The sequence below is a fragment of the Anopheles marshallii genome, chromosome 2 (assembly GCF_943734725.1).
Source record: "Anopheles marshallii chromosome 2, idAnoMarsDA_429_01, whole genome shotgun sequence".
Classification (NCBI taxonomy): Eukaryota; Metazoa; Arthropoda; class Insecta; order Diptera; family Culicidae; genus Anopheles; species Anopheles marshallii.
In genome coordinates, this window is record NC_071326.1 from 52,812,852 (window position 1) to 52,955,245 (window position 142,394).

Sequence of the window (142,394 nt, forward strand, 5' to 3'; positions counted from 1 at the left end):
AATGAGGGCAAAGAAGAAATGCTTCCGCCACCGGACATGACATTCGAAGTATATATGGAAATTGATGCTAAACAAGTATACCAGCGGGTAACGCGTGCCTTAACTGCATATCGGGACGAAAAACGTGGCCCAACCCTGTTATGCCTCCAGACAGCTGTTGGACTGCATAAGTTAAACCAACACTTGCCCATCTGCTTAGAGTTTCCAGAGGTTTCCATTCACATTGCAGACGATGCGGCTCTTCTTTCGGGACTCGATTGGCAACGCCACGGCGCTCGTTCCATGATAAGACACTTTCTCAATCTAAACCGCGTGCTCCAAATGATGCTTGAGCAGTGTCTCTATTTCCAGCTTCCGTTGGGTAACATGCCTCCGGACACGGTTCTATTCGGGGCAGATTTGTTTTACGCGAGGCTTCTACAACGTCACAATTTTGTTCTTTGGTGTTCTTCCGGGGCACGTCCAGATCTTGGGGGACGGGAAGCGGATGACAGCCGATTACTGGCTGAGTTTGAAGATAACATTTCGATCGTACAGAATCGCATGGGTCTTTATCGTTCCGTTTGCGTTGAACTAACCGTTGAAAGTTTGGCCGTGTCCGCTCTGCTACAAGCCAGCAAAGTGCAGGAACTAGAGGGTACTTCATCCGCAATCACATTCGATGTAATGCCTCAAGCATCGCTAGAAGACATGATCACTACTGGACCAAACGGTCAGCAGCTTTCGAACTACGATGAAACGGCCCTTTGCAGTCAAGCATTTCGAGTAATGCGAATAATGGTCAATGCATGGTTGCGTGAAGTTTCCATCAACCGTAATGTGTTTTCCGACTTCCAAATCATTCATTTCTATCGTTGGGTACGGTCGAGCCGTGCCCTGCTGTACGATCCCGCTTTACGACGAGCGCTCAACACTCTTATGCGGAAGCTGTTTCTACAAATAGTGGCCGAATTTCGGCGCATGAAAGCGGAGATCATATACGCAGACTTCAATCGCATCGTAATTGATACAGGCAAGCGCACGGTTGCCGATGCCATCAGCTACACGGATTTTGTGGTGCAAAACATCCGTAATCGCGAGCTGTTTCACAGTGTTTCGTTATCCTTTCATCAAGCATGGGAATTTTTACTGTGGATTGATACTACGAATTACGGTGGAGTGAGAGGAAATCTACCGAAAGATGTGATCGTTTCGGAAGAAATGGGTACATTAACATCGCAAGCGGAATCAGAAGAAGAGGAGCTATCACTCGAAATGAATTGGAGCATCTCCGAGCAGCTTCCTGAGGAGAGAAAATGCCGTCACAATTTTGAGAGCTTTATTGTGTCCTTCCTACAAACGATAGCCGAAGGAGTCTCACCTGAAATGGCGTTAAAAAAGTTAGCCTGCGTTGCTTACGGGATGGTGCAGAAAATGCATGACGGATATGCACGTGGTGCGAACGGTCCGGCATTGGAGTTTATCAAGGCTGTCACTAAAGCATTATCTGCCTGCAAGGACGCCGAGGAGCAGCTGACGACCATGCGCCGGAACATGTTACTGCTTGTGGGCGTCGGTGACTTTAGTGATAAGGCTGCTTGGAAGGAGTCGATAAAATCATTCGTTCTCACCGAGGTGATCTGCCAAGCATGCAATCATTGCCGGGATGTGGATCTCTGCAAAGATACTCATCGAGCATTGAAGGATGGCGACTTACCAGTGTGGCTGTGTGCACAGTGTAACGTTGACTACGATAACGTTGAAATTGAAATGCGTCTCCTCGACGTGGTTCAACGCAAGCTTATGTCCTACACATTGCAGGATCTACGGTGCATCAAGTGTAAGCAAATCAAGCGCGAAAACCTCTCGCAGTACTGCACTTGTACTGGAAACTTCGAAAACCTCATTTCTACGGCAGAGATACGACGCTTGCTTCAGACGTTCCACATACTTGCCAAGGACTATCACATGCGTATACTTGAGGAAACCGTTCAGCACATACTACAAACGTAAGCCACTACCAGTTTGTCATGTGCTCACATCCTTTTTCATTTTGCGATACATTTTTCGCTTTTGATGTTAGATGCTAGATTGAATAACGTTTCTTTTCTTAGCCAAATAAACTGCTACACAATTTCGATACTTTTTACATCTGTTTCAGCAGTAGTTTTAGTTCCTATACTCTTAGATGACCCGGCATAATTTAAGCACTAGCGTTAATTGGATCGATCTTAGGTTCCTCGAACTTGAACGTAGGGAAGGCAGTCATATCTTCGCCTTGCGCTCCACCGTACTGCTTGGCCAGCTTCTCCATCTCCTGTTTCAATTCACGTTGGATTTCCGGTGTAGCATCAACAAGCTTGCCACCGCTGAAAGTATTGAAAGATTTGATAACGTAAATTTGTGCCCTAATTTCGAATATATGTTCATTGAAACAACAAACTGTTCGTATAATAGCTATAGATTAGCAAATGTTCAACTTACGCGCTCTGGCTCTTCTGTGCGTATTCACGGAGCTTGGTTACGAAGAGCTGCTGAATTGGATCGCTTGCTTTCGCTAGCAGTACAGCAGATGCACCATAATTACGGCGGGTCTGCAGTCCCATCACCCGGACAGCGGACAACATCTGGTTGGTCAGCATCTATCGGTATAAAAAACGTATTTAGAGCAACAGGAACCTCTAACCTCACGTTATGTAACTTGGAATCAACCGGAACAGTTCATCCAGTGAATATCAGTACGTATCTTACTGATTGCACCACACTACATCACTTATTATACCGGAGCGAGCACCGGCAGTGCGTTGCAATACTTACCTTCGAGTTGATTTATTCACGAAAACGTCGAAATCGTTTCAGCTACAGATGCAAGAAGATTTTGCGATGTCCAGAAATCCTATAGCAAAACGCTGTTGACAGTCGGCTGAAACTTGACAACTTTTGTCATATTGAATCATCTTGTTTATACCATACACTTGGATGCGTTGCAAAATTACACAGGGTGTCGGGCAAATATTTGTATTTAACCGATGTTTGTTGTTTTTTGTTTGTACATTAATATTTTGTTCCTTGGTGTCGATTCGATACGATTTTATTAATTTCCAGTATATTGCTGCAATAAATGGTTTGATGAATCAGAGGTTCAAATTCAGTTTATCACTGGAATAAATGGTTTGATGAATCAGAGATATGATATGGAATATTATAAGTTTCCTCTACGATGCAGTTATTGGGATCAAATAGTTGATTGATTTTATTAAAATTATATCTACACGAGATTTAAATAGATTTGGCCAAAGATTTTGAAATTATAAACGATTGTTTACACGATCAATGTATGGCATGGTCTGTTGTTCAGACTAAAGATGCACATTCATATAGTTATTCTTCAGGTTCTACCAACTGTTAAAACGGTCCGGTTCGGTTTCTTGAGCCGCGGCACCAGTCTTTTCACGACATAAAAGTTACCACATCCCATCCGAATTTATTCAGGACTCATCCCGAAATCCAAGACCAGCAGTCCGAGACCTCTTTAGGTAGCACCAAACAGAAGAATGTAGCAGTTCCAATTGTTTGTAGTTTGTTGTTCGGTCTAATACACTAATACACTGGTGTTGTATCTCATCTTAGCAGACAGAATAGCACGGACTAGGCTTTCCGACTATGGCATGACCTACTCCTGCTAGCGCGCTTCATTTGTCCTAAGTTTTGGGTTATCCTGATGAAGGTTCGCGTTTCCAAATTCCGATTCCGGTGGACTATCTTTGGCGGTGTAAACAAATACAAGGAAAAATAAAACACGAGCTGAAGGAGGCATAAGACTGCAGTCATTGTTCTGGAGAATGATCAATAGTCAGACAACGTAAGGTGCTGGATGCTCTTTCGGTGTGACAGTACGACGTAATGACTTCTAGCACTTGTTCAAATCTCCGTTGAGCCTGTTGCATGATACATTAATTTGGTAGGTTGATTATCGCGTGATTACCCTACCTGACCAAGCCTATTAGGTATATTTAGAAAAAGTTAGGACACATGCAAAATGTTTCGAATTGATGAATTCAAAAATGTTCACAAATTAGTGTTAAAAAATTGTAAGTTTGCTTTCGGTTCATCCCAATTTACTTCAAACAGAATATATCGTGGACGCACTATAGTTTTGCTCTCATAAACGAGCGATGTATAATTTAGTATTGCTATTGCATGAATGTAAAGTTCCAAAGTGAACGAAAGTAGATGGCTTTTGGCTGCACTTGTCCCACTCAATCCCCGTGTCTATTTTTATTATGCTTCTGTTCGTGCTTCAGCAGCAACATCATAAAATAAGAATATGCAAAGAAACACTGTGCCTGTTACCCACACTAGCGAAGGAGAGTGTGTAAAAGGCTTCAACGATACGATGAAAAGAAAAGGAAAGAAAAGACGCGATGAAGAAAATAAATACAGACCCACCATTCTACAAGGAGACAGATGGACGATGATGGGAGAAAACAGATAGGCAAAAGCCAGCAGCGAAGAACGGGAAACCGAAGTGAAGGGAAGACAAAGTAAACGTAAACCCCAAAGAACAGATGACAACAAACATCGGCATCAAAATCCATGCAAGTGAAAATAACCGATGGGAACCAGGACAGCCAGCATCCAAGCCAAAATTCGATCATTCAAGACGTATATGTGTGTAGGTGTATAGCATGATCGTATACTGTTCTGTACTGTGTACCATTCCATCCGTAGAGCAGAAGAGCGAAGCTGATAGGAGGTTTAAAATGCGTACATTGCTCGCGAAGGGCTCTGGGCGTTGTGTTATCGAAGGATTTCGAAATCAACGTTACCAAAAGATATTTTTCCCAGGCGTTCGTCCAAATGTGTGTAGTAATTGTTACTTCGGTAGGTGTAATTACGCTGATTACACTGTCAGCCGACCTCGAATGTAAGACTGAATAGGTGGTCGACGGCAAGTTTCGGTCTAATAGAACGAATAAATTAATACAGGCATATAATTTTCTTTTCAATACTATAATAGTTAGTTACTTAGGTGCAATGTAAGATAAACATTGCCGTTGTGCACTGTAAAAGAATAAAAATTTATATGTATTTAGTCATGGTGCTATGACAATAACCATAAATATATTCATTAAAATTAAACAAGCACTACATAGGTCTACAAAACAAGCTACGACTAGCCTACAGCACAAATGAGCAAAGCTTCTGCTGTGAGTACACAGTATACAATATTAGTGCATCACTTAGCAGCTAAATACCTTCACTATACCCCTTACTGCTTGACAATTGGCCAACCCTCCGGTTCAATCCTACCTGTCTGATCATTGTTTACACTAATTTCGATGCAACCACTGCAATATCGTATTGACTAAGCTTAACGCGTTTTTATGTCATCTAGAGTGGGACGATACTCCCCACTCTAAACCTTCTTGCTGACGCGCGATCAGACCGTTTACGCACCAACCCTTGCCTCTGAGACACACCCTTGCTTTCCGCTTCTTGATCCAGCACAATCGCAACAGAATGAATATCGCTTATGCGGCTCGGTGAGGTGTGTGGGTTTTCATTCATAACTTTCCAACAACCGGTCCAGTGTGTCGCTCTTCTATCCTTACCTGTTTATGCCCAGACAGGTTCCACACCTACAAAGGCACGATCGTTCGGCAGTGCGTTGGTATGTGTGTAGTTATGAGTATGGAACGACAGCATGTTGTTCCTTTTTTTTGCTCATTCATCTGTTCCTGCCTTGCTAGCCTTTACGGACAAGGCCCGTAGCGCGAGGATCACACAACAGTGTATGTGAGAAGCGTTGGGTCCGTCATGCAATTACGGTCTTTGGATCACCTCTCTACCAGAGGGACTGTTGCGCGTATGCAGTCTGTCCTCTTCACATACCTACACGCAGGACCATACACGAGCAAAACGGCGAACACGATGTATATATGTCGCAAATCACACGTTCCACATTAATCTGTTTATCGATCAAACAGTACAAATAAGCTATATAATTTATTTTTAAATCCTTAAATGAAATTGCATGTTTAAGTACTATAAATATGGACTTTCGTTTAAGGATTTAGAAATAAATTATATGGCTTATTTGTATAGTTTGTTCGATACACAGCTTGATGTGGAACGTGTAATTTGCAATATACATACATCGTACATTTTTTCTACTTATCAAACTACCGAACAGCAAGGCAATGTCACCCAAAGCCCACCGCATACTGTTATTTGAAACCCACAAATGCATAACGCTTCCCATTGAAATTTGGTTCGCTCGTGTGTGTGACGCCAGTGCGCTAGAAATAAGATCATCGTCAGATGAAGGTGTGCGTGTAGCCCGACAGTGCCGATGTTTATTGCGGCTGATCACAAGCTGGGCAACAAATTTTCCTTTCGAGTCTGTCATGCGAACGTTCTCGCGTGGTGCTGAAGTGTATAGTTTGAAAATGCTCGGATGCGGAACATCGATCGCAAACCGGACGACCGTTTGATAAACCGTTTAACGTTATTTGAACGTTACGCATTAGGAGGTACAGAAAATAGAATAATTCTTTTCTGAATATGTAAAGCCGCTCTGCTCCGATCCTACCCCAAAACGGTACACTGGGGGAGCCATTTGGATGAGCCCGGTTCGTACCAAATAATTACGGTATCCCTGGTGGTTCTATGTACAACAGTGGCAACAAAGGAACGAATGTAAGAAATACATCCATCGCTCTTATCGCTTGCATGGACTCGATTTAGGTCCAGCCCCGGGTGGCAGCGATAACAGCTCGCGGTCCGCCCCAACGCTGGTCGGTGTCGAAGTATGTGCAGAGTCGAAAACACATTGCCTATCCCCGTTCCGCTGGTCGTCGATGTTGTGTTGATAAACTAGTGATAGTGCAGTGTTGTTGAAAGCAGCGTGGCTTCAACCAAGCAGTGCTGAATGGCCAACCAGAGAGTGTTGCTAGGATAGAGTCCGGCTGGGGTAGTAAAAAGACTGCAAAGTGGGTGTGTGTACGTCTGTTTTTTTATTGCTTAAGTAATATTTTGTCTGAGTTTTTCAATGAAAATCGTAAATACTTGGTGATGCCGCCAATGTGAGATTGTGGGATGTGCATGAGTGTGTTTGTGGCTACGTACAAATTCTCAGAGACAATCAAATTCATTCAAGCCAAACGCTTGTGAGTAGTGCAGTCGCAAGTTAACGATAATCTCTGATCGCGCTGACGACTGGACGCTGCTCAGAGCCACCCTGCTCAATGGTACCCGCGAATGGCAACGAAATGACCAGACGATCAGGGAAGAACGTAGAAAAAAAGCAATCGAAGATCCATGAATTAATATGCTAGTCAGTCGCTGCAATGCTAAACCATTGCCGGCATTACAGAAGCAGAGTGGTTGCCCGGAATGAACGTGGTAGACGGGACGGTGAGCAAACCGTTGAGCCACCACGAGTTGCTAGGTGGTGTTTAAGCGTGCGGGTGAGTGTGCGAGGTTTTTCATCGTCCCTGCGTAGTGCTACTGTGTAGAGAAGAGATGTGAAACGAATTGAAACAAAGTAGAGAAAAGAGTAATGAAAAAATAAAGAATAAAAAAAAAACGATAGTGAACGGCATTGCGCATGCTGAAACCGAGCTGAAGAACGAAAGAAACGCGGAACGCGATGACGGAAAAAGTGATGAAGAGTAACAACAAAACCTACCAGCTCGTAGGCAAACAAACATGTACGATCGCGAAAGAAGTGTCGAAAGGGCAATGGGACGGGCCCGGAGCAGGTTGGATCGAATTGAACCGGATAGGGGGATCTCGGGCGACGTGCGACGATTCGTTTGATAGAAAGAACGCGTCGGTTGACGGTGAGGGCGCCCTACCCGGCCGCGACCGATCTGTTTCATTCATAAAATCTTCACTCTCGATTCCCTTTTCGAAGAAGGCCGGGCGCTGAGCGACGAGAGCAACTACTCTCATGCGGTCTTCTTCTTCTGCGCGTGTGTTTAGTCACCTCCACGCCCCCCCCCCCCCCACCCTTCTCCACTACTCAACAAATCGTAGGTGATTTTGCATCGTTATGTGCGACGTTGTTTTGGTGCGAGCTGTAAAACGAAGCAAAAACACGAGACCAGCTAACCGTCAGCCACGTTCTGGCCACAGCACTCCTGACCACTTCCGTAGGTGGAGTGCGTGTGTGTCATAGAGAGAGAGAGAGATAGAGAGAGAGAGAGAGAGAGAGAGAGAGAGAGAAAGAGGGAGAGGGAATTGGCCAAAAAAGATCAAGTGAAGTGTGTTGCTAGGAGGGCAATTGCTTGTTCTTACATCTTTTAAGATAGCAACTTTTGGAAGTTGATGTTGGTGTTTTTTTTTTGTTTGGTCGTGAAACTGCTCCAAGCAGGCGGTGACAACTGTCGGGCACATGTTGTGTAACTGTGTGTCAAAGAATATTTAGCATGCTTCTTTAGTACCTTCGCACTAGTGTCGTTTTTATTTGTGTGGCATGAAAAATGTTTTTTATTTATTACTCTTTTCTAGCGAATTTGTGATGTGTTTCTTTAGTGTTTGTGTATCCTAAATTGTCCGGTGTATAGCGTGCAGTGTGCGGTGCTACAAATGCATTCGATCTAGTAAAATGCGATTTTGCTCATTCTAAAGTGTTTTGAACCTTTAAACAATTACGTTACGAGTGAATGCGCAGTGAAATGAACATTTTTTGTACAGTGAATATTTCGCTCGCATGTGAAAAGTGCAACCACGACTGTGCCATTGTGCAATTGCAGGCAATAACTGATTTGTAGGTACACCAGTGTGTGTAAGTGTGTCGATGTGTTTGTATGCTTCCAGAAGAATAAAGTGTGTGACAAGTTGAAATGTACTTTTATATCAGTGGGTGTGTGTATGCAGCGTTTTACTGATAACTGATTTTATGCAGCTGCAGCACTTATCAACGGTTGCTTCTGTGTGACAAAATAACAAGCCTGTCCAGTTGATACTTCCGTACGAGAACGACCCTTCGAAAAGGAGCTACAGCTAGCAAGGCGAGGGAGAAAGCGAAAGCATTGCGATATTCGAGCACTTCAACCAGCGAAGAAACAATCTTCTACTGGCTGGGGTAAGCTTTTGTTAACAGGTTTCATGCTTCATGCAATGTTGATGATACAGTAGTAACATGTAATTTTCATTACTAACAATCGAACATTAAGAGATAGGCCAAAATTGATCAGCAAAATCATGTTTCCAATTGCAAGATTTCAACTTCAACCATTATAGTTCCAATACAGAACCTTTGGGAGGGCTGGGATGAAGAAATAATGTTTCCTGTTTGATTTTTTCCGCTCACTAGCCGGACCATCCAACGTTTCCTTGCTTGACGTTGTGATAAGTGTGGAGCATAATTTTGTGAATGAATTCTTAGACCAAGACCAGTAAGAAGCGAAAGCGCTGTGTACAGCGCAGTAGTAGCACTGTCAGCTCCCTATCTGTATACCCCAAGCAAACTAAAGGTTCTTCCGATGTTTCCACCTTTTTTACATGCTTCTACAGACGGGTAATTATTTTTGCTTCAGCAGCACGATGGCATTACTCAGTTTGCGTTTTTATGCGTGGTTTTTAGTAGAGTTTCAAGGAGACGTAAGGTTTTTTTTCGTGTGTGCATGTATGTACTGTTTTCACTCTGATAATCTGGCATGGCATGGCTATGACGACGTACTGTGTAGATCGTGCAGTTGGTCGAGACGCGGCTACTTTGCTGTTCTTTTTTGTTCCAATCTTGCAATGGTAGAGCAGCGTACGAACTTTCTGCAAAAATCGTTGCAATCTGTTGCGCAACCCGGCAGAATTCCGGCGCCCAGTTGCGCTAAACAATGGTTTCGCGTGCATGCGTCATAAGGACACAGCGGCATGTTTCAGGTTATAACTTTCTGGGCTTTGTACAACTTTTTCGCCATTTAATACATATTCGATGTACCGGCCAATTGCAAACAAATACAGAGCTACGTTAAGGGTTTGGACAACAAGAATTACACAGAAAACGTTATGAAAATTCCCCTTGTTTGCTGTGATAAGATAAAACAATAATCGTAAACTTCTTCACGAGTTGGAGGGTTGTGTTGTATTCCTCCCTTCGCCTACGTCTCTAAAACACAGTTCTTCGCAGTGATCAGGCATACGCCTACATGCAAGCACCACGACGCCGTTGAGCTTATCATTTCTGCCGATAAATGTTGGAAATTTGACCATGGCGAAATATTCATACATTCAAAAACAACCAAAAGTCTAATCAAAAATGGCTACGCTGATAGTGTGGTAAAATTTGCGCCCTTTCGAGCTGTTAAAGCAAAATGAAACAAGCAACCCTAGACGCAAATACGAAAAAAAAAACACTCACACAAAAAACCAAAAAAATTATCATCAATTGTATGTTTTATCTTGGTGACATGCGCGTGATCGTCAAGGTACGGTGACATACACGGTTGCGTTGATAACATAATTTTGCTTGTATTAGTAAGAGCATCCAATCTTATGACTCACGTTACACAGCACTGGAATGTAACAGATAGACAAACCAGCAGTACACAAATAAACAGATACATAATGGTACAAAAATTCGTAAAACTAAATATTATAACAATCCACACAAAATAGTAGTAGTAACTCAGTACTGCTTGTCATTCTGCATATTAGACTATGTAAGGAGTTCGAGTTTGGAGCCACGATTCAACTATTAGTAATACTAAAACGATCTCAAGCATGAAAGTATGTACTTCCCCGTACTGTATAATCGTCGTGATAGCAAATATTTGCTTTCGTAATTGTTGACTCCTACGAGGTGTGCGCCTTTGACGGCTTTTGGAAGGGGTTTCTCGTCGGGTGAAACGGACGGTTAAGATGAGTGAGTTAATTTTAGGAATCGGCTTAAAATTATCATGTCAATACAGAAATGACGAAGACGTTCGGTAAATCTTGTCACACCACGCGCCGTCAAGCCGTGGCGGCTTCGTTCATTCTCTCCTGCATTTGGAGGTAAATAAACAAACAAACAGCATCCTTCAACGCTTCGGCGACGTTGTGCCTCGTGTCTGAAATGGAACGTGAGCTTGCGTTGCTTGCGGTACAGCGACAAAGTACTGTCGTCACCAACAAGGCCTCACGTAACAAGTTTCGAGAATGAAATCCTAATAAAGATAAATTCTTTGGGTCAATGGTACTACATAGTTCAATAAACATATCGTCCACTGTTTGATATTGATGGGGACTATTTTATTCAGCGTTCGGATCATGTTGTTTCGTCCACTCAAGTACTTCTACCTCGATCATCGCGATCATGCATGGTTTTATGTAAAACGCAACGATGTTAAACCCATTCGGCCAGATTGGATTGTAGATTGGCTTTTAAATTCTTGACATAGTTAAAATAATACCGGCATAATGTCCATCGCCCAGTAGCTCAACTTTAGCACAATTAGAATCACAATAAGATGCAAACCAACGAAAACAGCGCAACGCACTTTGCCACAAACTGCGCGTGCTGAATGGTGTAAATGGTGCTGTTGACATTCCCCGCTTTTAAATTGTGGATTTATTTCTGGAACGGAGGTTCATTATATGCACATGCATAAACTGGACGATTTAGATGTACCACCTCTGTGATGTCGCACTGCAATGAGCGAGCAGGAGATTATTGTAGGAACGTACGAAATCGGACGTGAGCGATGAAATGTTCGGTTGAGTGGTTGGTGCTTCGATTTGCTCTCCTTTGCCGTGTTTTATATCGAGGAAGAAATGTGGTTATCACTTATAAGGCGTCTTTCCTGTTGCTCGATTTTGAATGAGCTCGTACATGATCATGGGAAAAAAGGAATTTTGTGAACATGGTATTTCGTTATTTGTGATTTATCGACGATCGAATTGTGTTTTTTCTTCTCTTCTTTCCTTCTTTTTTTATCGATCCATTGAAAGAATGGGGTTTGATGTATCCTTCCGTCATGGAATGAAAAAGGAAGAGATAAATCTGTATATACCTTATGAAATATGAAACTGCAGGTTACAGGAATAATAAGAGCATTACGAAGAAACGTAGATCGATCGTTGATGAGATGGTGGTAATGAGTTTCAGCATGGCGGTAAGGATATTGCGGGAAATCCTGCAGCACACAAACCCGTATAACTACCGCACGAAAGGAAGAAGGATTGGCTGGCTCGAACGATGGAGGTGTCTCACCAAGCATTGTGCTAAGCTTTTGAACGAAAGATCCCTTTAACAGTACACACAGGTTGTTTGATGCCATAAAAGGATTGAGTTACAGTTTCGGCAAGGATGCAGCATCACATACCCAAGCCGGTCAGACAGCTGCTATCTTGTTACCAGTTGTTTTTTTTCTGGAACGTGCAAGGTTGATCGTCTGCGGACATTGAACCACCGCATTTTATATCGGTTTGATCGGTTGGGTTGCGTTAACTCATTCTAGAGTTGGTAGAAGCGAAACAGTGTTGGAAGTGTAAAGCCAGATGATTTGTAGGTGGATGTAGCTTCAGGACTGTAGGCAAACAGCGCCTTGAAGCTCTAAGGTTTCACTAATTCCTTCCACATGTATTCGACAGATCGCAACCCTCGCAGGGTGCATTTAGAAAATAATTTGGCCAATTTGAGCAGGATTGTTTTTTCACTGCATCAGAGCAACGTGAAGGCGTCGCGAACATTTGAAAGTTTCCGTGTCCAAGGCACAGTGGGTGCGAAATGCTACTGAAATGTGTTTTGTTTCTCTCTGCAGTTCCTTTTGTTAGTCTGCCATATGGTTGATTTCGTTCTTGCTTAGCTACATTTCTATCTTTCCGACATGTTTGTCGGACTGCTCAACGTGATGGGATGTGTATAGGTTGATCTTTTAAGTGTGCATCTCATTCGTTTCCCAAGGAATAAAGAACAATCACAATTAGGTTATAATGCTTGAGTAAACGCTAGAAAATCGCTTGTTTGGGGAAATAAATCGATTGTAGATCGTCACATATGCAGCGTTATTATTAGCCACGGGCCGAAATGAATCCCGGTGACAAATATACTTTTTTTAAATAAAGCATAGATCTAACCAAAATAAACTATTTGGAATGGTATGGTAAATTTTCCAAATGCATCAAACCCAAGATTTTGAACCCAAGCCCAAGATGATGAAGATGAACTTTATTAGAAAAGCATGTTGCAACGAGAACACTTCAGCGAAACAAAACTAGACTTATGTTTCACCCAAAGTAGTTATCCAAACGGTGGGAAACGAATGACGATGGAATGGGAAAGTGTCGAATAGCATCCTAAATCCCTGAGTTGATTTTGGTTCGGGCTACCTGCTTTCGGTCGAAAGTCGAGGAACACATGCTTGTAACTCTTGAAGGTCCGCGGCCTCTACATCACACCACACAGTCAAACTTAGGGCAGCATCGTATTGGATTGTATTGACAGGATCGAAATGAGGGTAGGTTTGGGGAACAATTAGAATCAGATAAAACAGACAAAATCAATGTTGTTAGTATTTAGTTTTTAAATGTAAAAAAGTGCGAATGTAGAAGATTTGAAAGTTAATGGAATTCATGTGAATATTTATATGAGTATGATTACATTGAAGATTCATACTACTAGCTGAATGACAGCTAGATTTTAGGGAACTTTGCTAATAGCGTGCTAAAAAGAAAGAATGTACAGATCCATGATATTGTGCTTCTATGTTTGGTCCAAGCCATCGAAAATCTTACACCCTCGGCACAAGAACTCAACATCTTGGAGTTCTTTTTCGTTTGAATTACCATAAATTCACATCATAATACACACACATGCACAATGTTGGACAAATCGTTTGGTTGAGGGTTGTTAAGATATGGTTCCAAATTGTTAGAAATATAACTTTTTTGATGATCAGATAATTTTTGTTTTAATCATCAGTTATCAAAAATAGGAAAAGTAAATTATTGTCCACAAAGCGTCTAATAAATTAAGTAATAAAACTGAAAAAATTGGAAAAAGGTGGTTTAAATTGGAAATTTGCAACGTAACGCTTTCTATGCGTCAATGATTTCCCTATTATACAGCAACGTAATACGTATTGTTGGTTCTTTTTTGTCTTGCCTTCCGAAACTGGAAGGCATTTGTTGGCTCAAGATTCTTTACTTAATGACGGCGCCAAGAACTCGGAAGTGCCGTGAAAATGTCTATTGGTACAAGAAGGTCGAGGTCCCGTAACCAACTATTGATGATGGCGACAATGATGGCGACACCATTATTGTCTTCTATACATTTGCAAATGAAATGTACGGAGATAATAGCAAACACAATCCGTCTGGTGTATGCATGGCCAAACTGACTATCAATGTACAAACAAATATTTTCATCGTATTAACGTTTGGTTAGTTGCTCAATTCATGAAAGTTTGATTTCGTACATTTGTAAATGCTTTAATAAACGATCATGAACTCTTTACTTCTCACGATCGTAAAAAAAAACTTAAGGTTATATGATACGTAGTTTTTTTTTTTGATAAAGCGTTAAAGCGAAACAAGGAATTCTGAATATCCAGACTTAACATATGCTTCAGTTTGATTGTAATACGAAAATAAGTTGTCCAAACTCACGAATAGAAAACGTATAACACAAATTCAACCGAAATATTTCACTTTACCACTCCAACAGCATGAAGATACTAGCGTTCCAGCCAAACAGCCAGTTTAATACATAAATTATTAGAGAAGTTGAATAAGGAAATTTGGTTGGCAGGGAAATGATTTTGCAAAAGTTTTATATATGTGTAATAAATGTTATCATAAAAATCTACTGAAACTAACCTACGACCTCCATTTGACAGGCTCATTCAAGCAATGGAAACGGACCTGGCGTATGAGGTATTGGCGGACTATTCGCTGCAAGAGACTCCTTTCTACGAGGCCCCGACACCGACGGCAGCTGTTAGTGTCAACCTCTATCCTCCACCCAACAATACCCATTTGGAAAGTAGCCAACAACAACCACGTAATACCGGCAATATTAATCGTCGTTACGATTCGGCGTATGATCGGTCACTGGCAACTTCCATGTTAACCGGCAAAATGCAACTCATGAACACCAGTAGTTCAGCTGGAGCGGGCACAAACATCGGCGCAACAGTGCTGCACGGCGGGATGCATCACTCGGCCAGTCATCAAACAATCCAGCAAAATCAACATCAGGCAGGAATAGCGCTGGTTCCGATCGGTGTGCCTAACCTCAACTCAGGATCATCGCTAACGTCGTCCATTAGCAGTGGCAGTAGCGGCGGCAGCCTGATCAGACCGAAGAAAATGAAAAAATCCGTCAGTTTTCTGCCGACATTCGTACAGGTAAGTAACCGGAATTCGTAGGTAAAAGAAGGATCGGGAGAAGATATCACCCAACGCGAAGTGAGGTGTTCGAATATTTATATTATGCTGCTTGAATATTCCCGGCACAAAAACGATTCTCTAATAACGTGGAGTGCATAGTAATTCGTTGGTTAGAAGCATGGAGGTGTGAGCGATTCCAATCGCAGTAGCATTCTAACTTTACAACGGACGCTTTCGGATGAATGCAACGACAACGATCGACAACGGAAACAAAACGCACATTGGCTTTCGATGGACACTTTATGAAATATTCATCATCCTTGAAGGGTGCTACCATAAGGCAGCTTCTTGATTCAAAATAGAACAGAGATGTTTCCATCGATGTTTGGTGTTTTGGGTTCCACACCGAACGCTCCTATCATGTTATCGACACACATATCGTCCCATCAACTGAGATAGCAGTTGTATCGTCATAGACGAAGCGATAACTACGCTAGATAGTGTCGATGGCGTGGAGAATTCGACGAATATGCGTCCCGGCCGGGTTGTAAACACATAAACTCTGTTTGCCTTACAATGCACTACTTACCCATTTCATTCGATTGATTCTCGTCGATTGCCAACACCTTTCGAGTGGTAGATATAACGATGACCAAATGGAATGAAATAAATACATTGCCAACGATGATGATGATGATAATGATGATGTCAACGCGCTCCTTCTTGACGTCTTCGTAACGTTCGTTGCCGCCGAAACGAAGATTCCAATCGCGATGTTCGGTGTTTACGCAAACTGTCTTGATTTTCCGTGGCCGCTGCAAAATGAAGGGGTTGTACATTTGGAATTATAATCGCATATTTAAAATTTCATTATGACATGTAGCATCATATTTTTGCTGTGTATGCGTTGCAGCAGCGGCACGTTCGGTTGCGAATTTCAGTGGAGTTTGCTGTCTATCGTCAGCTTGCCGATGACTTCCAGCGACACTTGTGATGCACGGGGCAAGAAAGAGTTAATCTGTTGTGCTATTTGAGCTAATTATTTACAACGGACCGTGAACAACTTGAGCGTCATCGGTCGCGTTTACCATTCGAGACTTGATCAATGGATGTGTCGGCAATGTTTGTAAGTTTTTGTGAACTCGCTGCCATCGCTACGCTACCCGGCTGCGTGTTACGAGTACCAGGTGACTGTGGGTCGGAGACGGCTCCGAAGTAAACGCGAGATGATGCCTATGGATCTGGAAACAAATGAGCTGCCGCGATTAAGCACCCTGCCAGTTTTGTCTTTATCTAGCCGAATGCTGTCAAAATATTGTACTTAATTTATGGCCACAGTCGATGCGGCCGGATGTAACGCTTTCACAGCATTGCTTTCGCTTTAGCAGATTTTTTGTTAGCTTCATCTGGTTTCCTCCATGTTACGATGGCAACTGCATTGGATTGGAAAAAGATTGTCTTTCAGAATCGAAATAAATAGAAGGGTTTGTCAGCTGCGTGCGACAGCTTGCTCCGATGGCAGCATCCTTCACCTCGATCGGGATGAACAATTCCTTCAGTTTACTAGCTGATCGCGTGCTAGTAGGGAGTATTTTCTAAAATAATATCTCCAAGTGTTCGATGCATTTTACCTGCATCACCTATTGTTGATCGCTGTTTTTGTGCATTTACCAACAAGGTCGTCGTTACCGCAGAACAGTAAATTGCGAGATGGAATAGTGCTGCAGTACGATGTTGGATCATCTAAGCAACAACTGGCTGATGGCCTCCGATGCCGAAGTGAAGCAGAAGTGTTTTCTCCACGTGAAGGTGGTGGGTGCTTTTTGGTATTATCCAGCTGTCGATCCTTCTGATGCTTTCGTACAATTCATGGAGGCGAACGGCTTTTGGTAGAGCGTGTAGGATGGTTACTTGTCGGCCGTCTTGGCGCGTGTGTGTTTACATATTTTGTTTATGGTTTGTCAGACCAGACCCTCGCGGCCAACAGTTAGTTGCGAGGTATTGGGAGTGAACGAGCGGATACCTAAACGTGACTCCAACTGCCTAGTCGACCACGTATCCCCCCTACCTTACGCTTGCTGGGCGTGCAGTTAGTTTTATGAATGAAATCGGCTGTTATTCCATCTAAATAAGAGTGTTCTAAGGCGTTTTCTTCGATGTGTTGTGGTTTTGAAGTAAATTATACGGAAACGCGTATGCGTGTACGTTGAACGAAGTTATAGGTATTGGGGATGCAGCGAGGTAGCAAGGTTTAATGCTATTTAAAGTCACAAGAGGTATCGATTTCCCATGTTTTCTGTTGTTCCGACCTGCTAAAGGAATCGAAAGTGTCGAATAGCGTCTAGGTTTTTTAAACAGCTTAAAGGTATATTCCTCCTATGTTCAATCAGTTTATTTAAGTGTGTATCTCTCATTTGGTAAAAGCACCCAACCTTCTAAAAGATTATATTAATCACATAGCAGGTCAGTGTCCCATTTAAAATGCAATGAATATGAATGAAAATGAATAAATTCATCCCGAATATTACAACCGAATATTCAGTGTCCACCAGTCTATTTTAATGATCATTAAGTGATCTTTTGCACTCATCAAACGTAAAAGAGTGCTCGCTCTGTTCGAATGTGTTTAGCGTCTAAAGTTCCAACACTAATCTTTCGCCACGTCTTGATTTGTGCTTCCTGTATGAAAATGCGACACATGAGTAATTGAGTGCATGCGATCCCGTTGACAAGTTAATTCAGTTGACCCATCGTTTGACTGAATGGTGTTTCCACGAGCTCGTGATTCCCCTCTCTCGTTTGAGGTTTGAAATTTACCAGCATTTTCATATAATCTTGCTTACAGCATAAAAATGACAGCCATAAAGATAATGTTTCTATCCCCCGTGTATCTTCGGTTGGACCATTTGTACTCGTTTCCAAACTGCACCCAATATTTCGATTTGCTTCCGCCGTAGGGAGTTGAAAACAAGCGCCGTAGGACGTGGGACCTTTCAATCATTATCGTGTTAACATATTTATGGTGGTACGTATCACAATACGCCTGCTCCCTTTCTATACTGCAGTGAAATTTCACGGCACCCGATTTGATGCCCTACACTCCCTTCGGAACGATCGTTTCCGGTTGCTTGAGTGTAGATTGCGGGTGGCATGGCACGATCGTCAATGATGTATGGAGACATATAATATGGCTCTATTTAGTGCGTGCTAACAAGTGTGAAAAACGAGTGCCCAAAATCGTTTTCATTAAGCTGTGAACATATTTAAAAACGGGCGATGTATTATGTGCGTCACAAGTACGGTCATCTTGGGGTAGGTGTTGGCTGCGCCAAGCTATCTTGAACCGTAGCTACGTGGGTAAGAATACTTTTGGATGCAGATAGAACAGAACTGATGATCGGTGCAATTCGAACGAAATGTAATTTAAGCTTGTGATTAAAATAGAAGCATTCTTTCACCGAAAGCTGATGAAACCGTAGAATTTGTTATGGAAATATTAAGCCAATTACAGTAGGAAGGTGTTTTGTGTAAAAACAAAAACCACAACCGCAACCCAGTGCGGGCAATCAAGCAGGTTGAATAAGGATTGTATTTTATTTTCTTCATGTTTAAAAACTCTCATTCACAGGGCTGCGATGGGGATTCTGGTCCAATACAACTCAAGCAGGAACCATTGGATGATGGACCTATACGCAACATACAGAAGGTGCCGAGCCTGTCCGATCTGTCCGACCCCGAGGCATCACTTGGTAAGTGTAGCTAAGCAGTTCGAATTTCATTTCCCTATCCTATCCTGGCTACTGTTATAACGCAAATTATTGGCTTCAATTGAGTAGGTGTCTGTGTGCAAGCGATACACTGAAGTATACCAACTGTGGTTAATATTGCTTTGCTGCTGTTACGGGTATTACTGCGACTATGATTGTTGAGCATAGTAGCCAATTGAGCTTAAACTGTGGTAATTTTCGAATCCACCGTATGCAAGCGACATGACTACGAAACGCGTGTATCAAAGCGAGCCGCAGATCGCGGTTATGGCTGGTTTTATTATTCACAGTTAGTGTCCAAGTAGCTTAGAATGTACTCCTGGTCCGATATTTGCAGATCCAATGCGGAGGAGCTACACTCAACTAGATCAAGGTACACACGATCTGCTACATCGGCATGAGCAAGGATCTCATCGAATAGAAAATCTCCAAACGAAACAGCCAGTGTCTGGTAGTATTCCCATTCGCCGTCCAATTCTAACACGAGCGCATCCAGATCGGCCACTGCGTTGTTGCGTGCAAATGATTCGACCACTTGCGAAATGGAGCGAGTGTTCTCAGACAGGAAAGTGATGGCGTATGGTAGGAACCGGTTGATGCTGTCTTCGGCAAGTTCCTCATGTGCGTAGTATGCACAATCCTGAATATCCCAGTTTTGGAAAAGCAGGAACAGCTCACGCAGCTCATCCACGTATTCGCGGCACTCAGCGTCTACTCCATCAGTAGCCTCGATCTGCTCTAGGAAGGACGAATCTGCCTCACGCATTGCCGGTACTAAGCGGGCCAGTTCTAGCAGCAGCTCCCTGTTGAACTCACGCACAATCTCGCCGTTGAATTGGTACAGTTCGGTGATTTCATTCTGCGTATCGATTGAAAGCGTGCTAAAGTTGGTTCCAAACTCTACCAGCACATCAAACTGTTGTTGGGCACTGGTAAACTGTACCAGCGCAATCAGCAGGAAAAACTTGGCAAACATTTTCACTTCAGCTCTCAGCGTGAAACTGACTGTGCACAATGCTCAAACGTAGGCTTGTAAACTTTTTGCTGCCCAATGTTAAGAATGGTCCGTTAGTGGAAATGTGTTGATTAGATTGACGATATCCTCAATGTCACAGACGCTACACAGCTACAGGTTGAGCCAATCCATTGAACCTTAACACAAGGTACCATTAAGCTGTAAAATGTGTGACTGTTACACGCTACAATAACCAACATCATGTACAGCTGCTTAATGCGGTTGGGTAAAAGGGATTAACTAGCGGAAATCATTCTTCAGCACAGCTACCTTGTAGATATGGCTGGTTGTGATATGGACACCAACGATCAGAGATTGGGAAGTATATGGGAGATTTACTGGTTCAAATTAGGAAGACAAATTTGATTGAGCTGCTATAAAGATTTCGTTTACGCAGATGATGACTTGTAGGAACGGTTTTACCATGATTATGAGCTACATAGCCCTTGATGCTTTATTTCACCCGATGATGCAACCTGATGATTTTGTTGATAAAAACGAATCATTATTGGGTTAAATAGTTCATAGTTTTCATTACAAATATTCTCAACAAGATGATTCCTTCGTTTCCTCGTGTAATGAAGGTTAACGAATATGTAATTTGTTAATATGAATGTTAATGTTGGCAGAAGGCATCATAATTTATTTTCTATTCTGTGTAGCATAACACTGCCATGATTACCGTTGATAGAATTTGAGAATTATAGTATGTATAATAAAAGTAAACTGCACTACGTCGCTGCGTAGTGTGGGGGGCCCGATGGTATAATTGGTAAAGGTGCCGGTCTTCACACGACTGGACCGAGAAATGTGTTTTACTTTTTGAAGGTTTTACATACAGAAACAGACAGGTCTAAAGTATGTAGAGAAATATAAAAAAAAACAGTTGTATCTCAAATTAAATGATAGAAAAACGTTCGTAGCGATCAAGGCCTGAAAACTGGAAACTTTAGAGAAATGTTCTAACTGTATTGCAGTTGTTAGGAAATGATCAGTTGCTCTGATTCAAATCTTGAAATCTTTCAATTTCAAGATGGCTGAATAACGGCCGGTTCTGGAACCCACCACAGATACACAACTTGTGGGTTCAACTTGTGCCCTCGTCGTATACGAGCGCCATCTAGGAGACTTTGTCATAAGCACAATCTCCGTTTATGTGCAGCAGTAGCACAAAAAAAATGAAAAGGGCGTTCAAAGGGTGGGGCAAACACATTAAAATTCAAATTTTCGCTAAAATTTTCGCGTCATTTTGCCTATATTTGTTGTGTTGTGTGATACAAAATAATTGTATCGAGTACATCAAGTGGAGTTACAGTAAGTTATTGTTGTCAAGGTCAAATTAAATTTAATGGTACATTTTAAATGATTCGAGCGTAATGCAATGTGTTCGAAATCGGTGTAAAACAAGAATTTAATGTTTTTCGCTGCAATTATTTCTGTGTTCATCTTCAATGTTAGACATAAATGGTTTTCGTTTGATTTACTTAAAACATATCATGAACAAACCCTGCCATCATCGTTAAATTACATTGTCTCGTATTAATGGCCATATCGTAGTACATTCTGCAGCTGTTTAATCATTCTTGTCTTTTACTTATTTGATTAAAATAATTTCAACTCGAACAACTCCAAGTTGAAACAATCAAAATGACCAGCAAATGCCATAGAATCACCGGTCTACTTTAAAAGAAAACGAGCAGTAAAATAAACATCATTTAACGAACATTGACCTCCTTGAATTGTGATCAGTAGTGCAACACTCGTAATGCCAAATTAAACGTTGTTGTTAATGTTAAGTAATAGAAATATTCACTTCATTGCTCAGCAGTAAAAAAGATTACTATTCCGAATAGTATCACACAACAAAGCATTATTAGCAAAGCTCCATTACTGATTGATGGAGTCGACTGGCAAATCAATTTTTTGATCAATCGGATAATGATATTAATTATTGTGACTGTACATAGCAGAATAAATATTCATTTAACGTATGAAATGAATTGGTTAAGTCTAGCTGGCTATTACCTTTTTTTAACAATTAGACAATTGCATGTAGCATTACACTTGCACTAGATTAACATAAACCTAACAGGAGGAACGTTACATTGAAACGTCATTTCCTCTCTTCACGCTTAATCCAATCCTGATTCGTTATCTCCACCGTCAACCGTGCGTCTCGCTGTTATTCTTATCTCGTAGCTCCATGCCATTACCATGCAGTGTATCCTCCAAATGAATGTTCCCCAAACAAGCCAGTAGCAGCCACGGTTGATTGATGTTTATGAATGGAAACATCAGCCACAGCATCAACGCCGCTGCAACACCGCATACAACCGCAGTACGAGCTTCATTCATGCGTTTCTATTCTGCGATCCGATCCAAGTGTTGGGTACTCGAGCGGCTAAGTGAGTGGAAAAGCTTCACGCCGATGCACAGGGAAGAATCGCTAGATCCATCAGCATCTTCCACATCTTTCCGCCAGTGTAAGATAACTTACTCGAGGTTTATTATCGTTGGCCTCCACGAGCCGGTCATTCAGTTTCTTCCCTTACTCAATGGGCCTTAACCTTCGTTGAATCATTTCAGGCCGCGATTCGCTAACGTATCTGATGATGTCGTATCTTGCGTATTTTTTGTTGCCCCTTTTTCGGTTTCGTTTCATTTTTTATCTTGCCCTATCGTCCGACGCCCGACGTCCGTTCCTTCCCATACACTTTTCCGACGTTCAGCTGGTTGGATCATTCATTCAAGCTTTGTCGTCGTTCACATCACTGAAGCAGTTGGAGGTCCGGTACTAGCAATGCTGCAGGCATGTTATACGCTCGATGCTTTGTGACGTTGTGTATAGCATAATGCTATTTTTGTGTTTTATTCATTTCATGCTTTGTGTGATATTTTGTTGTTGTTGTTGCAGTATCAATCCTTATCAATCCTTATCGATCCATACAGCTCTTTTCGTATCATCAGGATTAAATTTAGGTAAATTGAACATAGAAAGTATGGCATGATGATTCAGTTGCTAGTGCAGAACTTTATAAGTTACTCTCATTGATAATATCATTTGTCGGTAGATTAACTTATTATACAGCTTAATTATTTCAATTCCTAATAGAATAATTATAAATAATTTTAGAACAGGTACCCGACGTTCAAGAAACAAACAATCAACTATAAGAATATAGACAACATTATCGAAATATGCCATTTCTCTATACTCGATAGTTGATCCCAGAATTAGATATGAAACTGTCAGCAACAACAATCATTAGAGACCATCAAAATGAATTGGAACTAAGAAGTTATCATAAATACAGCAAGTTTGCCATCTCTCTTGTATGGTATCGGTTTAAGATCGAATTCGATCATTCGCAAGAGGCAAAGGAAATATCAATTATAGTTGGGATTCGCAACACTGAAAGCACATGAGCGTTCGTAGACAGTTCGATGAACGATCGACATCATTTGCGTTATCTAACCTGCTTGATCTTGGCTTTCCCGGTCGGATGGTAGTAGTACGACCATGATCGCCGCTAATTGTTCATTCACTTCATTTCACTGTTCACGAAATCACGGTTTCGCTGCTGAATGCACATTCGGGTTTCCTCCGGATTGCACGAGGTTGTAAATGTTGCTGATGAGTAGAAAAAGTGTACTTTTATTAAAATCAATCAATATTCACCACGATTGCTGTGTGTACTATAAACCTGCTTGGATATTTGGTGATGATGAACGAGGTGCGCTGGTAATTCGTGTTTCAGTTATGTTGCCGTGAAAAGAACCCCCTTGTCGGGTGGTCCAGTGAAGGCCGATTTCAGCGGTACCTGTCGATCGTTGGTTATGTCCCGCCGTTTACAACGGCAGAGTTGATCCAGAGCTGAAACTCGTGACAAAACCTAGGCCTGTGGCGCCTGCAAGCCTGGTGGCCTTTGCTTCGTTGTAGCTAATTAGTTCGGAACCAACAGATTGGAAATCAGGCTTTGTTGGTTTTGGGGAATCTTATCGCAAACGAACTAACATGCTAATGAGCTAGTTCATAGAGAGTGACTAATATTCGGTAGCTCCTTTCATAATGGGTGGTTATTGTTTGTCATGCTGTTGTTTTCGTTGAATGTCGGCTGCTGGACGTCGATAGCTGCAAATGTCCAATTTTTTATTTATGTTTACATTTCCCGATTAATAAATTGTCAGCACCAAGGATGTGTAGTCGTATAGATGCTTAGCATCACGCAACTTATCGAGCATCGCAATCTAGTATGCCGTTGGTTTCAGTTATTTCAACATTTCTTAAAGCATGAAAAACTTGGGACTTGGAACTTGGGTCAGACAAATCAGACACGAGAGGACCATTTCCAAATCCCGTACGAACCGTTCCCACGAGCGCATTGCTATTCAGCTATGAGTGGGTCAGAATACCCAAACCCGAGTAGAAGTACCACGAGGCATAATATACATGGTTGGTAAAAGAAACTCTTTTGCAGAATTGTTTTTTTATTCGAATAAATCGTCGCCGTGAAACGTAAAATGTTCGAGAAATCTACAAGCAAAATATATTAACTTGTAGGAAATAAACATGTAGGGTTCCTCAAAATATCGTACTATTTTTTTGTTCAGAAAGAACTGAAGAATCATTGTTTGTTTTTAATTCCACATTCTTGCATTAATGTTCGTGTCAGAAATGAAGAGACTATTCAAGAGGTCTTCGACGCCAGCACGCCTTGACAGTACTGCAATTGTTATGCCCACCACACATTACACTCAAAACCATTGACGAATCATGTCCGGTACCATCTGATAGATCCGTTTTACGGGTATGTCCCTCTTTTATGACTCCTGGCGACAGGTAGCACTGAGTTATTACGCACTTTCATTGTTTCCGGAAGCTAGGATTCGATCGCTAATGATTTTGTTGTTGTTAAGAACAAAGAGAACCCGATTTGCACGTGTCTCAAGCCACCACTGGTAATAAAAGTTGATGTTAGAAGAAAAACATTATGTGAAAACGTCGCGACAACTTTTATAATGTAGTAAAATTGGCGTCTACCTTATTCTTGCTGATCTACCTTTAGCTATGCGAGACGATACGAAAAACACATGTGTTTCATATGACTGAGCTTTGATTAACTGAACAGAACAAAATTTTGAAGAAAAGATAGACTATTTATTCATTATTATGTACTAATATTTTATTTAATCGTTTCACAGTTAATGTAGATATAATAATATAGACCTCTCTCGTTTTCTCTTTGACTTCAGTCAAAAGAATCTTTCAAAGCAAAAGAAGCGTAATTAAATATTCATGATGCTTGAATGAGTCTCAATTAGATTTTCCAACGTTTTCTCCCGTTTGCCGCCTAGGACAGGCTTTCCTCAATATGCTAATTTGAAATTTAAGAAAATAGACATAAAAACTACACATTGAAAGAAACCAAACCGGTTAGTCGCTAGATAAAGGAATTAAAATTGGGTTGCACAATCAGCAATAAACTTTGAATACCACATCTATAAAATTTCGAGCCAAGTCGTCTTGCAGCAGTGCCCGCCTGCCCAATGTATTGCCTGTTGTTGGTCTTATTTGATTATTTGATTTGATGGTTGATATAATTTTTTCAACTATGATGGGTAATACGAGGAACAATAAGTCAAAATTCGTGTTATATTGCTTATGTTGGAATGCGTATAAATTTGTGTTCCTTCTTTTGTTTACGTGTGATCTATTCGTTACAAACTTGTTACAATTTGTTCGTTTCGTTTCATTTTATTTAAATTTTTAAAATGCCTAACAGTTGAATTGTGAAATCCAGATTTAGTCTGATGACAGTGAACTTTTCCAGATATGGTATAAACGTCATTCGTGGCATAAGAAGAATCTGAAACGGAAGCCACTATATTTCTTTGCAAAACTTTTCAACTAGTTGTAAAGTGTTGGGCGAAGCAAACGTGATGAGGAAACAGATGAATGAATGAGTGTTAGCGTATGAATGAATGGAGCCTGCTTTTTTCAATGAGCCACCTTTACGCCAAATGTGCTTTTAGCTCCACGCCTTGTAATCTCCCTCCTCCGGTTTTCGATGAAGGCTTTAGTAGCTTTATGGTCACAAACGTCGATACAGGCGATCGTACCAAATGTATGCATACACATGGATAGAGCTTTCATGCCGTTTTGTAGTGTTGGCTGCTGTTTTAGCTACCGAACGTATGCTAGTACCAAGAGAAGTAGCAGTAGCGGGCCCGGGAGGGTTAAACCGACGACCCAGAATGATATGCTCTGGAGACTGGCAGGCTGAAGTAATGAGGGGTGTTGTCGTCCGGTCGTAAACCCTTCACAAGCCGTAGGACCCACGAATACAGCTTGGCGGCCGTCAGCATGGCGATGGTCGGAAGAGATATGTAAATAGAGTCACAAAATTTATGATACATCTTCCAGCTTTTCCTTTCTTTCTCTTCTTCATTATTTCATTGATATTACCATATTATGTTTAGCGCACCGGTGGAGCTTATTTCATTCGTATTAGTTATAAAAAATACAAATACTGCAAAAAACATTAAAATGAGTGCACAATTCCTTGTATTTTTGGTTAGAAACAAAACATGAGCCAGGAATTATAAAAATTATATCTTGGTCAGGAAATTATATCTTGGTTGCTTTATTCTAATTCGGTTGTTCGCTGCCTCTTGGGTGGAACAAAACACTGTTGTTTGTATTGGTTTTCATGAGTAAAGTGAATTTTTAATTACGTGCATCTTATATGCCATAGTTGTGCTAACTCGTTTTCAGACTATAATAGTTTCAATTATGTGTGTTTCTATTTCCCTACCTTTTCCTGCGCCCACGCTCCCCCGCAATTTACTTTCGTTGTTTTACCGGTCCCCCATTGATTGGAATAAATTATAAGCTTATTATTGACGCGACGTACAATCGTACAAGAGCCATCATGAATGAAGGGTGGCTCTAACCCATGTTGCATACGCCTTGTTTACCCGCAATCCAGTTTTTCAATCGTCGAGTAAAGGAGAAATCCCGCCATACGTATAGCCTCCTGCTTCCATCACAACGGTTCAACTTTATGAATGAAATCCACAATACGTAACGATGAGAAAGAGTTGAACCTTTTTCGATCTATCGAGGTCTTTGGAGCCACAATATTTAGGCCTTCGGTGGCGTCACCACCTGTGGCGAAAACCTGTCGTTTCAGTTTAAATAGTTCATTTGTGAAGATCTCGTTCTCTTCAAACGGCCTCCCGGTCAGTTGGGAACGGTTTCTGTTACGTTTTTTTTTTTTGTTAACTTTAGGGCTGCGTGAAAGCTAAGAACAGGACCGTAAAGCACGCTACGTAAATAAATAAAAAAAGCTTTGGAGTACCCTCACGTTGGGATCGTGTGGCAACAGCCTGCAGAGAGGTAACCTTCAATATTAGCATAAAATTTAATGAGTCGCTGACCGTGTTTTTCGTGATAGTTGGGTTCCTCGATTCCGCTTTTCTTCCTTTGTCTGCTGATTGCAGTGTAAGTTGACAGCGAAGCTTTGATTACGGATTGTACCAGAAAGCAGAAGGGAGGACGTAACGAAACAGGCACGAACTCTCGGGCGCGTGGAAAAGGCGCGTTTTGCGTTCTTCAAAACCTTCAATCGATCCTTACTATTCGCACCAACCTAAAGAAACGCGATCGTCGTGAAAGGCAACAGCGATCGACTCGATGTATCAGGTTCAAAACAGGTTAGTCTGGGTGAGGGTTCCTCCCTTGGTGTGGCGTTGTTATTCTTTACCCGCAGCTCCACACGCACGATCTGAAGTTCGAATCGATGGCAGATCTTTTAATGAATGGGACCGATGAAGACTTTATCTTCATTAGAAGGGGTTGGGTAAAAGGAAGAAATTTGTTTGTATCGACTAAAATCACCGGAATAAAAAAAAACCAACGCATGAAGCGAAGACGTGTGTTGCGACGCGCAAAGTCAATAAACTTTCTGCATCATAATATCCTTTTTTGAAGCTATAGCTATCAACGGAATATACCTGATGTGCTGTAATGTACACCAAACAGACAAACGGGGCTAATGCTTAATCATTTTTGTGAATACATTTGCTCGCAAATGCAATAATACGCTAGAAAATATGCATTTACCTTAATCAATAATGGTTCCTATTCGACCTTACGTCTAAGATACGTCTAGTAATCCAGTACGACCAGAAAGTGCTTGCAATGCAGTTTGCAGATTTAAATTTCAGATTGACACAACACTTCTTTTCAATTTTTTCACAACACTTTTGCGTATAATAAACGCCTTTTCCATTATCCAACATACGTGATAAGAGTTTAACGATACCGTTTGCACGATCGGAAAGATCAAGCACTGCGGGATATTAACGAGGAGAAACCAGTTTCTGTTTTATCATTTTCTGAACCTGACACTCGTTCTTAAAGCTCTGTGCGATCCCTCCGAGGACATTATCATACGACCAGCTGTGTCCTGTAATTTAACTCTCAGGCTCGCTCAAGGGTCGTTGCTCGATATAAATCAAGCAAACCGGAGATCTGGAGGACACCGAACGGAATAGATGAATCACCTTGACCATCAATCAGTCCGACTGTCGGTGAGCGCACGAATGTATCCCGGGTCAGCTTCACACCTTTCAATCATTGTACGAATGCATGACACGAGAGATCTATGACAGGTCTGGAGAGTTTGTGACGATGACAACACTCCTGACTACTAACGATCGTGGCCTACAGTCCTAGTGCCTGGTGGAAACATTAATGCTCGGTCTACAGCACTTTTCTTGGCCGTGTTGTTTCGCTTCTAGTATTTGTACCAACCGCTCATTCGAATGGGTTCAATGATGCCCTGTAGATTTGTTGATTTTGAAAACACGGGCAAGACGTACGCAATGGCAGGGGAAGGGAAGCAGATTGCGGTGAGATTTACGATGCCTTGAAGATGGCAATAAATTTTAAAATTTTAGATAACATTCGTCGTGGTGCCTGTGGACGTTTTGGTGTTGTAATTTATGACTTTCGGACGGTCAGCATAGAATTGTAAGAAATCCATCGAGCACGCATCCCGCGTGACGGAAGGAGCGGTGACATGGGCCAGAAAGTGAGCCATCCTCTGGGTAAGGGGGCTCATTTGCAAACGATGATTGCTCAACATAACTAATCCGATTAGTCCAGGAAGTAGCATCAAAGCAGAAAAGTAGCCTGTGTGAACTGCTCTTGAATGACTAGGACTGTCGGATGGCAATCGAGCGAACGCGAGGAGCAGCGGGAATGAACGAAAGATCGATACCAACCTGTCTTCGATTGCTAAACCGGTTTGGGTTTAAGCTCCAGCGAATATTGTTCTCTTGCTTTTGCGTTATAATTTCGCTGTGTTCTCTCTCCTGCTCGTGCTTATCCTGTTGAATTCGCCTTCCTTTCATGCAATTACTGGATGCTGTTGTTAGCCATCGGAAGTCTATCTTTCTTTCTTTGGCGATGAAACAGGATGCGTATGCTGAAGCTGCTGGCCCCTCGCTGCCGATCGATGATAAATGGTACGGCTGGAAAAAAGACCAGAGGTCCACATCGAGTAGCTCTACTCTATCGTTAACTGGACAAACTGGATCTCTAAAGTAAAAAAGCAACACGTATAAGCGAAGATCGTTCTCCCAAGGCACAAGAGAGCCACGCGACCGTTTTCTCATGCTGATAAAAATAAAACGTAAAAAGTCAAGCTCCAGCATATGGGCATAATCGCCATGCAGCATGCAAACGGCCGGACATCAGGTGTGCAGGAGCGAGCTTATCCAACACAGATACACTGGTACTCAGGTAGGGTGTGTATTTGTCGTTTTTGTTGTTAGTCCTCTGCTAAGGGTGGGCAGCATGCCAGCACACGTACGTGCGTACGCTCGTGTAACTTGATCAACCGTGAGACAGATCACCGCAGAAACGGTTTAGTTGAAAATAATAAAACAAGCCGGAGAAGCCATGGCACGGAGAAGAGGCTCGTTTTAACTTGATCCCAGAACAAGTGCAACAAATCGCCGAACGGAATGCAACGGGAGGGGTGGGATGGGTGGTTGCTACACTTGCACTTACTCTTACGTGAAGTCTCCCGAAACCCTTTCCATTCCATTCCGTCTGCATCCATATGCCTCGATGGAACTCGATCGCTTGAACGTTCGCGTGGCTCCTCATCCGGTGCATTGAATGTGGAGCTGGCAGAAAAGCCAGAAGCGACAAAGAAACATCGTCAGCCTCGCGGTCCTTTTGCTCTCTGACACCATCCAAGCACGCTTGATTGCAATAGCCCTAGGGGAGGTGGAGTTCATATTCCGGTTGGTGCTTAATTTATTGTTATTGTTATGACTTTTACTTCCATCTCTGACCGACGTCAGTGGCATGCATTCGCATTAACGATGGGAATTTATTTTGTTCTTTTTACTCCTGCACGCTTTGAGCGAGGATAATCCTTTGAAGGATGTAGCTATTTCTTACCGTTGATCTTGCCCCACACAAGACTTGCTCATGAATGAATTGAAACACAGCGTGTACAGCGTAAAGGCAATGAAGAGTCCAAAACCAAATCTGCTGATCTTGATACATCGTATTATTGCCGACGGACAGATTCTGCAGAAGGAAAGTGTTCTTTGGCGTACCGATGGGCCGGATTGTGGTCCAGACCAATCTATTCGTGGTACACATCTCTCGGTCGTGTGATCAGCGAGACCGTCATTGATGTCATTGCAGATGATGATATCAAGTACAGAAAATTCTATTTTAATTAACTTGTCTAGCGATTGACAGAAAAACTTGTCTAGATTTTATGCAACCGGTATTTTGTATTGGTTACACTTTGATAGTGCAAGCAGTATGCACGTTGTTTTTTTTAACTGATTCATCATTCATATCGATATATTCCAAGAAATTAAAGATTGAAATATACATAGTTCATATGCAGTCTATCAACGATGTTTTTTTTCGTAGTTCTATTATTCATCTTGTTTTATTTTAGTTTAAATTCCATAATTACCCTAGTTTAGGCACACTTATGGAACCGCCATATGCGGCCATTGATTATATTGTATAAGAGGTAAAAATAAAATTATTTTATTTTTAAAAATATATTTCACGCGCTCGTGGAGAAATGACTTTTACAGATTTATTTATTTTGAAGGTCTGTTGTTTGAAAATGCATTACTTGATGGCCCAAATTAATTGAATATTACGATCAATAACATGATCTCGAATCAAATTTACACTGTTGAAAATGAGTAACATTTCCAAATGGATGCTTACATTATTTACAGCCACACGCAGCTACAAGTGGCACACTTGTATGGGCTTTACGTGTGGTGGCTTACGCATTGGAGGACGCCTTTTTTGGTGATGATTTTCGGACCCTAACGATTGGTGTCATATTCCGACTTGCTATGAAGAAACGTCCGTTACTACGTGCCTACATGACATCGTATAGAGACACATAAACATGGGTGGCACAAGCATCCAAGTGTCTGTGCGTTGTGCTGATGCGTCTGCGGGTGGTGCGGTGCTGTGGTTGCGATATGCGGCGAAGCACACTTCCGGTCATTTGAAATTTTCAACGCCACCAAACGTACCGAGTCCGTTAGGCTATTTCATGTATACACAATTTGTCATGCAAAACGAAATGAAATTGTGGAATTGGCTGGTCTTGCGAGAGGGTGACCCTTACATTTAAGCATCAGATTTTTCGTGGTTCTTTTCGATTAGCACCATCAACCGCTATTAAACAATGGTGATAGTTTTCTCCGACGTATAGATTGGTCTGATACTGCATTGGTGGATGAGAAGTGTGCGCCATTAATCAATACACACCATCTTCTTTGGCCAGCTCAGTGCTTGGCAAACAATCGTACAGGTTCGCGTTGAATTTATGAAATACGCTAAGAGCGCGCTACGAGAGCGATTACAACATCAAAGAAAAAGATTTACACCGGCGTTTTGTTGATATCTTTCTTGAAGAATACTCCCCTACCTTTCCAACGGCTCGGGGTGCGGTTTGGAAGAGAATTGTAATGAGCCAGCCAATTAAATATTGACATTTTACTCTTGGTGGTTGTGTCACAGTGCCGACGGTCGTCGTCATTTTACTGGGATGGATTCTCTATCGCCTACACCAGCCATGTCGTGATGTGGTATGGAATGCGACATTACGATGGTGTCGATTAGGATACGGTCGCAAATCTTTTAATTACACTTTCCCCGAAGCAATCGTAATTCAATTTTGAATTTTATTATTTTCTCCAACTTAACAGCTTGAACGCCATTACAAAGGCAAACAAAATGATTTGAACTGTGGAGTAATTCGTGCCAGGTTTACTTTCGTTCCATAATTATGTGGTGTTTTGTTGTGTTTCTTCATGCTCTCTCCTTGAGGGTAGCATCGCTCTGTTTGAATCGTTTGTTACGAAATCATCGCTTCTTAAATTATTTGCTAAAAAGGTATCTGTCATGGTGATAAGAGTAAACGATGCATATTGTGTGTACAGACAGTATGATGTTTGTACCGGCCAAGAGATGATGCCTTTCCTTTCATTATCCGGACGGTATGGTAATGTTAATTGAATTTTCATTAAAAGCCAAGAACGCATTCGTTGTCCTCGGGGCTATTTACAAATAAGTAAACAATGAACCGCATTTTACAATTTGCGGCGTAATTAAGTTTGGCGCACCGCTTCGTACGCGGCAGTCGGTTGAAAAAGAAATTATTTCTCGTTTGACCCAGGGACAGTGCGATGCAGTCACGTTGAGAATATCGTATCGGTGAACATGTTTGATCGGTTCTAAGTATGGGATGCTGGAAAAATGGAGGCAACGAATCGAGCATCACTTATCGAGGTTGGTGGAGTTGTTACATTCTTTTTCTCGTGCACCTTTTAGTGTTGCCTTCACCTAACTTGATTAGCGATCGCCTGATGGCAGCACTAATTAGTTTAAATAGATACTCAAATGTGCCTGCACCAGAACATCAGAAGTGTAGAGATTTTTTCTCCTTTGCCAAGCGCAAAACGGATCCAGCACGGTCACACTTTGGTGCTGCGCTACGTTCTGAAGCCTCTTTGCCAGTTAAAACTCAATTAATTACCAATATTGTTTTCTTTCTATCACTTTTAACGTGATGTGCGCTGGTGGTTCTGCAGTAGGACCAACACACGAAGCACGGCCGGACTGGTGTACTGCATCTTTGATGCAATGCTCTCTAATGCACAGACAGTACGTGGCAGGCCGATAGAACATAGCAGGCACGGGTCCCGTGCGTCTCGTATGACAACATGAGGCCGTGCAGCAGCGAAAGCACTTGCAGACAGCCAGCCGCCTCTCTCGTCTCTGGTGGTAAATGGCCGGAAGAAGCCCAGCGGTGGTGAGTACACAACAGTAGCACCAGAAGATAGATGGCGCTACCATTGGCACCCCCGTGCACCGATCCAACTGCTAGCTAACCGAGACTGCTGTCGATATTTTGACAGTTGTGAATGTTTACGAAACAACCGGTCCAGGACCATCATCCTGCATTATGGCCGTAACACGGTTGCACACACCGGATGAGTGCATTATTGGGGAGGTGAGGAGTATTCTAACCGCCGTGCCATGCAGCCAACCGGTACACACCGACTCATGCAGGCAAGCGGTTTAAATAATGCACTTGTTTGAAATAAAACATTGGCGCCTGTGCGCACAGTGTAAAGGGAACCCCACCTGGTTAACTGGCTGGTTGTGGCCACGGGTTGTCATATCTCACACATTCCCCTCGTTTCCGGCTCACCTTCACCGGCGCACCTTGACCGTATCTTCAGTTCGCTACACTTCCAACAAACGCGGGGTGTGATAAAATAATTAATGTTTTATTTGATTTCCGAGCACTGATTTGTTTGTTTTGAAGTTTCACGTCCCAGCGTACCGCCACACACCCATCCCTTCAGTTTTCAGCACGGGTAGGGCGTAGAACTGTTTCTCACTCACCCGTTTCAAATCCAGAGAGCTAGGGACGCTTGGCACGTTTCGATGCATCCCGCGTGGTAACGATAGGGAACCGCACGTGTCTTGTGCGTTTATTTTTCACCATTTTAGAAATGTAGTTTCGTGTGTTTGCGTTTGTAAAATATGTTTACACTATATCATAAACCAGAGCATTTAATTTGATGTTGTCTTTAGATGGTATTTTGGTATAGAAATTATTGGCGCTATATAATTTAGAAGTCGCTTATTGTTTAGCTATCGCACACTATTGGACTCCGAATGTTGTTGGAGGATCGTATAGTATGCAAATTTAAAAATCCAGGAAACAATTGTCTGCGCGAAGTTGCGTTACGGAATCGGTGAGAATGCGTTATCAGGGAGATTTGTTTCTCGTTGCTCATTATGACAACATTCAATTACCATGAACGGTGGGCGTAAATGTTGTATTTCGGTTTCCTGCAATCGGGTGCGCGATTGAGAGCTGTCAGCAAATTCCGTTGCAAATGTGTAAATGGATTAGATATTTAATAGTTCTTGACGTTTAGGGCGGATGATCATACTCTGACGGATTTAGCCGGAAATGTTTTACCCGGCTACCGGTGTTACATCGAATGTTTAATTGCCGGTCGCAGAGGAGTAGTGTCGCGGGATAAGCCTGGCAAAATCAGCGAAAGAGCATTAGCACAGAGATACGTAAAACAACGGCAAACAGAGAGACGTAAGGAGGCTGCGCGACGATGGTAAAAGAACGCCGGAGAAAGAAGCGTACCATTAAAAAAACCCTTCAGCAAAGACGGCATCGTATAGCTGCTGACGATGATCGGACCCACAGAGACGGTAGAAGGCAAATCTTAAATTATATTACAAAAATAATTACCTCCGAACGGGGCGGCATCGTCATCCCTGTATTTATGATGCTTTTTAGAGTGAACGCCAAGAGGCTCTGTATGGCTTCGGCGCAAGATTCGTAGAAGCGAACACGAGGAAAGGGAATGGAAGTACTTTATAATATTCGATCGGAAAAAGCTCTACACCTGGAGTAGTTTTCGAACACATTTTCTCGGTTTGTCTGTGGCCATGGATGGATGACCGATAGTCATTCATTCTCAAACCAACGTAGCCGGCTCACCGTCAAGCCACGTTGTTTACGGCCACGCGACCCAGAGGATCCAGCATTTCTGGGGCAGCTGTGGATCACACAGTAGCACTTCAGTGGCACGCCATAAAAAAACGAACTATAGAAAAGATAGCTTTCATATCCTTCCCGTCTTCTGGCGGTGCTTTGCTTGGTCACGTATCAAATACTCCCTCCCGGATGACGCGATGATGAATGGATAGCTGGAGTGATCAGTAAATGGATGGATGGATGGATAGATGGGTCTCATTTTCAACAGTTAACCAGCAGCATCGTGCGAAAATCGTATGGCTAGACACTAGTAGTTGATTTTGTGGCCGCTATTTCCTTTCATAATGGTACGCTGGAGAATTATATGTGGAGGGGGATAATGATATACGGATTCTAAACTCCTTTAAACAAATATATTTTGTAACAAATTTCTATTTTTGTGTTGTTAGACTTGAAATCCTTTTTCTAAATTCTATATTCTCCGAACCTGTGAAATAAAATGAATCTACTACGTGAAACGTTTACTCGCTGAACTCAACATTGTCATAATAGCTAGCTTTCAATAGTAATTAATGCTTTTGATGAGAATTGTATAGCTTCGTAATTCGGTAGCAAGTTTCTACCGCTAACCGGTTCCTTACGTTGATCGAAGATTAAAACACGGTAATCCACACTAGTTCAGCTTTAGGAGATATAAATCAAGTTGAAGGATGGCAATGCTGTAAAAAAAGCTGATCTGGCATGACCGATAGCGCCCGCTACTATTAATAGGTCAATCGATTGAAACGTATGAGAAAAGAGGCGGGTTTGCTTTTACTGCGGCGTCGAAATATAGACGATCTTCAGTGACCATGAACGGATCAAATAAAAGGTCGGGGAGTTGAATCGTTTCTCCAGCATCATTGTGTCTGGCTATCGCATAGGAAAAGGATTGTGGAATGATTCGACAGAATTATGCTACCGAATTTTATTGGCTCTACAGCATACGAATACCACCGTGCTTGATGCATGCTTTATGCTGAAGAGAATGTTAAGACATATGAGATATTTTCTTTGTTTTTTCCTGTCGTTTGTATATTTTCTGCATGATTGAAAGGTTTTAATGTATTTTGGCAGGCTAGTCGACTTAGGAAATGTTATAGGGATTTTTATTTTTATTATTTTGAAGAATGCCCAATTCTATTAAGTACAGAGTGTTTTTTTCTTACGTCTCTACTACATCTACCATTACGTTACGTTACGTGTTAATTACGTTTCTACCATTTAAATTTAAAGTTCCATTCACGTGACGTGACATGTATCGTTTTCGCATTGGGAAATTTTTGACGATACTGCCACTTTCTGTCCTATCTTTGTTCGAACTTCGATTCAGATTTATTGTACATGGCATATGGAACGTATCACCACCATATAGTTAGCATTGAAAGCACATTCTGTCGTGATTTAAATTGTTGTAACTGTCGATTTCAATTGCATCCAAGCGCACCACCATATTCGAAAAATAAGCCCCGTTTTATAAGGATAAGTGGACGAATTGGTATACACATTCTCTTCGGCTTCTCAGACAGAATTCCATTAGCCATTTCAAGGGGCACGCGACGCGTCGTGTGTTGCATACAGAAGCAATTTTATGTTGTCAATTGATATTCGCAATACAGAGCGATCGTTTTAAGTAGTCGGATGAACCAGACCACACGTCAATCGATGTGCTTGTTGAATTGAAGCAAAAAAATCGTTCAAGTTAAACACACGATAGGTACGTTTAATGATAATGTCCTGAACAAGGACGTGGTCAATGGTTAGACTATGTAGACGAGCGATTAAATTGACATGGACATGCACGAACGAAATGCATTTCTTGCAGTACACTTGATTAGCAATGCATTACACAAAATTGAATACATCGATCTTAACTGCCATGTTTGGCAAGCTTTAGCAAAGAACTGGTTCGCGATGACTGAATTACGGTACAATTGGAGATAAAGCAGTAAGGTTTGATTAAATTTTGAACTAAGAAGCAGATGACTTCTCGTTTTTGGGGGTGTGCAATGCAGTACTGTGCTTCATTTCATTAAAGTAAACACTTGATTAAAATGATTTTAATTCAGTTAATGTTATTAATATCCTTACTGCCGGACGAACCACGGTCACGGATTTACTATAAATGTTGAATAAAGAAGTTAAATTTGGCCGGTTTGGCCCTCATATGGTCCTCGCTATTCGATTCGTCTAAATTACATAACCCAAAGAACTCCTCGCGGTGGTAGATGCAGTTTTTCAAACTCATCATGTATAGGAGCTCCACTTAGATATTCTCAACAATTCGGGCCCAGTCTTTTTTTTCGGCGTTCAATTTTGGCTTTTCAAACCACCGAAAAACAGAAGCGATTAAAGGTACTTTTCTTCTTCAAGCGAAATGAACGCACGCGCACTTAACCGCTTACTGATCGCGGCTGCGCGCGCTAAGCAGTCAAACTAAGAAGCGAAGCAGAAGCCACAGAGGATTGTGTAAAAGGGCATTTGCGCGTGTGAGAACGCAATGGAACGCTTGGCCAATTGAAGTGAGAGAAACGTAAAACGGAAGTCGAAGGCCTTTAGGGCAGGGGCAAGCGAGGCACACACACACACAGAAAAAGAAAAGTACAAAAAAGTACAAAACGGCAAAAGCCCCGTGAACAGCGCCCCTGGAGAAAAATGTACGCAAACATGCCCCAAACCCGGACCAAACCGCAGGGCTTGAACCGGAGATAAGTCATTATGTTTTTATTATTTTCAATTTTCATTAATTTGACCAAAGATGAGAGGTCCAGAACGAGCACTCTACCATGCGAAAGAAGCTGCAAGTAAGCTTTCAAGTCGAATGGTAAACGAAGTGCGCCAGAATCCAAGGAGCAATCATCGACGAGAGGGCCCACGAGCACGAGTAGGATAGGACGACAAACAAACTCAACGGATGGCTCATATTCCAACGAAACAAAGCCAAATATGAACTTCAACTTCTGGTACCTTCGCCTTTACGTTTCTCGCTCATGCGTACGCTGTAGCAGATCTTTGCGTAACTGTCGAAACGCGGAGGCGGCCGCATAATCGCTAATGAACGAGAAGATCGTTCTGCCAATTAGCCTCCAAGTGCCGGATCGAACATAAATTCGAAATGGTTCCCCTTGGTCTTCCTCGTACCATTCGTTCAACGTTTCCCAACGTCACAACGAAGTTGAAGATTGGTCAGATTAGTAAGAATCTTTTCCTATTGCAGAAGTCATTTCCAATGCTAGTGTCCTTTTGAGAATAAACGTTACTGGTGTGACGAATGCGTTAGTTTTGGTAAATTGATTAAAATTACAAATGAGTTATTGCCTATAAAACCGGTTCGTTTGATTTGAAGGATATGCATTTTAAACACCACACCAAGCTGTCTGGCGCATTCGGCAGAACTAACACCACCCGGTCTGCCGTTAGTGTGTAAACAAAATATAAATTTTCCTAAACTCATTGCTTCACTGCAACACTGACTTCTAGAGGACTCACCCGTTTTGATTACTTTCTAACTCGCAGCATGCCTCCTTTCGAACTTCTTACTTCCCAGAAACGTTCGAAAGACATATTTGGGGGGTTAGTATTCTTTGGAGTTGCGACTCAATCCACCGGTAGTATCCGATCAGCACATCACACGGCCACAATAGACATGATGGCGCGAATAGAGATGAAATGTGCCGGTATGGTCGGTTGGGAAAATTAAGAAGCTTAAAAAAAGATGTGTTTTCCTCTCGAGGCTAAGCAGCTAGCGCTGATGCAATAACTCGTGCGCATCCCCGACAAAAAAAGTAAAAATAAAACAGATAGCAGATGTGCCTGCATTTGGATGATAATTATTTCCATTTGTTTATTTACCTTTCCTCGATAGGAACAGTGAGTCTTCCTTGAGTTTGTTGAGATAAAATATATTTACATATATATATAGGAACCGAACCAGATGCTCAACTCCTAAAGAAGACAATAACTGGGTCTTTTGAATAGGAATGCAATTTCATAACACAGTCAAATAGTTACGTACGTAAAATATATAGTATAATAATAAGTATAAATATAACACTTCGCATCCAATGCTAGCTGAAAAGAAGTAAACATATAAGAAAAATTAGTCAGACATATTTTGTGTAAAGCACGAAAATAGCTGTTCATGTAAATTCAATGCTGAAACTTTCATACAAGTTTCCGATTGCGACTTCATTTTCTGTACGATATGATCTACAAACTAGAACAATCGCAATGTCACAAAACTAACGTGCGAGTGAAAAAGAAAGCGGATCAAATGTAGTGGTGTTCTTCATTCCTCTCTTACAAGCATGATGACAACGATGAGTTTTTATATGATGTTATGATGACGCTGACGATGTTGCGCATGATGCACCGACGTAGCGGCACCGGAAATTAGTAATCAGAATATGACCAGCCTTCCACTACCGATGGCGGTGTAGTTACGCAGCGCAATCGCGTCACAAGCTACTTTTCTCTCGTAGCAATTGTAAAGGCGGCGCATAACTTGTCAACTTCTCATGGTGCATTATACGTCGTTCCGCTCCCATTCATGCTATCCTTGCTGCTGTCCACTAGCCTATCACTGTGACGAATACTAACTCCAATTGCTGGCCATCTTCGCGCTAACAGTGTTCATCGGGTACGCTAGCACAGCTGATACGGTATTGCAGAGCATCGCGGAGAATAAGCGACCAAGTAGACCGATCCTAGCAATCTTGGGGGTAAAAAAGGCAAACCGCTCGACCTCGGCCATCATATGTTGGGTAAAAATAGCTTCTGCATACTGTCCATCTACGAGTCTTGCGTCCTATAATTTGATAACCACGTAACGCAATTAGTATTTGAGAAAATGTTCAAGCTATGCATTTGCCCATAACGATTGATTGACGGTATGTTTTGAGTATGTATGTAATATTTCCTTGCTAGCTAATATTTTGGTAATACAATCTGATTCTGCTTTCACTCTTTCGCTAAACTTTAAATGCTTAAATGATTAAAAGATATAAATTAAAACGATTTAATAATTAGTAGAAGCATAATTACAATTAATAATCAAATTGAGGAAATTTTCAAGCTAAATGGTCATTTAAACATCATCAGCCGTGTTGTATTGAGCTAAAAAATTCCAAAACTTAAAACCAAAAAAAATCCAAAATACTTACAGCAGTTAAAGGATAAATACAAATAGCAATTATAAAGCATCCAGGACCTTTGGTACCACAAGTCAGTCAGTCTCTCTTTCATAAGACTTTTCCACAAAAATGTAATTAGCCCTACTATGTAAAAGTACTCATGCAAAGTGTGACAGAAATGCAAATGCTCAAGATACAAAAATCGTTGTACATATTTCCTAACTTTGTTGCTACATGCAACATTATTATGCACCGTTCCCCGCATTGTCTTCCAGTTAGTTTGGTTAATCACATATAATTTCTCATTTTCTTGTCGTTTCTTTAATAAGTGAACTGTTAGAGTGAAATAAACCAGAAAACCCGCCCGCCACAGAATCATCCATTCAGGCTTGGTTAAACTGTTGAAGCATTTTTTTTATCGGGAATTGATTCGATTATCGTAATATTTATGGCTTACTTCCGAATGATTCGAGGCTACACGGTATCGTTAATTCGTCCGTTTTCTCAGCTCCGTTTTTCCCATGCGTTCATGGTTTTGGTCTTATTATTGAGTTTGCTTTTTCTATCTCCCATCACGGCTACTGTTTCAATCTCTTCAATGAACCAAACTTTAAACCCATCGAATGTTATCGTCAGCCGGACAAACCGAAACGATGTCAGTTTTAACAACAGTGGCTGTTTCTCGCATGAAATTACCGATTCATGCGAGAAACAGCCATACTAAATTGTTGCATCGAAGGTGCAAAGAGCGAAACCTTGTTCATTTATACCGAAATATCAGTATAGATTTTTCGATGGTCAAGATAGTACAAGAACGACGAAACATGTTCAGTTTAATATAGCCAATATCAGAGCCAATATAATCATCATAATTACAATCATAATTAAATTCAGTTGTATATATCGTAGCTGTAAAGTTGTTTTCCCAATCCAAACATTATGTTGCAAAAGACTTAAAATTCAAATGAAATGATCTTAATTTTACTCGAATGTTTTTAGTGTTTTTTTTATGTTACACAAATATTCTGAACATAAGTTAATCGCACCTTTTGTTAAAATGGCACTTTCTGTATGATTGCTTTCGGTTTGAAAAGCATATTAACACGTGGTACGAATAATAAATTCAACGTGCATACTATGAATGCGTACGGGATTTAACTGTTTTCACTGAAGCAAAATGTGACAACGAACATTTTGACAGAGAAAATTACATTCGACTGGTCTCAACGCATATGTCTTTGCACCTTACTTCTTAATGGTGTATATGTTTATATGTTCATATGTTTAATATGAAAAAGAGCTACATGCATGGATGGTTACATACATTACAATCAACTATTCAAATGGAAGAGAGAAGTTAATATTTTAGTTAACTCATAAAGAAGGGAATCAAACGATAACCCTTGATATATTTAAGTCTAACCAGCCAAATTAATTAAATGGAACAAAGATTTGTCAATGAGAGTTTTGCTGTACATTTTAGAAATCAATCATAATGTTGCGACTGACCGTAGTATCATAGACAATATGATTTACTTTTAAAAATATCCTACATGAAATTGTTTACTATAGGTTTGAACCAATCAGCAGCTACAGATATCTGTCAAATGCCATCAGAATTTCATTGCTATATTCACCGTAGAGCGACTGATGCTAATAGCTATAATGATAAAGCTCGTGTTGATGATGATGACCACGATCACTGTATACCATCAACACAGCAGCCTCGCAGAGCATGATTGCCTCAACGACAAAGGTATTGGTGAAGGCAAACGTGGCAGGTTCGTTCCCACGGCCGAGATTTCTTTAGATTCTCTAGTTGTTGATTGCAAGCTTCTGCGACACACGTTCGTACGCGTACTCGTAGTATCGCTTATTCGCTTCCGCCCTGCAATTCTTCTCTAACATCTTTCTTTTTAGAAGGCTTTGTTTTGTTTTGCTTTTGCACGTATTAATGAATTTGATAGGGTAACGTCAGTATTACGATTTCATATTTATTCAGAAATTTCATAAGTACAATGTAAAATTGTATTATTGCAATTGACGTGGCATTAGATATTTTCGCTGTAAAATGCAAAATTTTAAAACCCAAACAAATACCGCGTGTGTCATTGTGTCCTACAGTTTATGCTTTCCTACAGCAAGGGATAACTCATTGCAATTGCACCAGAAGACCGCATTGCCATTTCTCCAAGACTGAACGTGTCCAATCATCTGTTGAATTAACCTGATAACACATTTTCCCCTTTGTGAATAGTAAAAACCAATAGGCAAAAGCGAGAGAATTTAGAAAATACTTTCGAAATCTCTTCCATTCTTCCATTATCTCATTAAACGGCTTGTTGAAGGAAGTCGATCTATATGCCTAGTCGTATTCGTTTTCTTACACAAACGCTCTTCACAGCGCTTCCGGTTGACGCGAAACATCAAAATCAAACGCTTCATATGCCTTAAAACAAGCGGTTGTAAAATAAAAAGGTAATTAGAAGAATAAATCCGGAAACAGTACCGTCAGCTTCCGCTTGTTCACATAGGCCTGTCTCTGCTGTCTTATCCTCAAGGCTAGCGCCAGTGATTGAAATTAGAAAAATAACGATACGCGTCAAACCCAAGCAGAACATGCGGCAAAACATGCTCATTACCTGGTTTCAATTTTTAATTAGCCAACGTGCTCAATGCCTGGGACGACAACCTGACCAATAAAGAGATGAGTTCAGCTATTCCGTTTACCAAGCGAATATCGACACTCGGAAGATGAAAGCACACTGGGATAGCAAACAGTTAGAATGATTGAAGAAATCTTCTAGTTTACTTATCAAACAATACCGACAACTTCGACTTGTACACCCAAGCAACCGGCATGTTCGTTTCATTCCATTGAAATTGGCCAACGCACTTCCTAGCTCTATCCTAGCAAATGGGTAAACAATATGTATCAGCTATACTATTTAATGGAATTTATATGAAAGATTGGGCCAACTTTTGCTTAACAAATGTTACCAATCAGTGGAAATAGAATAGAGAATGTTTCATAACTACGATGAATTAGTTTCGAAGATCAAAACCATGTCATCGAATAAGTATCCACCATCGTTTACCATCGCTGTTTGATTCAGTCCACCTTTCCCAGTCTCCAAAAATCGACTAGATTTCACGCTTGGAGCATATAAAATGCCGAGTGGTTACATGGTTGTTTTGCGTGTACTTGCGCGATCGTACACATGTGATGGTGATGAAAATTTTTAATTAAATTTAACCAGTCTTTCCCGCTATTACGGTCACTGGATCAGATGTATCGGCGTACGAGGCAGCAGACGGCAGCCATGATGGTGGCTGCAGCGGAGATACGTTTAATTAAAACGCGGAAGAGGAATGTCCGGTTTCCTTCTCTGGTGTGTGGCCTGTGGTGTGCGTGAGATTATGATGAGTAAGGAATTACAAAGCAAGCGAAGGGAAGCTATGTGCACGTTTCTCGGCGTATCAGAGTTTGAACGGTGTGCTACGAGGGGGCCTAAATTTAGCGACACTTTCCATTAACCTCTTGCGCCAGGCCACCGACCATGGTCCGCGACGCAACGCCGAGGATCGGCCAGAATCGAAAAGAATATGGGTATTCGCCTCCATGTTGCTCTACGCACTCGCCATGACAACCTGTCTGAATGTGTTCCGCGAAGAACTTTCTCATCCGTTTCAACCTCGGGCGATATCTCTTCAGGCTTCTTTTCCTTCCCATTTTGCGGTTTGTTGCGAATGTAAGTTATTAGTGCAATTTAGAATGGATGACCGAATCGCAGTTCGAGCAACCTCGTCCCGTTGCGACATTGAGGGGGAGACACCATGGGCCTCGAAAATCTAGAACACAGCTCATAATTAATCGTGTCCGGTTTGGATTTTCGCATCCCCTGAGGATGAAAGGTGTTTCCTATTTGCGACAGTACGTAATGTTACTCGGAAATGATGAGAAGAACTTAGTATAAATAGGTCACCTTTTCTTCGCCTACAGCACTACGCACTGAATCGATGGATACCAATTATTAAGTTTGTCGTGTTCAATATATTTCGCGAAGAAATTGGATAACTATTGAAATAATTTCTATTTTTCTAACTATATTCTATTTTCCGTCACCTAACTGCAGCCCAACATTTTCCCTGGTCTTTTTGCGGCTGATTACTTGTCAATTGCTGTATAATTAATAATTTTTTTATTGTTTCGTTTCTTTCCAGGTAAGTTTGCGATAGTGTGGAACTGCTGTCGAATCGCATATTTAGCAGTGTTCTTCCACGTATGTCATGTTTGCCGCTCTATTTGTTCAATCCATGGACGCGATTCCCGCTGTGAAGCCAATAACCAAACACTTAACCTGATCCAAACGCTTACGATAATGACCGCGCTCTGGTTTTCCACACTCTGACACCAGCCGGTGTTGATGAAGTGAATTTATCGCTTACTGTTACTGTTATTATCGTCTCCATTTACCACTCAATTAAGCGCCGTAAAATTCGGCACCTTGTCGTCTTCCTCGTCATCGTCGTTTTAGAGACTTTTCAGGTGGAGACTCCCTGCTGGGTTGTGGAGCGAAACACCCAGCCGGTCATACTGTTTCCGCTTCCACACGTGCAAAGGCCAGCGCCGACACGAATGTTCTATGTCCCAGAATTTAAGGCGCGCCAACGAAGATCAAAGAAAATGTGCTCCGACTTTTGCCGCGCACAGTACACAGTGGGGTAAACGCCTCCATTCTCTATGTAATGAGGTGATAAAATAAATAACAATCGAATCGCGAGCGCACCGCTAAAACGTAACCAAACGATGGTTTCACGCCGGTGTGGAATATTTGACGAAGGAACTAAGAAACGATCATGTTTCTTAAACACAGATGCCGACCTTTCAAGTTATCGTCTCATCGTCGTTGCTAAACATTTCGTCGATATGGGTGGTACCTTCAAGATTTTCATTTCAACACATGAATTTGTCTTCCAGCTTGCAGACGTTGCAAAGGGTAGTCTGCCTAGATTATGTATACTTGATAGATCTACAAATCCGGTCAATATTTTGATGTTTGTTCAATTGTATTTCTGCACCCGTTGGACAATGTGTTGTTTATCGATTTCCTGTCTCGCTTGTGCAACTGATCATGTTCCAAAAAGCCCTTTGATGTATGATGCTGCTTGTGCAGTCGTTTTCTTAGTCATTTCCTGTTGATGCGCGGAAGCCCACACTTCCAACATTTGACCACCATGGATATCAAATGTTCGCAAAGATCTGCATTGCTGTGCACAGACGAAATAATAATAACATAAAATACTACCAACCTCAATGCGTTCATTGTGGATGTATTAAATCAACAGGAAAAAGAACTTAAAAGAGATAAATGAAAGAGTAACACGACGCTTCGACGCGTATTGGCGTATGATGGGGGATGTTTCAGTTTGAAGCTCCACCTTCCAGGTGTGACTTTCATGATATCGTTCTGTTTGACCACCTACGCAAACCATTTCTCATCTTCTCAATTGCTATTTCAATGCAGACTCGAACCCTACTGAAACCACTATGAACAGAAAGCAAACGATCTGTTCAAAACAAGCCAACCAACTCAACCAAAGAGTAGCATACCGTTGTCCTTTTCCTTTGATCGTATCAACTGTGGGTAGTGCCACACTCGAGTTTTCGCAGCACCGTCTTGATGGTGAATATCAAAACATGAAATATATTACGCTAGATGTTACATTGCTGCTTTTCACATTTAAACTTACTATTCGTTCATGGCTTTTTAGGAGACTGGCTGGAATCAGAATATAATTCAGTTCACATAGCAATACCAGGTAAAACAGCAGCAGTTTTTACTTCACTAATAGTCAGAAAAAACTTCAGTTACAAGCAAAGAGTGCATAGACTTACCTATAATAAGCCCATCCCGCTTCATAAGATTCGGTGGTAGTAAACTTGTGTGAGTTAGGTTAGTTGAGTTAGTAGAGAGTTAAAGTTAAAGTAAAAAAGAGCAGTTAAACCTGATCCGATGTCTTTACTCAACACACAATCCTTCTTAACAATTAACCTTTGCCACAATCTCCGGAAATCGGTTTCCACTGTCACCTGACTCCTTAATCTGTAGTTGTGTGTGCCTTTGGTTGCAAAGATCAAAAAAAGCATTACGTATACTCATAAAAGAAAACATAAAATCCGAAGGTCACACTTCCGTATGATAAAAATGGACCGAGAACTAGAAAGACTAATGTGGTCGTGCCCGGTGGTACTACGTCGAGCAATTCATTCATACCCGGCTTCCGAATGCACGTATGCTCTGTATAACGCACCATTTCTTGCCCACCAAAGACTCCGTAATCTTGGGGTGCGTAACGAATTTCGTACGTACTTGCGGTTGGATGAAGAACGTTGCTTATGTATGTAATGCCATGTGTTCTTTAAGCTGCCTACGGCAAATACTAAAAATATGCTGTAAAAATAGTTCTTCAGGTTCTAGCTGTACTTGGCCTCTCGTATAACACACGGTTTGCACTCTATGTTGCATGATGCACGCGTAACATAACCTCTGATTTCCTTGTGTCCGTTACTCCACCGTACCTTCTACGTCACTTCGGATCTCCTCGCTCCGCTACCAGAAACGCTACTTTTCTGCGAAAATATTGTACGCGATAGAAAATGTGATAAAATTTGAAAATTGCGTAATTCTTCCGAAAATAACTTCCAGCATGGGTTTCACCGCAAAAGGGCCGCACTGTATTTAAACCGGATTCACACATTTCACCGGTTTGACTGAACCACGCCAGACACTCTGTTGCCACAGGGGTTTCGGTCTCTTATGGATCTAGTAACGGGTACAAATTCAATTTAAATATTAATCTAAATTTCAATGCACAAATTACGCTTTATTAATTTAGTTTACTACATTGTTGAATAGTATTTTTTGAAGTTCTAGACCGTTCCACACAAAAAAGTAAAAACAAAACATTTTTGATGTACACAATTTTTACAATTGCTTTAATATTGTCTTTCATCCACAATTTTACAAATTGGATGTACAAATTCCTCTGGAAGACTCATTGCTTGTGTTGCTCTTTTGCGAGACTCTTCGGTGAGTCTGTATTATTCTTCTTCTCAATTTACAACGCCCGTACTGCTACTACTACTCTAGTGTTGAGTTTGCGCGTGTGTAAAATGCGAAGACACGAGAAAAAGTGAGAGGGAATGAATTCATTCATAAATGAATACCCAGTACATGAATGGTACGGGAAAGACAACTTTCGAGCACAACCACATATGTGCGGTCGGGTGGTAATTTTCATTCACGAACGCCACAGACTCCTCCGTTACTCTTTTACTTTTTGTTCTTGTATAGAAAGAGGGACTGCATTTTACGTAAATAATACAGCTCGAGCATGGCTAGAATAAACGTGCATAAAAAAATTTAAAAGATTTTTCCTACATTCTTATATTGAGAGTGAGTTAGCAATTTATGAATTACTTAACTAATAATAATTTTAATCACAAACGTTTATCGGCTTGTATCCTTATCCCGACTAATTTCTCTTCTTTTCTCTCTCTTTTGCTCTGTCTTGCAATCTCTCTCTCTTTTTCTTTCTCAATCTTTCTTTTTGGGAGATGGCCTATTTGCAGTGCAAGTGTAGTTTCGCTGATTTTCTTTCACAAAATACATCGGAAATAGTAAAAAAATGCCTATAGAAACTCTACATTTAACAACTAACAACATAAAATTCTCATTCTATTTGCTGTAACGTAAATTTTAAGTTATCCAAATCCAGTTTCATAATGTTGTTACATTCGTGTGATATTGACAAACACAACGCATAGATTATTGCCAGAAAACCTTCAGACCAACCAGCTTCTATTACTGTTCTATGATAGAAATAATTCGAATATTTTACTGTTTTATTTACGTGAGAAATGTTTGGAATATTTTAGATACAACTGTAAATCTTTTAATATTATATGCCAGAAACGTGTATTGCTTTAAAAATAAGTATAGTTGTCTTTCTTCATATTTTTTTGCCTGTTTTTTTTTTGTAATGTAATTTTATACTTCCGTTTGGTTGAGCAAGAGAACCAAACAAGAGAAGCAAAACTTCGAAGACGAAAGGAAATGGAACCTAGAAGCATGTAGTTCCAACATACGCAACGAATGCTGGGTTCAGGCCATGGGAGAGTAAACACATTTTCTTGGTTTCGATACTCTTGATGATGCGTATCCTTCATTCATTCATCCATTCTCAGTCCTTTCAGCTGTGTATCTTTCACCTCATTTCTACCCAAGCACCCGTAATTCGGCCATTGTCCTTTCTGGTCTCACTCTTGCCTTATGGGAATCAACCAGTACCAACGCACAGGTACGAGGCTTCCACGATGCCCGGTAACAGAAAGAAGAAGAGCATCGACACGGCCTGAAGTTTAAGGATCAAGTCCTACAGAATGAATGAATGATCAGTTTATTGGACGATGTGTTTCTTAGGTGGTATTTTCGAACAGATGTATATTTGCTGGTGTGCAGTGTCTGTTTTCATTCTTCTTGTTTGCGGTTGGTGGTCTTCTTGTATTTCTACACATGTTCATGTGTGATGTACAAAGCATGATGCTCGCACAGAACTGCACAGGTGGCTTGGTTTAAGTAAAGTGTAAGTGTCTCCCAAAATAATGCTTTCCCTGCGCTTGTTATCCAGTTTGATAACTCATATGAATTTGATGGTAGTATAAATGATTTATAACCATTTATGACTACATATTACAAAACAAAAACTTCACATTTACGTTAAGCCACTAACAGTCGCATTGTAGAAAGAAAAAATAGAAAACCCTTTGCTGAATATTTCGTTCAAATAAGTTTTCTACTTCCCTTTCCCTTCCAACCAAACGAATTACCCGCCTTATTGTTGCACCTCTAAGATTGTTCGGGTTTCTAGCGGATTTGTTTCCGGAAATTCACCATTCACTTTAAAGCACTGCGGGTCCCTAGCGATTCTGTGCAACCTTCAGGTGAATTTCCGATTCCATGGTATATGACATCCCAAAACCGTATTCCAAAATGGGACCACTTCGGCATCCCTAAGGTGTGATGGAAATTCAAAAGAATGGCAACATTCTCGGCATTGTTCGGTTACACTCAATTATAGTTGGCAAATCCATGGGTCAATGAAAAAGTGAATATATTAGTACAGGAAGAAAATAGAAAAATGAAATCGAGGATTAAAACTGTTTACTTTGTTGTCTAACACCAGAGCAAATGTGGCTTTGCTAGGCTGCATGGCTGTATAGAAGCTGGAAGTCCCTAATCTCTTAGGGCAGGTGTGAGTGAGTGAAAGAAATAAAGAAGTAGAATAGATGTGCATTAACCCCTTGACTTGCTAAAAGGGCGAAAACTGTTCTGACCTACGGTTTTGCAAAGCGATACGATACGCAGTATTGCTAACATTCGGCTCTGTGGAAAAGCATTTACATTAATGGCACAAATTTTGTGTTAAGTGGAAATTTGTTGTGACATATATTTAATGTTTAATCTACTGATAACTCATTGATTATGTTTTTGTGATTTATTGTAAAATAGGTCCTCGCAGGACGACAAATCTACGACGATAGAGCTGTATGTATTTGAAGTCTTCTAAAAAGTTTTTTTACACTAATTTATTTTTCATTGAGTGATCAGAGAAACAAAACATTACCTGATTTAGAATCTTACTTGGGAAAACCAGAAGCCATACATAGGCACACCTGAACTTCGAATTTGGCATTCTAAGGTACTTATTCATTTGTTGGGCTGTATAACATTGTTTTGATCCATTTTTTACCTAATTCACACATTCCACGTTATTCAAAAGAACGATGAACGATTTTATTTGGAGTGATATTCTGGATGAACGTGTCTACAACAGGTATCTTCATTCATAACTTTCCTTATTACCCTTATGTTTGTACCTTAAACAGTTTCATCGCTTCGCCACGGACCATATAAAACACATTATTCTTACATTCAACTGTATGACAAAAGCAAGAGCCAAAGAATTACAGGTAGAGCTAGGATCAAGCATGCTTTATCCTGTAAACGCCACCGACACATTGGCCGAGAGAAAATATGTTTCTGAGCATCGAAACGTACTAGCAACGTCGCAACGGGTAATGACAACTACAGCAGCAAATGTAATGTGGGGCTTTTCGTTTTATGAATGAAAGTTTGCGATGCCGTCCTGCTCACTCCCGACTGCTTTTGATCAGGTGTTCTCGCTCCGATGAATGAATTTCTTCTTGTTCTTCTTAAGCATTCCCTCTTTAGTTACTTCTCTGCAGGGCAAGTTGTTTTCTTTGACCCACGGTTGTTATTATTATTGTTGTGCTGTTGTAAGCATCCTGTACGCTACATCTTCTGTCCCATTTGTGCTGCCGCTCGACAGCAGGCATCTTGATCGTGATCTAGCGGCTTGTGTTCCAGCTGGTACAAGAAGATCGGTTTTCGTTTTGTCGTTCGAGTCTTCGGGTCTGGGCTCTCAGGCCAAAAGCTTTGTTGGACGACGGTAAAGATAACGTTTTCTGTCTCTTGGATTGTAGTTCAGAAATCGTCACTATATTTTGTGTTGTATTAAACTAAGCCATAATGCTGAAATATAGGTGCAAATTAAGAAATGACATGCAGTGTATCAATTCTAAGGCGTAGTGCACTCCAAAGGTTTCAAAGTTTATAAATATGTGCATACGTTGAATATTTCGCTTGCAGTTTCTAAGTAATGATTAGAAATAGTGTACGCCGGTTGGCATTAAGATAAATGGCTATCTACGATAGCTCGACTCTTCTAACTGTTGTTTACTTGTGTCGGCAGATTGGCTGAAGTGTAGGATTTTATACTTAACACAATACAATACATGTGTATGTGTGTGATATGGTAATTGGAACGCTATCGTGACAAGAACAATTAAACAAAGCAAAAGTTACTTAAATATTCATGCAATACCATCTTATCTGACCTTTGATGAACATAGGGCATGGAAGAAGAGTTGACCAGAAAATTATTCTACATTCTTGTATATTGCCAAACACTAAGGCTTATTTCTGGTATGCAAGTCATATCAAGATTAATATTCAATCATTCAAATAAAAAAAACTGAATATAGCAGTACAGCTGAAACGCACTACAGCAGCACATTGTAATCCTTATTCGTGCGATACAAACAAACACATTTAGTCACCGTCACTGCTCGCATTCATCGCAAGATCGCATCGGAACTACCTGTGCCGGAACTCGCACCCACACACATGGCTTTTGTTGTTTACTTCCTTGCAGGCACCAACACAATCTGAGTTCTCCATATTCGGCCGACTCTCCCTTCATGTGTTTTCCGTGTGTTGGTTGAGAACGAAAGAAGTAAAGAAGAGAAAGATCAGTACTTCCGCCGCGAATACGTACCCGCACACAACAAAAATCCCAACAGCGTGTTCAGTTCCACAGCGTCTACGGCGGAGTGTGTGTCGATGAGCTCGTCTAGTTTTTGTGCTGCTAAGCGTGATCTCTTGCTCTCTCAAACCGTGCACGCACCCTTGATTTGTGAGCGCGCATTCTACTAAGCCGTTACGCGCCGCTGTTCACCGGTTGTTGTTGCGTTCTTTCTCGTAAAAGTTTGGTGTTTTCAGTGCTCAAGAATACATTGCACCGCGTTGAGTGGTCGTTGCCGCGCTGCGTGTTGTTTCGATCGGTAACCAGTGTGAGTTGTTGTCGCTAGTGATGTGATTGTTGCCGGGCTGGACTCTAGGCCCCGCTTTGGTTCCCTGCGTTATACGAGCCGGTTTTAGTAGATTTGGAATTGCTCGGTGAATTCTTTTACACAAGATCAAGTGCAATTGTTGTGATCAAATTGTTGCATGGAAAAATGAGCCTTTGAATGCTTGTTACATTATCCTCGGAAAACGTTGTTCGGAAAATGTTTGGTGAAACCACAATAAAAAAGCTACCGTTTAATTGCGTTGTGTGTGATTGTACTCGTTATGGGTGATTGAAGTATGACACATTGAAGAACTATGTTAAAAATGATCCTATTATTGTACATAAAACATGATCTTCAACTGCATACAACAAGATTGCAAAACTGATCGAAACGTACACCCATACATCAACGCAATCGCCCCGGATGTTGTGATTTGTGCATACTAGTATTGTGTGATATTTGCGTAGTGTTTTTGTAACAGCAACAGTCGTTTGTCATGTACTGCGATTCGATGTACTCGTTTGTGTAGTGATTTTATCGTTCTTTTTCGCAGTGTACTGCTCGGTTACTGGCTGAAGCAATAGCAACCGCGCATTATGCTAATGGGGTAATGCCGGTGCTTGGTGGCAAGCAATTCATTTTTTCACCACACTGACCAACGATCTACAAATGGCCACGGGGGCCATTGCTGCTTCATATTTCCGACGGCAAACGCTAAATCGCAAAACTATGAGAAATGCGTAGCAGCGAACTGAAGTTATCGTACTATTCTGACATCGCTTGAATATTGATTATTTTTTGCCGTTTTTAATCATTAAACTTATTCGCTTTCGACATCACAGGTTATAGATCTTTGACAATTTAGTTATCATTTCATTGGCACGATAAATGACACGAAAACGTGAAGCAAATTAATGTATTCCGTTCTGCAAAATGGAGAACCCAGCCTTTGACGTTCAATGGTAAATTCGTGATCGAGTTGACGTCACAAAGAAGTGACGTCAAATTTAGTAAAGCAATATCTGCGGGTGAAAGATACAATCTGATGCGGCTTTTTATTGGTGTGTCTTGAGTGGGCTCAATTTTTAGAGCAGTTGTCTATAACATTTACTGAAGTTTTTTAAGTTCAATAATTATAACTTTGAATCACAATTAATGAAACAGTATATTTGCTTCCCTTTTAACTTTGAATGTTCAAATTAGACTGTGCGTTCGCTTCCTTTATTCTTGTCAAACGAATAGCAAATGCTTACATGTAAAGCCGTGAGAATGCTATCACATTTGTACGCTCATTACACAACTGCTAACATTCATAAATATTGTCGGAAATATGATCCTCTTCTCATTCCTCCATTCCGACATAGTAAAATAATATGCTTGGTTTTCCTCCGACCAAAGTGGGATTACCGATTACCATTCTTAGCCCCGGTATTGAAGAGGACGAAGCATTTTCCTTTGTGTTTATCCGTAAAGCTTTTCACTAATCGATAGCATTGAAGTTAAGACACTGGCTCAGTGTTTCTCAAGAATTGAATTATTATATGTCGCTACAGGCGCCATGCGAACCACAGCCAACAACAAGTACTGGCACAGGTGTTTGTGCTGTGAGGATTTGGCTTTGTTTTACCTCGCTTGCCGCTTGGTACGAAACGTCTTCACTATTATTGTGGGTGTTGTGCGATCGGTATACACATGCTTGCAGTTTTACGCAACTTTCTTTGTGGAAACAACAAACCTGTAACGCTCGAGCAAGCACCAACTACAACTAGCCGAACCTAGTCGGTGCTCGCAGGTTTAGACTTAAGCTGATGATTTCGACCTTGGCCACGAAGGTGGCGATGCAATATTTTATAATGTGAATTGCTTTTGATGGCAATAATAGCACGAAATATCTAAGCAAAAATGCATCGGTTACCAACTAAATGTGCAAAGTATCATTATGAAAGCCTCAATTGTGGGATGGTTTTGCTCATTACTAACAAAGATCTTGTATGACTGTATTATAACATACTGTATTATATTGAATAATCTTTATTATAAACAAAATATAACTCAATACGATTATTCTTCGGCAATATTGCTTCTAAACAATATTTATGATGTGTTTCTAAAGAAAACAGAAACAAACAACGTACAAAATCTTGTTTTTTTGTTTTTGATTTTGAAACCAAAATATACAAGAATTGTTTAACTCCAAGGGAACTGTGCAAAGTATAATTTCAATGGAATCTGTTCACATGTAATTATATATCGCCATCTCCATCAAAAAAGTAGTTAAAATATCAGACTGCAGGAACAAAACACACGGAAAGCGTGAGTTGAAAAAGCACCTCAAATGATGATGACAACGCGACTTCATAATAGTGTCATTCGTTCGCAGCTGAAGTTGATCGTTACTCAAGTCGTTTTCGTTGTCATTTCATAGTGATTGAGGCAGTGGATGCGATGAAGGAGATAGTTTCTGAGTTTAGAAGCCAAGATGTTTTTTTCTATGAACATTGTCTTTTCTCACATTGCTCCCTTACTTATATGCTTACCTTTGTTTCAATCGGCTGATCTCTAAAAGGGGATTTCTAGTTTTCATTAGCTATCAGAGTTAGATTGTCCATTTGTTTAGCTGTTGTTCCTAATTGCGATAGTTGGTACAGAGTTGCTTTGTCGCCCTCAGGCAACGCCATCGGTGCCTCCTATTGACATTCTACAAATTTTAGAAGCCTCCTCTTCTCGCAAGTGTTGTTTTTTGCTTCCTATGATGAGGAAGTAGTCATTTCCGGGGTTTCCGGATGTTAATCTCACACATGCTAATGACTATATTGGGTGACCATTTTTCTATGGCAATGTCAATCGAATGAACTGACGTAAACATCACAAAAAAACATCGTAAACATCACGTAAAAACTGGACACACCCTGTGGTATGCGGAGAGCATAACATATAATTCCTTTTTTTCGTTAACGTTTTATGGCATACCCATGGGCTTCTTCCAATTCCCAATGTAATGACCGCACTGAATATATTCGTGTGTGAAGATACAACATTTTATACTTATTCAATATTCGCTAAGCACATATCCTGATATGGAAATTCTTATGTGCATCAAATTTTCTGAGTATAGATTCTTGTATGTAATACTCGAGTAAATAAATGAAATTGGTTAATTGACATCAGTATCTGATGAAGTCGGCATGGGAGGATTATCCTTGTAATAATCAGTATCGGTAACATAGAACCAAAAGGTCACAAGGGAAATGCATTTAGTCGGATAATCAATAACATAAGACAGGTACTTCCGATCGAGGGTCGCTCGACAGCCACTTAGTTCCCGTTCAACCGCAGCACACTTATAATCCTCAATTTTGTGTGTGATTTGAGCGTAACTACTTTAAGGGGACAACAAGTCCTGAGGGGTGAAACATATCAAGTTTCGCTCGATTGAGTCTTATGCTATTTCAGGGAAGTTCTCATCGGCAAGAGCACATCGATGAGGAAAACCTGTCGACAACTTTATATTTGTAACGAAAATTATTGTCACCTTTCTCTGTTGCACGATGGTGTGATCGATTTCACGTTCTCTTTGACCTACTCGTGATATTTTTACATGAGTGTTTTATCAAAAAAGTGTGACTATAATATTTCCTTTAAAACCAGATCATGTTACGAATGAATTCGTGGAAAGAGAGCAATAATCTTTGAATAATGTTCTAGCTCCATTTAACTAGCGACAGAGCAGAAACTCTCCAAAATAATATTTCAACATCAACAATTAGGATTTAGAAAAAATCCGAATGGATATAATCACTCGGATCATCTGAGTGAATAACTTATAAAACTACAAAGGTTCCAACTACGCACAGCATTTTATAGCGACACACAAATCATTGATTCTTCACTCCAGCGTTAAATAAACATTTTCCAGAGCATTGAAGTCAATGTTCTTCGTGCAATCGTAGTGAAGTTCATATCCATGTTCCTTTATGTTCATGTTCTAGACGTTTGTTTGTTTATGCGGTTTTCCCTTGTTTTCGATCATTTTCCCCCGAGTGACCGTTTCCGTTGTATTCGAGATGGTTGGTTATGCAGTTTTTGCTAGTCGCTCTAATGGCCAACGATCTAATGGCTGTTAGAAAGCATCCACAGTTAGCGGAATGGCATTTGTTGCTGCGGCCTCCGCTTCGACACATCAATTGGAAAGAATTGGATGACAATTGGAGTAAATGAAATGTTAATTTAATAATTTATGTTAATTAAGTGGACATTTTCAAAGAGTCATATCCAACACAGTGCCATGAGATGTAACAATGTTTGACATGTGGGTAGTCCAAAAATCCCAGATGGGTTTTCATATGTTTTATTTTTTGTAGCCGTCGAACGATTCCTGCATGTTTCGCTGAATGCTATTTTAATTTTAGGACTTCAGTGTGCTAACCCAAACTGGAAAATATGAATTTTAACGCAGAAAACACTAGCGAAGCCGTAATTTATTTCTATGTTTATTTAATATGACATTTACAAATATCGAATAGAATGTTTACAAGAGTTTTCTACCAAAAAACATTAGTTGAATGGTATGTTTTGATATGAGCCATATGAATGTATTTATTTATTAGAAAGCTCTTTAAATTTAGTTCTACTTCTTTCTCTTCATAGGCACAATAACCTCAACAACATGCTTTTTTTGGCTTTCTTTGGCTTTGTTAATCAACAGCTGGATAGTCAGTCCCTCGTACGCAGGGATTGGTCCGAATGAAATTTTGGACCGTTCCTGTCGTGTGAAGACCGTTGCCGCTACCAATACACCACCGGTCCTCGTTGAGTCATATAAGAATTCCATCCATCCTGATCATTTGTAAGAAACCCAATACGCGAATCATGTATATTATTGGGTAAAATCAACAACAATCGCTTTATGATGATCTCTTGTTACTTCCTTTAGAATTGTACAAGTGCAACATTATTTAATACGTAAAAAGTGTGGGTAATTAAAAACAAGCATATAAAATATTATTCTCATACTTATATTGATGTGTCGTGCTAAAACAGTGAGCAATCCATGTTGTGATGTATGAAAAGTGTATGAAGTGTAAAAACTGATAACATTAGTGAGTGTGGTTAGTCGCGAGTGTTTGTGCAATATATGTGTTATGCAGTCTGGGCTTGTTTAGTCTCTTTGTTTTTGTTTGTCTCTCAAAGCCATCATAAAGTTACTGCTTGCATATTACAAGTGCATACCCTGTGCGTATTGAAAAGCGCTAGGTTCAAAGTGTGTACCGGAATAGCAAGCGTTGATAAAATAGAGATACACAAATTTCAAACGCAGAAAAAGTGGCTACGAAAGTAAACATTAATGAGTTACGAGGATACGAAGGTTTCGATCCTCGTGCCAAAATGACTAACGAGTGGATGGAGTGGAACGACCCCGGAATCGGTCGGGGTGGTCCTCTCGGAAGGATCCCCTTACGAGGAGCAAATCATCATAACTTAGGCACGGGACTATCTAGTGTTGCTAGTGGAATGATAGGCGGTGTTGGTAGCATCGGAGGAATTCACAACAACAATAATGTCAACTTTCTCAACAATAACCAGCAAAGTTTCCTCAATAGTTACAGTTTGAACAAATTAGCATCGGTCGGTATGGGACTAAAATCTCATCCGCTCATGAAAGGTTTACAGAAACCAAGAGGTAAATACATTACACTGCGTTTTAAGTAAAAGACCAATACTATCGATTTAACTTAATCGGAGCAAATATGTTGTAAACTTTTCGCACCTGCATATAACATTTCTGTATACGGCATACGTGTAGCAAACACTGCAAGTTATTCGATCAGTTCGGTATGATCACAATGACTAAATAATACAATATCTTCAACCTTATGCAGTAGATCAAGAAAGCGAAAGCACCGCCAGCCCATAAAAATGGCGCACTTTGTCAGAAACAATTCGACGCACCGAAGCACATCGCTGCAGTACGCTGCGCAACCGTAACGGCGTCTGATGCACCTTGAACCCATTATTGGGTGCTTTGACCATGGCGATGTTTCTTGGTCACCCTTTCTTTAAGCCACCTCGGTGGAGTACTGTACAGTTCAGCCAAGAAATACACCTCAGCTATACCTACTAACATGTAACGAAGCAAAATATAATTCCATTGTTTGTTAGACGAATAGAAGGAGAAACTATTTTGAATTTGACGTTCTTCAAGCCGTCCACTCCATTGTGTTCCTTTTTGTTGTAGTTTTGGAACATTGATCATAGAAGTTTTCAAACGTTCAACAATAATTATCATTTAATTTCATTAACAACAGTCTTGATTGCTATCACACCACTAATATGTGAAGTAGTGAGAAATTAAGTACTTTCGTATTGTTTTCGTATCGTATTTTTCGAGTATTTCAAATCGAGGAAATGTAATATAATAGTTTAAAAGACTGACGATGCTACATTGAAAAAGAAACTCAAAATTTCAGATGAACTACATGTCATACAGAGGGTAAACCACATTTGGTAAACAACGTTAGGTCTTTGGAGTTTCGTTCCGTTTGGTGAACTTGGTTTTTGAGAGCATTTACCTGTGCCACTTGCCATTTCATACTGTCACCGAAAATATTACAATTCTGAAAATGTATGTTACTTAAAATGTATGAACATAAACTACTATTGTAAAATGGTGATTAATATTATAAAAAAATATAAAAAAAAACTTTGCAAGTATTTTTAGCTACAAGCTGATTTTCAAAATTATAAATCTAACTTTGTTGCATATGGTTTACCCATGCTTTCATACAGTGCAGTTGGCAGTTTTGTAAAGTCACAACCGATTTATTAGAAAAGAGATGTAGATGTATCATATATTATCGTACATATGATTTAAACAAACGATAGACGAGAAAGAACTTACTTTCATCACTTGGGTTTAGCAACTGCGTGTGTTCCCAAGAACAATCAAATAGAACGAGTAATGCTCCAAAGCTTAAAGTTTTGAAACTTGAAAATATATCATAAACCGGTGCTACCTCGTTCGCGATCCCGGTTGGACTCTGTAACACGTTTTTGGATGATAATCTGGATGGGTGAAGCATTGCGATATGACACAATGGAAATAAAAACAAATAGACCCAGAAAACGTAACGGGCAGAAGGAATAATCGACCTCAAAAAAGAATTACGCCGAAAATTTAATTACAACCAAAACAGCTGGCGTTGTCGACATATGCAAGGGTACACCCGTTTCTCTTTACCATTTTTTGTGTAGTTTATCTCCATTTTACCATTTTCCCTCCCATTGCCACCCACTCAATCTCATTGCGATGGTCGGGAAACAGTCGGCAGAATAGGCGGTGACTATGCGTTGTACCACCGTTGACGATGGATGATGAAATTAGAAGCGACCAAACGTTCGACCATTCCACCGGATGATAGTCGTTCCGTCGAAGTCGAAAATTGATTATCGACAACAGAGTAACCAACAGCACGAGAGGAATCGGTCGCTACATGCTTTGATCACGATCAAGCGTGTTGATTGTTGGGTTTGGCAAACGTCTTATGAGGCGATCGTTGGTATAAATCGAAACCATGATAGGTGGTCTCTGAAGCTATAGGACCATCTTTTCCAATCTTGGGGCGGACTCATACTCGAATAGGTAAAAATAGAAAAGTACTACATGATACCCGAATGTAGGAGCTGCTCCGTACAACTTTGTAATAATTTTGATGTTCGTTCTCGTTCACTAAAACTGAAGGAGATTATTGATTTTTCGCTCGAGTTTGGATCGGCGTCTTATATCGCGCGTGTAACGAAGGTCGCTTGGACGTGAACGTGGAAACGAGCAAAGAAACGATAAAGAAAGAAAATTGGGTGAAAGGAAAATCTTGATCATCCAAACCACCCACCGAGGAAGCCTCCCACTTCCTGAACTTGATGCAAAGAAAACAATTCGAAACAGAAATCTCTTTTTAGACCCTGCGGCAGACTAAGAGAATCGATGAATTTAGAGACATGTATTAAGAGCTCTTATCCATTGACACGTCGAATCGTTGCAGATCGGATTGATCATCAACTGACGATTAGGATTCAAATGAAGTTTACTTCCACCGAAACGAATTAGCGGACTGCCGGTTCGGAAGTCCGGATTTTCAATCCTATAAGCACCAACATGTTCTGATTGAACGGGATTTTGGGTTTTCTTTTCATTTTCGTATTGCCTGGAGGAAGAAACAAAATCCAATTGTCTGCGACACACGATCGTATTAACCCAGCCGTACTTACAATCCTGCAGCATCCGAGACTGTAAGATGGAGGTGAAATGATTGGATCTGTTTTCTTTTTGACTCGAGCTGCCTTTGACGATGATCGGACGTTTTGTCTTTTACGGAAGTTCATGTTCCGACCTCCATCCCATCATCAAGACCCAGTGGTAAAAAAAACAGCAGCAGAACGATAATCCGTTAAAATTTCAATTTTCCATCCCCAATCGGGAAGTAGAACCAACCGAGCGATTACGATCCAATCGGCAGAATTTAATCCTCAACCGATTGTTAGCTCTCGACTGCCTCATTCAACGAACCTCTTGGCTCTACTGATCCGGCTATTTAACCGTCTTCCTCATCTTCAACGTCGTTGGTTTTCATTGACGCGAACAATCGATACGTCGCAGAGTAAAAACATCACGAAGGAAAGAACAGAAGTAAATACATGAAAGAGAATCTTTAAGACTCATTGATCAAATTCACGCTGCCACGAGACCAGCAGTGGAGGAATTGAGTGATATTTTTACGTAAGTCTTACATGTTCAGCCCTCTAAAATGCCTTGCGGTCTAGAGGTTTTGTGGCCCTTCTTTTACCACTGGGTCTAAAAGACATTGTGTGTGTTCTGTGAAATTAAATACTTCCGTTCCGTTTGGTTCCGTTCCCTTCCTGTGAGGCCGGTTCTTGTAATATCTGCAAATTGTGTCACTGGCCAGCAGCGATGGAAAACGCTGACGAGTTCCCCCATTTGCCATGGGTATTTCCGTATGTGAAGGAAGTGGTAGAAAGCATTTGATGCAGAAACTATTTTAACATTCTTCAGAAGCCAAAATGAAGTTCGAGGGTGGTCTAACCAATGTTTGATATCGTCGTAGAATTTGGATTAGCTTACTTGCTGTATGCGATAGGAGTCAACGGGTGAATTATTTCACACTTGAGGATTTGCAGCTCGCTAATCTGCCGTCACTACCGGATATGTACTACGTTTTGACTTATTTTGTTTCTCTCTTTGCTTCCTTCTGTTACAGATGTACCGACACAGATGCCGCCATTGACGCCTGGTACGAATAAGAAACTAACTGAAGTTCTGTACGCTTCTTTCGCATCCTGGGAGAAGGAAGTGCAGACATTCAAAATCACCAAAGGTTCGTATTTAAATTTCTCAGTTAAGAAAACATTGGCACTTGTGTTTTACCACACTACGCCAAATTATTTGTCAGACCTACTAGTATGTTGATTGGGGTTTGTTAAACAATTTTTGTTTCGTTCGCCAAAATGTTGGAATGAAGCCGACCTAAATCGATGGAGTCCTACCTCAAAGATTGATTTAAAATGAAAAACAATACAAATGAACTCTTCTTTTCATTTAGCGCTACAACCTTCCTAAACAGCCTATGTTCAAATAGTTTTGCGATGTGTTTTGAATGAACAGTCTAATTTGAATAAAGGCTGAGTAAAATATTTTTCCTTAAAATGCTGTTTACCTTGCAACAATATTTAAAATCAAAACTCAGAGTTTTAATGAAAAGTAACACGATTGTAATTAACAAATTAACCGCTTCGCCCTGCACTGATTGTATTTATGTTTAATTTAGCTGCTCACTCAGACGCAGCACAGAAATATCAATAGTTGGTGAATCAATACTAGAATATTATGTTAGATTAATTTTTTTACGGAAATCAATGTATTTTCATTTCATCCAATATGACGGCATTTGCCGCATTATCAGAGATCTATGCATATTGAAGTAATAAGTTTTAGTAATTGGTTGTTACATCTTTTACGATTATTCTAAATGAAAGGTTCGCGATTTCCTTTAATGTTCATTTTTTCCGTCATTAATTGAACCGGCAAATAGCTATTCATTCTTAAAATCAACCGAAAATTTCATGATTATGCAAAAATGTAAAGGTCAATGTCAAAAATCATTTTTGTCCAAGGTAAATAAGCATCTGTGTAAGTTTTCTTCACCTGACCGCATTCCAACTTGTTACACTTTCGTGTGTCTTGATGCAGTTACCGCTGTAAACGGGAAACACAAAAATCAGCAAACAATTAATATTTTATGAGCCTTTGTGTGGGCTTCTCTGTCCTTCGCAACTGTCCATCCACCAGAAGGGTGAGAACGGATGGCTATTTTGGTCTTATAGATCTCACTGGCTAAAACGAGCTCTATTGCAGTACAGCACCGGGTTGGTGTGGTTCTCCTATTTAGTGATTTATCTATTGTTTACTTGCGGGTTTTGATTCACTTTCTCGACGCTATTGTTTTTAATTGTTCTTTGTTTCCACAAACCGTCAGTTAACCTTATGTTCTATTTTTTGCATCCTTGATAGATCCTCGGCAATGGACAGCGGAACATGTGTTAATTTGGTTGAATTGGTCGATCAAAGAATTCTCCCTGGAAGGGGTCAACAAGGAACCGTTCCAAAAGATGAGTGGCCGCGACATTGTCGGTCTCGGTCGCGAAGGATTTCTGGCGATTGCTCCACCATTCACTGGCGATATTCTGTGGGAACATTTGGAAATACTACAAAAAGGTAAGCATCAATGGAGACGAAATAGACTGCTTTTAAACTGCTCTAATGGTGTACTTATAGTGGTGTTCGGTTTTGAATGTATGAAGATTAGTTTATAATACCACTCCTCTAGCGTTTTTCTGAAGCTGAGCAAACGGATTAAGTAATAAATGCTGCGAATGCTGACGCTTAATTTTAACACAATTGTTGTGCAATGTTCCGCTTACACCACATTCAAATAGCGGACTTAGACTAATACTGTCCGACACTACGTCAACACTGTATACGACGTACGTATACGACCTAAACTGATGCTGGTACCATCACTGATAGATGAATTTAGGAATAAAGCAGGTAATGTGATTTGAATCAATGCACCAAGGCAATGGTGGTCGCACACTGCAATTCTATCTTCTCATCAGCTCACTGTACTTTTTGCATACTTCAAGGGTGTTTACATCGCTGCACATAACTAATTCAACGGTTGTGCATCGATGGCATCCACGATGATCATCGTAAAGCGATATCTCTGCGATGCTAGTAACGATGAACATCAAAACCTATGGTTTTTTTTTTATAAAACTCCGGCACCATTGTTTGGTGCATCATTCAATTCATTGCTTGCGCAGTTTGCTTAACATTTACATCTAAATTTTGAACTGCGAAGGATATAATAGTACGTTCAAAAAATATCACAGCTGCAGTAGGGTGCAGAGTGATTAAATTAATAGTGCTAGCGACTTAACGCAATGTAAATTAATCCTCTTCTCATGTCCGATCCAGAATTATGTACTGCCCAAGTGGAGGGTGTTCGTAAGAGGTCAACAAAGGTTCCCAACGATCATAATGTCAACAGACAAGCATCCATAACAAGACAATTTCATCTTCATCAGTGGTACACCCTCTGCATCAAAGAACAGATTCAAGCAAATGGATTTCTTACTCGTTCCGCAGACAAGCAATGCCTTCGGTCGACCGTGATTGAGATTGGATAATTGACTCTGTTGCCATTAATCGGTTATGCTTGGGGTTAATTGGATTAACGTCTACGATCTTTAGTATTGGGCGGTAAGCCCATTTAATTGAAATTGGTTAATTCTAACGAGGGCACATCTCGATCAATTGTTGCGTTTGACTGGATGAAACGCGAGTAAAAGGGTCCGTACGATTTTTTGCCTTTTCAATTATTTTGATTTGCCTTGTTGTAATAAGTTTATTTTGATTTCTAACTCAATTCAATTGTGAATTGAACATGCAATTTCACATGTTCTAACTATTCTTCCACATTTGTTTCAACGGCATTGATGTTTTGCTAAAGTTTTGTTGAGAGATTGATTAGACTTTGGATTTATTTTCGATTTATATCGGTTCGTTATAACCGTGTAATGTGCGTCTATTATCGTCTCGAAGGGGCCTACATATTGATTTTTTGCAATAAAAATATTGCAGCATATACACTGATTTACTTTAAATCGATGTTCGAGCATCTGCAAACCTAACAGTAAGCAGCTTCTTAATCCTCGCCATAGAACATTATAGAATAACCAAGATTCTAGACTAGGTTGAAAAGCTGTAAAATATTGAGGAAATTACTATCGTTTCCTAAATTTGCCCAATTCTCAAATTCCGGTTTAGTTTAGGATGAGTTTGTGTGGGTCAGACCTACTCGTATCTACATGTTCAACTCGAAATAAACGTAAAATTTGATTGCAAAAGCAAATCAACGCATCCCACACAGCAGCTTAATGCTATTTTTCCACGCATATGGTCAGATAAATTTACTTGAATGCTCTATTGGTGCGATTTGTACTCGAAGTCACATTAATAAATTGAATTTTCCAGTCAGCAATTCAACTGTGACCGGCTGAGCATAAACTGAATATGTTGTCCTTCTTCGGGCAAATTTAGAACCGTGTCGCTCATTCATAAAAACACGTTTATCGATGTACTCAGCCGAGCGATTTCGCACGAGGAAAATCTAGAAGAGGAAATCCAATCAGAAAAGTCCGGCGGTATCCTGTGAATTTTGTTGTGCTATGTTTACTACGAGTGATTTGCTTGTCAAATATAGGCCCACACCATAACATCGCTAAATGTATTATTTAAAAAAAAAGTTTCTTCGTAAAAAGGGTTATCTTGATGGTGCTGTTCGATGTACATTCTACAGGTTGACCTTACCACGTGCTACATATTTCCATTCCCTAATTTCAACAGGCATAAAGGCTGGACGAACATCAACGTGGTGGTGGGAGTACGCCTATGCATAATAAACTGTATTATAGTTTTACTCATATCCATGCTTGACTTCTCCCCTTGCGTTGGGTTTTAGATTGCGAAAAGGCGCTACTAGACCATTCTATTGGTGGTAGCGGCGTGTACGATGCGTCCTGCGGCCAGGCGACTGGCGGTGTTGGCGTTAACGAACTCAATGAGTACAACAGTACCCTTCAGCGGTTAAGTGGCCAGCAGCAAGAATTCGGAAGAAGCTCTAGCAGCAATAACAACAACAGCAGTAATACTCCAGCATCTACCTCCAGTACTACTCCCGGTACGACCACACCGAATAGCAGCAGTACCACCAACACCAACAGTGGCGGCAATGGAGGTAAGTGTATTTTTTTTACTCCTCATCTAAAACACTTAACAATTGCTGTGGCGAAATGCATCAATGGTTTCAAATTCTTGCAAAGGGATACATGTGCGTATCCTAGTCCGAGGGTGTACAATGGACTTCTTTGCCTACGCTTTTCAAAACCTGCATTAGTAATATATAGACACAAAGTGAGGTAGACGAAAGTGACCCCACAGAAAAAAGGAAGAAAACGGCACCGTATAATTAGTTACATCAAAACCTTCTAAAAAGCCGCCTCATGCCCACAACCCTCGTGCGGAAGCTGCTGCGCAAGGGAACCAACACTGCATGACCCGGCAAGGGAACCGGAGAATAATGAGTAATCATGCGTAGCAGGGTGTGGTGGTGAAGGTGGGAGGGCAAAATAAGAAATAACGAAAAAAGGTTTGTTCCCCTGATTTTATTTCCACCCGTTTGGTCACTGGGGATGGTAAACGAGAGGGGCAGCGCAGAAGTTAAAAATCCCGAGTCTATAATTTTGATCGACTGTGTATTGAAGGTAATAAAACATATACGTATCCCTAGCGACAATCCCTTTCAAAAGCATACCGCCAAACGTTGTGGAGGATCGCCGCACACCGGAGGAATGAGTGTTTTCCATTTCGTTTGATTACTGGGGAAAATATTATGATCATGCTGGCGAACTCGAACATGCACGCGAGCCCTCTAATAAGCTATCTAAACCAATATCGGCATGGATCGACTGATCGATTGATCATTCATCCCGTTCCGTCCCGTCCTCTTGGGGAAGCAAGATTAAAGCAAAGTAGTAGTGCTAGATCGCGATCGTAGCCATCGGTAACTTGTGATACAAAAATCCAGTAACAGTTCATATATAAAGTACTTTTAGGTGAACCATGCGGGGTAAAATTGAATTGGATTTTGGAACAAATGACAAGAGTCAACTTCAAAACCATTAACTTGACGAAATTCCGGTTTGAAAGCGTGAGTTATATTTGGGCTAATACAACAAATAATTTTGTAACATACATGGGTCATACAAGAACACGAATGTTTGCAATTGGTTACGGTATTTAAAAGTTCATTCAACTAATCAGCAAATTTGGCTGTCGATGAAACCATTTGCTGTGCCACAAACAGTGTTCCCTGGTTGAAATCACTCAAAACGGTCGTTTGCACTTATTACACATTCATTCGTTGTGTCTGCCGTGCTTTTAATGTTTTCCCTGAAGCGAGGGCAAAAGCGTGGTAAGGGCTTGGAATATTATATTTTGATGCGGGCATCCATTTGGATAGCGGTCGGTTATATTCTTTTAGATTGTGTCCACGCTTATTTGTTTTTTTTTGTCGCCCCTACCTCACAGTGAACAGTCACGCTCGAGCTGGCAGCTAAACAAAGACCACATGCGTTGCGTTTGTTGGTGGTGCCTCAGTGCCATTACAAGTGCATATATTTCGGTGTTGGTGGACACTACGGTAAAGCTGACAGTACACAATAAGAGAGATAGAATAAATTGTCGTTGGGTTGGCTGTTTGGGAAGGTCTACCAATACGAGCAGCGCCGTGACGCACACATACACCATGCTTTGATTTAGTGTGCTGGTGGGATTTTAACGCCATCATCGTGGCACAGCACTGTGTTAGCGAATATCGAAACATCATCCTTCGAGTACCATCATCTATCTAGAGATACTACATGCTTTCCATCGTTTGCTACTCACTGGGCCAGGTCAAACGATTACCAAAATAGTCGAACGTGTCTCAATTACAATTTGAAATTATTCGTTTTGCAGGATTTCAAACGTACAGACAAATTCGGCCGCTCTTCGATGTGCGACAGCACCTTCCAATAAGTGTTTTGTCTCTAGCAATATTCTGCCTGTGTAGGAATAGTGCTGTGGGAGGGTCTTTCTCTCACCGCACGAGATGATGAGTGCCAATGGTAATGGAGGCTGTTGGTGATCGCTGATTACATAGTTCGTTTCACATGTACACTACCTCTACTCCTACGCTTACTCTTTGCTCTTTGCTGATGGGCTCACAAGTTGCCCCATTCAAACTTCAACAACAACGCATATGGAACCGCCGGCCCTGATCTGCGTCACTCGAAAGATCCAACGAATGAAGCGAATGAATGAACGGGAATAAATGAATGAGTGGAAACGCGTGGCCGTTTTGCCGTTGATTGAATTGAATGCATGAATGAAAAGACAAAACATAACAGCTACAATCATCGCATATAGATGTTGATACACAAGCAGAATACACAAGATGATTCACGTACATGTTTCTAGCGTATTTTCTTTGATGCAAGTCAATGTAATAAAAGTTACTTCAAATGCTTTCCAGTACGCATCAAAGTTTCAACCACCAGTCTTTAATAATCAAGCTTTATCTATAGTTGTTTGCGTCCTAGTTTGGTTTAATTTTGTCTATTGAAACTAATGGCTAAAGATTTAATTAACCTCGATCTGTGGCGGTATTCTCTTTACTGGTTCCCATTTCACAAACTTACTGTCGTACAGTGACTTAGACGCGCCAGAGACCGGTGCGCCAGATAAGTAGAAGTAATAAGTTCCCATTACACACGATTACGTCATCATCAATCGAATTTCTAGTTTTTGCATTAAAAATGGCGTAGACCGGCTTGCCTAATAGAGATAATTGAGAAATAATCATATGCGGCATTTTCCAATGTGCTTCAATCGATTACACATAAATGGTCTAGTTCCGACAAGTCCCTTTGATCTACTTCTGGTTCTATTCCGGGTTTGAGTGCACTTACAATAACAAAGCTATGTTTGTGATGTAAACCGATTAAATGAAAAGCGACATCAAAAGGTACAATCATAACTCAATTATGCTCCGCCTTTTTCGCAGACGAAAAGGTTTGCTCATAATAAAAATATGATCTCTTCTTTTTTACAACCGATCCTTGCTGACCAAAAAATTGGTATTATGCTTCAGCAAATAAGAGAGGGATCCTATCTGTTATTTGAATTCCCCTGCTGCTAAATCTTCGCATCTCCCATTGTCCTTCAACAGGATCTTGCAGATGGAAGATGGAAGTAAGGGTCCTATTATTATTTGTTGATCAGAAATTAAGCAAGAAAGGTTCGAAACGTTTCCAGTTTCGCTAGAATACAACCAGAGTTTCTTCATTTTAGTCATTGTCACCACCCAGAGGGGCAGATCAGTAGAGGTTTCCGAGTGCCTGCATTACAGTCAGTGAACGCGTCCTCTATGCATCACTATGTAGGAATAACGCGAGCCACATACACAAACACATACACACGGTCTGTAACCAAAGGGTGAAGGTGGACGGCATCAACGGTCAGAAAACGTTGCGAGCCCAAACGCGATGGTGGACAAAATAACGACCAGCGTCATCGTCATCGTTACCCTTCGGTGCATTTTGGTTCACCGTACTACTCTTTTGTTTCTGGCATCCATCGCACATGCGACTCACACTTTCTTGCCGGTCCGTGGCACATGTAGGCTAATGCTGTTCCAAACAGAAACAAACCCAACGACCTACAGACACTTCGTACCCACTATCAAACACACATACAAGCCGAAAATTTCTTGCAGCGATGGTGCCATTTTGCGTGAATCAATCCGTTTCTCGGTGATGTGAGTTTAAATTCAGATAACTACAAAAACAATACATTCGTCCTATGGCGGCATACTCGTACGGATGCACTGAAGTGCAACAGTGTTGAAATTGAAAGAGAACGAAGGCAGCGCCACGCACACTTGTAACTTGTGAAAGGAAATCCATGCTGCACACACATGCAATCCGTTTGCACAGAACAAAGTCCGTTGATGGGCTTTCGCGTGAAACGACAAACAAAGCACGCACACCGCCCACTACTCCGTGAGAATAACTATGTATGTGTGCGTGGATTAGGTCACAATCGCACGTAGCGTTTTTTTAACGTAGGCTACGCGTACGAACACCCAGAACTACTGCCTTTGATACACGTGGTCTAAAACGAATCTCGATTATGTCCTATCCTCCGATCAGCCAGTGGAATAATGCTTTTAGCCCAAAGGATGGCTAAGATTGTACGATCCACACCATCAGCACACATCGCAATCGGAAAGCGAGAGCCTCTTCTGTTACAATTAAACTTTCGATCTCAACCTTGACTGGTGCGCTTCGTCATCTCTCAACCCAGTGCCCCTGAAGAATTAATATCATAAATTATGATAATAAATTTCGTAGGTTATGAAGTGCGTCAGCGCAAGAGAATGATGCTTGACCGCTCGGTTGAGTTACTGAGGAAGCAATCTCTTCAGAATGGGCTCACTTTTCTTTTTCTCGCCGAGTTTATGAGCTGCTTAGAGTTGCGTGGAAGGATGAACTTTTCCTTTCGTGCTCACCCGATGTCAAGATGATTAAAAAGTTTCCCTCTCGAGAGCCTTCTTGCGTGGCATCATAGCGTTAGTCGGACTACCACAGAGACCGCGATGCGTCGTTTCAGGCAGAGACGGACCACTGTAGACCGAAAAAGGCCTAATAATCTAGTGCAAACTCTCCGGGGCGTGGAATGCGGGTTAAGGTTGTACCGGTGTAGCTTCATGAATTTTGCGCTCGAAAGACACGAGACGCAGTCTCTGACATAATCGTCTGACAGAAGCGAACCAGCTCTTAAGAGTTAGCTGACTATCGCTTCGTCCCAATACATCGAATGGAATTGACGGATTTTAATTTTTGAAAATGGCCAACTATGTTGCTCAATTCATTCAGCTCAACTTGTTCACTATTCTTTTGGACAACGAAAGATCCCTTGGTGTGATGTGGGATTATGATTTATGGTAGTTATTATTTCGCCTGTTTTTCCCACCCCTACATTTCCAGTCACTCCAATCAAGGTGTCTTGCTGTTCGCTTATGCCGAACAGATAAGCAAGAGCTTCGAACCACTTTACGTCTGCGTTGCCTGCGCATACTGCGCATCGTAAAAGAGAATGTACATATCCCGCCTTTTGCCAAATAGACAATCCCGTGGCACCAAAGTTGGTTGAAGCTTTCTCCCACTCTAAAATCATGCGCAAAGAGCTAGCTCTGATTGGTTCAGATGGTGGAAAATGTGTGCTTGGATTAAGATTGAAATTCGAACTCATCGGCCAGCATACCTCGCTGATTGGTCGATCGCTCTTTTCTAGCCGTCATTTGGGTGGTAAAAAAACGATATACTTTTTTTTGTAACATTAGTAATTTTACTTTGACGCAGCAGTTTTCTGCGGTTTAGTGCTCTGATCGCAATAATGCCCTGCTGTGAGACACAACGCCGTCTAGAGCTGAGCGTCTCGCGACATTTGGTACGGGTTTGTGGCAAACATCAGAAAATATTATTCCCATGCAAAATCGAACTTAATCATTATGATAATTATAATGTAAAAATGAGACCTTCAGTTAAAGCCTTGCGTTCGCGTTGATGATTCGAGCAGCACTTCCGGTGCTACACTTCTTGAGCAAAGCAGCTGCACTGTTGTCCGGCCAGTTTGATGGATGTGACACTAACAGGAAAAATTTACATTTTTATTGCAGCTAGTCCAATGTTCAGAAAATAATACACTATTGATCGGTCAAATATGTCCAATATATGAGTCCAATAATTTCATATTCTGTTATTTTTATGAATTTTGTTGTTTGAAATTATGATCGAGAGCAAATATACCGGCTCCACAATTCTTATATTCTCCTTCTAATTGAACTCCGCTCACTGGCCCGTGGCGTTAAATTCTAGGGCATGAAGGTACAACTTACTTCTTTTAACAGCAGAGTATAAGATGTAACGCTTATAAGTGAACTTGGGGCTCTGGTTTCCTGAGTAGGAAGAGTTGGCGAGTGTCATTGCTGCTTCCATCTCCGTGTATTAACATAATTGCAGTGTAGTGACCAGTTATCGTTACCGCGCAGCTATACAAATCCTTTACCGTGTGACAAAAACCTACTTTACCAGTTTACATAAATGGTTTCAATTAGTGTTAGTCTCGCCGTGTTCAGGTTATCTACCACATTCAGTCAACATTTTCCAGATTTGATAGAGGGCCGGAAGAGATTCGAACGTTTTCATAACCTATCAATCAAAAATCATGATAAATTATCGTTACTGCTGGACGGTACAAAATTTCTTTCCTGGTAGATAAATACAAAAAGTTGAAAAGTTAACTAAGAATACCTTAGCAATTGATGATAATTATATACGCAGTGCCAAAAATAGTAGAATAGCTACATGATGCACACAAAAGGTTGTTTATTTAATATTATGTATATAACATCCTTGTACATATTAATATACATTTTTTTTGTATCTTTAGCATGTGTTGAACTTTGCTTTAAACATGTGTTCGTAAGGATTCTTAAAAACATATACATAAAAACGCCTGCGTAAACTTGGTTTGCTACTGCAATATCAATTTGAATATAAATGTGTCTGTGCATGTTTAAACAGTTCCCAAGCGCCATCCACACGGTCGCTTGGTAGTTGAGCGCACGGGAAGTAAGCAAGCGACTCGACCGATGCATCAAAGATGCGCGACTCAATCAATTGACTTGACTGTCTTTTCCCTCTTCTTACTCGCCATTCGTCTATACCGCCAGGGGTTTAGACGGCGTGCGTGCATAACGGTTCGTACTTCCGGAGAGTGGAAGTCAGATGGCTTAGGCCCGTCCGCTGGCACATTGACCGTACGAATAGTCCAGGAAGAGAGAAAGCATTGAATCGATCGGAGACCGCCGTCCAACGTGATAAAGTCGAGCTAGCGTGCAGCATCCTTCTTCCCAGTAGAGCACGATAATTAAAGTGCGACTTCATTCAGGAGAAGGATGAATTATGGGAATCAAAAACACATTGAATTATTCGCTGAACGAAAAGTGGATTACTACTTGATGCCCTTATTTGCCGTAAACTCAGTATCTTTGTCACCTCAACATTGTCGAATATATGTGCAATTAAGGCATGTTGGAGTTAAAAATTAACCGTTAAATCAATTTTTAATGGTTTTTAGCCGAAACCGAAAACATATTGCTTTAAACATTGAAAACATTGCTACATGTCTAAAAGACGCTCCCTTTTATGCTTTAAATTTGCAAGGGAATGATAACCCATTGTTCAATCATAATAATACAAATCGTAATGGTTAAAGATTTGTTCTCAGTCTTGAAATAATTGCTCATGCGTTTATAAGATTAATACCTACACAACGAAGCCAGACTAATGATCGTGATTGTTGGATTTTTTAAATTTTAAAGTAGTTATTATTGGGTCATCTCTATGAGGCGAGTCATATTAAAACATACGACGCATTTGCTCAATGCCATCCTTCGACTTTGTATGTTCCTAGGCCAGATAACTAAGACGTAACTAAAATATCGAAACGTCTTCATTGATTTTTACCAGCAAATCTGGATTTGTCGTCTTTCGACACATTACCGTACCGTCTCTTTAATGTGAAGCTAGGCGAACAATTGCACTAAACTATTAGCTCGCGCGCGCTTTCGCCGTCGCGAAGCTTTATCTGTAATGAATATTCAATTAAACTGTTTGCTCTTCCTCGCATCTACGCGGTATCTTTCGAAGAGTTCGGTTTCTGTCCTTCCTCTCTTTGGTTCCCCTTGGTGGTGTCCTCCCGTGCGAACGAACGGCCAAAGAAAGGAAAAAAAAAACCAAGCAACCGAGCGGATGTTAGAAATTAAACGCCGCATAAAGTTAGTGGCCAACGATCGTGGCCTAAGATGTAGAATGGAAGGAAGCAGGGGACGCGAAGCGAATGGAAGTACAATCTCGAAGAAGCTAAAGAATAACAAGACGATCGTAGGTCGTGTTCACTCTGGCCACGGTTGTAATCGATGGAAGACAAAAGAAAGGCGAAAGAAAGCAAACAAAACCGCTTATAACTTAACAGCGAACGAAAAATTATAATCATTTTGGGAAACAACAACGATCGCAACAAAACCCGAAAAGTCTATCCGTAAATAGCATTGAATTTGGCTTTTCAAATCGTTTACGTGACGGTGTTTTATTGAAAAATGTAATATAGTTTTATTTCACACTGCTTGAGTGTTAGACGTTAAGAACGCGTTTGCTATGATCCAGTCGCGTTAGTGCGCTTTCTCACCCAAAGCCAAGCCCCTACTTCGTTTACATGGTTGCGTTCTTCTGAGCCATTTTCCGGATATTTAACCACACATCATGTCGAACACCGTGGCTACATCCGGTGTAAACCGGTCTAAGGCGAGTTTTATAAGTGATACCGTAAAATGGTACCATCATTGGAGCATGGATGTTAATGTACGAATTTAGATTCTGTTTGTATTGTATATTTTGCGGAAATTTAGAATTTTTGAAACATCGTCTAAATATGTTTTTTCGCGTTTGAGTACAATTAATGTTTTACTATCGGGTACCTACATTTACTCTTAGTGTATGATTGCTGATAATATTACCGATTTATATAGAGAAAATATACTACAGCAAACAAGTGCTATGGGTCTGGAAATAATACCTCATCTCACCAAAGCTCTTCTACAGCTGCATAAACAGCGTACAACGTCCTTTCATCCTCTCACACTGAAAAGAATATTCGAAGCTGCGATTTGTGCACCTGATATCGCCAAGGCTTTAATTAGTCGTTTATTAAGTGATTAAACGATTCGATAACAACAATCCAGAGCTGTAGGATTTATGTCGCTTTCTGATGGAGGTTTCCGCGATGCATGAAGGTGTAAGTACAGCAAAGTGCATCAGTTGTTTCCTACACTGGCGATTAACAAATGATCGAAGGAAGTGGCTCAATGCATCCAGCCGAGGTTTTATCCGCCCTACGTTCGCATTACTTGTGCATATTCCCGTTCGTGTGGCCAGCCCATCGCGATGCCTTTTTGTTTTTTTTTGTTTCTGATCCCAAGCTTGCGAGGGCAAAAGGAAGCTGATGCAACTACACCGTATTACTATTCTTACCACCACTATTGCACCAGCCGCGCAGCAGCATTGACACCCTGCCACATTAATCTGCTGTGACTTTCGTGCGAAAAGGAAATGCGCTACCTGTTATGGCTGGCGCAATCATATGCACGCTTTCAATTCCGAACGCTTTCCCAATAAGCTGAACAAGCGCCAACCCATGGGACGCTTACAAAAAGTGACCGATTCCGAAATCAGATCGTACGATATTCCATTTTATTTTATTTTTGCAAATCGTCGTATCTCTTGGTAAGCTCCGATCACACTCCAATGCTTTTTTTCATCCGGATCTGCTTGATCATCTGCATCTGAAACTAGTTTTTTTTATAAATTTTGTTTCTTATTCCTATTACCTCTTCCTGTCGACCGTTTCTGTGGAAAGAAGAAGAAAGCAAAAAGAAAAAACTTGCTGATAGTGTGTCACGGCGGTCGGTTGGTTAGGAAAAAGTGGCACCCCTTCGGCAATCCATGGGAAAGGAAATGAAACTAAATCACTATCACCAGATTCTTGCGCGCTTGGGGCATAAGACTGCTCCATGAATGAAATGGATAAATGAATCGAGTGCGGTGTGCTGTGGTCGGTGGAGGTAGAAGGATACCGTTTCGGTGGCGTGTTTCCTTCGCTCGGACCGAGCGCTCGTGTGGTACCGTTTACGAGAGTGGGTACCGTTTGTCAGGGCGGACGTCGCCGTGGCCTCTTAGGCCGCCACCGGATGCGATCGGATAGCGTGTGCGAGAGTGTGCAGAATGATCACATTTATTAAAAATACTGCTTTTTAAGCACCGAGCTGCTTTTTTTCCCACCGCACCGAAAATGGCAATCCCCGCATGCATAACTAAAGCGGTTGGTAAAGGGAATATATGGTTCACTAAAGCGGTCAACGAGTTTAAGCTAATGTTTTAACTTTTCGATACAAATTGACCACGCATCAGATGAAATTTTATGCGTAACGTAAGGTTTGATCATTTAATTTTTCAACCACATGGCAGGCCCCATCATCCTGCTGAAGAACATATCACTTTCATTGAAGCTCATTGAAATCATCGTGAACCCAAGTGGCTTACATACTCGCAAGTGGTTGTGGATCTGAGGCTTTAGATTTATAAACGCAGATGAACACGTGCGCCTCAAAGCTTAAGTTGGTGGACCCTGTTAGCGCACGTGTCTTCATGTGCGAGCATCGAACTAGCCAGCTGGCGGAAGTGCCGATCATTTCATTTTTTTTTTTCGTGTAGTACAAACGAACAATAGCTGCTAGGTTCAGCATTTCCAGAGTTGAATCGAAGAATCCATCCAAACCACTGCGAGTATGACGTCGAGTGTGACAAAGTTCTACGGATGGTACCGTCAACCACTTTAGCGCAAGTGTTCAAATGAGCGCAATGATACGGTTCTATACCATCGAACATTAACAAGCGAGACACACAACAGGACAACAACTGCTGCTCGCATGTGCACGCCGGTAGCGGGAAGGAAACACTAGAACAAACGGTAACAAGACAAAGCGAGATCGAAAATCTATGATGCACCATCCGGTCTTAGGTATCTGGTTTCATTTCCGCTCGGTAGGAAAAGGTAAAGACGACCCGAACCCGCTACGAAAAGGAACACCTTCAGGTCAGAGTGTGATCCAATCTGAGAAAGCGAGAAGACCGGAAGTGCGTACGATTTTATGGTGAAATGTTTATAAAAAAGGGCCAGAAAAAAGGTCTGTCCCATCGCAGGGCATGCGATGTCTGTGCGAGGAACCGAAACTGTGTGTACAAGAACACGCATCAATAACACGCGATAAGTGACGATTATTACGGATTTGTGGGAGATATTTTAAACATTCTGAACATGATGATAGTTTGGAAATAGTAAAAATTACTGATATTTTACATACGATCTGCACTTGACTCGCGCATATCGGTAAAGAAATAAAAGTTAAATTATTTTTTTTTCAATTGTTGCTAACAATATACAGCAGCCGATATTTAATTTCATGATTAGTTTGAATTAAGTGATCTTGTTGGTGATTTTTCCACCATGTAACTAGTGTATCTCAGAAACATTTAGTTTTGGACGATAATAGAATTATGCGTACGCCTTTCGTTAACGAAACGATTAGATTTATCTGTGCGGGTCCAGGATGCGGCACTACAAGTGAGGCGTACATCCTCGGTAACAGAACAACATAGCAGGAATGCTCAATCCTCGTACATCATACAGCTTGAACCAGCAAATCGCAACGGTTGCGTTGTCTGATTTCTTGCATGCAATCGGATACCACCTTTTGCCATCCCGAAAGGGGTGCGTATATGCCTGATCTTGTTGGTGTCTCTGTTCCTTCTGTGTTTATGCAACCCTTCTCTACTATCACTTCCGTTCGGTTACGATTATGATGACCTGCTTTGTCACACTCAACTGTTCGGCGTACGAGCTCTAAGTAGGGAACGATTTTTGCACCGGAAGCACTGATTTAATTGGTCACATCTCAATCCGGTTGTGTGTGAGCTCTGCTCTGGGAGAAAACCATGGCCAAAGGAAGTACGGGGCACCAGAAAAAGAAAATAAGAAGAGCGCGAGAGAGATGGGAGAGAACAACGCTTCCCTAAGATAGGAAAAGTGAAAAGTGATTGGATTTTTGTCTCCGCCAATCGAACACAGACGCGCTCAGATTTTGATTGCCCTTCACCCAAGAAGAGAAGGAGCTAAAGATATAAGCAGGGGACATCAGCGGGCAACGAAATAACGCCACTATGTGCTGGCTGGCAGCACAAATTTTGGACAGGGAAAGGCGGTGGCAGCGGTGTTGGATTACCATCTCCTGTCTTTATTGTTTCCTGTCTCAAATGGTCGGGCATGGGCGTCAACAACACCGGAAATTGACCCTCAATGGTGGTGGTAGCTCTAGGAGGAAACAGGGATAGAATCAACAAGCTAGACAAAGAGAGAACTTGGAAACCAACAAAACCAAAACTGTCCATGTCACGCTTTTTCGAAGGGTTAAGGCAAATGAGTTGTCCGCGAAATGCGATCACATTAAAACTCGTGCTTTTCAAGAGCTGCTTATTTACCTCTGTGCAAAAATTCTTATCTCAGTTCAACTCAGTTTACAGGAACCTCTGTTTTTGTCTTGCCCATGATGCATGTCTTGTGATGGTGTTGTGTATCCGAATAACTTACGTACCCAATCAAATTCACTGATGAAACCAAACTGCCAACGAACTTTAAACTTTTGGTTCATTTCTATATTGTCACTCCACTTTGGGAAAGAAAAATGAAACTCTTGTTCAGGTGTTCCTCCACCATCATCACACTTGGGCGACTCATTATCTAAACTCCCTCCAACAGCTTATGAGGACAGTAGGGTAGTCCACAGAAAACATGAATTCATCAAACAGACGACAGGGCGATATAACTATTAGTGTGACACTCGGCTAAGAAATGAAGGGTCCACACCGAATAAAAACTGTTGACGCGACATAAATAGGGGTATCGCAGGACATTACTTCTTTGCCCGCTCGAACCGTCCATCCAGGTGGCTGAGTAGATGTGGAGTCGACGACGTAAACACATAGCTTGATGGGGAAACGGAGAACAAGATAAATGCAACACATTTTAGCATTCAAATTAAAAATAAACCGTGGGAAAAGTCTAGCAAGCACTGAGCCGTGGTCGCTTAGCTGCATCAATGTCAAACGAAACGAAGATCACCGAAAATGAGAAACGAAAAACACAGCACGCACACTTATACTAAATCACCAACACGGCAGTTTTCGGCGTGCGTTGAAACAATTTGCGTTGTGCTTAACGTGTCCGTGCCGAAGCAGGCTTGAGATTGTGCAATGTTTTATGTAAAATTAAATCCCTCTTCTCTGTCGGATGTTCGGCACAGGTTGAACAGTTCCGTTGAGAGTCATCAAGTCGTGAACTGCCGTAACGCGTTAGATTTGGGAACGGAATTAAGCTTTTACAACGGCGAAAACCAACACACACAAAAAATCCATCCCTACGAGCAGCAATGTCAAGTTTATTCTCACAATCGGCACAAATGGAGACAGAGGGTGAAAATGCAATGCAGTCAAACAATAATAAACGCCCGCAGCTCGCCGACGTTCGATTCGGCGGCATTCGCTAGCGCACAAACACGGCGAAAATAAAAGGTGCCCCAGTGCCTCTCGACAGCCGGGGGTATATTACTGTGGTCTGCACCCATATATATATTCATTTAACGCTTGAGTGACCATCCTGTACTGCTCGATCCTTGCCACCACTAGGTTGCCCATCCACACCCTTAACGATCATAGATTAAACTGCGTGTTTTGAGGGAGTGAGGCAAAGCGATCCTGCCGTTAGCGTCGGAAAACAGGTGTGCCGCGTTGTGTGTGTGTTTGTGTATGCGACCGAGCGATCTCGCTTCATTGCTCGTAAGTCATTCGGGGCTAATATTGGCCACTCCTGACGGGGACTAGGGTCCGATGATGACTTATAATTCTATCCAGGTACTGGGGCGCTGATGATCGTGTACCCGTTTTGTAAAACCACGCACACACGCAAACACGTATCTGCAGGACAAAGAGTGCTTGATGTCATAAAATTAATGGGAAATGTTCGTTTGTTAATTCGGTGAAAAATTATGCACCTTTTACATTGTCCTTACACAGGCACAAAAAAAAAACTAGGGGTTTCACACGGGTGCTCGTTTCGACGTCAGCATAGGGTACCGATTAAGATCGTGGGAGAATTTGATAGAAGGAAAAATCGTTCATACTTAGGAGACACATATTTGCTGCTTTTAATGAGTACTCCAATAACAATCCAGTAATAAACTCCATCTCCGGTTAAGAGTTAAATGTAAAGACAGTCTTTCTTTCGGATGCTCAATTTGTCAAATCATGTTGCATCGCACTTAAAGAATGGAAACAATTTTCCGATCGGATATCTGTTTCGAAAAAGGACAACCTGCTGGTTGGGCAAACAAACTTGTTATTTGGATTGAAATAGATGTTGATTGAACCTTCGTCTTAATGGAGAATAAGTAACATCTACGGTTAAAGCTACGTTGCTGCTGATACGCTTTGTTACTGAACCGTATTGTCGTCCAATTTCCGGTTGGACTTTCCATTATTTTGCACACAACCATACGTTTGCAAATAGAAAAATTCTTAAAAGATCAATATCTAACAGCAGAAGAAACGAAATAAGGGTCGGTAGGGCATTACGCTAGCTTGAAAACCAGCCCATTGGGCAATGGACAGCAGCAGCTCTCGAAATTACGCATCAAGGTGCCATAAGACCCACTCGAAGAACACCAGCGGATTAGCCGGTCTAAGTACTGGGAAGCGAATCTTTTAACATGATCTTAAGAATGTCGTCTTATCTACCTGCTCTGGTTATTGGATGTCCTGTGAAGGGCATTATCGGAAAGGCTTTCCAATGACGTCACCGAGCATTCGAGTTTCATTGTGAGTTCCGAGCATTTCCTTCCGATCGTGGCTCTATTTACCCATTCGTCCGTCTGTCTGTCCTATTTGTCATAGACCGGCGTGGGATCGTTCAACAAGATACTATCCCAAGTCAAAGAGACACAACCTTGTGTCCTTTTGCGTGCATTTCTTCGCCTATTTGTTCGGCTTTTTCAATGTTTTTTCTTTGCCTCTAATAGAACACATGCGCATAGCGAGTAAGGAGTAAAAGGAGATGGAGCATTAAAATCGCACCCTCACACAAGTGTTGTCATTTTCTTGAGTTTCATGTTTTTGACCACTGTTCTCAAGTATCATGTGTAGCGATGTGAGAATCTTGAAAACCATAAACAGTAGTGCAACGGTGCGGGAAATATGTACATATCCTTTCCGATCCTTATGCTCTGCCGCCATGCTCCATAAACACAACGCGCGCCGCGATTCGAGACAACAGAGAATCTAATAAATCTGCTGTTCTCGTCTAGAACGAAAGAGGAAGGGTCCTTCGAGCAAGTATTACCGTTTTAACATGCAGAAGGCAGCAAAGAAACCTAATCAAACAGGGACATCAAATTTCACTGCTAACCACCACCGAGAGCTCATCGGCTGTCTGTAAAAACCAAACATCGTTGCCGCAAAGAACGGAAGCATAAAATGGAGAGAAAAAAAACATAACAGAAAGCGGAAATCACGTTGGAAAAGATCACCGAACACACACATACCCATAAGTGGCGTCCGATCGTTCGACGGTTTGAATGAGCTGAACACATGCGAAACATAGCAAAAGCAAACATACGATCATTGAAGCACAAGAAGATCATCTCCAGCGGCTTAAACATGTCGAGTCCTTACGCATTTGCATTACGTATGTCTGCGTACGGTCGCTGTTCAGGCCGGCGACAGGTGGCTGTCGAGTAACGCATACATAAATTTGTGTGAATGTTTGAAATGACGAACCCTGAGAAAAAAAGGATGAGTGCGGGTGTAGTCAAGTTTGAAGGGATAATGCACCCCTCTTCGCGATGTGGTGTGTGGTACCAAACCACCCCTACACGCCGACACACATGTCCTGGGAATATTAACGAACGAGGCTGGAAGCGAAAATTGCTTCACATGGTCACGTAATGTGCTGTTTTACTCTGGGACGCAGTCGCTTTCTAGCTGCTTGTGCACAGTGAGCAAACATCGGCGCAGCAACAGATGAATACATAATGGATGACACACAATTCTCAAAATATTCCCAAGATAGAGAAAGATATTAATTGCAAAGACAAAAATTAAACAAAACGACGAGCTATCCACCGAGCTGACAAGTTCTGGTGACTAATTATTATTTCTAGTAGTTATGAGTATTTCCTTTGCCGGTCGGTTTGATGTTACATTGGACTAGTCATAAAAATTACGTCAAGGACATTTTTGAAAAAATAGATATTTTACCTAACTCTTGGCCTATTTGTAATAAATGTAAAGAAAAAGATTATCTTTCGAAAAAATCATGAAAAAAAAATGTTTGTTGAGGTGTGCAGCAGCAAAGTGACAGTACAGGTTTTGTATGCGAAAACACTCAATTAATGTCCAAAACCAACCAATGCAGCACTCAGTTATTCATGTGGCACGTTTTGACCCACTGCTTGTACGGTCGTGGCCCATTGTGCGGCGATGAACGCTTCCGTACGGTTGTAGAGGTGGTATTTTCATTCATTCATTCGTCGGCCTCGCGAGAGATGAGATGTGCGTCAGTGAGACGCGTGAGTGAGCCTCGCGTGGATGTGCTTCTTTCGGTGCTGGCATACAAATGTGTAAATGATCTTCAAACCATGTGAAATCCGTTTAAAAAGTGCCACTACATGTTCAAGTGTGATAGCGTGCTAAAGTTATCGATGCGTAATGAAATGTGCTGGTGAAGTTTTTGGATGTGAAGATTAATGTTCGCGAGCTGGTGAATTTCGGTGTACAGTTTTTTTTCGATCCAGTCAATTTATCACCAAATGATGAGAATCTAAAGTGCAGTGTTATCGTGATTATTGTTTCCCCCCGATCGACTAGCAAAGTGTGCCAGATATTTGTGAATCCGTTTGATCTGCTTCAAAGTGTGTACGCAACGGCAAAAGCAGTTTCGAGCTGCCGGATCCATCCATTCGTTGGTGGATGCTCTCGAAACTCGATCAAATCCCACTAAAGTGCTTCCAACGATCTCATCGGCTCCACCGACGCCAAACCTGACCAGTGATCCCGCCAACACTACCAGCACCATCATTACGTCTTTCCGTGCGTACCGCCAACATGATCAGAATGATCCGCCCCAGCTCCAATATCTTGTGCAGAGCCAAACGAACCTCCCGGGTCAGGATATAGAGTTTAGTTTACTGAGCAGTATTACCCATCCAACCAGCGGCAGTTACTTCGATGGCGATGGTCCTTCGCCCATTAGCACTGGTGCTGTGACTGTAAGCGATAGCAACAATAACAATACCCTTTCGAATCAAAACCGAGACCGTTCCACCGCGCCAACATATTCGGCTGTTGGCCCAACCTCGAGTTCATCGGTAGCTGCAGGACGCGCGCGGTCCTCAACCGATCTTAGTGATAACGCCAACATGGTGCTGCAAAGCTACGATGTTGCACTGAACGGAAGTGATAACGTTTCGCCATACGCGGCCGACTATGCTCCGACATCATCACTGCTAGCGGCTGCCGCGGCAGCAGCAGCAGGAACAACGACGACAACGACAACATCGCCGACAAGCTCGACTGCGCTACCTGCCAATTACTACATCGATCTGGATCCAGCCTCCACTGGATCGCATCTTTACCAATTGCATCATTTGCACCACCAACACCACTCACAACAGAACCACGCGAGCAGCAACAGTAGCAACAACGGCGCAAACCATCAGTCAGGTTAGAATATTGGCTTGCCAAAGCTGAAGATAATGGGCATGAAATTTCACGATATCGTCCAGAACCGCTATCAGAACAATAACTGGCTGTCAAACAGTACGACAGCATGATCATTGTGCCGAAGATGAGTTCATCAGCTCAATTTCGCCCAACCCTGTAATCAAATCATTTTTACACACACGCACAGACACACACACATATACATGTATATGCACCTTTTCTGTTACGCGAGCAAGTGGAGATGATCTTCACTTAAAACGTATTAGTCAAAGGTCAGCTAGTGTTAGCGTTGCCCATTGCTGCTGCTGCCTCTGACAGTGATTTCATACACTAGTAGGCTTGCAAAAATTGAAATGACGAAAAAACAACGAAATAAACTAAAAACAAACACGGCCCATGATCACCGTTCGGCCAAAACTGCTCAATATGCGATAAAGTCATGAGTTGCGTAACTTTTCGTTGTTTCTAGTAGATGTATGAGCGTTTTTTCTCCTCTTCCTTTTCGTACTATAAATGAGAGTTGACCTCACACAACGCCGAACGTTTTATAACTGCAGTCAAGTGCAACAATTCACAGCACCACCCCTCCCCAGGCCGGCAGAGGCGCGTGGTGGTAGCGAAATAAAACATTCCAACAGTGACCAATTTACGAAAAAATCCATAACTTTTCTGCCTTTCTGATCACGGTGTCATTGGCGATCATCGTGGGTTTCAAAGCAAAGTTTAAAGATAAGAAGGTAATTCGTTCAATGTCAGCATATTTGAGTGATGCGAGTTTTAAAAAGTGGGATCAATGAAAAAAAAAACGGCCTGTGTGTTGCAATTAAGTTTTGTTTTTGCACAATCACATAAAAGTCAGTTTCATGGTAGCACTGTTACAAGACATACAGTTGTATGATGTAACAAAGTTCGAAGCTAACCATTTGAGTGTGTATATGTCAAACAATGTGCAACACTAATGTTTTTTGTCGTCCTTCAACAGTATTCCTTCAGTAAAATCGTTAAAGGAATGTAAGAATGTAACGTAAGAGCAAGATTGTTAACCTTTGCCAACAGGACTTTGTGCAAAGGGTTAGTAAATGGAGAGATGGAAAATGCACGTTTAGCGTAGCGTTGCGTGTCACTGTCCTCATTCCGCTGAATTCCGGTTTCCGGTGTAATTTCCGACGCGACATCTTGTCACTCCCCGGTTTCCACGACCTGGGGCTAGGGCGCTACAGGAGAGTATCGGTTTTATCCCCCGGCTATGAGGCAAACGAATGAAAATAAGGCGTCCAAAAGGTGACGACCGTTAAAGAATGGGCAAAAGACGCTGTTGAACGATTCTTTGCAGGTATTCCCATTGGAAGGTAAATTTGTATTTCATCTCCGGTGCTTGGTGCGATGTTCTGGTGATCTTTCTGATTTGCTGATGCAGCTCCTGGGACTTTTCGGTGTCGGCACTCGGAAGCGCCAATTTTCCTCTTCTCGCGCTTTCGGTGACAATTGTTTCGTTTCATTTTGGTAAACGCAATCGACGAAACGAATTGCTCATTGATGTCTCGTAACTTTGTAAGGAATCAAATGGATTAGGTTGTACTAAGGCGCGAGGGCGAGACTGTGCTGAGATGCAATTCTATCGATTTCGTTGACAGGATATTGATTTTCAAGTAGAATATTTTTAAAGTGGAATCCTTTAACTTCCTCCCGTGTGACGACAGGCTCTGTGCCCTTTAAGCTGTATTTCAACACGAAACGAAGAAAACATCATAACGGGTTTGGGCTATAGCTTCCTCGACATTGATCATGTTTTTAGCCCGGTTGCTTACACATAGCAATGTGCAAAAAAAAGTGTCCCCATGGAATCAGCGTTCCTGCGCTACTCCAACAGCCACACCCCATCCCCCATTCCCCCCCCCCCCCCCCCCCCATGGTTTTCTCCTCGCGGTCAATACGACCGCAAGTGGAGACTTCAATTCTGCCAGTTTTACTTTTCCGTCTCATGTGTCTACCACACGATTCTCGGTCATTTCACTGCGCACCCTCTTCGCATGTCCGGATGTTATGGATCCGGTGAATGGAACGGAAGTGCAACAGGTGTGCATCGATCGCAGATCGACCTCGTACGAAGCTGAAGGGATAGGGCAAACTGCAAAAGGCAACTCGATGCAGAAAATTCCCACACACAAACGGTACCGACTAATGATCCTGGGCTCTGTTGCCTGTTTTTTGCGTTTTAGCAACTTTTTTCACATTGTTTTCACCTTACGTTTGGTCGTTTTTCGTCCTCTCGTGTAACCCTTCGTTTTTTTCTTTTTTGTTACTCTCTCTGCCTGCTCATTCATCCTTTTTCGCTTTCTATCACTGATGCAGTTACAGTTGTTGTCGCTAGCCGCGTCGTATCTTTGTGGTGTGCTGTATTTGTGTCTGTTTTGTTTTTGAAACCATCGGTGCGCAGTTTGTGCAGTTCCGATGCAGGCTTGTAATTTTGCTCGATCCACCAGGAGGCAACCAGGAAGCTGCTAACCATTACTTGCGATCCGCAATGCAATGTGCGTCCCTAATGGTGGCTCAGCTTACGTTGACGCGAAAAGATGCGATTGCAAATGTCACCCGTCGCATTAATGTGCACGCGTGACGCGTATAATGGTGTGCGAGGCGCGCGTCATGTATGCAGATGGGTGGGAACTAGGAAACTGGAATTGACCGCTCGGAAAAGGGCGATAAAATTATTAATTATACGCTTTGTATACTATCTTCGAGGCCATAAATGCTTCTCGATAAACCTTTCTGTGAAGGCTGTGGAAAATGGTCCAATGGGAGGACGAGATAGTACGTTAAATATATCAAAATTATAAAAAAGCTGCAAAAGATGCATAACGATGCATCGAGAGATTGTCCCCGATGCTATTGCACGTATTTTTGTTTTACTGAACTCAAATTGAAAATGAGCAGTTTCTTCTCCTGGAAACAAAATAAACTGTTGGTGTAACTACAAACATACAGTATATTCAATCGTAGCAATTCGTTGCGGTGGTTGGTTTGAGAAAAATAGGACAATTGAACTGTTTTACAGTGTTTGTTTATCGGATCAAGTACAAATTATTCGGATCTGAGGTAAAGACGGTACTTAACCTCAAGGAGAATAAGGTCAGCCAAACCATCATTTATTAGTTGTAGCTTTCAGCAACAATGGAAATGGGACTTCATTCTCATATGCGCTGGCAAGGACGTTTGCCGTGAGCTAGAACTCACAAAGCGCGGCGGACTTTATTCCCAATGTCAATGCGCTTCAGTCCTGAGAAAATGAGCCACGACATTGTTCAGCGTATGCTGTTAGTATGATAAATTCGGTTCCTTCAAGGTTAGTTTTTTTTTGCTTTTTAGTTTAGTGCGATAAATTCCCCCCAGGGCGGTGTGTGTGATCCCCGTAACTGCCAGTTTCACACCGGCTGACTCCACATACTGAGCTTCTCTTGGTAAGATATTCTATCTATCTCTTTCGTACATTGTACTGCTTCTTGTACCTTTTCGCTCTTCTGAGACTTTGTGTTTTATTCCGCTGTGATGAACCCATTCGCGGTTGTTAAAGTCGGTGTCAAAGAGAAGTGCGCGTGTGGATTATTCTAGGATTATTCTAGATTAACCATGAATATCGGTTTAAAATGGTAAGTAAATCAAATATAATCGATCAAGCAACGTTTATTTATACTGTCTATTCAAAAGTGCACAGGAAACTGATCGGAACAGTATTCTACTGGCGTTCTTTAACGGCAACGGAGCTGGACGTGTGTGCGTGCATGTAGTGAAGTGTTGCAAGGATTTACATAGTGTTTTGCTATATCGAAAGTGTTTCAGGAAAGGAAAAGGAATAGGAAAGTGTTGCTATATGTTGCTACTACCAGGACGTCTTAATTAAGCTCCACTTTCCTATTTTCTCCCAGAGCAATGAGTAGAAATTATACGCGTGCAGGACCACAATAGCCTTTCGTGTATAAGCATCAAAGCAGCCGCTTAGAAGAGCAGTTGAGAAGCAGTGAAAAGAATGTGTGTGCGGTTAATTGTGTGCTTGTGATAAATGAAATAAAATTTCAATTGGTGCAAATGTGCATCGAATAATATGAAAAAGTTGCACATTTGTTTCTATCATCCGAAAACAGCTGTGGTGCAAGCGCAGCCGTTGTGCACGAGAATGAGAGCCAAGCACCCGCGCGGCCTCTTCCTCGTTCCTTTCACACTCCTTCGACGGGCCGGACAATTCTGCTGTCGGGCCGATTATTTGGCCCAAAAACGGCCAATTTTTCGCTTCGTGCCGACTTCGGAACTGCCATTTTCGAAACGAAGATAGACTCAGTAGGCGTGGTTTCGGTTCGCAAATCGGGAGAGCGTTCACTGAGTGCCATGTTCGAAAATGAATCTCGCACAAAACGCCGCTCATTCGATTGACGCTCTCGACGAATAACCGTGGGATGAATCTGTTTTTCGATGAATCGATGCAAATGTTGCTTTGCTTCAGCGTTGGATGATGCATGGCAACAAAACCGAAACTAAGTACCTCAATTTGTTTTACTCCACATTGGACCGATGCGAGCTAAGCACAAGTTAAAGTTTTGTGTGTGTTTTCCGCGGTGCTGTTATCGGTCGATGTACAGAAAGATTCTGGCCACAAAGGCAGTGCCGGCAAACCGGCTTTGTTTTCCGATCCTTATATACCTGTCAATATTTGCACAAAGTGTTTCGGTACTTTTCAAACACACGATCGACCAGCGCTCTTGCACTCCACGGCTGTACATAACTACGGGCGGAAGAGCAATTTTATGAATGAACGAACACGAACACGGTTCATGTGTTCGAAGATCCGTGCCCATTCATAAAAGCAAAACAAGTGCAAACAAGCATGCTCAGTAAACACTTCAGACTTGTGGTCCGTCATTACCACCGCCGTGAGGGCAGAGGGCTTTCGACTTGTTGAGTGTGCCCCGGAACGAACTCTGCATAAAAGCCTTCCCAATCCATGAGTGGAAGCTGAGATTTTTACTGAATTTCGGCTTGAGGTTAGAGAGGAAAAAAAAAAACAATTTAAAAAAGGTTCTGGGCTGAATCTGGCCATTGGAGAATCGTCTACCGAGACAGCATATTTATTCAGGACACCCTTTCCATACATACCGTTGCATTTGATGTATTCATTTGGCTCTTCCCAAACCAAACATCAACACCTGTCATGCGCGTGCATCGTCGGTGGCGCACTCTGACCCGTATGATTGGACAACCCAGTCCGCCCATTTTTCTGCGCTGGAACGCGCGCTGGGACTGGAAAGTTGATTGATGAGCAAAGAAACACGACGACGGCAAATAAACATAATTTCCATTCACTTTTTCTTCCACCGATCGGAACCCAATTTCCCGAGAATGTGCAACGATGTCAATAAACATCCGATTCGATCGATGTTTCCGGTTATATGGGTATTGGTGGCAAACCGGGTTCGGACTCGGGTAGGTCGCTGTAGTTCAATTTTAGATGTAGTTTTCCGTGTGTTTTCCTGTTGATTTCCGGTTAGTTTACCTTTCACCGGATGCGCTTAGACGGAGAGGATTAACCGAAAAGGCCAATCGGTCGGTTAGATTATTTGTGTAGCATTTCGTCGTGTTTTGAAAAGATAAACGTAACGTGGCGAAGAATAGCATTCGATTTTTAACACATTTTCATGCTGACACCATGCCGTTGGTCTGAGCTTGCACTGTATCGCTTCGTATGACCGTTGGCGTCGCAATATATGCTGTGCAGTGTAACGTACGGATGAAAGGGAAGCATCTCTTCCCCGAATCGGGCACGTGCCGCCGTTCTTGTGGTCGTTATACACGATGATGTTTGCTTCTTTGCGATACTTGTTTGGCGCAACTCAAGCACCTTAAACGCCTATTAACATAAACACACAAGCGCGCGGTGTGCGTTGTGCATGTGCTTCGAAGCAGTGGAGATCGAAGCGAACATATTAATAAAGAAAGGCAGAAAGGAACGAATCAACGAATGTATGAAGTAACCGATCGACAAGAGAGGGCGACACGATGAGGATCGTTTGCATATTTGCATAGATCCCCTTCCCCCGTGATCAACCATTCCACCCAGCCGAGGTTTTGTCATTGCGTTCAGGTCCGTCTTGCTCCTGCAGCTAAGCTGAGCTAGCTTAGTTGATCTATCAAAACGACATCAATAAACAAATGCCAAGAATATCAAATTAGTGTCAGTGGCAAGGCAAAGAATGGACAAGTCGATGGATGTACTCCGGTACCGCGCATCCGTAGGCAAAGAAAGTCACGCTTGAGGCAACCGGAGTGGCACACCTCCGAAGAGATTGGTCCGGAAACGGAAACAAAACTTCCCGTAAAAGCATTCACTTCTTTTCTAGGTGCTATTGTGTGTGTATGAGTGAGAGTTATAAATAACTATAAGACTGCATAGTTTTGTCTACATATGCTTAGTTTATCTTCCTCCGAAGTTGACGCGGCACAAATTTAAGATTGTATCTACATTATTACGTTAGTTGATTGTGACGGTTGTTTTAATGTGTATGCATCGAAAAAGAACAACGCCTTGTTAATTTCACTTCAATACAATGCACACATCATGAAACATAAAGTATGCTCGTTCGTTCTTCACCAAACTTCTCATATTGATCAGAGCTGTGCAGGAAACACAGGATCATCAAAAGGACCTATAATGTGCAACGATGGGTGTACTTCATTCACCGTCCATCGGACGAATCAATATTCAACAGAAGAAAACCCCGAAGGAAGACGATATAAAAAAGTGGTTTGTTTGGTTCTTCATGTCTTCCAAACGTTGAATGCTGCCTTCCTCCATAGTACTTACTCTAACCGTCTACCGTAGCATTGAAATGCATGAAAAAAAATACATTTATGTGCACGTGCTACGGTGCAGCGGAAACGGAAGTGTTATTAAAAAACACCACCTCCCCCACCCGTCACGTCATGTTATAATCACACGTGTTTGCATCTTTAGCTGGTTGTTTAATTAAACAAAAATGATGAACAAAAGCGGCTGAGATTGCTATAGGCTTTATGATCTTTACTGCTGGGTGGGTTCGTTCTACTAAATGCCATACCGAAAATGATGCATTGTATTGTACCGATGAATGTATTCGTTTGATCACATAATCGAATGGTTTTCTTTCTTTCTCTCTCTCTCTCTCTTCTTGCTATAGGCTACGGTTCGGTGCATGATCGTAGTACCAGCGATCGGTCACCACCACCACCACTAATATCGTCCAGTGGGGGTAACGTACCGAATGGTAGCACCAACGGCAGCAGTAGTACATCCTCCATGACATCCTACCTGTCATCTCTCGGTTCAAGAGGCCCACTCAGTGGGGGCAATGGATCCGGCGCAGCGGGTTCCGTCTATCACCAGCAGTCTGGCAGTGGTGGTGCTATGAAGGAAGAGCAAGAGCCAAACAGTTTCATCAACATTGACGATCTGCCGGTAAGTTCCGCACAGCACAGTATTTGCTTAACTTACAGTTCGACCGCAACAGCGCTAATCGACCTTTTTTTTTATTTCTTATGCGCAGAACTATGGGGTCGTACCGGCACATTACGACGAGCAGGATCAATACCACTCGCTGCCGGCACCCGAAACACAAACGTCCTCGCACGGATACCTCGAAAACAGTCCCGAGTTTTACTCAGCCATTCAGATGGAGCAGAAGTACATGCCGCCGCACTACAAATCGGGTCCCTACACTAGCCGAGGTGGGCGCTACCATCAGCCGCATCATCACAGCAGTAGTGCTGGTGGCACTGGTGGTGGAGGTGGTGGGGGAGGATCTGGGAATCAACATACGCAGCAGCAACACCATCAGCAGCATCCACAACAGCAACAGCAGCAGCAGCAGCAACAACAGCAGCAGCAACAGCAACATCAGCATCACCATCCCCATCATCATTCGCATCACCATGCGCACCATCATCCTGCCAGCCATCATCAGACAGCTCATCACACGGACAGTGGATATCCGGAGTATGGTTCACCGTACGACACTCCTCCGTTCCAGACTGTTCCCAGTAATACAACATCACCTCAGAGCTCGGCCGCATCCGGCAACGGAGCTCCAGGTGGTGGTCCCGGAGGCGGTAACGGGGGTAACAACAACAACGGAGACCTGCTCGGTGGTCACGTGGTAGATCCGTGGAGCTTGCACCATCCCGGGCAACATCCGCACGGCGGCGCGCCCCACCCATTGTTGGACTTTCAGCATCCGGCGTACATGGGGACGACGATGGGCTTCGACAAGACGATGCTAGGCACGTACGGGGCGCAAGGCGGTGCACCGTGCTTTACCGGTTCCGGACCAATCCAACTGTGGCAATTTCTTCTGGAACTGCTCACGGACAAAACCTGCCAGAGCTTTATCTCCTGGACCGGAGATGAATGGGAATTCAAGCTTACCGATCCCGATGAGGTAAATGTCGCACTGTTGGTTCTACGAATCTGAAATCAAAAATCGCAATGACAATCTCAATGGCCAAAACTAACTTCCTTTTTATTCCGCTTTTCCTTGCAGGTCGCACGGCGATGGGGTGTCCGAAAGAACAAACCAAAAATGAACTATGAAAAGCTAAGCCGTGGCCTCCGGTACTATTACGATAAGAACATAATCCACAAAACGGCCGGCAAACGATACGTGTATCGATTTGTATGTGATCTTCAAACATTGCTGGGGTAAGCATCAATAGCGATGGCAAACAAATTCACTCTCTTATTCCATATTTCCTTCTTTCGGTCGTTACAGCTACTCAGCGAAACAGGTGCATGAAATGGTTGATCTCAAGCCTGACAAAAAGGACGATGAATAGACTGGTGAAACAAGGCGGGTCTAATACAACCTTGCTGTGAGCGGAGGAGATATGTGATTATGCGATCCCTACTCATCCCTCGCTTGTACTATTTTGAGCATGCGTTGCTGCTCATTCACTCGATCTCCCTCTTCTGGAGCCACCGGCGGAAAATGGGATAACTACTTCTCTAAAACCACACCATGGCCAAGAGAAAATAAACTAACTGCTACTGGAGCTAGATGCGTATGAACGGGTAACACAAAAAAGCACGCGAATCGGACTGATCAAGTGAAGACACAATTAGAAAAAAGATTTCCCACCAAATATGATAAAGGTTCCATACTTCCATTAAGAGACAAAATGCACTGTTGTACATAACACTGGTGCATTTTTTAGTCTCGCATGCATTCGAAACCTCGAACCAAAAGACGATTCGCGACGTTTAGATATTGCGACCCCAACAGTGGTGGCTTAACACTGTTGATGCTTATTTAGTTCTTTCCAAACTCGGTTCCGATTTTCGTGCTTTAGTTTCACACTCTTTATTTAGCTCCAATTAAGGGTGAGTTGGAGTGTTGATACGCGAGAATGCATAGTGGACAGAGTATTAAAATGTTGTTTTTACCATTAAACAAACAGTTGTTTAAAGAAATATTTGTGTTTTTTTACGAAAAAACAAGAATCAATTGTAACGATTTGTAAAGGAAATATTACAAACAAACACAGAAAGCTTCCAAATCCTAAGAACACAACTGTTCGATGGTATGCTGAGTGCAAATAAATAAGGACAAAAGTTAAATAAGTAAGACTAGTAGAACGAGTACAGAAAACGAAGTGGATACTGGTTGGCGTGTTGGAGTATAAGACAACTTACAAAACATCTACTTAAATCTGCTACCGAAGCACAAGCGACATATAAAGCGGGAACATATGTACACCACATGAACATGAGCAACGCGTTCCAATGGGCGATACATTTCATTCGTACAATAACATGACCTGTGCTATGTTACATTAGACAATCTATGTTACATTAGATATCCTTGGCCCGGGCCCGCCCGTCATCGATGCTGCTTTCCAAAAGAGCATTCGTATCGGACGAAGTGAATAGGCAAGAGGGGTGCACTTACAGGATTCATTATTAAATGGCGATTTAGGTAGAGCAATCGAGAAGCTTTGTGATAAGTTTGTATAGATAAGTTTAGTTTTATTACATGTATGTATTTCCCCCCCTTTTTTCGGTAATGTTTTCTACAACAAACATGGAACGCACCCGCTCGGTCAATGTATAGAACGTGCAGTCGCAGTGCAGTGCAGTTCCATGCACGCTGTATTTACACTGCATCTACTTACTGTTACTGTAATTTAAAATGTGCTTGCATTACCGTTCCAATGGAACAATACATTGCTTACGTTTAAGGTTTTTTTTATGTTTTTCCATTTTTTGTTTGCTTGTTTTGTTCTTTTACTCTATTTCTGCTTAGATATTTAACTTCCATTTACTCCTTCCATTCACACGAACGAAATGTGAACTTACGTTAAAAAGTTATTTATGGCAAAACAACGCCAACAGCAAAACTGTTACAGTGTAATGCGGCAATACAGATTGGCCACCAGCGAACAAGATTGATAATGAAATTCTGTTTTTAAATACCTCTACTAAAATTCCTTTAGTAATGTGTAACACATTACGTCGCTTGTACATCGTTACCATTAACAAGGTGTTACTGGTTACGATCTATGTATTTACTTTACTTCAGTTACGAGTGCTTCTTTCAATGTTATATGTAAAAAAAAAGATTTCGACAGTGTAGTGACGGTTGAGCTTCACAACTTTTTTGTTTGCTTTATTTTGGCTTTTCCATCTTTGTTCTAATCATTATAAAACACTTTACCTATCCATCCCATAATTTTTTTTTTCATGAGTTCTTTAAGAAGTGCAGGACCACTCACATGGTGCGCGATCAATGTTCGACTGTTAATTATGCGTCCATGTGTGTACGCTACAGATTGGAAATAAATCATACACACTCGAACAAAACGAATGGGAAATACTGTACTGTACGGTAGTTTGCTGTTTAGTGTAAGCGTTTTCCCTAACTGTGCAAACAACAAAATGAGTAAAACTTAGCAACATTTACACGGAATCATCGTGGATCCTTTAAACAGATCGCTACAAACTAGTTAGGCTCACGAAAGAGTGGCGTTGTAGCGTGCTATCACTACCAGCAATAGATGAAACGGATTGGAGCCAAATTTTTGAACCTCTTTGTGTGTGTTCGTCGTGTGCAGTTTATCTAATTACATGTGCTTCATAACATTAAAGCCCCCCTGATCATACATGGGTAGTAAGGTAGTAAGAAAGCAACGTCAAACGCAAATGAAGTTTATTATTAATTGATGTAAAAAAAAACAGATACAGCAACACGGTAGTGCAGTAAACTCTGTGTAGAGATATAAAACACAAGCAAACCCTTATTTCGTGGTAAGGAGAGTTAAGTAATTATTGAAAATAATAATAATAAAAAAAACATTATTCAAAACAACTTCTAAGGTTATTTGGGTTATTACAGAACGTCCGTTACGTTTGCCACGGTACAGTAAATAAATGATATTGTAATCACCAATCCCCTCGCACTTTGAAACAATAACAAAACAGTGTCTTGGTTCCCTGGTAAGATGATGTATCTGAAGTGGAGAGTACTTCTTTTATTGTGTCGTCTATCTTATCGCTTAGACTTGCCAAAACCTTCTGATCGTAAAACTAAAATTTTCGATTCTTTTATACAATTCTTTAGATCTCAAGTACCCGGAGATGATCCGTTTTCATTTTTTTTGTTTCTCTAACGCTAGTAGCGTGAACGCTACATATCCTTACGCTAGATGATGATGTACGCGAACATGCCTCAAGTTGAGACATGGGAAATGACTGAGACTTTCATTCCTTTGTTGATTAATTTTTTTAAATGTGTTCGAATGTGTTACTACTTGCATCCTGTTGAAGATTGGAATTATTTTAGTTAACAAAAAGATGTTAGCACTTTCCAATTTTTGAAGATATAGTCGATAATCCAATAAATTGATGACCTTAAACCTAGACAGATGAACATAATTTACAAAATCAATCATAATCATATTATATCAATCGTAATCATATTGCCCCGAAATTATTCCGACAAGTACCTTTAGACATGTGAGATCAGAGTGACATTTGACGAAAGAAGATAAGGCCATCCGAATCGAATCTTTATAAATCGCATGGAAGGTATTTTGTACTTCAACAAGTAATCAGGCGTAGATTGCTGGAATGTGGACTGTACTAATAAGAGTGCTATTACAATCATGTGGTCAATAAATTGACTGAAACAGTCGAAAGATGTTTTCTACAGTATGGCACAAAAAAAATGCGAACTCTTTTCAGTTTATTTTTGGCTACACAGAATCAATACATTCACTTATATCATGTACAGTGGTGGATCTAACGGTGGGCGGAGTAGGCGGGCCTCGGAAAAAACTGTTTAGTAGGAAAAATGCATAAAGTATCCTAGAAATGGGACCGACAAGCGCCGTTTAAACCTTCTTCGTAGGCTAGTGGGGCCCCCGAATTGAAACACAAGGGGCCTCTGGAGAAATGGGAATGCAACCCCTCCGGTCAATAGCTACAAAATATGCACAGGACCACAGCCCACCACCCCCCCTCCCCCCACGGTACCGAACTCTGAGACAGGGGCCCCATCCAACCCCTCTTTTAGCTTCGTCTCATCTCAGGGGCCTCGAAGCTACCTCGGTCAGGAATTTTTTAAATTGTTTTGATCATGTCAACCCCGCCCCACCAACCCGGAATATTTTTTTTTTATTCAGGGCCCCAACTATCATTCCGCCAAGAGCCAAGGTTTGAGCCAAGGGGATTGATCCGCCACTAATCATGTACCTGATGTACCTGACCTCTAGGAATCAAGCATCATGAGATGTGAACAAACAAATATTTTAAAAATTAGTTGCGTACGATGTTTGCGAAGGAAGTTTGTCACGTTGGAGAACTCGCTAAACAAATTATGGAGGGTGTGGGGTGCCATTTGGCCACTGTTTTAGAAATCCAGCCAGTGGGCGTCCTCGATCGGCTCGCACTTCATTTCCCTTCCATCTAATAATTCGCACCCTCTTTCCATCTAATATGTGCAGGAACAACGTACCGTTAAAAATGATCTTCTAAGAATGCAGACCAGATCTGCATATTTTTTTAGCATTAATCTGAAGGTACATCAACCACGTCACCTATAATAATTCGGTTCAATAAATTACCACAATTATTGTTCCATGAGAGCTACTATTCGAAATGTCCATTTTCCAAAGGCCTAAAAATAAGCCTAAAATATTAAAACTTTCAAACCTAATCCCGAGCCCCAAACTACTACAAATTCTCTACATCCGGTGAAATATCAACATACAACGGTACGAACTTAATCTGCAAACCTATAGAATACCAACTTCGCAAAGCTATTGACATTTGCAAAAATATAAAAAAAAAACATTGGTAACAATACTTTGTAGTTCTGTAACTTCTGTTTGAAATAGAACTTCTAACCGTTTCCACATAAATTGCACAACACGTGCAATTGAACTGAAAATTACGCACTACTATTTATGTGCACCGTATACAAGGGAAGAATTTATAGAAATGAAAACTAGTTCAATGTACAGGCAGCAACTCTTCCTCAGTTCCACCCTTTCCGACGGTGTAAATGTTGTTCCGTTAATTAATTCAATTTGCATCATTTACGGCATTATTTCTTGCCGATAGTACAGAAGGGTTTACATTTGGGTAATAGCTTTTTTTCCACATCACTGACAACAATTATCGCAGTCGAATTCGTTACCGCTTTCATAATCAGACTATAAGTGTTATATCAAACGACTTTAGCTATTACTAAGCTTTTGGCACCAAAGCAGGTTCTACAAGACAGATAAAGCTCACGGCCATAACCCATCTCGTGTGACGCGTATTTTTGGCCCACCACGAAAAAAAATGTTCAACTCCACTAAAGATGATTTAACCGATTTCTCACAAACCTGTTCCGTTTCGGTTCGGTAGGGGTCGTTTCCTGTGTTCCCATGTGTCTTCCATTGTACATGCTTTCTTACCATTGAAATAGGTGAAATGTTCTGCACAAACATGACACATTTTACTTCCGGACCACATTGTGCAATTAAATCGAATCGTAAAATAATGGGGTCAATGGAAAAATCCTTAACCCATGGGTAGGTTGTTTTTTTTATTTTGCAACACCACGTTGCACCTCGTCCGACCTGCATCGCGAAATGTCAACAACAGCGCGGCAAATCAAATATCATCATAAGCGATTGAAACATAAAAACCCACGCTAACCCAACAAGCAGCCTCTATAACCTGGGTCACCGGTACACTTGTCATCGAGGTCATCAAAATCGGATCTGGCTCAATGTACTACTATGTACTCAATGTACCGTGCCCGATCGATTGTGAAGGTCAAGATGGACCGGTGTAGACAACATGCAACATAACGTATGGTCGTAACTGGTCATCTGCATTGTACGCCCAAACCCACCGCACCACAACACTCCATTCGCCGGTAAATGCATTCGTACAGCGGCGAATCGGTATTCGATAAAACCATTATTAGCACCTTCACGCATGCCGTCGATGTTCAGCCATTGCCAAGCCAGTGCGTCGCGAGCTAGTCTTATCGGTCATGGTGCAGCCATTAGGACAGACAGGTGCGATTTGTTGTGGGGGATGGGGGACCAATATACACCCACAAAAGCCACAAACGATACCGAACGGCCCAGAACCACCAACACAAGAACCGAATTGCTGTGAGGTATGGTGATGTGTTCGTTAGAACCTTTTTTCGGCAGAGGAAAAATACGACGACTGTAAATTTGATTCACTACCTACGCACTCGATGTCATTCGATGGGGTGAAAAACAAAAAGAATTTCTACTGCAAACACACACACAATCAGGTGCTATGGTGTGCGAAATAATGAAAGAACCAACTGCGCCAAGAACACCGCATTAAACCAGTAGAATAACCCCAACGCCGGAAAACCTAACCCCAACCGCCTTTGTGGCCTTCGATGGTGCTGAAGCAGGAAAGTTGAAGGAGAATTGGGACCCAATATAAATAGGGAGCAACTGGCTAAAGGGGTTTAATCAGTGTACGACTTGGCGGCTCTACGGTTCTAACGCCTATCTCTGTCGATCGGAATAGCTCCGCCAAACACGAACGGTTTTTAAACACGATCCTTGGCCACAGGTCTGTTTTGATTTCGGCCGCTACAGATCAGGCATCATGTCCAGACCAGTGTCGCTGTGTGCGTTAGCGATCAGTTGGCTTGTGGTGGGGCATTCGCAGGCGAACGTTATCCTGTATGATGAGACCGAGAACAATAGCATTGCTGGATCGAGCGAAGTGATAGATTTGTCCCATCTCGGACCAGAGCTATACGGTGAGCCGGACGAAGAAGTGGGCAAACTGGTGGCCAACTACGATCCAGCCACTGATAGCCGAAATGTGGAGGAGCTGGGCTCGTACGTCGAGGGCGACATTCTGATCGATCGTCCGGATGGGCGGAACGGTCTGTCCAATACGGCTGCCCGCTGGCCGAAAGGTGTGGTACCGTTTGTGATTTCGGGAAACTTCGGTAAGTCATACGGTATGTGTCCATGTGTCCCGATCCTGCCTCACTTCTGTCTCCGGTCCACTTCCTCTTTCGCAGACGCCAAAGGAATGCAGCTGATCGAGCAGGCTATCAATGAGTATCACGCGAAGACGTGCATCCGTTTCGTCCCTCGCATGGGCGAAACTAACTACGTTTCGTTCGAGAGTTCGGCCAGTGGCTGCTGGTCCAGTGTGGGCATGACCGGAGGCAAACAGGCCGTCAATCTGCAGATTCCCGGCTGCACCACACTCGTCGGTACGGTCATGCACGAGATGATGCATGCGCTCGGATTTCTGCACGAACAGAACCGCGAAGATCGCGACAGCTGGGTGAAAATACGGTACGAGAACATCAAGCCCGATACGAAAAACAACTTTGAAAAGGCAAAGAAGGGTTCCACCAACAGCTTCGGGGTGTCGTACGACTATGGCAGCATCATGCATTACTCCGAGAATGCTTTCTCCACCAATGGCAGACCCACGATCGAGGCAACGGTAAGTGATAAAAGCCCGAGGAGGCAGCCCCCCCCCCCCCTCCCCCCTACACATCAACACTCTAGCGAGCAAGTACGACCCACCACCCATTCACAAAATCGTACGCGTACCTTGCTTACACATTTTCCCATTTTCACACGCAGAAACCATTCACTGGCAACATGGGCCAACGGATCGATTTCAGTAAGAGTGATCTCGCCAAGATTAATCTCATGTACGGGTGCAAGTAGCGCACATATTCGGCACGTGACAACGAACGCCTCACTACCACATCCATCTCGAACTAACAACTACCACCTTCATCCGATCTTGCGGCTTGCAAATCCCAGTTTTAGTGTCCATTTTATTATGCCAATAAAGTCCCTTGACGAACCTTTGCCTTGATTGTGTTTGCCTTGTATCCTTCCCTTCTTCGTCTAATTTGGTTGACCGCGTGCATCACCATTCACAACTCGCACAATCGCACATATCGATACCGATCATATATATATGAGAAACCCATTCTAGCGTGCCGGTGGCAAACAAATGGGCCAGCGAAGTAGGTTCTCCACCAGCGATTTGAACAAACTGAACGCTATGTATGGATGCAAGGCAGGTTCGTCGACAGCCGCCGGCACAAACACGGGCGGTTCCAATGGATCTCAAGCGCAAAAACCCGGTCGACCAACACGTCCTTCCAAACCGGCAGGTAACAATCGTCCCGGCAATGGGGCACATATTGCAGGTGCAATTGTGAACCTGATCGGAGGCATCTTTGGCGAGGAAGACTCCAACACCACTGCAAACGCACTGTATGCAGCGGACCGGGGATGAAATCAGAGCATTCCAATAGGCGTGGACATCCGCTCAGCAGTACTCGTTTAGCGAAAATCATTCTCAACTGTCTACCTCCATTGCATGAGCGATTGCGAACAAATGGAATCGTGCATTTGTTTTTCTATGTTTTACAGTAATAAAACTATACCATATCTCATACGCACTTTCGTTGTCTGGCTTGTATCATTCGTGAAGGAGGCGTATTCTTGCAGTTTGCTGTACACGTTCGCTACTCACTTCTTCGCTACAATTTTCATTCCAGAAATCTTTGAATGGTGCTAAAATGGGACAGCGGGATGGATTTTCGTGGAACGATATGGAAAAGCTCAACCAGATGTACGATTGTCAGGGAAGCAAGGGAAATGGACAAACGTTGCTCAGGCCTCCCTCGTTTGGGATGTTTCCTGGTACCGGAATGCCCGGACCGGCAGGACCATCTAGGCCAGGTGGTGGGCCATTCTTGCCACCATCTGGGCCAGGTCCCTACAATCCGTACTATCCACCGAATGGAGGCCCGATGTTCCCCTACGCACCCTACCCTGGCCCTGGGTTTGGATACTATCCTTACGATGTAAACGTGGCAGAGAACGGAGACGCAACGAAATAAAATGATATGCACGCCCACAACTGCCTGTATCGATATTTCTTGCCTGAACATTATTTTAATAAACTGTCACAAAACAAAACGGCCAATCGTTACATGTATCGTTTATTAACCAGCATCCGCGAGCGGGGTAGTTTGCACTGACTGAGTGTGTGCAGCCGGTATTGCATTTCCGGGGCCGTAGCACGTTTTAGTACATTCTCCATTAACTGCTGATGTTCCGCCGGCAGCACTATACGCTCGTCGTGCTGATTCACGTCCTGGCCCTCGGCACACTCGGCACACTGTTGGCTACCATACAGGACACTGATGGGTGCATCCTTCTCCACCCCGGTGTCATCCGAACTCAATCGAACCAACTCCAGCACCATCCGTTCGATGGCCAGTAGAGCATTCATCAAGATCTCCTCCGTCAAAGGGTCACGATCGGAACTGGTCGTTGCCGCCATAAGCTTATGTATTTTGGTTTGATCGAATCCAACCACCGATAGAGCCTGTTCAACAATGGCGAGCTTCGCTTCCAGTGCATCCTTTTGCTGACGCACTTCCTCTTGCAGTTGCATCGAGTGCTGCTGGGTGATGAGCTGCTGGCGCATGTCCTGTTTCAGGTTCCTTTCGTCCGCAAACCTTTGCCGTTTTGCAGCTTCATGCAGATGCTCACTTTTTTTCTCGAGATCACGTGCAATGCCGTTGGCTTCCTCAATTTTTGCATTTGTTACGTTCAAATACCGGAACAGTGCCGTATACTTGTCCTGCTGTTTTTCTATTTCCAGCAGAATGTCCTGTATAGCGGCAAGCTGCAAGTACTCTTTCGTATCGTCGATGATCGTACCAAAACAATCGATTTTATCCCGGTGAGCTGCCTTGAACAGACTGCGCTTTCGGACCAATCTCGGATCGAGGTTCGTCACGGCCCGTTGGAAACCCTTCGTACGCAGAAACTCGTTGACATACCGTGTGCCCACAATCTGACGTTCCATCTCTAGCATCTCCTGCACACGGGCCCGCTTATCCCGGTTTTCCTGTGCTTTAAGCGAATCGATCCGGTAGCACAGATCTTCACCCTGGTTGAAAGCCAACGTGGCGCGTTCGATCATGTCGAGCAAAAATTTCCTGTTTCTACTCAGCTCACCCACATATTGCTGCCATTGTTTATTGTAAAGCTTGCGATCGCCGAGTTTATTCTCTATCTCCCGCCGGTGTTTGCGATTTGCCGTGTGCAACTTACCTTCCAGCAGACGAGCATTGTGAAGCCGGGTTTCAAGAGCCGCCAGCTCTGTAAGAGATTTTTCCAGCGCTTTCTTGTAAATAAAGTCCGAGGGAACGGCCTTGCTGGCGCATCCTAGCTCCTTGTTGGCGCGCTTTATTTGCGACATTAGCTCGTTCATATCAGTTTTGGCGGAATCGATCTGTTTATCATACCGTACGGCATCATCCAGCATCCGCAGAACGTGGCCACGAACAATTTCTGCCTCACGACGGTGGACGGGAGCATTGAAGACTTTCTGTTTAAGCGCTTTGTGAGCTTTCTCGCGCTCCAAATGAACCAACCGCTTATTTATGCATCGTATCTGGTAGGCTTCAACAGTTTCGCCAGGCGTGATAGCGTCGGTCTTCTGATACCGATACTTCCAACGAACAATTTCGGTCTGTTGGCGACGTCGCTGCTCAACGCGCTCTTCAGTGCTGAGATTTTCTTCCGACCCAAAGAAGACAGGGGGAGCCGTCACGTTTGCCATGTCGAAATAAAATAAATCGTTTTTTACTAACACTATGGTTGCTTTGCTATACGTTGGTAAGGTGGCTTACTCTGATGGTTGCTTTCATCGATGTTACCGAATACGTTGTTCGGTTCGTTACTATTCTGGAATCCTAGCACGCTTTGGAGCTTCATTCGCAGCAAAGTTCTGAGCTCGGCGTGTACAATCGCTTCTATTCTTGTTCGCATCACTTATTTTGGCTTTGGTGTAAGCCATGAAAATGCTACATTTGCGGGCGGCTTTCGAACTGTTCCGGCGGGGAGCGCACACGATCCCGAAGCATCTTGAACACATACCCAACGAGCGCGATCCGCCATTTTCGAAGATGGTGGAGTATTGCTTCCACAAGGCGTGCATCGTGCTCGAGCCGCAGCTGATTGACTCGATGAGCAAGTATCCAGCGATGACTGCGGAAAAGCGTATCAATAGAGTGCAGGCAATCTTGAAGATCATCTCCAACAATTCCAGCACACTCGAGTTCCAGTTTCCCTTCGTGCGTGACAACGGTAGCTACGAAATGGTCACGGCATTTCGAGCCCACCATTGCCTTCATCGCCTTCCGGTAAAAGGCGGCATTCGATACTCGTTGGATGTGTGCAAGGATGAAGTCGAAGCACTTTCGGCCCTGATGACCTTCAAGTGTGCTTGTGTAAATGTACCGTTCGGGGGAGCGAAGGGTGGAATCATTCTGGACCCTGCTAAGTATAGTGAAAAAGAGTTGCAAAGCATCACCAGGCGCTACACGGTGGAGCTGGCGAAAAAGAACTTTATCGGTCCGGGCATTGACGTGCCCGCCCCAGATATGGGCACTACGTCGCGCGAAATGTCATGGATAGCCGATCAGTATGGGAAAACATTTGGACATCGCGACATTAACACGATGGCCGTCGTCACCGGCAAACCTTTGAATCAAGGCGGTGTACGAGGCCGAACAGAAGCTACCGGTAAAGGTGTGTACATTGCGACCAATTGCTTCACGCGCGAAGCCAGTTGGATGCGCGAGATCGGACTCGAACCGGGACTGGACGGAAAGACGGTTATTGTGCAGGGCTTCGGAAACGTGGGTCAGTACGCTGCCGAACATTTTCACAAGGCGGGCTGCAAAGTGATTGGTATTATCGAAAAGGATGTTTCGTTGCACTGCAAGTCCGGTATCGACATCAAAGCGCTCAGCCGATACAAGACCCAACAGAAGACGATTAAAGGATACCCGAAAGCAAACGAATTTAATGGCGATTTGCTGCTGGAAGAGTGCGATATCCTCATACCGGCAGCGATGGAAAAATCAATAACCTCCGAAAATGCCAAAAACATAAAGGCTAAGATCATAGCCGAGGGAGCCAACGGTCCCACGACCCCTGCTGCTGATAAGATCTTGCAGGAACGCCGTATTCTCGTCATTCCGGATCTCTACTGCAATGCCGGCGGTGTAACGGCGTCTTACTTCGAATATCTGAAAAACATTAATCACATCTCATTCGGCAAGCTATCGTTTCGTCATGAGGCTCAAAATTTGCGTGAAGTGCTCGCTTCTGTGCAGGATTCTTTGCGCAATGCTGGTGTCTGCGTTACTGTGACACCAAGTAAACACCTCAAACATTACTTTGAACATGCCAGTGAAGCGGATGTGGTAACTTCCGGGCTGCAGTTTGTTCTAGAAACAGCTGGAAAAGGTATTATGAATGTAGCCTCACAGCACCAGCTATGTTTGGACATCCGAACCGCGGCCTACATCTGGTCGGTAGAGAAAATTTTCAAATCGTACGAAGAAGCTGGACTTTCCATGTGAACAACCTGAGCTGTGTTATGCGTTCAGTTAAAATTGTATCGTTCTCTAATAAATATGGTTGATTTCTAATCTGTTGGTGTAACTCACTACTGTATATTTTCGTTCATTGTTTCATAAAAGGATACTTACCTCGAATAAGGTCAAGTCGTTATATAAATATCCTTACCCAAACAGCACGTTTCGATGATTTTCGTATATCTCGTTACTAAACATTCGGAATGGTCGGACATTTTAAATACCTTTTGGGCGTTAAAAATGCAAACTCTGTTCTGACCATACGTTGATCCTGATCTGGTGGTATACTATTCTAGTACTTTAACATTCTTTCTTGTTAATTAAGCTGTTGAAATGATCATACGCCCACGGATTAACACAGGCTAAAGAACGATGAACTTCTACTGTAGTTGTTATGCACATATACACATAAAGCACTATAGATAGAGGCACTTTTACTCGAATAAAAAGAGGCATTATCGGTTAATTGACGAGAGAAGTACCGGAATTTAGGTACCCGCAATGAAGCAATGAAGGGCACCCTAACCGCAATATCCCGGTTCGAAATTTTAGAAAATGTTCCCAAAAATCAGTGTGTAAATTAAGTCAACCTCTGCACTACAAATCGAATAATAAAAGACCATTTTTTAAGTGGTCACATGGATAGATATTTTAAACCAACAGTTGGTACAGTCACCTTTAGCACAGGTGTTTATCTATCGAATTCTTGCGGAATGCGGATTAATATATCTAATGCACACAATATCTCGGGTTTTACAAGTAAAAAAGCATTTTGAAGAGAACTTTCGTTTGCACTTCTTTAAATGTGTTGGTATTTTACCTATTGGGTTCGGCACTTGAAACAATCTTGACAATCTAGCAACAAACAATGTTTAACAAGGATTTTTTAATCGCAAGCCATTTTTTTAATCTATTTTATATATCAATACTCATATCATCAGCACTTGTATCGCTCATTGGAGATGTTTTAGCGTTCCATTCGTCAAAATTTAGTTGCATGCGCAACGTAGACCGGGGAACGCTACCGCTAACCTCTTCACTATCAACACCTTCGGGTGTATTGCGAGGATCTAATTTTAACGACGCTTTTTTTATGTCCTTCGACGATTCCGTCTTTTCGCACTCTTTGTCATCATCATCCTCCTCCACACCTTCTGCCGAGTAGAATGGAAGCGTTTGCTCCTCCGTCAGATCTTCAATCACATATTTCAGTATAGTGGTGGTAAACACATCGTCTCGTTTCAGAGAAAGACTTTTATGGAAAGAATCTACCGCATCATACAGCTGGCCCATTAAGGCTTGCACAAATCCGATCGCGGTGTATGTAGAAGCATTCAAAGGTTTCAACGAGAGAGCCCACCGATGAAATTCTAACGCTTCGTCGTACTTTTTGTTTTTCCTGCAGCAATGACCAAGATTGTTGAGCAATGGCTCCCAGCGGGCGGTCAGCTGTTCATTATTCTGTTTCACCATAGTTCGTACCATTTCTAGCGTGCTGCGGAAAACCTCTTCGGCGCAATCGTATTGTTCGCACTCGTACTTTATAACGCCCAGTTCGTGCAAAACAAAAACGTCCAGTGGAGCAATCGACATCGCTTGGTAGAAAAACTTTTCCGCCATAGCGTGATTTTTCGTCAGTCCACACTCGACTCCGATGTACAGAAGGGGCAGATGGCATCCGCGCATTAGTTGTGTCGCCTTGAAATAAGCGGCCATTGCCTGGTCATGTTCGTTTTCCTTTGCGAATGAATGACCGTAAGCCAACCATGCCGGGCCGTACAGGCGATCAAGTGCCGTTGCTTTGGAAAGATATCGCCTTGCTGGATCGCTTTTACCGATCAAATCGTAGTAACACCCTACGGCATACCATGATATGGCATCGTCCGGGTAAAAGTCAACTAATTTGTGGGCAACGTAGAATAATCGATTGCAGTCCTTCATCTCCATCAGGCATCCTATCTGTACGGTAAGCGATCGCTTATGATATGGATCAGTTTTTAGAATTTCCTCTAACATTTTTATACACCGCCGGTAGTCGCAGCTGTAGAAATATTTTTCTGCCCGCGCAATCATGAAATCTATGCTTGATTCCAGCTTATTCATACACTGCTCATACGGTACAGTGGAAGCACCCGCAATGATCTTTGGGCGATTGATACGGAAAGATGTTTCCTGGCGCGAATTATTCGTTCCTCCAACACTAAGCATTGTAGAGCCTGTCATGCTGGTTCCAAGTAACGATGCTCTGGTCAAAGAGGTATGAATCAAATAGGATGGGTTGTTTTTAAGGTCTTCCAGAATTTTGTTTGCTGGAGACATGATTTCGCTTTGTTTTTGCTTTGATCGTGGTGCTGGTGTGAAGCTTTTCGAAAGCGATGATTTACTCGTTTCATTGTTTTTACAATTTTTCATTTTTTCCTTCAACTCGTGCCACAGGCTGGTGTTCATTGAAGACACGGGAGGATCATCCAGATTGGCTTGCTGTTCAAATAGAAATTCGTTATACAATATACAATCGCAACAAAGTAATACACTTTAAAGCTACCACTTACCGTTGCAATCGATTCGTAATATTTCTTCAATTTACTCTCGTAAAGACGCTTTAGAACCTTTCTTTCCGGCTCTGTACATTGCTGCACCATCGGAATGTGCTGAATTAGTTCCTTCTCCTCCCAAGCCAGTAGCATGTCGTGCTGCACTAGAGCATCCAGCGCTTCGGTACAGTAAACTGATTTATGCAGTGCTTGGACATAACAATCCATGGCTAGGCTGCGATTGTCCATCGATTCTAGTATCTTGCCCTTGAGAAAGTATACCGACGCAATGATGTCGGTTTTATATGGTTCCTCATACACGCTACCGTCGTGACTTTTGTCCGTGACAGAATCATCTTTCATACTGGACATTGAGCTTGTTCCAATTCTGGTGCTCAAGGCACATGCCAGTGTTTCGCAATCGACCGAGTTTAGGATCTCCAGTGCAGATTGATATTCCTTGGCTTCGTTCAAACACTCCGCGGCCAAGTAATGGCAAAGCAGATTACTTTTCTCCAGTCCACGGCTACGAATTGTATGAGCAGCTCGCTGGAATTCTCGTAATAGAAACATACACTGTGCTTCCCAGTAGACATCGAGAGGCTCGCCATTGCTGAGAACTGTTACCTTTTCGGCCCAAAACAGAGCCGTCTGGTAACGCCGCTGAAACAAAAACACACATCCTAATCATTTATCATATACCACATGTACATCTCTGGCAATATCAAAAGAAAAGGTGCTTACCAAATCAATATAGTTTTTCACTGTTTTACGATAGCACTCGATATCAATCTGCTCTTGTTCCATCGTAAGCGGTTGTAAACATGAATGCAAGCAAGGGCGCCTAAAACCTTGCTAGCCGCGCCTTGTCAAACTACCCTATGTCGACATTCGCTTAATCGACGAACGGGTATTTCGATGAGATATTTTCTATGATTTTTTAATGATTCTGTACAATCTGTACCGTGCGTTTAGATGTAAAAAACAAACAGGACAAAGTTGAAGTAAAAATTAAGCCATTATATGCCTCATATGTGGGAAATGAATATACCACATGCAGCGCATTATTCGCGCCTCGTAACTGCCCGAATAATGCCCACAACTCGAATTACATTCTCTGCCTGATTTTGATGACAGTTGGTTGACATTAGCAATAATAACGCCACCACGAAAACTCACGCCAGCAAGCAAAACAGTGAAGAAAGATTTTCCATTTATTAAACCTTCTTTCGTGTATCGCCAAACAAATTTGTGTGAAGTTGCTGAACAAAAATAATCACGATTGAACACAATAGCGATGGAGAGTGAAGGAACCTCACCGCCCGCCTTTGGGCCTGCTGCCTTGGGCTTGCATCCAGTTGGAACGAAATTTCCTGTCAAAACAACGAACACACAGCCCATGCAAGTACTGAACGCAAGAGGAATGCCCGCACGAATTCGAAAAAAGAATCGTCTGTTTTTCGACGACGACATCATCAACGACAAAATCCCATCTGCAAAGCCAACTCCCAAGAAAACACCCGGATCGGCCAAGAAACCGTTGATCAACGCCAAAACACCACGAAGGGAGTTATCTACTACGCCCCGAAAAGTGCTGCCCCGACTGTCGTTGAAAAAGAAATATTCTTCGCGGTATGCACATTTGAAGCAGAGCGGCCGAAAAAGGAAAATTGATCAAGACGAGAAGGTGCACGACATTATGAAGCTGATGAATACGAGCGGATCGGCAGATTACGACAGAAACCAACGGCTTGGGCATAAGTTCCGCAACTTTATCGTGCTTTCCAAAGCACATCGGTTTTGTTACTATGAATTTTTCTACAGTGACATTGACCGAAACCTGTTCGAAGGACCGAGCGAGTTCGATCATTTGGTGCAATTGCATTATCCACAGTTGAAAACGAATAATCTCACCCGTGCGGAATGGCGTAAAATTCGAGCATCTTTCGGTAAACCGAGACTGTTTTCACCCGCATTCATTATGGAGGAACGGTTAGAGCTAGCTCGCAAAAGGGAGAAAATAAGAATACTACAGTCGAACAGCCTGGGCGACATCTCTTTCATCGAAGGTTTACCTCAAAGCATCTCGAAGCTAATTTCGCCAGGAACGAAGGTAACGGCCAAACTGAGGTCACCCTTGGATGGAATGTACAACGGTACGGTAGAGGGGTACGTTTGCGAAGCGCGAAGTTACAGAATTAGCTTCGATCGTCCTGGTTTAGGATCGCGCTTAGTTCCCGATTATGAAGTGTTTTCAATGGAAAAGTCCGATATAATTAAGCTGAATAGCATCACGAAGGATTATCGGGTAGCTTATCAAAATGCTTCGTTTTATCTCGCATCCCCCAAAACAAAACCCAGTGCTGGAGGGGATCCGCTACTGGGCAGCGACATAGGACAAAAGCTGAACACCAGCGGCAGGAAAGTGTTTTTCCCGAAAGAAAACATTGGAGGATATCCGGTGAAGTATCTCGAGCTGATCGTACGCACGAAGAAGACTCTTTCTGCCAAGCAAATGAAATTGCTACGCTTGCAGAACATAACCTCGGAAGCGCAAATCTACAAATCGTACGACAATCCCCTGCCAGAGGAGTTCAGGAAACGATACGCAATGCTGATAGTAGCGATCGATAAGCTGAACCGTGATCTTGCCGATCAATTGAATCAGTTGCGTGAATATGTAGGAAGCTTAACGAACGATCGGGAAATGTTGGCGATGATCACACCAAGTCACTATCGTGAGCAGTCCCGTGAAAAAGCGGCTCAGATCTTCGAGAAAAATAACAAGAGCTACATTAAGAACGAACATATTACAAATCTGATAAAACATCTTACCACGATTATGTACCTCGCATCGAATGTGAGTAAGAACGAAAAAGATGAGCTCAGTATAATGGCACTAAAGGGCGCGATTGTAGAAACGAGGGAATTATTGGAACCGGGAAATGTGGCTGCGTTCAATCGTAACGTTGCTCATCCCATGAGCTACATAGATTGTCATCCGAGTTCATCTAAATCATTAAAAACGGAGTAAGGTCGGATGCCGTACAGATTACAGTGCGGAATAGAAAAGAAAGGTATCGTATGAAGGATGATGATCAAATAGTATAGTTAAAAACGCATGGCTCAACAAGAAGTTCGATCTGGTTTAAAAACCTAATCTATGCCGTGTTTGTCTGCGGCCAATCGCCGCGCCAAATATTACGGTTGTTTCAAATCACGTTCATAGCCTACCGTAAGACAAGATGGCTAAGCCAAGATCGAACACGATTGTAGGTTCAAGCAAAGAAAGTGTACAGAATGGATGGTTACAACAATATAAAGATTATTTGTGTGAAGTTTATAAGCATGTATAAAATTTAAAACTTGATCCAATAAAATAAATGTACGATAGACTTATTTCAGCGTACAATGTCTTTACCGACGGAAAAAAACATAGCACTGAAAACGAAAAGCAATGCACAGCACACAGCAGCAAGTATTTAATCTGATCGGCCAACGCTTTACAACAGCCCTATTTCAGCTGAAATTCATTTGGATTCCTTGGCCAATTTGCATTTCTGTATAGAGATTGCTGGTTTTGCAAACGATCTACATCGCCGGAAATGTTTGAGCTCGTGAATTGTTCCTAATTGCTGTACATTCGGTACATTCGTCCATTATGTTGGACACATTCGCATTTCTATGCATTTTCAACAACTCCCCGGACATCTCATTCCACCGAACTTCAAAAAAGCAAAACATTCAACAACACATTTTTTGTTTTATTCGTGCTGTCAAAAGTGACTTTCTATTTTCTTTGGAACAATTGTCAAGCTTTCCGGGTCGAACAACTTGCTATGCTGTAAAATTCCATAGTTTTCTCTGTTTATGTGTACAAAAATGAGTAGTTTGTTGTTAGAATAGGAAATTGCTTCTAAAAGTTATTACCATCGAATTAATCGTCTATTTGTGCAGTTACTCAACTCAGATTGCAATCATTGGTGAGTCAGCAATAGCTTACAGATAACACCGTTATACAGAGCTATAATACCCCGCCCTGCTTCAATGCATTTGCAGTGTCAAGCGATCCGGCAACAGTTTTTCTGACTCATCCTCCTCATCATGTGGAAATCAACCGCAGGTCGCGATATTGATACAACCGCTGTTAACCAAGGAACCGAAGATGACGACTGGGAAACGGATCCGGATTTTGTGAACGATGTTAGTGAACAGGAGCAACGATGGGGCTCAAAAACTATCGAAGGCAGTGGCCGTAATGCAGCCGCCATCGATATGCAACAGCTGCGCGAGGAAACGGAACGGGCCGATGCGGATAAGAAGCGCAAAGATGGGCCAAAAGCTTCACATGGGTATGGTGGAAAGTTTGGGGTGGAAAAAGACCGAATGGATAAATCCGCCGTTGGTCACGAACACATCGAGAAAGTGGAGAAGCACGCTTCCCAAAAAGATTACGTATCCGGATTCGGAGGTAAGTTCGGGGTACAGAAGGATCGCGTCGATAAATCTGCCCTCGGCTGGGACCATGTTGAGAAAGTGGACAAGCACGAATCACAGAAAGATTACAAGACGGGCTTCGGTGGCAAGTTTGGTGTTCAACAGGATCGTCAAGATAAATCGGCCGTCGGCTGGGATCATATGGAGGCGCCACAGAAACACGAAAGCCAGCTCGATCACAAAGTGGTAAGTGCGAGAATGTCGAGAAAGTCGAACTTTGATTTATCTAGGGTGCTCCCTAATCCCACCGTTTTGTGGCCACTAGGGCTTCGGAGGAAAGTTTGGCGTGCAGACCGATCGAAAGGATAAATCAGCCTTTGGCTGGGATCATGTGGAGAAACCACAAATGCACGAAAGCCAGCTCGATCACAAAATTGTGAGTAGTTTCGTTATAAGTACGGATAGCGCGTACTAATATGGGTCGCTTCGATCACTGTCCTATTGCACACCCGGTTGTAGACTGTTGTTTGGCATTACGGAATGGGCGGAAATTAACTCCACATATATGCATATGTTTAACATCGTTGCTTTCGTAACATTTATTGTTGACAAAAGTTATTTGCTGCAAGCAATTAAACATTATAACATGTTTCATAGGGCTTCGGTGGAAAGTTTGGAGTGCAAAATGACCGGATGGATAAATCAGCAGTAGGGTTCCAGGAGCAAGATAAGATCGGTACTAACTACACGAAAGTAAAGCCAGACATTGGATCCGCCAAGCCGTCCAATTTACGCGCAAAGTTTGAAAACTTTGCCGCCACTGCTGAAGAAGAAGCACGGAAACGTGCCGAAGAGCAAAAACGATTGCGCGAGGAAAAGGATCGACGTGATCGAGAAGAAGCCGCAAAACGTGTTGTAAGTTACTATTGGATATGTTATGGATGAGGAATTCAGAGATTTGATTTTTTGTGGTCCAGAATTATTCGGCAGAATCAGCGGAACCGAAAAAGCCGGAACGGAAAGGACCTATAAATACAGGAAGGGAAGCTGGTGTCAGTAGTGCTATCAACAATTTCAACAAGCCACAAGAGAATGCATCATTGGAGAAATCAAGAGTAAGTTAAGCAAGGTTTACACGTTTTTCTCTTAGAATGTATGGAATCTAATCTATGTACTCCTTCAGAAGGACCCAATAGTGCTACCGAAGGAAGAAGAAACACGTAAGCTGGTGCAACCAGACGTTATTCCAACCTCTGGCTCTACTCCAGGGTTAGCAGTAGCAGTTGAGCAACTCGAAATAGCGCCAGAACTTAACATGCAAGAGCCAGCACCAGTTGCTCGTACATCTTACAGCGCCACACCGGTTGCAGTTGCCGAAACAGAACAAGCTACAACCACAGTAGTTCCCACAGGCCAAGAACAGGAGGCGGATGTTGAACCGCCTGTGCAAGAAGATGTGGAGGAGTTCATTCTCTCTCCCGACAATCCGGGTATTCAAGCCGTTGCTTTGTACGATTATCAAGCCGCTGCGGAGGATGAAATATCCTTTGATCCGGACGATAAGATAACGCATATCGAAATGGTGAGTAACGAAAGGAAGATAGCAATATTAATGGAGATAAGTCTGATGCAATGAACCTAACATATGCAACTACAAACGTGTTTCAGATCGATGAAGGCTGGTGGCGGGGATGGTGCAACAATAAGTATGGACTTTTTCCGGCAAATTACGTACAGTTGCTTCAATGAATAGTGCTCAAAGTCATTGTTCAACGGCACAATTGTGTATCTGCAAAAGCATAGTTGGTAGGCATTAACAGCATTTATATGTTTTAATATTCATTCAACAACAGTTTTTTTTTTACTATCAAACCTTGTACGACGTATTTTCATCGAAATGGATGAAATTACATTCCTTTTATATTCATATGTGTTTCGATATGTATCAAGTTCTTCCGGAGTTATAATTTGACTTAGTAAGAAAGTGAAGTTGAAGGTAAGGCATCAGAGTGTGCTTCAATGCTAGGAATTTATATGCTTTCCGATTGGTTTTATATTTACTCTATCACATTTTGTGCGATGTACTCAGTTGAGTACATGATGCCAACAAATACGGGAGAACCTGCCAAAAACAGATAGTTGGTACACCTGCTAATAAACTCTTGTACGTTCGTTCTAAACGTTGAAAAATTCTACGAAAATATAATTCGTTTTAATCGAAGTAGTTACAAAATAAAGTAGATTAAGTGATGGGTACTAATGTCTTGTTAAATTAAATCCCAAGAGAATAATAAAAATCAAAATGTATGTGTCCCGAGTATTTGCAACCAGCGTTAAGGTTTGGTTTGCTTCAGCAGCTTCACACGATTTTGTGCCAAATAGCTTATGTAGTACATCTAGAAGAGGGGAGAGGTCTAAAGGCCTGTCATTTTTGGCTTATTTTGACTTTATAACTTGACTTTTAACCCCGTAGTAGTAGATAGTTTCTTAGTATGAATTACTCGACCATCATCAAGCTCACTACCCAGTTTATTTGAATGAATTATGCCATTCAACTTTGGATGATAGTCCCATTCCCAACAGAGCGCGTATTCTTCGTATGCTGCCCACCCCATTTCTACAGCACGATTCGTAACAAGTTACTGCAAAGCATGAAATCGGATTTATTCAAAATTAAATTAATACTGATTACTTATCAAACCACTTTTCCTTTAACTAATGCAGCCTTAAAGCCATGTGGAAGTTGTTTGGTTGTGGTTTAAAGGTAGGGTGCTGTTTGTTTGGATGAAATACGCGCTAGGGTGCTGGCTGCCAACCGGTCATACTTCAGTCTGAAGAAACTTCTCCACTCAAAATACCTGACGCAACGAACGAAAGTGGGACTATAACTAACTTGTATAGTTCCAGTACTAACATACGCCTCTGAGACATGCACTTTGTCCAAAACTGACGAAACACAGCCGCGTTCGAGAGAAAGATGCTCACGAGATCTATGAGCTGTACGACAAACTTACTGTCGCACAGCGGATTAGAATCGCCAGAGGATGCGTGGTACATTGAGATGGAGTGATGTCGTTGATGCGTCCGCCAGAACTAGCCGGTATAATGGATTGGTAGACAAAGGCGTTCGACCGTGAGTGGTTTAGACTCCTGCAGCAGGCCAAGAACGCGAAGCGGTTGTAGCGCCGAATAAGGAAGTAAGTAAGGTAGATCTGGATCATTCTCTGGGTATGCCGAACTGATTATCTACTTTTAGGTGAATTAGTCAGGGAAAGTTGCCCAAAATCTCCCAGGTTGTGATACCAAAATGATGGAAATAAAATCCTTCAAATACGATACGCTGAAAGTGTAAGTAAATAATCCAGGCTTTTCAGTTAAGACCGAATAAAAGTTTTCCCATCAAACCGGTTTTATTTATCAACTAGTTTTTTGAAACTCGGATTTAGGAAATAATTCTAGTCTTCATTTACAATTTCCAACGAAAAATTAGTTTTTCTTTTTGCTTTGCTTTGGTTTGGCTTTATCTTTCTCCTTTCCTGCTTTGGCAGCAGCTGCAGCAGCCCCAGCAGAACCACTGGTGAAATAGGACGTTAGCATTTCACTGAATTCGGGTAAATCGTTCGTCATCTGAAAAGTCAAACCGATTAGAATCGACGTAAGAAAGAACACTAGTGGGTGCCAAAGAACTATCCCTTTACCTTGGATAAGTTTAAATTTTCCATTTCCTTCTTCGTTTCTGGATCACTCATTATTTTCGGTAGAATTAGCATAATGCCTAGCGGCAATATCATCATGAGCACCATCGGATTAAACAGGAAATCGGTTATCTTCCACTGTTCGCGCTGCTGGAAGTACCGGAATCTGGTAAGAGCCTTCAACTTCAGCGGATAGGGTAGTTGCAGAACTTGGGATGGCTGAACATAGTTCAGCTTACGAGCTCGGAACTTTCCCTTGGGGTTGATTTCTACCCTCACGGGTTCGTAGTAATAGTCCGGATTTACTATTTCAACCACGTAACTGCCGGACGGCACTGAGCTGATCAGAAAAGTGCCGTCTTCCCGAAGAAATCCCTTGTATTCGCCACCGTTGATGGATATTTGGGTGTCGAGCTGCCACCCGAGTTCCGAATCTCCCCCGTACAATTCCGGTGGGTACACTTTGCCCTCAATCGCATATCGAGCAGCATCATCGAACTCTTCCATCCCATTGTCGGCTGTCGCAGGACTTAAACACAGCAAAGCAGTAACCAAAGAACACACCAATATCTTCATTTTCAATGCTTGTACGTGACTTTGTGATTGATTTTTGCTTCCTCGGCTCTATTCGCTAGATTCTAGTTGACATCTCCGTCAGTGGATTGTCATTGCACTTATGCAACGGAGCAAACTGACAGCAGGTTGTTGTGATTCTGGGCTATAATTTTTGTTCAAGATAAAAATCGTCGAAAAGACGATGACTCTGTTCCAACAACCACGCTGGCTGCGAAAATGGATTCGACGCCGAACAAACCCAATACCGATGGACCGGGCTCATCTCTGGAAAGGTCGCTTGAGTTTATTATACGCCATAGTTGCTTGGCATGCATTCGGAGGCGTTTGTTACATGATCTACACCGGGCGTAATGATTGGGCCAAGTTTTATGGTTACAAAAGCGACGAAGAAGCAGAGCTGCCCCAGGCCATTCGTTTCGCAAAGCAGCTCAATCTTCCGAACGCAAAAGTCGTCAAGCTAACCGGGTTCACCAAAACGGACGAGTACGAACTGAAAGATCTTAAAGTTTTGCGCGCGGCTGATGACGGTGGCAATTCAGGTGTAGAAAAATAGACCATGTACTTGGTATGAAATATTTACTTTATTCGTGTAAAAATAATAATGATATATGAAGGATGTATCCGTGTTGCTTTCTTTTCAAAATACACTACGGCCTGTGATAATGTTACACAATCTTGTCGTGTAGTGGAGTGATTGTGTAAACTTTAGGCACTGATGAGTATGCACAAGCGTTGTGTTGTGATGATAATGCATCTGCATCGCTTTAGATATGCCTCAAGGCTAACGCAAATCTTCGATGAAGGAACTGTTTGATATCACATTTCTTTTTCAAAGCACTGATACAGAGGTTCCATCCAGTTCGATTACATCCGCCGAAGTTCTTGCATTCGCGAGTGTATCTGTATCCTGAAACACATTACAAGTACGTTGATAAATAATTTACATTTGGGATGAACTTGTTTTTTTTATGGTACCTGATCACTTCGTATTTTGCTACAATAATGTTGCATTCTTGGCGATACAACTTTTTCATTATGCCAAGGAAATCTTCTAGTTGCTGTAGCTGAAACATATCCCATTTTATGATATGATCTTTCTCAGACGAAGCTGAAACAGAACGAATGGAACATGTGTATGATTGCTTTGTAACTGTTCTTTGTTTTGTCTCGCGTTAGACTTACACTTTGCATAGAGAAACAACCATTCTGGGACCTTTTCCGTGTTGTATGGGTTTGCCGGGACCAACGCGCTGTGACGAGGAAAATGCGATACAATCGGTCGAGGAATTTCCACAGCTGGTGCATGCGTTAGGTGGCATGAGGCCAGGTATGGCAGAGTTAGTTCTTGGTTTCCGAAATAGCTTTTGGAAAGAAACAGAAAGCGAAATACAATTATTCATTTGTATGTTTCTTGTTGTAGACAACATACCGAGGCAAGCCGATAAAAAGTTCAACAAGAGAACAAAATCACGCATTGTTTTAGATGCATAAAATGACAAATTCATAGATTGATTTGTCTTTTGCATCATACTTTTGCGATTACAATTTACGATTCATAAAAAAGGTGCAAATTCGAACCTGCGGCAAAAATTTGCATTAACAAATACTTACTTAAAAATTGTTCCATACCGTGCCGCTTCTATTCTTTGCCAGCCTGTGGGCAGAGCCTTTCTATCGAGCGGATGGGCCCAATGTGTCGTTTTCGTGTTATGATCAATGTAGTACTTTCTCCCCCTTAGCGTGTAATCCACGGACCAACCAGGTGGCAGCATTAGTTCCTCTTCGCCGCTATCTCCTTCGGGTTGCTGACCAGCGGAACCCTGTGTAATACTTCGTTGGCCCGGAACTGCACCACTGGTCGCATTCGCTGTGCCAAGCCGAGCAGTTCGTAATACCACCTCCCCGTATGTAATACTATTGGGTTTGTTTGAGCCAATTATCATATTTGAATAAAGAGGTTGGGATTGGGCTTGGAGTGACGATGCCTGCAATGTTTGTGACTGTGCAAGTCCTGAACTGTTGCTGCCACCAGATTCTCCCGCCGGTTGTCCACTAACGCATACGTTCGAATAGAGCGATTGGTGTGACGAGCTGTTACTGTTGTAATTCTGGTATATAGTACCGGAGTTCGTGTTACTATAAATTGGCGATTCGGGCCGACCGATCAATTGGGATTGATTTTCATAAATTGGATACAGATGATCTTGCTGCATTGATTCCGATTGATTCTGGGGTTGCTGATTGTTCGACTGTTGTGAAGAAGGCTGCAGCTGCGTTGTTTGACGGGTTGAATAATGACGTATAAAAAGGGTCTGCTCGTTTGTTAAACTGTTTCCGGATGAAACGGACGATGCGATGGGGCTTCCATTACGCAATAAATTCCCATAGCTCTCAAAACCATTCCTGTGATTGTTCGGATGATGTTGGTTGTATGATAGCTTCCGTTCAAAATTGGAAGCATATCGCTGGCTATTCAAAGCCTGATGGTCCTGTTGTTCTTGCTGCTGCTGATCCAGATGTTGCAGCTGTTCTTGCTGCTCCTGATGCTCCTGATGCTGCATTTCCAGCTGCTCTTGACGTTGTTGGTCCTGTAGCTCCATTTGTTGTTGCTGCTGTGCTTGATGATGAAGTTGTTGCTGTTGCAACTGTTTTTGCTCGTGTTCTTGTTGTTGGAACATTTGCTGTTGCTGTTGTTGTTGCAGCCGATAAAGGTTTGCTTCGCTTTGCTGCATAAGGATCTGATCGATCGTATCGATGTCCACGTAATTTCCGTGGCTATTATTGTTTCTTACATCATTCATCGGAAGCGAAAGTCCCCTGGTAGTAGTCGGGTTTTTTACCAACATCATGGGAAGTTGTTTTGCATTGCCGTTCATCAAGTTAAGTCCAGTGGACAGCTCATTGTTAGGATTAATGCTGCCAAACTTGTGAGCCAAATTGGGAATATTATTGCTAGGCGTATACTTTCCTTCATGGCCAAGCCCTCCTACTTTCGTCAACACCTTGGAATTTCCAAATTTTTGAAGATTTTGAATATTGCTGCTGTTAGCAGTCATGGGAAGTCCCGGTGGCTGACCGGCATTGGAAACGATCTGTTGCGAGCTCCTCCTAGCTTTAGCAAGCTTGCTTTTATTTTGCTCCGCGGTCCACACGTTTACAGCTGCAATAAAACGTACAAAACTCTTGTTATTTTACGCACAATATACACTAATTACTTGCTGTACGGAAGCACCAAGCGCTTTCTAATTGTTGAAATGCATCGGAAGAAGTGTAATAGACCCACAATGCACAATGCAATACCATACTCACTTGGTATTTCCGGCGGAGTGTCTTTTTTCACGTATTTACCTACCACACCTTCTTTAATAGACTTATCTTTACTTTTCCTGGACAACATTTTGTCGCCCTGCACCGTTTGTTGATCAGTGTTCAGGTGCAATTGGTTTGTTTTGAATCGCTAGGGAACTATTTTTCTGGAACCATTTTACCGAAGGAGAACGCGTCGATAGCGTAATAACAAGCTGTACACAGACCGCGAAGCTTTGACAGCTGAATGATGTAAAGCATTCTGTTGGTAATTAATTGTTGGAATCAGCGTTTATCAGCTTAGAATAAATGCAGAATGTGTGAAAAAAATTGTTTAAACATATCAGAAAGTTTTCGTAGTTTCGGATAATATTTGATGCCCAAACGTGTTCATAGATGCGCTGATTAATGTACAGCGTTCGTAGGGAATAAAATCGGACACGAGCTTTTGACAGCGAAGGTGGAGATCATTGTGTGTGAACTACGCTTATGCTTTCGTAGCTAGGCAAAAGCGAAACGACGTAAAGCAACAAGTGATTTGCAAACATTCCAAACGTTATTTTCACATTCCTCATACATCCATCATCTCTGGCAATGGTTCGTTTCGTATCCGTAGATAACTCAACTTAGTGCCTTTAGAACTAATTGATCGTTATTTTGCTTTTTCCCAGGCCCGTTACTTCAAGGAACAAGATATCGATGGTACGTGGACAGTTTTCCTCACTGACAAATGGATGGCATATGCTTATTGCAAAAGATGGAGCTAATTGTTGTATCTATTATTTGCAGAGTTTCGTGAGTGTTTCTACTTGTTCGCGCGCTCGGGTCATATAACGACGCTGGACGAGCTTACAGTGATAATGCGCTCACTGGGACTTTCTCCCACCATACAAGAGTTGACCCAGTATCTGAAGAAGAAAAATGGCCGCATGAGTTTTGCAGATTTCTTAGAAGTTATGCATCAGCATTCGCGCGTAGAAAACCTTCCCGATGAGGTTGTACAGGCATTTAAAGCCGGAGACAAAGCAGGCCGTGGAACAATCCCTGCGCGACAGCTGCGTCATCTACTGCAGAATTGGGGCGAAGGGCTTTCGTATCGTGAGGTAAGTGTTCCCCAGAGGCCCAGTATATGGGCTTATCTTATCTGAACGTTTTTACATTCATTCCCTTTCTGGGACCGTTTTGAATCACCACAGGTGGATAACATTTTTCGCGAGGCAAATGTATCGAGCAACGGCCATGTCCGGTATAGCGATTTCGTACGTGTAGCTTGTGCTCCAGTTCCAGATTATTATTAATTATCTGGCTAGTGTCGTCTTTTCCATCCGTATTTTTCACATTTAATATAGCTATAGCTTTTGTTTTTTTTATTCACGACAGGAATCAATATTTTTATTTATTTTGTTACGCTAAGATGTTCCAAAATATACGTATTTAATTAAGAAGAAGATTAGTACATTTGTTGGAAATGGGATAATAGGTGTTGGATGATTATCAGCAATAGAATACTAGATGACTAGATTTGTTTCTTTCAAATGGATATATCACCTAATTAACGTTACTTTGTGGATAAGGAAACAAGTTTGTGGTGGTGTACAATTGTGCATGACTGAATCATATGTAATTTTATCATCATAATTAATCATGTGCAACAACATACACCTTTTATTTGGAATTATTCAGTTTCGGCTTTTTATTTCTGTTTATCAAACTACCGCGTATGGTCGTGCGTCTGTTCATTTGGTGTTAACATTAAATGATAAAAGATGTATGCTTCTTCGCGATTGCGTATTGTGTTCGATTTTTTCGGTCTTTACAAGAATTAATTTTGTTATTACAACGTTGGTTTCAATAATACAACCTATTAATTGTTCGATTGAAATAATTAATATTAGAGAATAGGTAAAATGAATAAAAGAGAAAGTTTTCTCTTATCATTTGACTAGAGGGGTAAACAAGCAGTGATGACTACTGCTGCTGGTCCGATTGTCAACTAGTATTGACTGTAATTGTATTGATTGAATTGTATAATTGCGGCAGAACGCTACTTATTTGTAAAATTTGTTCAAAGAAGTTCCTACTGTTGTCGTTTCCATATCTAGTACAATTTAGGGCGGCGAATGCCGATCCTATTGCGATGCTTGTCATAAAAATGCTTTTAAAACGCACGGTTTGCATAATGCTGTGGGCAGTATTAGAATACCATCAGTAAGTTGTAGTTTTGGAGCCTTAGATAGCTTTTGCGATGTTTAATTTTCAATACTTGCCTCGGCATACTACAACTTGTTGATGAGGACTGCAGTTTGAAATCTTAATGCAGTAACTGGTCATCGTATTGTAATATTTAATATAGCTTAGCAAGCCTTCGTTAATGTGATAACGTGTAATTCTTGCAAATCTATTTTTAATATTCGCTAAGTCTCTCTATCACAAACTAAATTTTATGTGTTAGTTCTTTTCTCACGCTATTAAAAACTCACACTGCGTGCACAAACTACTTTACACACTTGTTGCTTGAGCGTGCCGAAGTGCGTAGAACTTACTTCATTTTTCAATTGCAAGATGATAAATGCACTCCACCCTTGCGAAATGTATTTCGTGAGAAAATTTATTGGGGTGTTGCATGGTTGCACGTCCCATGTTTGTGATGATGTTGTTACTAATAATCGCAATTTTCCTGTCTTAGGTTGGTAGTGGTGAAAATCATGCATAGCGTTTCGATCTTAATGGCAATCGAGTAGCTGGAACGAAGACTGTTCAAGTTTCGTGATTGCTCGCTAGCAGTAAGTTCAAGAAGAAACGACCGAGCTTATCAGATTCTTAACTCAACATATCGGTAAATTGAGATTGACGCTACTACTGATAACATAGCTTGTTTCGGTCAAGGTTATGCATTATTATCGATATTTGATGCATTTTCTAAAACGGCCCGGGTGTCATGAATTAGAATTCGTGTTACAAATGTTTTTAAAGCTTTGTTGCATTCACATTTTGTTGTTTTAAAGTCCATTTGCTACTACTAGTATTATACCCCTGAATCATTAATTGTTCGTATTCGAACATGGCGAACAAGCCCTCATTTGTTTCCGCTTCAGTGTGGCTTTACTCCATAATAGTATATGAAATACCTTATTCCTCGTGTTTTGCATATTGATGGAAGGCGTAGAAAAATATTTAGAAACTGTTTGCTTCTTGCTATTTTGACTATTGCTAGCTAGTTCTTTTTTTCGTTATGTAGTTTAAGTTGAATTGCATTCCGGCATAGGTAGCATATATGCTGGAAGTTTACGTGTTTGTGAAAAAGGGATTTCGCTAGTGATGTGCTAGGTTCACACTTCTTACTCTTTCGACCGTTTTAAGCAAAATGGAAATACTATTTAAAAAGGCATATTCGTAATGGGGTACTTTTTATTTATTAGATGAATCAGTCACACGGAAGCGAATGAGTTTAGTAGTCTAATCCACAATCGAATCAAATGCCTGAGTTCCATTGTTAGAATAATAACTCTAGTTTGCAGTAAAACCGTGCTATGTGACTGTAAACTTCTAAACAAAGTGCAGAATGTGGAGAGACGAATGTGAGCGTACGTGTTTGTGATTCTTGCAGTGCGTAGTTAGGAAACTGTTTATATGATAGATCAGTCGTTCTGCAGTTACACGAGTTAAATGGTCCAATACAAATTACGCCATACTGCATTGCGGTAAGGAAATAATCTATGAATGTATCATAAAGACACCATATGTGTTTACTAGTATCCCCGAAACCATATTCACCTAGTACAAAAACGAAGAAGAGGGTTTGTACAATATACTACTACTCGATATGATTAATCATCTGAGGGGCGTTGGGATCTCTGTTTCGGTGTTTCTTTTTCTGTTCAGTAGTTAATCTACTTGAGAGGAATATCGCACCCGGATGCAGACATATGATGGGGATAGGTGGGATAGGATAGTGTGCCAAGAGGGTGATTATAGCGTGATATCTAAAATTATGCGATCCACAGTATTCATGGAGTTTTAGTTTTGTGCGCTCTTCTCTTCTTGAATCCTCCCATTTGTTTCAGAAGTTGCGAGTTTTCATCATCATTTTCTGATGCAATTCGATGCTCCCAGAGACGCAATTTACGAGGAATATATAGAAGACCTATAAGTGTTATTGCTAGATGTACATATAGAAAACACAGGAAAGAGAAAAGAAATGAGTGAGAGCCTTTTTTCAATTTTCAAAAGGTAGATAAATGAAAAATCTCTTTACTCACAGTTTAGAACACACGGAAATATGACGTAAAAATTTAACGTAGTTGAGCGGAAGTACAAGGCCTCAGTTATGTAGAGCATCATCGTTATTGCTAATGAGCATCCACCCATACTAACAACTCTTAGGAAAAGTAGAATGAAAGGAAATACGATAAACATTTCGAAATTTTGTTGTAGTGCAATACGATTATAAGTATTGTCCTCGAATATGCGATATACTTACGGTTTGTAGTGTATGTACAATGTGCAGTGAACCAACGCGACTGCCTTCAATATGCAATATATACCCAGTATCCTTGAAATCGTGTAGTCTCCTAAGAAAATTATTGGGAAATTTGAAAATATTAATGTTCCAAACAAATTACACGAAAAGTTATGAATGACGTGCTCATTACCTTCAATAAACTGTGTTTCTGAGTGATCACCCAGAAAACTCCGTCGCTCGATATAACATCGGAAGGCGGTTCCCAAATCCATAAAGGCCACAAATGCAATCCAGCCGCGAAATGCATACAACAATTTCCGCTCCATAGTTTACGAACTTCAATTCCCACAGTGTGTTAATCGAGTTGCACAATTAGTGTTGGTTCATTGGCGAATGCTGGCTTCACTTCCGTCCTACTAACGATTTACTTGCAGGTACTGCCTGTTCTTTACATTCATTCATACGTAGTGTTTACAGCGAGGGTCCTCAGCAGATCTGGTCTTTGATTAAGGATGTGTTGATTGATGGGTTATAATTAAAAGTGCAGTTTTAATTTAGCTGCAAATGGAGCATAAAAACCAACTATCATTAGTATCGTCGATGTCATGTCGATGTCATGTATTAGTAAGTCGATGTCATGGCCAAAGAAAAAAAAGGTCCAGATTAGTTTCGATCCCATAACCTAATGTTCTCTTTCAGATTTCGAACGATCGCTAAGACGATAGATGGTGTGTAGGAGTAATGCGTCTTATAAACACACAATATCATGTCACAGTATCAATGGTGGATAATAATGATTAAGATGTTCTGTTGTTTCATAAATTAACTATCAAACTTCATGCACTGGCATTTCACTATAACATTTGTTAGAATTCATTTTACAAACTTAAATATTGCTAGATTAAAAGATCTATTTGAGATAAAATTACAATGCTTTCGAAATAATATAACCATGTTGGCTTCTGGAAAGCCAAGTAATTTTCACGATTGTATATGTTTCCTGCTAAATAATGCTCGCATGAGTTCATTACATAATAGAATAGTATATAATTTAAAAAATATATAATTTTGCGGTTATGACCCTCCGATCTGTGTTGTCGTTACGGTGTTCATAATGAATAAAAAATTATGGATTAAGGACGGGTGATTTGTCCTCAATCAACAAAAAGCATCTGATTTTAATTGGGATAATTATGATCATATTGGGATAAGGTAATTCGCAAGGAGGAAATGCCTTGTAAAATTTGAAAAATTTGTATAAACTCGACACTTTGTTGATAATACGGCGGCAAATGCCGTCATCATGGAAGAAATAAATAAAATAAATAATAAATTATGATCATACCAAATCCTGGCATACAATGACGATTATCAGCGTCATATGAATGACAAACTCCACTTTTCGCTAATGATTACTGAATAATGGCATGATGAAACAGATGAAAAGAAGAAAAGAACCTGCGACTGAGTGGCACTACGAATGGCCACCTAACTTATCGCCACAACACGTGGTCTGGCTGTGTGATCATGAACATTTGAACTGTAGTTTGTTTTGTTCGGTAAGGTTGGGAATGAATTTTTTTAACATTTTATCTAATACAAGTAGTACTTTTGAGTTGTATCGTTTCGGAAGGCAGATTTCTAGACAAAAAGGAAAATTTGCCGATTTTACAAAGAAATTTATGTCGCTTGTTTCTTTTTTCCCAATTCTTTAATCCAATTAGACCAAAATTTTCTCCCAAAGTCGATTTTCAAGATAAACTGGAGTTATTTTGTTGCTACCGCCCTTGGTGCTACGGCTACTACTTTGATAACTGTTAACAAAAAATTATTATAAGTATATTTTTAAAAAGATTTTGTATTCTAAATTCAATATTTGGTCGAACTCATCATCAATTATCACTCAATCAACAAAATCAAAAGAAAATTTGATGATGAATAAAATATTCTTCTACCAAAAAATTAAAGACGAGGAAACATTTTTTCGTTGGCACGGCCAGGCCGTAGCCCGGTAGTCAGTCCTTGCTACGAGCGATATAATCCGGATGGGGGTTTTTCCTCGGTCCTGCCGTGTGAAGACCGGAGCCGTTACCAATACACCACTGGAGCTCGCCTAAAGACGAAGTCATATTCAGGTTTTTTTTTAAAAGATCTGCAACTCGTTGTGTACACTACTGGTCCAAATTATTAATTTTATTTTTTGCTATTGAACGATAATGTACGGTGTGGCTAATCAGCGCTATCTAGTTTCAGTATGAAAGGATATTGCATGTTTATTTTTGCTTACATTAAATAAAAGCTTGTGTGCAAAATTTCGTGGATATTCTAAGGGCTATTTCTAGCGTTGGGTCTACCTCAATACCTCAATCGGTCAACTAACTCAACTCAGCTCAGAGCGCTCAAAACAGAAAAATAAGTAGCTCAAAACTTAAACGATCGGTCAAACGAGCGCTTGAGCGTGTTGAGCAGTTGAGCGCTTCGAGCTCTTTGGTACTCAACTAAAATTCTTTTAATTTAAATGTATTTTTCGAAAAGCGTTATTTAAAAAAACACGAAAAGAAAGTTTGTTTGGCGTTTAACCCGCTCATTAGGGCGGCCCGGAGACATGATGGTAGCGGCGTCGGTCTTCACACGAATGGACCGGACCAAAACCCCATCCGGGCCAATCCCCCGTAACAAGGACTGACTATCCGGCTACGTGGTAAAATAAGTCGATACGGCCAGGCCGTTCGAACGAAAAAAAAAACCCACTCATTAGAACAAATTTCAAAGCGCTTGTTTGAGTTCGACTCGCTTAACACGCTCAACGAACTCGACGCGCTCAAAGCGCTCAAAACGTTGGAGGCGTTCAAGCGCTTGTTTTACCTTCAAACTACTTCGCGCTCAACGCGAACAATACTACAATACCGCGCGAGCGGTTTACTCGGCTCATTAAAACGAGCTACTTGACCTAACACTAGCTGTTGGATATAGTGATAAACTATAGTTTAACAAGTAGAATTGTTTAATGTTCTCTTCAACTTTGTTATGATTATTTATATTGCTTCTACTGCTTATTTATATGTTTGTTGTTGTATGTGTTTAAGAATGATCATGGCGTTTTTTATAATTCTCACATTCTTAATACTCAAGCTGGATTTAAAGGAGTCGCCTGGTGGTTCGTAATAAACGATTTAGTTGCGATTTGTATTTGTACTTCGAAAACCTGTAGCATGAAAAGGTGCACATTCCAGTACAAGTGAGGATTATGAACAAATTAATAATTGAGTAAATATCGGAAACAGGATGGCAAGGAATTATAAGTACTCAATGGTTTGAATCAGAGATGGGAGACGTCACTCATTTGTAACATAATAATTGTCCACTATACAAATGCAAATTGTGGCGTCTGGCACGCGGTTCCAGTCATTGCACCTGAGTTCCTTGCATCTTAAGTTAACTCAAGATTGAAGTTAATGAGTTAAATCACAAAAGAGTTATAAATACTCTTCTTGAAGGTTTGAATTAATTCACTCTCTCGTAAGATTAACGTCATTTATTCATTCTGAATTAGTGTGTACATCACTAGTACGAATCCTACAATAATTCATAATTTAAATACGAAAACCTTAGGTTGGTTATATTAATACCGTTCCGATGTGTCAGAAAACTTAGGTTAAAATTATAACCCAATATAAAACTAATATTTCGTTAACATTTGGAGGATAATTAACACCGCACTTTTGGCCGAGTACACCCGGGATAAGGTGACCTTTCACGGTTTGGAGAAGCAAATGTCTTCAAACGTTTGTGAATTGTATCTTAGATTAAGCTTCCCCATTAGTTGTAAGCAACACGTTCTTATTGAATAAAAAAAACACCGCACTTTTCATGACATGTGAGTATACTTTGAAAAATGATAAAATTTACGAATCAGATTACGATAGTTTGAGATGGGCAATTTGTTTTGACGGGCAAAGCAATTTGTATTATATTACATTATTGTAGGCTTTAATTAAGTTTATATTTATTAAATTACATTATATTTATGAACAATTACAATTATTTGTTGGCATGTTTGATATCTGTCGGGTTTGCCAAGTGGGAATTATCGATATTCGAAAATTACCCACATGCACATGTCAAATAAGAGAAATACATAAGGAGATACCAGAGAACAATTGATTCCTTAACTCGGTCGTAAAATCGAAAGTGTTTACCTTCCTACCACACATGCATAACTACAACGTTCACCATCAACAGCATGGAATAATGCTAAAACAAGGTTCCCACGCTTTTGGCGTCGATAAATCAGACCGGAAATTTGCCTTGCATGTTAAGGAAGTGATTCATTAGTCTCTAGTAATGGTACTTGCATTGCTGCAGTATATGGTTTTCTACCCTAACACTGTACCAGCTAGTTATGAACAACAGCCAATCGGTGGAATGAGGCAGAGTTATGGAGTGCTACAAAAAAGAATAAAGCACGAAAATTCAGGAGAACCTCGTGCTTCATGCTAGTACCTATTACCTTGAATGCTTTCATGCTTTTTGTTGGACGTTTACCAACAAAACCTGTACTTCTTTCAGTGCATCGGTGAAGTAATCGTATGGTGCATTCTCAATTGTGGGTGTACTTTGCTTCCTGAATAAGTGAGCAAGACGGTATTTTACAATCACATCTTGGAGAAGCAGTTGACATCAATGCGAAGGTAATATGAATATTCAAATGAAATCGGATCCATTTAGTCACCGTACGTGTCAGCGGAACAATGAACGAGCCCTTTTGGACAGTTTCCTCACAGGAGTAAGGTGAGATTCGTATTAAACAAGGTACATATTAAATACTAGCAGTACACTTACATTTTCCTGTTCTTATTTATCATGCACGATGATGAGTAGGAATATTTAGTTTAGTAAGGTATATGATGGTTTGTCTTCCAAATGATATAATTGGATGACTGTACGATATCGTTGATAGCTTCATGTTCGATCAGCAAAATGATCAGCGTTTATTAATAACATAAGTTATGTAAGTTCTCTACTGACATACAACTTACGATTGTAGCATGATCAAAAAACACCCAAATAAATTAACTTAATAGAAATTCTGCATTATATGTCCTTGCGATTTTATTACTCCACGCAAAAAAGGTTCGATTGGAATGATCAACATGAAGGTATTTTTTTTTGCAGAATGAGCTTTCCTGTTCATTCGCATGCGTATTTTTAGTGACGATTACTCTTGACCAGAATACCAGAACAATGTCATAAACATGGTTGTCTGTTTTGCGCGGTTCTGCTTCTTCCATCAATGCTCTTTCCCAGCTCAACTGCCACAACGAGCCAGTTTTTCTTTCTGTATCGCGTAAAGCGAAAGAATGATCATACTAGGACAGCAACGACTAAAAATAACAAAATATAACATTGCTCGGTACGAGTGCGTTACCTTCTTTGCATAAGGTAACTGCACGAACTGCCGGAAATGTTGCTGAAAATTGCCGGCAATGTCATTTGCAAACCGTATCGCTTGTTAACATAATTGGCGCGTACAAACAAATCTGTAGTGTAAAGTAATGGTTGTGCAAATATTGAGTTTCTTTTCTACGTGCATGATGCATGTATGATTTTGGTTCTGCTTTTTTACTTTGCGGACCCTCCTAAATAACTCTAAAATATTTACCTTAATATTTCCGGGTACGTGAATATTGATAATTCCCGGTTTCACTTCAGCTATCTACGTTTCGATCCTGTGAGACGCGTGCGGACCCTTGAGAGTCGATATTCTTCACAAAAATGATGTTCAAGCGCGGTGTTTCACGGCACTGCCCGATGTTGGGGAAATGTACAAAAAAATCACTAATGGTAAACGCACGTTTATGCTACAACGACTAGGATTGCGGGAGACAGTAGCTGACCGCGAAGAAAAACACTGTAATATACACATACGCACATTTTCCCCGTGACTTGAAGTGCAACACACGTCAGCCAGCTACCAACTGCTCAATAATATCGACTGAATGTGTGTGAGAGAATGGTGGAAAAGCTGAGAGAATGGTGGCAAGCTTAACAAAAAACTCTCAGCGTTTGGCGATTGTACCGTGGCTCATCTCACTATAGACCGACTGAGTTTGCTCCACCAACTGCTGAGACCAGCCGGTTGTTTCACCTTTGCTACCGTCAATGATGGGCACGTATAAAAGAGGGTAAATGAATTTTCGTTCTACAAAAAATACACTCAGAACCCTTACTTTACTCAATGTTTGCACAGATTACATTGTAAGTGTTATGTGGGAGCATACTTTAATCCTCATTCGTTTCCATAAGCATCAGTTGCTACTCGTTTTGTAGTATTGCTCTTGTTCACTTGACGAAGAGTTTCTTACACTATCACCATGCCAATTTCCAGACTCATTGGATTGCGGTCGAATTGTTGTTGATAAATTGAATAAAACCAGACACTGAACAATAAGCAACTACGAGATGAAAATGGCTACGAGATTTTTTTTCACTACTGTCCTCTTGATTTGCGGACTACCATTCACAACAAAAAGGTTAAACGTACAGGTCGGACGCAAACGCCAGATTCCAGGACAGTGGACGTTGCAGACTGCGGATTTCGACTGTCTCATTCCCGGAAGCACGAGGCGTTGAAATGCTGACAGTGTTCGGGCATCCTTAACCACCCACGACGAGCCAGTAGTAGTCAGGCATCGCCACATTACGGCAGCCGCACGGATGGAGCGAAGAGCGAGAGAGAGCCAGAGAGATCGGGGAGATTCGCTTATGTCGCAACATACTTTAGGCATGACTGCTGAATCGAGGGTATGGTAACGAAATTTAATGTTTTTCGTCGTACCAACGATACAAGCATAGAGAGCCATACCGGCAAGCGTGGTCGCCGGAGCGAAAAATGTTGAATTATTCAGCATTAGAAAAGGGTATTGGGCAGGCGTACAATGCGAGGTGCAATGGAAATAGTAGGGAGGTGACGAAATGTAAACGAAAAATTTTGCATACAAAAAAAAATGCATACAAAGTGTTAGTAGTTATCCAATATCAGCCAGGAAATTATTTTTATATAACAAAAGCCTCAGTTACTCGTTTGATAATTAGAGAATTTTAGTAAACGCATATTTGTTGGGCATTTATCAAAGACACTGTGAGCGTTCCTCTCTAGTTTATGTACCAAATAAATGTTATGCGACAATCGGAATCGAACGTATCAGCGAGTAAAGTGTGTGTTGTTTGCGTGGCACTTAATGCTTACAGAATTACACACCATCGTATCATAGTTTGATCATAACGATTTAACCATAGATAAAAACGCACACTATAAAGCAAACAGCTGACTGACGACTTGGATGGATACTTCGTATGCAACGGAAAACTCGCTACCACGGAACAACATCAATTCCGAACGGAGAACGCGTGCGCATATTATTATGCTTCCTTCTCACAGAGCACACTAGCTCACAACACATTGTAACAAAAACAGTGTTTCTTAATTGAGAAATGAAAAAAATATGTGTTGGATTTTGTTATAGTTGTTTTTGCTTGAAAAGAAACATTTATTGAATAGATTTAGCACCTAATTCGATTCTGATTTTAGAAAGACAATGAACTTTGTAGTTCAACACTTGACTTGATTGTCGGTCTTGCTATCTGTTTATTTAATTTACCATATCCATTCACATGTATGTTATAACCAGGTTGACCAGACTAGAGATTGAGACTGTGGCGTGCCATCTGGCCACTGTATATCACATTACAAGTATCGTCCTTGATGAACGTCTTAGAAAGCCAGGAAGCGGGCGTCCGCGGTCGACTCGCGCTTCAAGAGTGTATAATGTGAACAAAACAAACTGTGAAACAAAATCTAAAACGAAATCCATTCGACGAAAAACGTTCTTTCCGACACTTAACGCAAGATGCCAATATTTCAATGAAGTTATTGATCAAAGATGACTTAAATTCAAAGTTCAGGGCACGAGTAAAATGCCACTTAATAATGGACTGGGTCAAAGCTCTACAGTTTGAATGATTGATGATTTTGTTGAACGTGTTCAAGAAGATCATCCGTTCGTCGAATTCTCTGATCAGAAACTTTTCATCATCGATCCTGCATGGAATTTGTGCACGGTCCGGTTTATTTCGTCGCAGCTGGAGGATGCTCGAGGATATTCCACAGAAGCGAAGTGAACCACGAAACATTTTGCGATCATGGTTTTCAGAGCAGTTGCTTGTAATAGATGGTAAATGACTCTGGTTTTCATCAAAGTGGCTTAAAGGTGTATACCGATATCACATTGAGCATTTTGCTGAAGGCGGTATTACTTAGGGTCAAAGAGAACTTCGATGAGCACCAGCGACTTCTTTTTCTACTAGGTTGAACGCCGTTTCAGACCTCGGAAAAGAGTCAAAAATGGCTGAAGAATATCATGGCTTTTTGACGATGTTTGGCCTCCTAGCAGCTCAGATTTTGAACCACCTCGATTACTCAGAAGATGCGTATGTTCATCCAAAAGCCTGTGATCGTCGACATCAAAAACCTATATTTTAAAAGTAAGGAACTGAAGCATGGTTTATACATTTAGTAGCTATGCACCGAATTCCCTGGACGTCTGGAGAAATTAATGGAAAACAACGGTGGCCATATCTAATAATGTAGAGTAGAATGGTTGTCCATTAATTAATTTTATGTTTTTTTCCACTTAACCATAAGAAAAAGATCTAATAAACTTCGCATTAGCCACACTCTTATGAGCCACACTGTACTTGTAATCAGGTTTTAGGAAGAAGAGGTTCACCTGAAGTGGCTTTGGATGTCTGGTTGTTTAATTTTTTTACCAATCAAATAGAAGTATGACACGATGTTGGCTCAATGAATAACAGGTTCGATCGTTTTCGGCGATTTCAAAACATGTGGTCGGACTTATCGCCTTTGGGAACGCATACGATGTTTCGTGCATATCTAGACGCGCAATTTGTACATGCTTTACACAACCAGCTATTGAAAAAATCGTGCTTTACGATGTGATATATTTACAGGCAATAATTGGAAGTACAGTCTTTTCCCAAGTTACGCGAATAATGCGTGCCAGAGAAATTCGCGTAACTCGGATTCCCTTTATAATATCGTTTATAGTTAGTATTCAGTGGTCAATTTCTTTTTTCAACGTTACGAAGCACATTAATGACAATTTATTCCGACAATTAGAGTAAATTTTTACTAAAATTAATGTTTTTTATATAAAAATTGAAATTTGACAAATACAATTCCAAACAAATTAAATTCCACATACAAAATTACACGAATTGGCAAAATTTTGGGATGCGCGTATCTCGAATTCGCGTAACTCGAGTGTCACGTAACTCGGGAAAAGACTGTAATTATTTCATTTTTTACTTTACCTTTTATTTAAACTGTACTCGTACAACTTTGTTTCAAAATATCTACCATATTCACACGAGCAATTTATTACGGCGTTCGTCCATTTTCTTCGTGCTGTCGATATTCCGTGTATGTTATGAATCCGTCATGGTCTTTGTCCATCATTTCCATTATCGGATCAACCAAGGATTGTAATGTGGCGTCGTCATATGGATGACCATCATTGTGACTTTCGTCAGGCCCTTCCGAAGGCTTTTCCCCGTCTTGATGATGTTCATCTTTATTGTCTGCAAATGACAAATAAGTAATTTAAGAAACTCAAGCCCACTGCTGCATGCCTTTGTCCAATACGTGTACCATAGACTCTATGTTTTGTGTTTTTTGTTTGCACTAAAATTTCCCGTAGATAGTGATGCATATGTTTTATTAGTATAAAAAAAAAATAAACAAAGTTATACAACAACATCAAGGGTATTAGTGTGACTGCCTTGTAATACGTTACACCAGTATGTTACAAATAATTCATGCAGAATTAACGTCGACTTGAAGAAAGCACATACTCCGGCCAATCAACAACACCGTCATTGTTGCGATCCATGTTTTTCATGACAGCATCTACAATGCCCGATAGCTGTTCGTCGGTATATGCTATTGGTTCGTGCTGATGGTCACCTTCGCCGGTGTCTTTCTCTGAACGTGGAAACGAGGTGTTTTGTTAAAATTTGGAAAACTTTCACCACAGACGCTGTGTTATTAAAGATCCACAAAACGGCCACATAGGCGTAAGCAGGAAATACACATAGTTTATATCCACAACCATGACAAAATTGTAGATGTATCGGTTTGTTGTTTGTAATGCTGCTAAAGCTACCGTTTTTACGATCGCCCTTCGGGGAAATCATCGCGCCGATTTTCTTCTACGCCGGACATTCGATACTCTGTATAATCTACGAAACCATCGTTATTCAAATCCATCATCCGCATTACCGAATCAACGATATCTTCCAACTGTTCATCTGTATATTCTGGTCTGTGGATTTGCTCTTCATCGTGTCCTGTTTTATCCTCAGCTGTAAAAGCGGATATCGGCGAACGGCGGTTAAAATTATAGACTTCAGTAGCACACAAACATAACGCTATACAATGATCAAGATGAGAGATTTCGGACACACCGATGAATGATTACCAATGTTCAAAAGTACAATCCATCCGTTTTTTTTATGTAGTTGCTCAGAACAAAATGTATTTTTTCCCAATTTATGACGACTTTACTTGAATTGCAACAAAGAAACTTAAACGAAACAAACACATACATTCAAAACACACCTTCAAGCACACAATCACTTGCATTCATTAAAACAAATAAAAGTCATTATTATTGTGCGTGTGGTCTGCTATTGTATCGAATGGCTGCCATAAGTCATGTTTTCCTGACACCAACTTTCAACAATATCCATTCAAAAACTCAATTTCAATTGTATTTACGATCCTTTTCCTTTGCACGAATGCAACGTGAAATAAATTAGCTAACTTTGTGGCTATTATTTTAGTTGTGCTATGCTATATTATGAAAATAGGACCAATATTTCGAGATATTACAACAATAGGGATTCTTTTATGGAAAACGACGTCGACGGGAATTAATACTGATGTGCGCTATTTGATAAACGAAAGTTTTGCGTCTCAATATACTGATCGGGAATGTGTCAATTCGATTTAACTCTTTAGACTTAGTAGTAGAAATGCTTTCCCGTTACATCCAAAAGTCACTCAATACCTTTAGGCGTGAGGATTTAGGCTTTACAAGCTCAGTTATTATTTTATCAGTCTATCTCAGATACAACGAAACCAGTTCTGTAAACTCCGAAGAACATATACACATACTAAGGGTGTGGCTGTTGTTGCTGCTGTTCTTGCTGCTGCTGCTGGGCTGCTTTGTGCTGAGCGCGCACAAATTCCGGATAATCGATGAAACCATCTTGATTATGATCGTCTGAGTTAAGAATTGGATCTATCAGCGCAGATAGTTCGTCGTTAGAGAATATTTTCTCCTCGTGCTGCGGATGGCCACTGTTTTCTTGTGCCTTGCCTTGTTCTGCATCACATACCACGAAACGTCGCGGTGCGATAGCGAGGAATGATAGGAAAATAGACGGTGTCGATTTAAAATACAACCAATAGCACAAACGTGCAAACAAAACGTGCGGTAGTTACAATTTTTGAACTGCTTTGTGCTTGTTTTTTTCTGCGTTTTTGTTTATCTTGCATTATTATACGAGTTTTGTTTTTTATTGTTTTTCTTTAGAAAAGGGTTCAGTGTCATTTCAATGGGAAGGATAGCACATACTACTTGTTTATTCTTATATCACATACGCGATACCTTTAACTTTGCCGAAAATAATGTTTTTCAATTGTTAGGGAATCAGCCAACACCACAAACAAAGAGAACTAACACTACACGCATATAATAGCACATAATTTACATTTCATCCATAACTTAATGAAGACTAGAAATGTCCATGGCCGATTATCTTTTTTGGTCACATCCAATGAAATGTCACTGTACACGTTTACATGCTTTTTTATACTATAATATAATATATGGAAGATGACATGTACGAAGCAGCCCAATTGCGAACAAACACACACACAGACGATGTGAAGGAGCACAAAAAAGACTATGTAATAAGTACGACTTACCGTGCCAATGAATCAACGATTTGATAAGCTCACAGCCATCCAGCTTGTTGTTGTTGTCAGAATCGTGCATTTTAAAATAATGGAACTGCAGTTCTTGTTCACTCATTTTGCTAGTATCGATCGGTACTTCCATATGTTCGGCAATGTGTCTAAAAATATTAAGCAAAGTCAATATGGCCTTTTACATTATACTATGCAATGTATGATTCAAAATCGTACTGTTTCTCTTGTTGTAAATTTCCGGTATGAAGCACTTGCTGTTGGCCATGATCGCCCTGGTGCGGTTGCTGTTGTTGGTGATGTTGCTGTGGCTGAAATTGTTGTTGCTGATACTGAGGCTGTTGCTGTTGATGTTGCTGCTGCGATGGTTGTTGATGATATTGGGGCTGCTGTTGTTGAGGAACTTGTTGATACTGTGGAGAGGGCGGCTGATATTGTTGCTGTTGCTGGAATGTATTATTAATCGTTTGAGTTTGGAATGTAGAACCCCTGGAAAATGTTGATTTACTGTTGATCAAATGCTATTGATTTATCTTACATAATGGTTAGGATTAACCCCAGGTGCTACACGTTGACAAATAGTCAACGATGCAAGCTGCATCAATATGCCCAAGGTTATCAGCACACTCTGCTTCATCGTGAGGTTTCCGTGAACACGTCGCGGCGTTGCAGCCCTTCCGATCGGTCCGGCACTTCAACAAACTTTCACTTTTATCCACCAGGCAGACAGGGAAATGTAATGGAAACAATGGAACTAATGGAATTGTTGCTATGCAAACAATGGTTCCGAAGTTAGTACGTGGTTAATACTGGCAATGCGATCTAGCAGGCTCTATGCGTGGAAGGTTAAAGGTTCGTCGCTAAAACCTCACGCATATACATTTCACCCAACTGGTATGGGAGAACCACGTATTAACCGAAATTTGACAACAAGCTGATTGTTTACGGCTCAATCTGACAGCAAGCATGACGTTTTTATTCGGCGTGTGCCTATATTCGCTGCTGCAAAACTTAATAAAACCGAGATTGAGAGGAAAACTACGGAAAAAGCTCATTTCCCTGCAAAACTTTGAAAAATTAGTTACAATGTTCTTATTTTTACAATGGTTCCTTTTGGTCATCTGAAACGCAAATGTACTTGGCAGTCCTTGCTCAACATACAACTTCGTGGTATCGCCATGTGGGATCTTAATACGTTGTAGTAGCTTTCTAAACTTTGTGGTATTTGAGCTTCTTACTGAATTTCAAAACAGCTGTTCTTGAAGGAGCAAATTGAATATCAAAACCTTCATATATAGGCTACAGTTAACATGCTATGTAAATGTTCTCGGTATAAGTGAAAACATAATTCGCAAATGGGCTAAGAGATCAATTGCTTACATTTTTAGTAAAATTATCTGTACTGAATGAATGCCTAGACTAAGGGAAAGTTGAAAGTAGAGAGACACTGCAGAAAGCATTGTTTAAATCAGTATCTACTTACGTGGGCAAAAAAAAAACGAGGTGTACCACCTATTTGCACAGCTTGTAGTTCGTCTCGAACAGAAATTCAGAAAATCTGTTCTTTCCTCATAAATTCGAGCGCATTTGAATGTGGCAGTTTCAGTCTTCATTATTCAGGTGAAATGAAAAATACGATCGTACCAGTACTTGCTCTGATTTGTGCAATCGCCACCGTGGTGACGGCAGACGATGTGCAAAGCTCGTGTAAATTATTTGCCGCCACGGTCGTATCATCGATTGCCTGCAAAATGTACTGCGTTATTAAAGGCAAAGCTGGAGGATATTGTAACACCGAAGCCTTATGTACGTGCCGCGCTGAAGATAACCATTTCTTGCTGAAACCACTATTAAATAAAGACAATTAATGAAAACCTCCTCACATGACTTTTGGAGTTATATTGTCCATTCAAATATCACGTTCTGGCGATGTTGTCTGGAATCTCGTGCAACTTATCGATCAGCGCATAATTGTCTTTCGAACTGATAATGATTTTTCGTATGCTGGCTCCGACCATGAGACAGTATCAGACTATCACAACACCACACAATCGACACAGCAAATTGTGTAGCTTATCACTCGGGTCAGCATTTTCTGGTTTGTTTGCTGCTTTTATTGATGTATAAGCATGATTCAGTCGCTGTAATCCGGGCCATCTTGTAGCAATTAAATTGTAACAGAAATGACAAACTGCAACGACAATTTTGTCTGATAATCAGACTGTTCGTTGTCAAGGGAACGTTTCCAACATTGTTGCACTGTTCTGCTAAAAACGATGAAGAAGATGTCAAAAGATGCAGGCAATCCAGTGCAAGCAGAAATGCCGCGAGTGTCTCGACTGGTTGAGAATCAGAATGATGGTAAATATAGTGAAGCAAGTTAAATTATTAAATATTAAATTAATTGTATCTATCTCATTTTCATTTCTACAACCAGAGCGTTTCATCAACTATGACTATCGAGAGACCCCACCTAGGGAAGTGTTGTCATGGTTGCAGCGTCGGACAAGAGTATTGTGTAGCTATTTAATAGTAAAAAAATGTCTTCCGGTGCTGTCTTGGTTACCAAGGTATCAGTGCTCGTTTGCTACGTACGATCTAATAGCAGGATTCACTGTTGCTCTCACTGCAATCCCACAAAGCATCGCATACGGCATACTTTCCAACCTAGGACCACAATATGGATTATACTCGAACATAATAGGTTGCCTTGTATATGCGGTGTTTGGCAGTGTAAAAGATGTCACAATAGCTCCAACATCGCTTACTGCTATAATGGTACAGGATGTAGTGAAGGAGCTGGAATATGGTACGGCCTTGCTAACGTTCTTATCCGCTGTGGTAACTATCTCCTTCGGGGTCTTAAATCTTGGAGTACTCGTAAGATTCATTTCGATACCTGTTGTGATGGGCTTTACTTCGGCTGCCTGTTTGACGATTGGAAGCGCTCAGGTACGCTCCCTGCTGGGGATTAAAACGCAAGGAAAGCGAAGCGATTTCGTCACATCCTGGACAAATGTGTTCACCCATCTAGACGAGGTACGAAAGGCCGACTGTATTCTCGGGTGCTGCTCGATCTTGATTCTTTGTTCTTTGCGGGTGAGTAAAGTAAAAGCAATGTCCGCGTCGTATGAAATTACACTCGGCTATATTATGTCTTATTTCTTGCAGCTAACAAAAGACTTGGGCGAAGGCAGATGGCGAACTTTTTTTAAATATTTGGGTTTGTTACGAAATGCGCTGATCGTTGTTCTGGGAGCCACACTTGCATATTTCCTTACTGCCGATATGGACAATCCTACTTTCAACTTAACAGGAACAGTTCCGGCAGGATTACCAGATTTCCAAGTGCCTCCATTCTCTTACACGAATGAAAATGGAACTTTTTACAGTTTCACAGATATGTTGGGCGTAATGCGCACGTCCATCATTACGATCCCTCTGGTTACCACCCTAGAAATTGTGTCTGTTGGTAAAGCGTTTTCGAAGGGTAAAATTATAGATGCCACACAGGAAATGATTGCGCTTGGTGTAGCGAATCTGCTGGTCTCATTTTGTTCTCCATTACCCGTGGCTGGCTCGTTCACTCGTTCGGCACTGAACAATAGCAGCGGCGTTCGAACAACGATGAGCTGTGCGGTAACGGCAGTGATGCTGACACTATCATTAGCACTACTCACCAATGCAATATACTACATTCCCAAGACGACGCTTGCGTCGGTAGTAATATCGGCTATGCTGTTTATGGTGGATTATGAAGAAATCGGTAACATATGGCGTACGAAGAAACTAGACCTCATTCCGTTTTTGGCTACGGCTTTGGCATGCTTGTTCTACGAACTAGACTATGGTATTCTCGTTGGTATCGGTATAAACTGTGGCATATTGCTTTATCTGATGTCAACTCCCGGACTGTCGAGCGAAGAGATCCAACTCGTTGGACAACGGATACTGCTAATCAAGATTGATCAATCGCTTGCCTTTTCCTCCGCAGAACGTTTACGCGACTGGATAATTAAGCGTATTGGACAGCGTGATAACATTGATCTGGTAGTGATTGATGGGCATAATATTCACTTTGCCGACACAACTGTAGCTAAAAGCTTTGTCGATATAGAGGAAGATTTGAGGACGCGAAACATTCAATTGTTATTGTGGCGTTTCCAGTGCAATGTAGCACTCACTCTCCTGCGCATGCGAAAGGAACTGTTCATCACAATGCTGCGTGCTGATGTGCAACTACAGGATGCTGTTGCACGATGGAAACATCTGCACCCACTTCCGTTGGCTTCTATTAATTAATGCGCTTGCAATGAAGATATAGAACATTGAACGAAATTAACGTGCTTCAAATTTTTCTATCCAAAGAAGACTATCCGCACAAAAGAGGCCACCGTAAAATAAGGACAACCTAGTTACAATATACTAAACTATGGGTTTTATTCGAATAATGGTAGTTATTTCTTTTCTTGTCCAATGTAAAATTAAAGTTACTATTTATCTAGAGTTAAAAGGAAACTACTACATAGCTGCCATTTGGTCATCTGAGTGACATTCTAATGGTACTAATGTATAACTTTACCATGGTGCTACTCTCGCTGAGCCAATTGCATACCTAGATGTGCGGGGTTGTCTTGTTGTATATGTGGGTGCTGGAGTAGAACATTATTTTGCTGTAAGCTTGGTTGATGTTGCTGGAGGTGGTGTAATTGTGCTTGGTGCTGCAATGAGCTTAAATTAAGGTTGTGTGCATTATGACTCGGTTGATGCCGCCGGTAGTCTTGTAGACGGGAGAATACTCGGGGACAAAATTCACATTTGATTGGTTTTGGTTCTTCGGCGGGAGTGGTTCGCGGTGCGACGGCAACAGGCGGGGGTGGTGGTGGTGGTTTTCGAACCTGCTGGTGTTTTGCCATATGTCGTTTCCATTGTATGTGTTGTGAAAAGCAATCGTTACATATTTCACACACGTACGGCTTTTCTCCCGTGTGGGTTCGTATATGGTATCGCAGGTGATGACTGTATTTAAATGACTTAGGACAGTACGGGCACTGCCGATCACGCACTTCCTCGTGCACGGCTTTCATGTGTCGGGCAAGTGATCGTTTCTCGCGAAACTGAGCCAAGCACTCCATGCACTGGTACGGTCGTTCATCAGCATGATCACCTAAGTGGACCATCCAAGCTTCACGATCCGGAAATAGCTTGCTACACACCATACACCGGTGATCCTTACTACCAGTGCCAGTTTCAACTTCGGTTTTAAGCAGTAGCGGTGTAGAGGATGAATCTGTACTGCTATGAAACGCTCCCATAAGTTCTCCGATCCCATTCAAACTAGTTATAGCTTCCGCGATAATACTGCTCTCGGTAAGACAATCATCATTGGTGTAGTCTTCACTAGCTCCAAGACCTGCACAACTTCCTCCACCAGGGGGGACAAAATGTACACCGTCTTCCTCCGTCATTTCCACCTTCACAGTGATTTGCTCCAACAGACCACGTTTTGTGCGTATGATTTCGTCACAATGTTTACTTCGTTGTTGAAACTGGTGAATTTCATCTAATATCGATAGGCACGCAAAACATAACCCAGCCGGATAGTCGTCCCGAACGCTGATATGTATACCGGCGCAATTTCTTATCTTTTCCGTCATTTCACGTATGAGCCCCCCATTCTGTGGGAAAAGAGGGTGAACATTGGTTTCGGAGAAACATAATCGACAGTACGTCTCGGGGTTATCGTTGGGGCTGTGAAATTCGAGAGAAAGAGTAGATCACAAATCGATAAACAAATGTAAACATCTGTTCCACTTTTCAACCATCATCTTATTTGATGAGTTTGTAGTGTGGATGAGTGGTCAAAACAGCACCATTCGTGATTTTTCCTTACACATCTTCCCGAAGCTCGGATTCGGAACTGCTTTTGGTTTGTGTCGTCGGGTCCATATTGCACTTGTCAACGCCTGCGTTGGTTGGTCAGGATTAGAAACTGATGCCTCTAACCAGCCAAAACCCACAGGCCGAGAAATAAATTTCCTTTTACACCTGCACTAGTTACAAAGCCTTGCTGCGATGCTATCTATTTACAAAATGCATTTGAAGTATGGACAATTTGTTTACATGTCATCGAGAGAAAGTCAAGCGAAATGCAGTTAAGGTGAGTGGAACTTTTGGCCAAGATATCTCTAGGATTTTTAAGTTTTGGTCAGTGCTCAACGCGAATTTACCTTTTTCGTAAATTTGTTTACATAAGCATACATATTTTAAAATACATAACAGCCATGAACCAAAAATACTACAAAAATTCCGAATGAGGAGCTGTCTATCCTGTTAATATGACTGTCACCTACCCAATTCATATGTGAGCCTCTTGCCATTTTCAATTCGGTTATGATTGGCAACTAGCAGGACAAAGTTCAGTAATATTCAAACACGAATGCTAAACAATTATTCCATCCATTATGAGACATCAGAACTTCACAAGTGGCAAATGTATCTTCTTTATTATTGCGTACGGAGCCTGGACCATATTTACACAATATTTACGTATGATTCGTTCAAATATCCCGGTTTCCAATTTTCAATAACCTTTTCCGCACTCTCTTCGTTCTTGAACAAGGGTAAAAATTTATGCTTTTTAAAGCGGTACATTGCATTCCGAACATTCTTATCCCAGCGCCAAAGCAACACGTGGCGTTCTTGTTGTTTTATGTCGCTAACGGTGCTTGATAAATTTCGAACTACCGTACTATCGACAAACTTCACCCATTCGCCATCGATCAGCACTATCTGCGGTAATGTTCGGTGTACTAATTTAAGTATCTTCTCGCGAAAGTATTCAGCAGACGAGAATGCAAGGTCACTATCAGGTCGAACAATCAATACCGTTGTTTCGTTAATCTGTGGACAGAAAAAAAACACATCTTGTAATGGTTATGGTAATGGTTTAGAACAGTTAAAAATGTAGCTAACATTCATAACTCGATGAGTGATTCGGGGACGTGATGCTAAATAGAGTGGAAAGCATAGATTTACAGCTATCCCGACAACGATACCAACTTCCAGACCCAAAAATAGGCATGCTATAACGGTGACAAGAAAAGGTACAATATCTATTCGTTTGATACGCCACATTTCTGCTACTGCTCGATACTCAATGATAAATATCATTGCCGCAATAATGACTGCTGCCAATGTAGTTTTGGGAATGAAGAAAAAATAGTCCGTCAACAGTCCAAGCGCCAGTAATACCAATGCACCTGTGAACACTCCACCAAAAGGCGTTACCACTCCACTGCTGCTGTTGATCGCTGATCTTGCGAACGATGCTGTAGTCGGTATAGAAGAAACAAATGAACTGGCCACATTGCAACATCCAAGCGAGAGCATTTCTTGCGTTGCGTCCACTAATTTACCGCGTGAGAATGCTTTACCGATTGATACGATTTCTAGTATCGATATGAGCGGAACAGACACTACAGACGAGCCTAACGCGCGGATCATATCGATGAAGTCGTAATGCTTTCCGTCA

The 142,394-nt window shown here is 41.5% G+C and overlaps 18 protein-coding genes across 18 annotated transcripts in view; 9 read left to right on the plus strand and 9 right to left on the minus strand.

The window, feature by feature from the left end:
* LOC128706860 (DNA polymerase epsilon catalytic subunit 1) overlaps positions 1-1,992 on the plus strand; it is a 6,808-nt gene extending 4,816 nt beyond the window's left edge. The window contains exon 3 of the mRNA XM_053801803.1: positions 1-1,992. This exon is cut by the window's left edge and continues 4,506 nt beyond it. Coding sequence (XP_053657778.1) covers positions 1-1,992 — 1,992 coding nt within the window.
* A 152-nt stretch (positions 1,993-2,144) lies between these two features.
* On the minus strand, positions 2,145-2,621 carry LOC128719731 (ATP synthase-coupling factor 6, mitochondrial). Its single transcript, XM_053813361.1, has 2 exons — positions 2,464-2,621; positions 2,145-2,348 (listed from the first exon to the last, which is right to left on the minus strand). The coding sequence occupies exons 1-2, from the start codon at positions 2,619-2,621 to the stop codon at positions 2,183-2,185; spliced, it is 324 nt and encodes a 107-aa protein (XP_053669336.1). The 3' UTR covers positions 2,145-2,182.
* Positions 2,622-14,820: 12,199 nt separating this feature from the next.
* LOC128710476 (ETS-like protein pointed) lies at positions 14,821-91,616 on the plus strand. The gene is made up of 9 exons (XM_053805531.1): positions 14,821-15,318; positions 18,929-19,049; positions 61,352-61,468; positions 62,662-62,865; positions 65,174-65,449; positions 89,966-90,243; positions 90,332-91,222; positions 91,325-91,482; positions 91,553-91,616. The coding sequence occupies exons 1-9, from the start codon at positions 14,821-14,823 to the stop codon at positions 91,614-91,616; spliced, it is 2,607 nt and encodes an 868-aa protein (XP_053661506.1).
* A 6,313-nt stretch (positions 91,617-97,929) lies between these two features.
* LOC128718137 (hatching enzyme 1.2) lies at positions 97,930-100,216 on the plus strand. The gene is made up of 3 exons (XM_053811810.1): positions 97,930-98,281; positions 98,357-98,793; positions 99,872-100,216. The coding sequence occupies exons 1-3, from the start codon at positions 97,930-97,932 to the stop codon at positions 100,214-100,216; spliced, it is 1,134 nt and encodes a 377-aa protein (XP_053667785.1).
* An 89-nt stretch (positions 100,217-100,305) lies between these two features.
* LOC128708869 (uncharacterized) lies at positions 100,306-101,952 on the minus strand. The gene has a single exon (XM_053803849.1). The coding sequence runs from the start codon at positions 101,950-101,952 to the stop codon at positions 100,306-100,308; it is 1,647 nt and encodes a 548-aa protein (XP_053659824.1).
* Positions 101,953-102,187: 235 nt separating this feature from the next.
* On the plus strand, positions 102,188-103,762 carry LOC128718139 (glutamate dehydrogenase, mitochondrial). The gene has a single exon (XM_053811811.1). The coding sequence runs from the start codon at positions 102,188-102,190 to the stop codon at positions 103,760-103,762; it is 1,575 nt and encodes a 524-aa protein (XP_053667786.1).
* Positions 103,763-104,692: 930 nt separating this feature from the next.
* Positions 104,693-107,133, minus strand: LOC128707591 (cell division cycle protein 16 homolog). Its single transcript, XM_053802549.1, has 3 exons — positions 107,056-107,133; positions 106,330-106,974; positions 104,693-106,258 (listed from the first exon to the last, which is right to left on the minus strand). The coding sequence occupies exons 1-3, from the start codon at positions 107,116-107,118 to the stop codon at positions 104,693-104,695; spliced, it is 2,274 nt and encodes a 757-aa protein (XP_053658524.1). The 5' UTR covers positions 107,119-107,133.
* A 475-nt stretch (positions 107,134-107,608) lies between these two features.
* LOC128708399 (protein lin-9 homolog) lies at positions 107,609-109,345 on the plus strand. The gene has a single exon (XM_053803376.1). The coding sequence runs from the start codon at positions 107,609-107,611 to the stop codon at positions 109,343-109,345; it is 1,737 nt and encodes a 578-aa protein (XP_053659351.1).
* Positions 109,346-110,415: 1,070 nt separating this feature from the next.
* LOC128719565 (src substrate cortactin) lies at positions 110,416-112,497 on the plus strand. The gene is made up of 6 exons (XM_053813190.1): positions 110,416-110,994; positions 111,074-111,184; positions 111,406-111,663; positions 111,726-111,863; positions 111,932-112,330; positions 112,417-112,497. Exons 1-6 carry the CDS (start codon positions 110,416-110,418, stop codon positions 112,495-112,497), a joined length of 1,566 nt encoding a protein of 521 aa, XP_053669165.1.
* A 1,737-nt stretch (positions 112,498-114,234) lies between these two features.
* LOC128706948 (ER membrane protein complex subunit 7 homolog) lies at positions 114,235-115,019 on the minus strand. The gene is made up of 2 exons (XM_053801892.1): positions 114,447-115,019; positions 114,235-114,375 (listed from the first exon to the last, which is right to left on the minus strand). Exons 1-2 carry the CDS (start codon positions 115,017-115,019, stop codon positions 114,235-114,237), a joined length of 714 nt encoding a protein of 237 aa, XP_053657867.1.
* A 157-nt stretch (positions 115,020-115,176) lies between these two features.
* Positions 115,177-115,572, plus strand: LOC128708022 (uncharacterized). The gene has a single exon (XM_053802979.1). The coding sequence runs from the start codon at positions 115,201-115,203 to the stop codon at positions 115,570-115,572; it is 372 nt and encodes a 123-aa protein (XP_053658954.1). The 5' UTR covers positions 115,177-115,200.
* Positions 115,573-115,790: 218 nt separating this feature from the next.
* LOC128719553 (scaffold protein salvador) lies at positions 115,791-118,416 on the minus strand. Its single transcript, XM_053813179.1, has 5 exons — positions 118,329-118,416; positions 116,631-118,179; positions 116,202-116,380; positions 115,995-116,127; positions 115,791-115,926 (listed from the first exon to the last, which is right to left on the minus strand). Exons 1-5 carry the CDS (start codon positions 118,414-118,416, stop codon positions 115,884-115,886), a joined length of 1,992 nt encoding a protein of 663 aa, XP_053669154.1. The 3' UTR covers positions 115,791-115,883.
* A 503-nt stretch (positions 118,417-118,919) lies between these two features.
* LOC128718140 (calmodulin) lies at positions 118,920-119,623 on the plus strand. The gene is made up of 4 exons (XM_053811812.1): positions 118,920-118,937; positions 118,997-119,027; positions 119,115-119,428; positions 119,522-119,623. Exons 1-4 carry the CDS (start codon positions 118,920-118,922, stop codon positions 119,621-119,623), a joined length of 465 nt encoding a protein of 154 aa, XP_053667787.1.
* A 2,709-nt stretch (positions 119,624-122,332) lies between these two features.
* LOC128707089 (uncharacterized) lies at positions 122,333-123,113 on the minus strand. Its single transcript, XM_053802035.1, has 4 exons — positions 122,978-123,113; positions 122,806-122,896; positions 122,585-122,703; positions 122,333-122,484 (listed from the first exon to the last, which is right to left on the minus strand). Exons 1-4 carry the CDS (start codon positions 123,111-123,113, stop codon positions 122,333-122,335), a joined length of 498 nt encoding a protein of 165 aa, XP_053658010.1.
* Positions 123,114-134,036: 10,923 nt separating this feature from the next.
* Positions 134,037-135,497, minus strand: LOC128719346 (G-box-binding factor). Its single transcript, XM_053812970.1, has 4 exons — positions 135,399-135,497; positions 135,080-135,306; positions 134,861-135,009; positions 134,037-134,255 (listed from the first exon to the last, which is right to left on the minus strand). The coding sequence occupies exons 1-4, from the start codon at positions 135,495-135,497 to the stop codon at positions 134,044-134,046; spliced, it is 687 nt and encodes a 228-aa protein (XP_053668945.1). The 3' UTR covers positions 134,037-134,043.
* Positions 135,498-137,145: 1,648 nt separating this feature from the next.
* LOC128708994 (sodium-independent sulfate anion transporter-like) lies at positions 137,146-139,162 on the plus strand. The gene is made up of 3 exons (XM_053803977.1): positions 137,146-137,221; positions 137,298-137,959; positions 138,032-139,162. Exons 1-3 carry the CDS (start codon positions 137,146-137,148, stop codon positions 139,160-139,162), a joined length of 1,869 nt encoding a protein of 622 aa, XP_053659952.1.
* A 287-nt stretch (positions 139,163-139,449) lies between these two features.
* On the minus strand, positions 139,450-140,809 carry LOC128708194 (transcription factor E4F1-like). Its single transcript, XM_053803154.1, has 2 exons — positions 140,754-140,809; positions 139,450-140,611 (listed from the first exon to the last, which is right to left on the minus strand). Exons 1-2 carry the CDS (start codon positions 140,807-140,809, stop codon positions 139,450-139,452), a joined length of 1,218 nt encoding a protein of 405 aa, XP_053659129.1.
* A 585-nt stretch (positions 140,810-141,394) lies between these two features.
* The window catches only part of LOC128708932 (sodium-independent sulfate anion transporter-like), a 2,051-nt gene continuing 1,051 nt past the window's right edge, over positions 141,395-142,394 (minus strand). Inside the window, exons 3-4 of the mRNA XM_053803913.1 lie at positions 141,836-142,394; positions 141,395-141,763 (exon numbers count right to left, since the gene is read on the minus strand). The exon at positions 141,836-142,394 is cut by the window's right edge and continues 197 nt beyond it. Coding sequence (XP_053659888.1) covers positions 141,395-141,763; positions 141,836-142,394 — 928 coding nt within the window. The remainder of the gene's footprint in view (positions 141,764-141,835) is intronic.

Bases quoted from the DNA above. Each gene is read 5' to 3' on its own strand.
- LOC128718137 (XM_053811810.1), top strand. From the start codon at position 97,930: ATGTCCAGACCAGTGTCGCTGTGTGCGTTAGCGATCAGTTGGCTTGTG. The intron at 98,282-98,356 runs GTAAGTCATACG...CCTCTTTCGCAG, and splicing joins TGTGATTTCGGGAAACTTCG to ACGCCAAAGGAATGCAGCTG. The intron at 98,794-99,871 runs GTAAGTGATAAA...TTTTCATTCCAG, and splicing joins GACCCACGATCGAGGCAACG to AAATCTTTGAATGGTGCTAA.
- LOC128718140 (XM_053811812.1), top strand. The intron at 119,028-119,114 runs GTACGTGGACAG...TATTATTTGCAG, and splicing joins CAAGGAACAAGATATCGATG to AGTTTCGTGAGTGTTTCTAC. The intron at 119,429-119,521 runs GTAAGTGTTCCC...GAATCACCACAG, and splicing joins AAGGGCTTTCGTATCGTGAG to GTGGATAACATTTTTCGCGA.
- LOC128719565 (XM_053813190.1), top strand. From the start codon at position 110,416: ATGTGGAAATCAACCGCAGGTCGCGATATTGATACAACCGCTGTTAAC. The intron at 111,664-111,725 runs GTAAGTTACTAT...TTTGTGGTCCAG, and splicing joins AAGAAGCCGCAAAACGTGTT to AATTATTCGGCAGAATCAGC. The intron at 112,331-112,416 runs GTGAGTAACGAA...AACGTGTTTCAG, and splicing joins AGATAACGCATATCGAAATG to ATCGATGAAGGCTGGTGGCG.
- LOC128708399 (XM_053803376.1), top strand. From the start codon at position 107,609: ATGGAGAGTGAAGGAACCTCACCGCCCGCCTTTGGGCCTGCTGCCTTG.
- LOC128707591 (XM_053802549.1), bottom strand. From the start codon at position 107,118: ATGGAACAAGAGCAGATTGATATCGAGTGCTATCGTAAAACAGTGAAA. The intron at 106,975-107,055 runs GTAAGCACCTTT...TTTTTGTTTCAG, and splicing joins TGAAAAACTATATTGATTTG to CGGCGTTACCAGACGGCTCT. The intron at 106,259-106,329 runs GTAAGTGGTAGC...CTATTTGAACAG, and splicing joins ATTACGAATCGATTGCAACG to CAAGCCAATCTGGATGATCC.
- LOC128719731 (XM_053813361.1), bottom strand. From the start codon at position 2,621: ATGCTGACCAACCAGATGTTGTCCGCTGTCCGGGTGATGGGACTGCAG. The intron at 2,349-2,463 runs GTAAGTTGAACA...CAATACTTTCAG, and splicing joins GCACAGAAGAGCCAGAGCGC to CGGTGGCAAGCTTGTTGATG.
- LOC128710476 (XM_053805531.1), top strand. From the start codon at position 14,821: ATGGAAACGGACCTGGCGTATGAGGTATTGGCGGACTATTCGCTGCAA. The intron at 90,244-90,331 runs GTAAGTTCCGCA...TCTTATGCGCAG, and splicing joins TCAACATTGACGATCTGCCG to AACTATGGGGTCGTACCGGC. The intron at 91,223-91,324 runs GTAAATGTCGCA...TTTTCCTTGCAG, and splicing joins AGCTTACCGATCCCGATGAG to GTCGCACGGCGATGGGGTGT.
- LOC128718139 (XM_053811811.1), top strand. From the start codon at position 102,188: ATGAAAATGCTACATTTGCGGGCGGCTTTCGAACTGTTCCGGCGGGGA.
- LOC128708994 (XM_053803977.1), top strand. From the start codon at position 137,146: ATGTCAAAAGATGCAGGCAATCCAGTGCAAGCAGAAATGCCGCGAGTG. The intron at 137,222-137,297 runs GTAAATATAGTG...TTCTACAACCAG, and splicing joins GGTTGAGAATCAGAATGATG to AGCGTTTCATCAACTATGAC. The intron at 137,960-138,031 runs GTGAGTAAAGTA...TATTTCTTGCAG, and splicing joins TGATTCTTTGTTCTTTGCGG to CTAACAAAAGACTTGGGCGA.
- LOC128706948 (XM_053801892.1), bottom strand. From the start codon at position 115,019: ATGAAGATATTGGTGTGTTCTTTGGTTACTGCTTTGCTGTGTTTAAGT. The intron at 114,376-114,446 runs GTAAAGGGATAG...TTGACTTTTCAG, and splicing joins AAAATTTAAACTTATCCAAG to ATGACGAACGATTTACCCGA.
- LOC128707089 (XM_053802035.1), bottom strand. From the start codon at position 123,113: ATGGAGCGGAAATTGTTGTATGCATTTCGCGGCTGGATTGCATTTGTG. The intron at 122,897-122,977 runs GTAATGAGCACG...TAATTTTCTTAG, and splicing joins AGAAACACAGTTTATTGAAG to GAGACTACACGATTTCAAGG. The intron at 122,485-122,584 runs GTGAGTAAAGAG...ATGTACATCTAG, and splicing joins ATTTCCGTGTGTTCTAAACT to CAATAACACTTATAGGTCTT.
- LOC128719346 (XM_053812970.1), bottom strand. From the start codon at position 135,497: ATGAAGCAGAGTGTGCTGATAACCTTGGGCATATTGATGCAGCTTGCA. The intron at 135,010-135,079 runs GTACGATTTTGA...TAATATTTTTAG, and splicing joins AATTTACAACAAGAGAAACA to ACACATTGCCGAACATATGG. The intron at 134,256-134,860 runs GTAAGTCGTACT...TATGTGATGCAG, and splicing joins ATCGTTGATTCATTGGCACG to AACAAGGCAAGGCACAAGAA.
- LOC128708022 (XM_053802979.1), top strand. From the start codon at position 115,201: ATGACTCTGTTCCAACAACCACGCTGGCTGCGAAAATGGATTCGACGC.
- LOC128708194 (XM_053803154.1), bottom strand. From the start codon at position 140,809: ATGGACCCGACGACACAAACCAAAAGCAGTTCCGAATCCGAGCTTCGG. The intron at 140,612-140,753 runs GTAAGGAAAAAT...CGAATTTCACAG, and splicing joins TCCGAGCTTCGGGAAGATGT to CCCCAACGATAACCCCGAGA.
- LOC128719553 (XM_053813179.1), bottom strand. From the start codon at position 118,416: ATGTTGTCCAGGAAAAGTAAAGATAAGTCTATTAAAGAAGGTGTGGTA. The intron at 118,180-118,328 runs GTGAGTATGGTA...GTTTTATTGCAG, and splicing joins CACTCCGCCGGAAATACCAA to CTGTAAACGTGTGGACCGCG. The intron at 116,128-116,201 runs GTAAGTCTAACG...GTTCTGTTTCAG, and splicing joins GTTGTTTCTCTATGCAAAGT to CTTCGTCTGAGAAAGATCAT.
- LOC128708869 (XM_053803849.1), bottom strand. From the start codon at position 101,952: ATGGCAAACGTGACGGCTCCCCCTGTCTTCTTTGGGTCGGAAGAAAAT.